This window comes from Melozone crissalis, unplaced genomic scaffold, assembly GCF_028551555.1.
Source record: "Melozone crissalis strain CALT ecotype California unplaced genomic scaffold, PUWL_Pcris_2 ptg000016l_1, whole genome shotgun sequence".
Lineage (NCBI taxonomy): Eukaryota > Metazoa > Chordata > Aves > Passeriformes > Passerellidae > Melozone > Melozone crissalis.
The window spans coordinates 39,338,140-39,467,024 of NW_026535794.1; the positions used below are offsets into that span (position 1 = coordinate 39,338,140).

Consider the following 128,885-nt stretch of genomic DNA (forward strand, 5'->3'; position numbering starts at 1 on the left):
AACCCCCATGTGCTCTGTAGCTAAGGGCAGCTGTGCTGGGGGGATGGCTGCTGCACAGACACTAAAAGGGACACAGCTGGCTGCACTCATCTCACTTCACACTACCCTATAAAAAAAAGTATTTCTACTCTAAGGAAACCTTTTAGGCTGCCTCTAGAGTCTGCACGCCCTCCACAGGGAGGTTCATCCTTTTTTCTCAGGTGGTATTTAGGATGGGATTAATTGGTCTGTTTTTCTCCATTGGGTATTAGAGGAAGCCTAGCTGAGGGGTTTACATTGGGTGTGTTTTGCTAGATTAGGTGAGGAGAATCCTATCCATGATTTTTAAAAATAAGCATAGCCCGTGTTGCGGAAATTGCTGCGTGAGTGGAGTAGACACAGTTTGTACCTCAGACTTTGGCTTCCTCAGAAGATACTAAACAAAAGATAAATGGTGCTTCTTGAACAATACTTGTAACCTTATAGTGCAAATGTTAAATAGAAACTGCACAGCCTCAATAAAGCTGGAGGCTGCTATAACAAGCAATTCAATTCAGCACAGAGCCCAAAGGTAGCAATCACAGTGCACTTCAATTCTTTAGTCCCACTGCTGTGTACAGCATCAGTACCCAGTCGCCATCAGCATGTGAATGATGTTCTTCTCTCCTTATGTCTTCTTCCCCAAAATTCACTGACTTATGAACTGCTGTATCTGGCTCTGCAGAAGTCACAGAGAAGCATCTGAAAGACTACCTGGACCCTTTTATTTTATGTTCCGCCTCCCAAGGACTTTTCTGAAAATTGAAATGTATATCTGTGTATAACAGATAGGAAATAAACTATGACATAATCTAGGGAATTAGTAGAACTCCAACAGCTGAGAAAAATACAGGAGCTGCAGCTTGGCTTAATTTATGGGAGAGCAAAGCCAATCCCTGACATCACATCTTCCCTAAGCTTTATTATTCAGTGCCAATAAACTGTGAAAATTAGTGCAATGAAGCCCAATTTGAAAATAGATGTTATTTTGCATTATTATGCAAAACATGCATAGTGGTGTTGCATAAATATAGCATCTATTATGAGATTTACACTTTGCAACTGTGCACTTGACAAACATTTTTCATTCTTGCTTGCAGTTGATACCCTAGTATGTTTTCTGAATGTATTTTTGTCTCACAGAAGTATAGTGCCATGTCATATTATGTTCCACGTGCAAGCAGTTAGGAGAATATATGCCAGCCACCAGCATTGTACAAGTCAAAAGTGATTTACCATGGATATATGTGCCTCTTGATGAATATTTCTAAGATTATACAGCTGTTGTTTATCAAGTATCATTTATAAAGCATTACACGACAGTAGGTTGTAAAGAATGCATGTGCAAGCTTGTAAAATGAAACATAATGCTTGGCAATTTAAAAAATATATTCATTGTAGATTTAATTGTTGAATAGTTATGTTGATTTATACCACACAAATGGGGACTTTATGATTCACAATGACTTAGCAGACAATGAACTTCATTGCACCACTAAAGTTGGTTTATGGGATTTAGTTGCAAAAAAGGTTAAGTGTGTTTGTAGGGATCAGTCCTGCATTCTCTGTACTGTTGAAACTCTGCACTGTTCTTGACTCCAATTGTTAAAACAGAAACACCACTGCAATCAGTCCACCAGCCTGACTGACTCTAAAAGTTCATGAGACAACCACTCACAGACTTGGATTGATTTGGGTAGTAACACTGGTCATTTGTCTAATAGGGACAACGTTCAATGAAACTTTCTTCAGAAAATTATTTGGTAGCTAAAAGTAAACTGGATTGATAGCTAACCCTCCTTCAAAACCTTATCTTTTAATTAAAAAAGAAGTAATTTACCAGCAAAAAGCTCAGTAGTTTGAGAGGATTAATGAAATAAAAAATTGAATTTTTAATTTAATAATTGTGATATATTTGTGCCTCACCTCTATTTTCCACTATATCTGGGCTCCCCAGAGAGACAGTAACTCCCATAACTCCCATGCTACGTCAAAGTGAGACACTGCTAATATCAAACCTGTGTACCATGAGAGAAGTAGTCCAGTGAGCTGACAGATCAGGGTCATTCAACCTTAATGTTCATAAAGCCCTTGAGACAATATGGCAGTATTTAATTTTTTTTTTAAAGTTTAATTTCAGATAGAATATTTTTAATTTTTATGATTTTTCATATGCTGTCTAAATTTCTGAAGTAGCTCTGGTGAAATTGCACTCCTTGATCATCTCTGACACCTCTGTGGATAGTCTTCACTGAGAAACCTGTTGTTAAATGGGTATGGACAATACCTTTCCTTCCTGTTCTGTGAAAGAAAACCTTTTCAGTACCTTGCCTATTTGAACGGTCAGAGAACTTCAATATCATAAGTCTGTATTCTTCATGAATGCTGAAGTCAGTAAATTAGAAGGTTTCCTTAAAAAATTAAAGAGTAGGTCTGACAAGTGCAGTGAGCCAAAAATAATCCAATAATGCTGAATCCCAGATGAATGTATAATTGGATGCTGTTCATCACGGTGCCTATTTTTTTTCTCATAAGAAAACAGTAAAAAAAAACCCTGTTAGTTTTCTGAATGAGTGAACAGTAACCTTGTAAAATATGTGTAACTGCTCACATACACAGAAAAGTAAATACACACAGCATTCATGCATATGCTTTTGTCATGTGTTTGCACACCTGCGACTCTAGGAAAAAATAAAGCTGTATTATTTCAGGCTCAATGTTAATGCAAAGTGTTTACTTACTGAATATGAGTAATACAAACTGAATCTAAAATGCCACCACAAGAAGAGTGAAAACTTTGCAAAATTCATGAGTAGGATTATTAGATTTTTCCAGCTTTGTCAATTTGTCAGTTGCTAACCTATATGCTTTTGACTGTTTCTTTAAGTTATGAGACATTTTCAGTATAGAATGAATTTATGTGTAGCATGCATTTTGTTCTTTCTTTCGCTTGTTTATTTTGAAAGCTTGGATCTGTATTTGTGCTTAGACGTTTGAAAAATGCCAATGCCCTACATTAACCCACAAACCAAATACTGAATGCAACAGGAATTTCCTACAAATGTGTTGGATGATGAATACTTGGCTTTGATCTCACAGGAACACTTGGAATAGAAAAAATCAGTAGTACTGGAATTCAATTATTATGATAGTTCAATTAACCTCTATTGAACAGATGTAAAAATTATACCTAATTATACACATAGCTGACTTCAGACATGGACCTCTGCCCAACGAGGACTAATCAAAGATCACCAAATTCATTTCACTTCAGACCTTTGCTCTCAGAAATGAGTACTACAGTAAGTGATTTCACCATTAAATATCCCTCTAGCACCATAATCTTTCTAAAAGTCTGTTCAGTGCTCAATTTTATACTAAGAAACTTAATGTGATATCCCCAAGTGTTATCACAGAAATTCTAAAGGAAAGGTCACTGATAAAAAGAGGCATTTAAAGTGAGTTTAGCTGAATATTGCTGTAAGCCTGCCTCACTCTGGCTCCATAGACATACATCAAAATGCATGAATTTGTACCTACATTTTAAATAATCCTTATTGCGGTGACTAGGAAATGCTCTGAATTTATTCTTTTGCATGAGGTCCAGTGCAAGACTTACATTCTGAGAACCAAAATGGTATACATAGTATAAAATGTCCCTGTACAAAATGTACTTTCTGTCTAACCATAAAGTAAATTTCCTTATTATACAGCAAGTTAATTAACACAGCCTTTCTTTAAGACAAATATGAACACAAATTCTACTCTACTGTATTCTAGGAAAATGTTACCTGCATTGACTGGGCAATGTAATTTTTATTGTTCTCATATTAAAAATACATAAGAAAAAATGAGCACAAGGTTTAAAGGAAGTGTTTCTTTCTCCCAAATATCTTTGTTTTTTCCACTGTCTAACATACATTATTTGTTCACATAACTTTTATATTGCTAGCACCATTTTTCAGAAGGAAAAGTATTTTCCATTTCTCCATGAGATTTATTTCTGTTTCTGTGTCTTTTTGAGATTAACTGCACATCAACAGCTCAAGTTCCTGTTTTCTCCTTAGCTATTTTTATGAATACCTTTATTTTCTTACAGCTACTGGTTTCCAGAGGGGATCTGTGGGCTGGCATTCAGCAAGAATATCCCTGAATATTCACCACTGTCTTCTGAATAAGAAAAAATTTAACTGCTTTGTTGTAACTTCTTGAATCCCTCTTGATGAAGAAAGCCATCATGTGTCTAGACTCCTTATCAGGTGCTCACCTACACATCTAATTTTTCTTCCTGACATTCTGGTAAATGACCAGCATTCACTGGGCCATATTGCCTTGGAAATTACATTGGAGTGGAAGTTCTTCATTTTATTTGGGACCTGTGCATCTTGGATTCCCAGTGGATGTTCAATTTAGATTCTGTTGACCACAGCTCTCCTACATTTAATGAAATATCCTTCTTCTGGATTCCTTTAGCAAATATCACACAATTCCCTGAGTTAGGAGGGACCCACAAGGATTATTGAAGTCCAACTCCTGACCCTGCACAGGACAGCCCCAAGAGTCACCCACGTGCCCAAGAGTTTTGTCCAAACATTTCCTGAGCGCTGTCAGGCTTGGTGCTGTGACCCCTTCCCTCTGGAGCCTCTTCCAGTGCCTGACCATGCTTCGGATCAAGACCCTTTTTGTAATACTTGGCCTACATATGATGTTGCTTAGATAAAAACCCAGCAAGCAAGATGGGGTGGAGGGAGATGAGAGTCAGGTATTCTCTGTGACAGCGCTGTATATACACAGGGTCCCTTAGGTCTGAATGTAATGTGCTGTTCCTCAGAGCTGCCGGCTTTTTACTGGTAAAAGGATCTAGTCCCACTGGTAAAATTGGTTAGTTTTGAGGAGGCAAAGTATTTATCTTGAACTAGAGAAAGGAAAATCTAGGTACTCTAACCAACTTTGTACCATTGGTTTAGAGCTATGGGTAAATGAATATTCTTCAATCGTTTATATAACAGAGAAATGTCTTTCAGTGTTTTGTGCTGTGCCGTCTTCATTTTAATGAGATAGTGTTGACCAGCTGTATTCTGTTTCAGTTGTGTTTACACTGAGCACGTCACCCATGTTTACTACAGGCTAATAATCTTGTGGAAAGCCAAGCTATTTCAGTTTTTGAACACAGGGAAGTATTTAATGTAATTATATTTCCTTCTAAAACAACCAACAGCTTGGAAACATGGGAAAGTACTTGTGGATGAGTACTTGAATACTGCTGCTATGATTGTTTTTCCCATAATGTATCTCTTTTAAATAACGAAACTTCATTATTGGCATGATAATCTAGTAAGACATTAAACTTCAAGCCTGTTAACAGGGAGGTTATTGTCTCATATTATATATAAATTACAGTTTATGCACTACATTTTGTAATTTACAATTATTGTCTTCTATTGTCTACAAGCAATTACATTTACAGTATGCAGGGTGTAAAGACAGCCTTGCTTCCTATACACTAGCGTCCTACATCTTCTCCAAAATCACCTCTGCTAGCTGGCTTTCCTCTTTCATAATCCCTCTGCTGTTGTATCTGTAGTTGCCTCTTCCTTATCTTACTGCCCTTGTTCTTTTCAGATCATTAACTCACCTCCTGCAAAACCTCCCTGATGTATCCACCAGACCATCAGCTCCCTCCTGTGTCACCCTTCTATACCTTATTTTTGCCTTCAGGTGAAGAAAAGTCTGCCAGGACTGGCTGGCAGTTGCTGAACGGGCAGCCAGGTCATGGGCCCATGTGCTACCAAACACCAAATCCCACATGACAGAATTTCTTTTCCTCAGCAGCAGCAACAGCGAAGCGTCTGTTCTCCTGCTAGTCACGAAATTCACAGAACTTGTAACAAACACATCTTTGAGACTTTTCACAAATTTAATTGAAGATAACTTCTGGATTAAAAGGTTAATGTGGAAGGAGAACGAGCAAAAAGGATAACACTGCCATGCCAGGTTTATATGTGGAGAAAACAGAACTAAATTTGACTTCTATAGCTGTAAATTGAAATGTGAAACTTGAAAAGGAGGAGGACTTCTTTTTAGTTCTTTGTTTTTTTAGATGCAATGAAACCTTAAATATCCAGTGTGGTCAAGATCTGTTTCCTGAAACACTCCTGGCTATTATGTTGCTTGCCTCCCTGCCTGGAAATTTAGGACATAAACTTCTGAAATCTTATCATATGTTACAGCATATCACTTGTAAGAAATTCTGAAGGCATTTTCACTGGTGAAGAATAAAACCAAATGGAGAAGGCAACACTATTATAAGAAAAATATAGCATTTTTCATAAATTTGTGGATGTAAAAATACAAGACAGTGGAGTTGACTTGAACTCCTACACTCAGGAAGGAATTTGGTCATCTCAGTGGTCAGAGAATTTTGTGGCTGCTTAGACTCAAAACACATGGTGGCAAGGCACAGAAATTGATGGTTTCACAGTCCAGAATTTTCAAATGTAAAAGGAAAAATATTCAAATAATGTGTTTGTCCCCATTATTTTGTTTGAATCTTTCTGAAAATATATACACTCTCACTCTTACACAAAAATATGCTCTACCATCAGACACGTCGGTTACTATTGCAGCCGGACTTTTTGAGGACAAACATGTATCATAAAACCATTTTTATATGTGGAATTTTTACTAGCATAGACTCAGCAGAGGCCCAGGATTGAATAAGCATGAAAATTGAAGTGCCTTTGTATTCAAAATGGTGCTCACTCATCCTTGGTCAGAGTTGAAGGAAGGCAAACACACAAGAGCATATACTGATGGTAGTATTGTAACTGCCTGTAGACAAATCCAGGATTTTTGTTCCAGACATTTGCTACCCAGCAGAGTCCAAACAAAAGCAAAATCATGGTGTGTCTGTGTGCTGTCACTGTAAGATTTTAAAGTAGTGCACTATTTCCTCACGTCTTACTGTAACACAACCATTAGCATACTGTGTAATCTATGTCTCGATTGTTTTGCAGAATCTGACGTATCTCAGAGAACCTGGCACTCTGAGAGCAACCAAGACATATTTAACTGGAATAAAAAATAACCTTCAATACAACATGACAACAATGGAAGTTTTCTATTATATATTGTAAACAAGAAAAATAAGTCACAAATTCTTGTAAAATATTCGAAGGCCAAAGACCAGTCAGGTCAGGACCCTTCTGTGCTATGGGCTGTGAAAGGATTTAGCAAGTGACTCTTCTTTCACTAAAGACTTATGTTGAAGAACCAGTTAGCTGGGGGAAAAGAAGGAGATAACAACACAGAAGGAGGCAGATTATTTGGAGATAGTAACACAATGTCCAACATAAATAGTTCTTCTTGAAATTATTTTCTATTGCATTTGAAAGCCAAGTCTTAAAAATTCCTTCTTATGCTTGGACCTTGTCAGATAAACAAGTTTCACACTCACCTTGGAAGCATATTGAGATGAAAGAAGTAAATAAATTCCTTAACTAAAAAAAATCTTGTGTATTATTAATTGTTCCAAGTATATTCCAGGTTTACTGATGACATTTTAAACTAACTTTCACCAAGATCGTAAGTGCCAAAGATGCCTTCTTACAACTGGCCACAGAGAAGGCTGTTCTGAATATGTTGTACATTCCTCTTTTGTTTTGCTTTGTTTTTACTTAAAATTGTGCCCTGATGATTGTATTATTGCACTCAGCTTATTCAGATCTTTTTCTGTAGAAGAGATATTGATTTTTGTGTTAATCAGCAGAAAGCCCAAGCAATGGCACAGAGGAAAACAATAACAAACAGTAAAAGAATAATGTAAATTTAAAATGGTAATGTAAGTTAAGTAGGGCAATGACAAAATCTACCAGGTAACCAGATGTTGGGGTTAAAATGACAGCATGCCCGATGATGACAATTATCTGCAACGGAAGAGGGAGCTCTCACTGCACTGGCCCTGCCAGCCGCGAGAGGTGGGGTGCTTCTTCCAGCTGAGCCTGTGGAGCTGGTGGTGCCCATTCCTTCCCCCTTTATTTTCATTTCTGAATATGATTCAATGCAATTTTCATATTAGTCCTTATAGAAAGCTATAGCAGAACACTCCACAGCAAATTGCAGTCAGATATGAGCAGTGGATGAAAGTCAGTAACACTTACCAAGCCTAGTGGTCAGGAGGATATTTTCTGGAGTTAGGAAGGCACATATTATCCCCATAGCAATAAGTCTGTTTCTTCCTGTATATGCACAAAACCCAAACACCCTGGGAGAAGTAATACAGCATAAATAATAACAAATATCAACCATGTTTATGACAACTGAGGGTGCAGACTGAAGGCTGAACTCACTGAATTTAATTAGAAGGCTCTGACCTCATCGGGCTGAATGAAACAGTGACAGAGTGATTTCGCAAACCTCCTCAGAGTAGCTGTTACCTCTATACATCACCCTTTCTGGTTTAATAAGCTGTTCCATGTGACTAAGAAAGTAGTCAAAGGTTAACATAGATAAATAGCTGCGTTTTATCCTCCACAGATAAACAATTATGCCTAAGGTCTCAATTACAAACACCCTAGTGGTATTGTTTGTTTGCTAACTTGTTTGTATTGTTTTGGAGATAATTATTTCCAGATAGGCAGAAAAGAATGAAATACTTAAGATCCAATGTGACTCTCTGAAAAAGAAGGCTGGAATGCATGTAGATATTTTGTTTAAAAATTTACTCCAAGTTGGAGACTTTAAAGGCTTGCTGAGGTGTTGAGTGACAATATGAGATGCCCTAGGGTATCTTTCCTAATCCTCAGACACCTCTCCAGAAGGAGGTTGGAATCCTAGGTTTCAGTCAATGAATTGTACCCTGTGGCTCAGCAGTGCTTGCAGGACTGCTTACAAACCCAGAGCAGATCCTGTAATGAACCAACAACTGACAGCAGCAAGGGACCTGTGGTATCTTTACCTGTTAATCTTTCCCTCAGCCATGATACCCACTTGCAACATGTCCAGGATTGGAGAACAATAGACTGTGGGTTCAATTGCCACTCTTGATTCCCTATTCCATGAGATATTTGTTGCTGATGTGTAAGATGCTGATGAAGGTAGGTGCAATATATGCATCCATGCAGCAACCAATTTGTAAAAGAATGTAAGAAGCAACTGTTAGAATACGTCGCCTAAAACTATCCTTCCCTATTATACTCCACACTATTTACTTAGGACTACAGATAGAAATGTCATTTCAGAAGTAATTGTATGACTGAACATCTGCCCTAGAGGCTAAATTCAGAAAGCAGAGCCAGGGACAAGTATGTTGAGACACTGCAGACAAGAACTTCTATATGTGCTGGTAGAAATTTTTATATATATACACTTTAAAATGACATATTTATTGACACACATATCTCCCTGTGACCACTTGCAGTGATTATTACAGCTTTTTATCTCTTGAATTGTACAAGAATTCTAACCAGCAACACAAATTCAAATATTGTAAAAACTTCTAGAAAACCAGGAAGCCCGCCATCTACCAAGATTATGAATGTTGTATATGGACTACAATTATAGAGCAAGAGAGAGTATGTAACTTATGGACCAGGCCCAGTAGCTGGGCATGTGCTATGCTGAAAACTTCAATTTTTTTAAGTTCTCCTCTAGATTCAGTCTTCCATTATTTGGTTGTAGCATTGTAACTATTATTATTGTCCTTCCTTTTTTTTTAAAATCTTATGTTTGGCATGCTTGCATTTGACTCATATATTGGTATGATTTTTGAAATATTACCCTAGGTCCCTGACATAAAAGTCCTTTGCATCTGGCACCTGTACAGGACCAGAAGTCTTTGCTAGTTTTTGACAAATAGGAAAGTATCTCAGGAAGCATGAATCCAAAAATAATTTTATCAGAACGGTATTGGATTGTTGAGGGCTGAGTGGTATTACTTAAAAAGATGACACAGGGACCTTTGTAACACAGATTTGTTGTTCTTCTCTGATCAGAACTCTAAGCTCGGATCACTGGTGTGATTTACAGAGTACATCCCCTCCATTACTTGCAGGACAGACACTAGCTCATGCTTGTCTGAAGATGTCTAAAGCTTTGACTTATGGCAGCCATTTGGATTCCTCTGCCGGAACACGCAGCCTGCAGGACCAGACTGCCATGCAATGTTTCACCAGCACATGTGCAACTGTCCCCACTCCTTCATCCCTTGGTGGCTGGGTTCCAAATCCTCTCATGAAGCTCACTTTGCTGTTACATGCTAGCAGCAAGATTCATTTCCACTCATTATTTCTGATAACGTCTTTCTGCTAGTGCTTTGTAAAGCAGCAGGCAGAGTAATCCATGTGTTCTGTGAATTCTGTACTGACCATGATGAGCTGTAAGGACCTTTGTGAGACTGAAATACTTCACTTCCACAGTCAAATACTTGGGTTCCCTGTTAATTTCAGTCCCTCAAATAACAGTGATCTGCTACTAGATTCATAATTTCCACCAAGAGAAGACCTAGCAGAAATCTTGGAGGGATTACACATTATCATAAATGGATAAAACAAATCCAGAAATTCCAACACAGCTTGAGTTAGACCTCTGTCTTTCCATAAGTTACATTTTTCTTTTTTCTCCACCCAAGCTGTTTCTCCTTATTAGCTAAGTACACGAAGTACTTTAGCCAGATCTCTTTATTTACCTCTGTATTTGTAACAATTTTTCTGTCGTATACTTTTTCCTTGTAATCAGGGTTCCAGCTCGTTGTCACTCATTATACGCCAAGGTGACATGATTTCGTACAAACTGGTTTCCTTTCTGCAACTTTACATCCTAAGAGACCTTTACAACCTTTTTTTACTCCCACCAAACGCTCCTCCCGTGTTCTTCATATTGTCTTACCATACACTTGCAACCCGATACTCCCTGGCAATCCATCCCGGGGACAACCTCGAAGAGCTGTTCTTTAAACACAATGCACCAAATTATCTCTCCCAATCTTCTCATTACCATTGGAGAGAACGCTCAGGTAACAAATGGGTTAGCTGTTCTAACGCCTTTGCTCTTTGTCTTTTATGCATGCCCTTCTTAAGTCATTACCGAGCTAGTAAAGCTGGTTTTACAGTATCAGTTATACTGGCTGGATTTTTCATTAGCTTTATTTTTTTACTTCCTTTATCAAGCATTCAGAAATCATGGCACCCATGTGTTGCTCAGTTTAATTCCCAAGGAGATAATAGAAGACCAGATGATACACAGAAGCCTAAAGGAGTCCCAGATGAGTATTTGTAGCTGCAGATGCTCCCATAATCTCAGCTGCCACCATCAGTTATTATTGCATGATGGTCTGAGTGCAGCACAGCTTTATTTTTCATCTCTAAAGGTAAAACATCATCTCTGTAACCTAGTAAACATGGAAGACACAAAATTAATTCTCTAAATTTTGTGCACAGACTCCATATTCCTTCCTGCCAGTATCTTGCAGAAAAAAACCCCAACCAACAACCTATGAATATTGCTAGGGATTGAGTTGTTGTTATTATTAACACCTTGGGATTTTTATCATGTCCTTAGCTAAGTGCTGGCTGTTGCAAATGTTCATGTAAGTGTGCTCCATGCTTGGTGCGATTCTGGATTTCTTGTCTGCTAGCTGGTGTTCAAATCCTGAAGGATATTTTTTCTCCCCTTCAGTAAAGCAAGCTTTTCATTAAGGAAAGCAATTTTACATTCTGAGTCTCAAGTATTTTGCAGTTTTATATGAGCTGATGTCTCCAGACTATATGAAAACAGATATCTGGGAGGCTCTTTATGTCAGCCTGTTTTAATAGTTGCTCATGCTGACCCTAGTGGATCAGCACATCCTTATGCATGGGCAATTCTGTTTCAGATAGACATCATTGCTTCTGTATAGCCAAAAAATATTATCCAGTTCAGGATCCACCTGGGAATCAGAGTCTCTCACCAAACTTCTTAAGGCTATGACAAGTAACTCAGAGCTGAAATTCCTCTAGTTTTTCACTCAGTTAATTAACAGTCTCTCCAAGCATGTGTCTATATGTTAGGCTGGCAATTAACAGCTGCTACTTTTAATAAGACTTTAATTTCTGCTTTCACATTTGTAAATATACAAATACATCTGGTGTAGTCTTATCCATCATGTATTGACCTTCTCCAACAGATTGTGAAATTCTCTGTGTTAAACTGTTCTTTGACCTTCTTTTCATGAAGGATTTGCTCTTTTTTTGCATAGTTTTCTCTTTACTTCTGAATTTGTATTCTGTACAGAAGTAGTCTCGGGATCTCCTGAGCAAAAGCTAGGGAAATTGATTATAGACTCCTTAATGTACAGAAGTACAAATTTTCCTGCCTATAGTATAAATTCTACTTCCTACAGAAGTTTCTAAGGCCGCATCTGGTCACAGGATAGTCTTTGCTGCCTTGGGGACATTGCTTTGGTTCAGAGCATTTTGAAACATTTTGTTTTGAGGATTTGTTTCCCTTTTTTTTTTTTTTTTAAACCCCAGGTGGCTTTTAAAAAATAATTCTAAGCCATAGGCCTGGGAATTGGCAAATAGTAGAAAAAATGTTAAATAGAATTTGACCAGAAAATCCACTTTGAACACTCTCCCCTCTCTCTATTTTCTTTCTTCTTTACAGTCTAAAGGAAGAGTCTGACTGATCTGTCATGAACTGTAGGGAAAACAGGAGAATCTTGAATAGAATTTATATAAGTATTCAATTCCATCCTATGACAACTTAAGAGGCATAGTCATTTCACTTGAAGATGGGAGACAGGTATGAAAGGATTATCCAGAGTTCTTTCGACGATTTAAGAAAGGCTGCCCTACTTAACAGGATAGTTAGCTTTTCTGCTGCTTGAACTGGGGATACAAAAGAAAAAGTACCCGAGGAAGCCTTAGGAAGCAAGGAATTATGAGGAGTTCCAGTGGAGAGCAGCTAAGAAATCAATAAAATGTTCCACAAGTTCCTCCAAGCTATGAGAAGAGGGAAACTTCTGAAGAAGACGACCGAGGACCTAATGTTAAAAATCTGACAGAAGCCCAAAAGACAGCAACGTTGACTTCAGACTCTCCTGATCTGTCTACCTGACTTCTTGATGGGAGGGAGAAAACCAGGAGTGCTTTCTCTGGGAGCACTAGGGAGTTATACATGGAGGCACTGAATTAGGCACTGCTGCCATACTTGCCGGGCCAGTACTCACCAGCAGAGCTGCTACAGCTCCTATCTGTCCATGACACGGGGCAGACCAAATCCCTGTGCAGTGCTTGGGCGATGGTGGCCACCCCACAGCATTCCTGACACCATCTCTCTGCAGTTTGGGCTTGCATGACCTCTGCCTCCAGATCTTGATCTCCTTCCTTAGCCCCAAGTGACCACCAGGCAGAAAGGTCTCTGAGGATTGTCTAGGACCAGTGTGCAGGGTGAATGCTGAATCCCAAGCTGCCGTGTGATTAATGGAAGGGCTGACCTCCTGACCTGCAGAAAGGCTTTTAGGAGAGGGTGACCCGCAGAAGGCAGCGTAGATGGCCCTGCTTTGTCAAAGGCTCTGTACCCCAGCGCTGAAATAAGCAACGTGGGAAAGGTGGCCTTAGGCATTTTAAATAAGGCAGGGGAGCAGTGCTGAAGCTTTGAAACTGATTAAGCAAGTAGAATGCAGAGCTGAGTCACTCTGTATTTGTCTCTCCGTGTGCATGTGTACATATATAGATCCATATTTTCGTAAGCATGTGCGTGTTTGAGTGAGGATATGAAAAAAAGAGGCATTCGGTTCCAAAAGCCACTGCAATAACAAATTGTGAGCTGAAGCTGTCACATCATATGAAACAGGGGGCACGTGAAGACACAGTCTCAGATATTTCAAAACTTCTCTTCAGTGTTTTGCTCACATTTGGTAGCATTTAAATCTGATATCCTTTATGGTTTTTTTTCTTCCTGAAACCAACTTTACCCTTTTGAAGCAATGTTTGATGAAAATGCAAAAATTCTTGGCTCGCAAAAGAGGTTTTTTTAATCTCCCAGAGTCATATCATGCAGATTCATGCAGTGAAAAAAACCCGCTGATGTTCTTATGAATAAAAGAAGGATTAGGAAGATTAAAACGCACACCACCAGATTCGTTGAAAAAAGGCTCAAGAATATGATATAGCCTTCTGCACATCTTTGCCTTGAGGATCACAGCTGAAACTGTTCTTGTCTTTGCTTTTGGGGACTTCAGAGAGATGCCAGGTCTGGATCCCCCATATTGAGCTTTTCATAAAAGTTGCTGTAAAAAGGACATTGCAAAGAGAATGCTGCTGAGTGAATGATCAAATTTTATTTTATTTATTTATTTTTGTTATTACAGCCAGATGTTGCCTCAGGAAGTCGAAACAAGGAGTCAGGAACTGACAGTTTAATAATTAAATTGGGAAAGTTGGCAGGTCTCCTGCTACTTCCTCTAATACATAGCATCTTTGAATGAAAGTGTGCAGTATCCCAGTGGCACTCCTTCCGAACTGGCTCATCCATTACTGGGTAATGATTTTCCGTCGAGGCAACAGCAGTGCACAGGGCCTATTACACCAGCTACATAAAGTTAAAAAGACATTATGACTAAAGCTTTCACTGTGGCTTTTATCAACATTTCTGCACAAGAGTGCCTAACACTGACATGTGTTTATTAACACTTAATAATGTTTACATAATTATTCCTTGCGCTCATTAAAGCTGTCAAAAATCTGAATTCAGGGTGGTTGTGTCTGTTTTAACTCCTGAAGATTTTGCAGTCTCTAAGCTGAGATGATCAGCGGCTGAGAAGATGCTGAAGGCCCAGTCAGTTCCTGTACTGTTGGGACGGAAGGCTTGGAGCCCGTTGCCCACCTGAGCATCACCACACCTTTTCTCCCTCTTTCGGGATTTCTTCCCTAGCAGGAAGTCTTAACGTTTCTCACTGCATGCTCTGCTCCCCGTCGGACACACACACCTGCAGAAGGCACGGAGAGTCACTGCAGCCGTCAAGGCAAGTGGAGGCACATCGGCAGCGAAGGTGTTCCCAACGGGGGCCGCGCTGAGAGTCTGATGGAAGAACAACTATAACCAGAGGCTGCGGGCAGAGCAGTCCAAACGCAGAGCACTCGTGAGGTGAGCGGTAGGCGGGAAGGGTAAGCCCATCCTGCGCCCCGGTCCCCTGCGCTGGGCGGAAAGAGGGACGGGCGTACGGCTGCTCCGACCGGGGGTGCCCGCGCTCGATCTGGGAAGCGCCTGGCAGCGTCCGGAGAGCAGGGGGCGAGCCCGGGGTGCCGTGTCCCGTCCCACTCCGCACCTGCCCCCAGCGGCGGAGCTCCGGGCGGGAAGCGCGCTGGAGGGATCCCGCTATCCCCGCTGTCTCCGCTGCCCCCGCTATCCCGCAGTCCCCGATATCCCCTCAGTCCCTCTGTCCCCGCTATCCCGCTGTCCCCGCTATCCCCGCTGTCCCCGCTGCCCCCGCTATCCCGCAGTCCCCGTTATCCCCTCAGTCCCGCTGTCCCCGCTGTCCCCTCAGTCCCGCTGTCCCCTCAGTGCCGCTCCCGCTTCACGGCCCGCGCGGGCGGGAATCGCCCCGCGCCCCCCGGGCCCCGCGCGCGGCAAGGGGGCGCGCGAGCCCCCGCGGCCCCGCCAGGGGGCGGGGCGGGGCGGGGCGGGGGGTCCGGGGCTGCCGCCGCCGCTCTCGGCGGCACTGGCGGGGCGGCGGCGGGAGCGGGAGGCTGCCGAGGTAACGCGGGGCTGCCGGCGGCCGGCGGGGGTCGGGGATCGGGGATGGTTCCTTGCCTGCTGCGTCCGGCGCAGGGAGAGGCGGGAGGGGAGCGGGGCGCGCTGCTGGCTGCGCCCGGGCGGTCCCGGCTGGCGCGGCGCTCCCCCCGCGCCGCCTTCCGCGCCCGTCCGCGCTGCCCCCGCAGCAACTCGGAGCGGGTCAGCGCGGGGCACCGGGCGCCTCCTCCCGCTGCCCGGCGGGACGCGCGGCGGCGCGGGCGCTGTTTCGGGCTGCAGCCCGTGAGCGCGGTGATGTGGCGGCAGCGCCCGGGCGCTCCGTGCCTTCTCCTCCGCAGACAAAAGCGCGCCCGAGGCGCGTCGGGGCCGGTTTGGGAGCATGGAACGCCGGGCTGTGCTTGGGACCCTGTCAGCCCGGCACCCTCTCCGCCGCTGCAGCTGCTCTCCTGCTGGGCGGCGTTGGCCTGAATGAACGGCTGTTTTGGCGGAATATTAAAAAAAATGCCCAGACCAACCCAAACCCCACAAAACTTGATGTTTACAGATGTGGTTAAACAAGGCAGTGAGTCTCGGCAGCGCTCGCTGTGCGGAGCGGCTCGGTGTGCGGGAGCAGAGCCCAATGAGCGGGATTGCGGCGCGGCAGAGCCGCGGTGCCCGCGCTCCCGCCGGCTGCGCGCCTCGCCTCCCGCTGCTCCTGTGCCCCGGTAACTCGGGCAGCGGCCGGGCAGGCGTGCCGGGCGGCTCTCCTGCGCCTTTGGGGAGTGAAAGTTCAGTTTTGCGGCTGCCCTCCTCGCCGGAGGGTGTTGTTGGGACGCGGTGGCTGTGCGGCTGGAGCAGGGATTACTTCTGGGGGAGTGAGGCTGGCGGTGTGGGGCTCTGCTGGATCCCTTCTGCTGCATGCCAGGGAGCGATCCATGGTTAGCAAACCCAGAAGATGTGTGCGTGTCACAGGCGTTGATGCAAGAAGGTAATAGGGATGCTCTTCATGCGTTTCTGGTGTTTTCTAGTGGCACGCTGTTGTTTGTATGCAGAGTGACAATTTGGTCGCTTGAATCTGTGGCAGAATTTTGCTGGTTTGGATAGTGTTGATATTTTGCCTTTGGCTGAGAAATGCTTTTAATAGCATTGAAGCAAGCTGCGTGTAACAAAATATGAAGGGCTAAATTACTGGCAATAAATGCTGTCTAACTTTATGCTTTGAAGAGAAAGGGGAACAATAGCATGGATTCTGAAAGCAAAGTAGTTAATGGAGCAACACAAAATATTATTGTCCAAGGACTGTGCTAGATCCAAAAGATGCCCACCAGGACAGTAAAGCAAGAGTCCAAGGAAAGGAAATTCACTGAGTCTGCTCTTCGTCTCTTTCTCTTGGAGGAGTTCTCATGAGGAAGTTCAGCAAGCATAGGTTAATTATATATGATGCTAAGGCTGACTGAAGGAATTGGATACCTAGTGCAAAGGCCTGTGCATGGGGGAGAAGCTGATTTAAGGTAAAGTGGTGTCAGTGTAAATTTAGATCAGTTGTGTCATTGTGGTAGAAGTTGCTATGTGGACATCACTTGTTTGTAGTTCTGGTTATGTCATTTGGGAAGAGTTGGAGGCAAAACTGAGTAAAAAACCATTGCTCTTAAAATAAGAGCATCAGGAGTTAGTGTGTGCTTTGTTTTTTAACCAAGAAGGCTGGTTTTGATTTGAAATATTAATTAAATCATTCCTTTATGAATCAAGCTCTGGGTAGGAGCTTGTTGTGTCAGCATCTGTCTGTGTCTGTTTTAATGATCAGAGAAGGTTTATCCTCAGCTTTTTATGTGGGTCAGCTTCCAGCAAAATATACTTTGCTAGATGAAGGGTTGCAGGATTTGTCCTCCTGTAGTAGTCTCATGGTGTTAGTAAATTGAAGTGCTTCAACCTGGGTTGTCATTATGTTGTGACTAAGTGTGGTTGTGAAAAATCCAAAGTGGCTCCACCGCAGATGGTTGCACTTTGGGTACTTTGCATCTCTTTTGCACCTTCTTGCAGAAGTCTCAGTCCTCTTGCATTTTCAGGCTAATTCACCCTAATAGCATTATGTTACACATGAAAATTGGGTTCTCTCTACGTGGAAAGAGTGGCACCACCAAGGATTGCTTTTTCATTTTCTGCTGAGGTAATTTTGTCTATGTCAGTAGTAAAAAGGATTTATTGATAGAGTTTGTTTTGGGGGTAGTGGGTCTCTACTGTGGGCGAGGTGTAGAAGGCTCAGTGTTCTCACTTATCCCTGTTTCTGTAGAAAGAAATGAGTTATTACAGCAAATTCCTAGCTATGAGTGTCTGTAGGTGTGTACAGTAGGAGTTAGAGCCAGGTGTGCCTGGAAGGGATCATCCATTTTCACACTTCTGTCGATATGGATATGGTGGGTAGGTAGCATAAACTGAGTTCCTGTTGACTTCTGTGCATTTCCACATGGAAAATCAGAGTTGCAAGCAGGTTCAACCAGATCTGTGCTAATACTGGTGTTTCACACAAGAAGTACAGGTATTTTCAAGACAAAGATTAGTTTTCCATTACTTTGCACCCCACGGTGGGATTCTCCTAGTAGGTGATACAAGCAGTGATTAAAAAAGCTGCCAGTCCTCAGTGGGATGCAACACAAAGTCCAGCCATTGTCATCCAGCTGTTATTAGCAGTTACAGAGTGGATTTTGTTTTGGTGGAAGTTTTTCTAACCCTTGTCAGCTAGCGGTTATCTTATGCACAAGGCTTTAATATCTTGCCTGGTTTAGTAACCTGTTGTTTCAGTAATATTTTGTGGTATTGAACTCTGTACGTTATCTGCATTAAATCTGTTGTCTTTCAATATCATTGACTCTCTCTTGTTCATCTGTTAGGAGGAGACAGTAGCTATTGAAATTCCCTAAAACAGCTTAGCTGATCTTAATTATAATAATGGAGTCTACTGTGGTGAATATTGCAAGTGCAAACTATTGTTACAGCTTAGGCAAGATGCTGGGGAAATTATGGCCAATATTTTCTTATTTGTAGGTTGTGTTCTAATTAAATATTCAATATTATAGGAGATGGTCTTTGACTCCCAAGACACTGATGAAATGTCAGTTAAATCATATTTCCCCTCCCACAAAGCAATGTGCAGTATTCTGTTTGCTACAGTACTGGGAAATCTTTCAGACTGGAAGAGTTATTGAACTTCTTATTTTCTGTAATCTATAGTTTAGCTTGTATTCAAGGTAGATTGGTGAATGCTGAACATATAGGAAGTACAGACATAAGGCAACAGAATAAGGCCCATTATGAAAAAGCCAAATGAAGTACTGGAAATATAGAAAATTTGTAGAACTGTAAAGAATGTGTTTTTTCCTCTTTTTAGACTTACTCATGTTAGTGAAACTAAAAAGAACTTAATTTTATTAAATATTTATTTAGTTTGTTGAAGTTATACTTAGTAGGTTTTGGATTTATTTGCTACACCAGCTGAACATTCCTCTACTGTTCACCTCTTTGTTTTGTCCTTACACAGTGAGCTTATTATTGTTAGTTTTGGTTACAGACATATATATTTTTGTAGCACTTTATAACAAGTCTGTAAGGCAATAGACCTTATGTTTCGTTTATAACTCTATTTTTCAGCAATTATAGCTAGTCTGCTGCTCAGATCACAATTAAAATTATTTAAGTATAATTAAAATAACACCAATATTACTGAAATGATGAAATGCATATGTGCTCATTCAATTTTTCTTTTCACTAGGTTTTTTGGGGTTATTTTTAGTTTTAATAAAGCGTGCAAGCTGTTGCTAATTAGCATGGCACTCTGGAGGTGGTCTCTACATAAGCTGAATGGAGAGGATAGGATGAAAGGAGGGGAGAAAACCCCAACCTGGAGATGTATAAGTGCCAGTTGTGGAGGCATTAAAAAGCTTTGCACATAGAGTGGGTTTTGTTCTTTTTCTTACATAGGTGATGGCAAAACCTTTCCAGGTCATGTGGAAACTTCAGAGCTGAGTCCTGTGCCATTGTGTGTGTGTTCGTGCCTCTCTCTGGAGGGACACTGGTTTCTCTTTTACCTCTCATGCAGTGCTGCTACAACTTGTCCCCTGTGTCTAGCTGGAGGAGGGCACCTGGGGCTGGGTGCTCCTGCTGTTCCAGAGCTGCAGCAGGCTCACTGCTGAGGTGCCATCGCCATGTGACAGCTCTGGCGTGTTTGCCATGGCTTTTCCATCATGCATGCAGAATATTGCAGACGCTGCTGTTTGCTACTGTTCTTAAATTGCTGAAGGTCATGTGTGCAGTATGGGGCATGTGTGTAATGTACACAATTCTGCCAACAGTATGCACAAATGTGTATACAGGTGTGTTTGTCTGTATAAATAGTTTCACAGCTATTTTTCAGTGTTAATGCATGTTATGTTCTTGGGTGGAACTGCTGCGTCTGGTAAGGGTACAGATTTTGAACTTGCACAGCTTAATCTTAAGATCTGGGGCTGCTGATTGTTGGTGTGTTTGGCGGTCATGATTTCAGAGGTTTTAGGTCTTATCTAGGCAGATATGAAAAGCTTCTCCCTGTGGCAGCAATATGTAGCCAAGTAATAGATGACAAGCTCTAAATAAATAATAAATAAAATCTTTATTAAACCCATTCTTGCATATGGGGAACATCCTATGAAGTTGTATAGAAAGCTGACTTCCTTGGGTCTCGATGAAACCTGATTCATGCCCTGTGAGGGCAGGCTTTGTGCTGCCATGCATGGAATTGTGCTCTCAGTAACTCAGGGTAACAGATCTTTTTCTTATGTATCCTTTTTCTTGTATCTGTTTTGACCTATGTCTAGATTCTCTGCAAATGCTTTGGAATTAACAGGGTCAAGTGAGGGGCGGGTATTGCTCATTTCATCAAAGTAATGCAGTGCACCCTCTCTCAAAATAAAGATTAGAAACTGTTTTTCTTTGACAGGGTGTTCTAACTCATGGAATTGGTGCATGCAGATACTTTAGTGTTAGGTACTATTGGAAATATTAACGAAAATTGTAAAAGCAATTAATAAAAAAAATCCTGCTCTTTAAAGCAGGAACTTCTATCAAGAGTTCAAAGAAAAGTCAAAGGAAGTTACACATCACATGTCTTTTATTTTTCTGGGGTCAACTGCAGGAAGCTGTATAGCTACATTCTAAACCACATTAAACTTCTTTTAAATGTTGATTTTTTTTTTCTTTGTACTCTTAAAAAAGTGCTGTTCCAGAGTGTGTTTAGGTGATCTGAGATGCCACTCTGTGCATCATCTTATCAAATCCTTTATGCTTGCTGTTCCTCTGAGGTTGTCCTCAGAACTTTCTTTGGGATCAGAAAGTAAGGTACCAATCGTCCTGTCTGCCTCATGGGACCTGTAAAGTAATGTTGTATGATGCAGGTGAGATATGTGAAAGGCTTTGTTACATTTTCATAAATAATTTAAAGAGTTTTAATCTGGAGCAGCCACCTTGTTTCAGTTGGTGTCTGGAGTACACATCATACAGGGAGATGCTGAGGGATCTGGGTTTTTCCAGCCTGGAGATTAGAAGATGAAGGTGAATTTTTGCCTTCCATTTCCTAGTAGTCTGTTTTGGAACAGAGAACAGTGCTCTTCTCTGAGGTGTACAGAGCAAGGGTGAGGTGCAGTTGTCACATATAGAAACAGAGCAATTCTGGCTGGGCGTAAGGAAAAAGAATTAACAATCAGAATAGTTAAACTGTGACCAGAGGTCTGTGAAGGTTGTGAGATTTGACCTTGGAGATTTAGAAACATGACTGGACAAGACTCTGATCAACTTGTTCTAACTTTGAGATCAGCACTGCTTTGACTGGGAATTGGAGGACATGGCCTCTAGAGGTCCTTTTCAGCCTAAATAATTCTGATTCTGTGAGAAGATTTCCTGCAGAGAAAATAAGTATAGTAAAAGTTATTCTAAATAGTCTTTTAAATTATATTCCTAGGAAAAAAGAACTGTTTGTGGGATCAGAGGAGCCCTTTGTGTAGTACTCATGGCCAAGTTAATTTTGAATAAAAATGGATAAAGAACACCTGCAAAGGAGCAAGTTTAAACTGTGGGGCAAAGTGCTGCTGCTGTCCTGACTAGTCACAGTCTTGCTGCTGTGTGTTGAGAATAACTCTGAAAAATAAATGTGACACAGATCAAGTGGTAGTCTTTGCTGGACTTGGCTGTGGGTACTGTTGGTGAGTTCTTCACAAGTCTGGGAAGGTATATAACATACTAAATTTGATAACTCTTATACTTTGATAAAGAAATATTGGGTTGTTGTGTTTGTTTTTTTTTTTTTTTCCTGACAGAATGGCTACTAAAACTTTCTAAGATTGATTGTTCACATGTCCTTTGTTCCTGACGTGATGAGAGTACTCTCCATTGATGGGTTGCTCACTCTTGTTAGCTGTGGCATGATGTTTGACTGTTTGTTTTTTGAGTCATTTCTCAGAACTAATTTGGTGCAAAGGTGGGCAAAATACCAGCATTACATGTCTCAGGCATCTGTGTGAGGTCTTAGTGATGTCACCAGAAATTCCCATATATTTGGCCTTCAGACTTCAATTTGTCCTTGAGTTAGTGATGACCAAAGAATGTGTGGTACATGAATTGTCATCCTGCCAGCGTTATTCATTCAAGAAGTGTCTCACTGAAATAACATGAACTTTATATATTGATGTCTATATGTTCAAAGTGGAAAATTCTGTAGTGGAGAACAAGCTGTATTTGTTATCCCGTACCCATGTGTGAGACATAAGTCTGTGTATGTGTGCAGACATGATACATTCCTCCCTTCTTCTCCACAAATAAGCAACAGTAACTCCCCTGCTCTTCCCCCAAACAGATATGTTTGGGATTTTTTTTGCAATTGACATTAAATGTGTTTTCCCAGTGGTTGAGTTAGATGTGTTAGCTGTGGCTCAGGCTAAAGACTCCTGTTCAGCTGTTGAGAGAGTCTGTCAGAGACAGTCTCTGTCTAATCAGCAGCAGGGTGACTAGATGTTATCAATCTAGGCTGCTGCATTTTCTGTGGAGGCCAGATTGAGAGCAGCCTTTCTGCAGAGGTACAGGGGCTTGTATAAAAGCTTGAATGATTGCTGTCAGTGCTCTGTAGGATGCACAGACTTCAGTGGCTTTTCTCTCCAGGGGCTGCCTACCTGTGCAGGCCATAGGATGGCACTTGAGGAGGCGCAGTAAGGAAAGCAAGCTGTTGCTCAGAAGGAGATGTGTTACCTTGTGCTATCTTGTACTCCCTACAGGAAAGGGAAACTGCAGCTCTTTGCTCCGTCCCTTACCTTCCTTTTGCTTTTGTCTTTAATATTCTTAACTCTATATATTTTATTATTTTTTTAGCATTGAATTTCAAACTTTTTGTCTCTAAGTCAGACTTCCAAAAGGACCTGAGAAGGACTTAATCAAGAAATATTGGCATTGAATCCCTTTTACCTGCTCTGTGTATTTAAATCATACTCAGAATGTGTTTTCCTCTATTGCACAAAGATTAAAGGAAAAGATGATTCCTTTAATTTTCAAATGAAAGGTGGAATGCATGGCTTCTTAAGGAAGCATAAGAAAAAGGCTAAATATCACTAGATTCAGATGAGAAATCTGGGAGCAACTCTGTTGATTCTAACAATATTGCGTTACAGAAACAAAATATATACAAATCAGGCTGGATTTTTTGGTTGTGTTTTACAATGAATTTTAACAACATTAAGTGTGTATCTTAGATTTGGAGTATTTTCTTATTTGGGAAGCCAGTAGAGAAGTGTTTTCAGAGTAATGCTATGAGTACTAAGGCCTAGACAGGCAGAGCCCTTTGTTAGTTCAACACTCATTGTTTTGTACTGCTGCTGGTATAGAGGGAAAAAATTGTCTTTTGTGGCTGCAGGTTCTTCACTCTGGTAGCATTTGAGACCAGGAAATTCTCTGCTGAAGATGATGGACAGTACAGAGCAATTTCTTCTCCATTTTTCTTTCTTTTCCCCTTTTGACTATGGTCTTGTCCTGCTTTTCTTGTTGGGCAGGAATGGTTTGTGAGAAACAGTGCCCAGTTGGATCAAAAGGATTGGTAGAGGTCATGCGCTGAAATTGCATCTCCCTTTTTCAAAAAGAGGGTAAAATATTCTTGTGTGGATGGTTCAGCTGCAAAGGTGTTCCAGCTTTTTCCAAAGTTGAGCTGAGTAAACAGGGAGAAGTTGATTAAATATGCTTGGTATTAATGTAAACGTGGTTGGCTGCCCCTGGAACTCCCTTTGGTGCTCACAGGGAATTTTGGCAGGGGCAACTATTTCTTCCTTGAGACGGAATTGAGGTCAGTGTTGCAATTGATAGGGGTGGGAAAAGGAAGAAAGGAAGCATGAAACAAACCTGAGACACCACATTTGGAGATTTTAGTGAAGCAACACTCTGGTTTTGATTTCTCATTTATGGATATTGGAGATACTGTTAAGATTTTCTCTGATTTTGCTCTGAGTATCATGGTTCTAGTGGTGACTATGTTTGCCTCATTCCTTCAGAACATCATTTTTGTAACAGTTCTTTCCCTGTATTCTTCCAGGATATCAAACTGGCTTAGGTCCACGAAGACTGTGCTGGTGTCAAGCTGCTTCTGACTTGCCTCCAGGTCTCAGGAGGAAAGGTACAGTTAACAGGGGTAAGTTAAAATCCACTCTCAGAACCCCCTGAAGGAAATGAAGACTTTAATTAGTGCCCTCTCCTTTGCATGGCAGTCTGGTACATTTCTTCCTTGTGAGTTGCTCGGTCCATGACAGCAGGATATCAGTGATAGAGAAAGGGAAATCCAAAAAGTGGAGTCACTTTGAAATTCTAGTGCAAAGTTAAATGAATAGAGCACTTACAGGGCAAATACTGATGTAGGCTCTATGTGTCAGGAAAGCACTTTGAAAGTGAAAAGTGCCCCCACCACCCCCATTGGTTTGTTCTCCTTTTAACTGATCTCTTTGAAAATCTACTTGGAACCACAGTTGAGCTACCATGATAAAATATGGTTTTGGTAGATAAAGTTGAAATAATATACACATCTAGCAATTGCTAGTGTTGCTGGAAATAGTAAGTGCATGTTGTAACAAACACAGATTCCCATTTCTTGTTCCATCCTAAGGGCAAAGTACCCTTGGTGCAAAGCCCAGGGGACCTATATAGTCATTAACAGATGGAGGGGGACATTAATCTTCTACCCACAAATCTGCCCCAGCGCATAAAGCAGGGAGCGTCTGTTGTGAGGAGTGCTGGAGGTTGTATTAAACATGATAGTGCAGTTTATAATCACAGTGCCAGCCACTCTTTCTATACATTGCTATGTTTTCTTGGTACTCTGTGCCTCTGGATTTCACTTTTTCTATCGATGTACAATAGACCGTGGCAGTGTTTCTGCTTTTTGAGATTCTGGCAGAATTTTCTTCCAACACTCTTAAAATCTTTCTTCTACTGTAAGTACTTGAGTATGTTAGGATATACTTTAAGTGCTTTTTTGTGCATAGGGAGAAATGTATCCTTTTTGTTTGTCATTCAGTCTCTCTCATTTGGCAGTCAGCTAAGAGAGAGGCATGGTTAATGAGGTATCTCAGCATCACATTTTTATGGGAGCATAGTTAAGGTTAGGAGTATGTCCAGTCTCCAAACTGCCTAGTGAGCATTCTGTATTTGGAAACAAATGCCAGCTGGCAGTGGTTAAGGAGTGCATGCTTATTCTGCTCATGGATAGCCAAAACATGCTCCCTGCTGTGTGCTTTTGGCAGCTTTGCACTGGCAATATGTCTCAAATGCCAGTTGTATGTCCTCTTTTCCTCCTCCTAAGTGTATCCCATAAGGCATGATTTAGCCTAAATAAAAATGTGCCTCTGTTACACTTGGTAATGTATGGAAAGAAACAGACCACTTATTTTTGAAAATCAATGTCTTTCTGAAACACCTGTAGTACATTTCTACAGGGGAAATAAAAAGATGATTGATGTGTTTTCCTTGGTGGCAAATTTGCCTTAAATTTCTGAAGGTCTGATTTTTGTGACATCAATCCTTAGGCACACTATGCTGAAAATTTTGTGTAATTTGTTCTCAGTGAGACTACTGGTTGGAATTCCAGACCTCAAGTTTAGTTCATATTCTATTTAGTTTTTACTTACATATAAAGCATATTAAGTTTATTTGGAGTTCTCACAGTACTTATCTGGTCATTGTATTAATTATATTGGTGGTCAAATTAACTGCATTATTTTGTGGTCTGAGCATAAGTATCACCTCTTAACCTTTCTTTTTATTTGTTGAATAGTTTTAAGTCAATGGACATCTAAAGTGGTATATTTTATTGAAAAGATACCTTACATGTAGGCAGACTGACTCGTACAATCTAGTGTTGCACATCATAGGATAGTTTGGGTTGGAAGGGACCTTTAAAGGTGTGTTAGTTGTGCTTAGTTGAATTATGTGAAGCAGTTCATTAATTGTGGTGCATTGGATACAAATGCTTAAGAATCTGAAGGTAAATAAATTCAGTCTACATTTCTTTATAATTTTTTTTTCAGTGACAGTATAACAAAATGTAAAAAAAAAGCATAGTTTGACAAAAAGGCAAAACACCGAAGATTTCGATGCAATACTCACACAACTGTATTTAGAGTTAAGTCAATTGTATTTAGGATAGAGTGAGCAAGCTGTGCTTAGAACTTGGCTTTAGGAATATCTACATGTTTAAGCTTTGTATTGCTTTTTCTTCAAGAGAATTGAAGCCGCCTGTTGCCCCTGTCATGTAACTTTCTCCCTCTCTCTGGCAAGAAGAACTCAATTCACTTTTTCTCAACAGTTAATCTAAAATAGTACAGGTTTCCTTGTAAGTACTTTGTCCCACCCATCAACCAGCCAAATCCTGAATATCCAAGGGGTATGAGCATCTTTGTCTTGGTACTTGAATGGTTTCATTGTTGTCTGTGCTACAATGGAGTTGGGAGTCAAATCTTGCTGTGATCTGTGTTGATGAAGCACCGCTGCACATTGGTTAACTGTATTCATGCTTTAAAAAAATCCTTGGGTATGACGTGCAAAAAAGGTATTTTAGAAAGTAGGTTGCAAAATCAAACCCTCAGAAGTTGTGAAATGTCAGATTTATGTTATTTTCTTCTGTGCCTGTAATTGATGCAGGAATATAGATCTTGCAGCTTTAATTTCACCACATCCTAATTGGATAACTCTTATGTTAAAAAAATGTGTGGCATGGTTGTGGTACTTTGTAAATAGCACAGTACCATTTATGTAGGAGGGAAAAGAGTATTCACAGAAGAATGATTATAGAATTTGGTGCTAAGTTATTATGTACGTGTAGAAGATAAACAGAATTGGTTCAAAAGAATTTAAATTCCGTGTCAGCTAAATATATTTGCATTATATAAACTTAATGTGTAACATAACTGTTTTCACCGAAGTTTCTCCATTTATGCTGGTGTTGAATTCTGCCTCTAGTCAAAAAGAACTTTTAGAAAAAGTTCTGCCAACACAGTTTTTTGTCTTGGAACAGATTTGAGGCTTGCCAGCAGTGTTATTTCTTCTGAATTGCAGGAGCAGCTCTAGTTACATGCCAAAATATGGTGTTATTTTTAAACTGAAAAATAAATGAAACCTATGTAGAAATGGAAACTTTGTCGAATGCCAAATTGTGGCCACGTCACTCCCATTGGAGCCACTAGCACCAATTTTTGCAGTCTGCACTGTCTTTATAGCATTAAGAGTTATTTCACAATGTGGGAAGTACTGGAAGAAATGAGTGTAAGAAAAGCAGGAAATCTGCCAAGGTCCATGTCTTTTTTAAAAAAAGACAACCTACTTGCTGAGATGTTTTATGCAGATCTCAAATTTAAGCAGGTTTCAGTTATGGCCAACCACCTTCCATTTCAAAAGTGTTATTCTATAGAGAAGAGGCAGACTGAAAATTTTTAATACTTAAATATTTTAAAAATAATCATAATTTACGATTTTGGTCTGTTTTCCTAATGTAGGAAATGATCTCCTATGGTCTTGGAGACTCTGTCTGTGAAGCTTCTTTCCTTCCCCTTTTTCTTAATTTTTAAAGTGTTTGTCCGATGTCCGAAGCAGAATTTTCAGATTGGTTTCAGTAAGATAGGGGTTAAAACAGGGGTTGGTAGGGAAATACAATATTCAAAAAGTGATTGGTTTGCTCCAAGACTGTCTTCCTCATACAGTAACCCTGGTAAAAAAGGCCCAGGTGTTTTGCCTCTAGCAGTGTGAAAGCACTCAAATCCGCTGAGAGGTTTGAGAAGAGGCTCTAGTGATTTTGGACAGTTGTTGACTTTCAGCTTGTGTGAAAAGGATAAGCAGGTCTGTTATCTCACCATTCTGTGGAATAAAAAGGAAGCAAAAAATTGTGTTTTTAATCCAGAAGGCTTTTCCCGAATGTGTTGCATCTGGAGTCTGAACTTGGTCTTGTGCTGAAGTCTTCAGAGCAGCTGACCTCTGCAAGTGTGATGAATGCTAAAGGGGAAAGCAGGTGCCATTCTAGCATTTTGATGGCTTATTCAGCCAGGTAGTACAGATTAGCCAAAAGTCTACCAAGACCTGAAATGTTCACTCGTTCTGGCAGCTGAGCAGTTGTTCTGGCTGCGTCACCAGGCGGCTGTGGTTCTTCTGTCAGTGGCTGAAGGATATCTTATTGCCTAGCGCAGCTCTGTGCTCTTGACACTAATGTGTTTGTGGGTCAGTGCAGCTGGGCAGTGTGCTGGCACTCAGGGTTTTATTGCCACTTCTCAAGGATGACTTGTGAAGAGCATTATTAGCAGTGTATCTGCTTGGGAATTGCATAGGATTACATATTCATGCGTAGGATCACAACAGAGGCTGCTGTGATCATCTGCCCTTCCAAACCTTCCAGCTCTTTTTTTGGTATTGAACTTTTCATTCAGCAGAGCCAAAGCTCTTATTTGAGGAATTGAATTCACCTTGGGTGGTGCATAGTCCTTCTTAGACTGGAAAATGGGCATGATGAATTTATGTTCTGAGCAGAGATAGCCCCGTGGCTGAGATGGCAGGTTTCAAACTCTTGCTTTGTACATTTACACTGCTTTTACCATGGACTGGTAGTACTGCTTCTACTTGCAGTAGTGTAATATTTTTTACTTTTATCTCAATTCATAAGGTGGTTCTTCATTTTCTACCTAAAGGGAATTAATAATAGTCTTCTGTAGGCTTTCTGGCAGGGCATGAGCAGCCCTAGGGAGCTTTGACTGTAGTAATCTCATTGACAGAAGATGTAACTTGCCATAAATTGGATTTCTTCTTTCTGAACCTGGAAATGACCTATGAGTTTTAGAAATAAATGAAGATTCAGGGTGTTGAAAGGCAGTTAGAGACTAAGCTCCAACTGACAGAATTTGGTGCAAAACTCATATTTTTATCTTTACAAAGCCAAATTTTTACTTGGGGTGTATGGTGTTGGAGGAGGCAGCAAAGGAGTTACTTTCTACCACTTGGTTCTGTAATTATAAATACACTGACTTTGGTATGAGAAACATCAGACAATAAGTCTTGGTGATGGTTAAGTTAATTCACTCTTAGAAGTTCAATAATTCATCTAAGAAGTGTCAGCAGCTGGGTCTTGTTAATGGTAAGCCTTTCATTTCTGTTAAATCAATTGTGAATAATAGGATCCTTCAGAGAAAAATGATGAAGTAAGCATTGATTTCCAAATTGGGTGTCTGATATTGAAGCATTAATAAAATCTAGAGCAAGCAGGCAACTAGGACCTCATACACTCTGATCACCTAAGTAGTAATCAGAGAAAATCAATATTTTTTTTGTATGGTGCTAGATCTGTTAACGTTTCGTTTGTCGTCATTCATCATTGTGTCTATAATTTCATTTTTATAATTGCTTGAATTTTGGGGGGCTTAATAGTATGCTTTGAATCAAGCATTTACTGTCAGGCTTTTGTGAAACAGATGTGGCATTGCCATATTGTCTATTCTTTGCTAGCTGTCTTACTATTTTTGGACTTTTAACAACAGTGGGCAAAGTAAACTCTTAAGTCATTTCACATGTGGTTAAATTTTTTTAGAGGAGTTCCATGTGGCTTTCCTGGAGTCCTCTGTTAATATTTTTTTCTAAGCTATGAAGAGCTGTGTTGCTTCTGTATAGTCACGTTCAGTCTTACAGGGGTGTTAGGAACATCTCCACTAAGATGGTAAAGTAGATGATCTCTTGTAGAGAACATCTTTGGAACAGCCAGACTTCTGGCATGGTATCCTCTGGAAAATCTTCCCTCGGCTCTTGTTCATCAGCTGCAACTTCTGGCTCTGCGTGGTTGGTTCCAGCTGATCTGGTGTTTTTGAAGAGGGTTGTGACTGTCTGGATGTGTCAGAGGAGGTGACCAACGTGGCATGGCTGCATTCTGGCCTTCGGGGGCTTTCATACAAATAAATTTTGGTGGCAGGAGCATCAGTGAGTGATCTGAGAAGGAGTAGTTGGTGGTAGTACATCCCACCAAGCTGTTTGTGGATGGGATATCTGCATACCTTGTACTTCTAGCCTGAGAGCGGGTTGGGTTTTGTAGTGCAGCATGGAGATTACAGACTTGGGAGTGTGGGGTTTATTTGTTTATTTAATTGCATTTGAAGGCTGTGTTCAGTGGATATTTAGAGTTGCTAAGTGCTGGCTTTTTCTATCCAGTATTGTGCTTACCAGTGATCCCATTTTCTTTAAAGCTGTATTGAATTGGTATGGAAACCCACATACAATCAAATCTGCGTGCTGTTGAAGTCAATGGGAGTTGAGGCTAAAACTGGACCAGGATTTGGCCCATAAAGCATAGCAAGAAAATTTAACAGTTATAATAAAACTCTTAAGGCAAATAAAATGTTCTAGCAGGTGTTCATAAATGTGCTTTATGCTCATAGACTCTGTTAAATGTTAATACTAAGGTCCTGCAGAAGCTGCGCATAAGGACTGAGTGAAGGAAGCAAATGTCTGTTAAATGTGCTGTGCAATATTGTAGCAAAGGTGGGTGGCAGTGCAATGCCATGCTACCTATTAGACTGAAATATGAAAGCTATTAGAGTTTCTGCTGAATTTTCATTTTGTGAGGGAGTAGTTTTCAAGAGAGAACATGCCGTATAAAAAAAGCCATGTGTTGTGCAAAACTAGAAGCATCTTTGTCAGTGTGTGCACTTTTCTTGGATGTATGCAGAGCTTATTAAGGACAACTGCTAACATACTGTATTAGCAGTAAATTTAAAGAAAGACAATACTTGTGAGGAAAATAATGGCTGAGAAGCAGTTTTATTTTTTTTAATATTTCATTTTCATTGAATTGTTTTGGGGTTTTTTTGTGCCTTAGATGAACCCATGGGCAGAAGTCCTAACGTGACTTAAAATACCTTTTGAGAATAATGGGTCTTGGCAGGATTTTATATTTAGATTTCTGTTGTAAGTTAGCTCTTAATATTTTTTATTTATTTATTCTGTCACTTCATCATCAAAGCACAACGAGGCCCAGGAGCTTACTAGCCTTCCTCCTTTCTGGCTTCTAGTAGAAGAATCTGTTGACTTTTTCAGCAGATTTTGCATCATGCCTTGAAATCTGGTAGCTTGTACTGGCTTGGTTTCTTCTAGCAGTTAATTTCATTAGGATTCAGGTCAAACCCGCAGGACACGAAAAAGAATCTGAATGTACTGAAGTCAGTTTCTAAAATGGCACCATGAATGTGGCAGTCATTGTTAGAATGTGTTTTGTTGATGTTCGAGTAATTGACTTGGTTATCTTCTCATCAAGGCTCAGTCATTGTGTTGCAGGATAAAAGCAACCACATACTACAAAGATACTCTCTTTCACCATTAGCAGCAAGAAGGCTGAGTGAAGGGAGGTCTTTCACATTTAGATATACCAAGTAGCAAGTATCCAGGCATCTCTTCGGTTCTTGTAGTGCTTGTCACTGTCTCAGTGTCCACATAATGCCAGGCTCTTCCATTGTTGCTTTGGTCTTGTCCTCGTGTTTGTTCCTGGGGGTGGCAGTGCTAACTTTTTTTAAACTTATTTTATTTTGACCTGATCTCTTCTCAGTGGTGACCAGTGACCAGGCCTGTGGGAATGTCCTGAAGTTGTATCGGGGGAGGTTTAGGTTGGATATTAGAAAAAGGTTTTTCACCAAGTGGGTGGTTGGGCACTGGAACAGGCTCCCCAGGTCACAGCACCAAACCTGACCGAGTTCCAGAAGTGTTTGCACAGTGCTCTCAGGCACAGGGTGTGACACTTGGGGTGTCCTGAGCAGAGTCAGGAGTTGGGCTCAATGATCCTTGTGGGTCCCTTCCAACTGAGACTATTCTGTGAAAAGCTCGCTTTGTTCCACCTTGTTGTAAAAAGGATTGAAGCATGCACTTACATGAGGGAGTTCTCATCACTTGCTTTCTTAACAAAATCAAAGGGACTGCTTAGTTTTCTCCTCTGTAGTAATGCTGCACTCGTGTGCTTATGGATTTTAAAAGCAAGGCCGATGGTCATCACCAGCCAGCAGATTGGGAGCTCCTATGTAGAGAATATATTTTCTTTTGGTCCTTCTAGGACAAGGAGGTCTAGTAGAGAAGCAGGGTGAGGAAAGACTAGAAACTGTTTTTAATCAAGTGGAAAATATGTCAGTACTCCTCTTGTGAGTAGTGGCACTTCCAGGATAGTGATATTCATGCAGAACTTTTAATCCCTGTAGTACATTACAAATGCATTGTCTGAGAATTAAATGTTAATTGAGGCCATTATTTGATGAGTGGACTATTTATATAGTAAAGTTATTTGAAGTAATGGGCCATGAATGCATTTTGTTTATTAACTTTTCCAGTGCTCATTCTTCAATATCTTTTCTTATCACAGAGCAGGCATTTTAAAATGGAAGACTCTCCAGTGACAAAGATCTGCAACATACAAAGTGTTTTACTTATAAATAGTGTGTTTTGTTGATTTTGAGAACAAAATAGCATACAATTGGAGCCTTTGAAAGATTGAGCTTTCAGGTAAATTTCTAACCATGGAAAAATAAAAATGGAAAAGAAAATGATATTTTTTTGTCTTTCAAAACTTGGATGATTCAAGTACTTTAATGGTCTGCTCCATTTTGAAGATGAGAAACTAGGGAAAGGAAAATGATTTACTTTGTCTGGGATTATGAAGGAAGTCTTGCAGACAAGGAAATGAAATTGAGATCCCCTAAATGTCAGGCCAGCTCCATAAATGCTAAAATATCCTTCCTTTCTTGTCTAAAATGTCTATCAGAAATGTACAGTAAAGTTTAGATTTTGTAGGATTTCCATAGGACAACTGCTTTGTGGCCTCCAGGGTGTGAATACACACACAAAAAATCATTCTTTAAAGTTGAGAGCATTTTATCTCTTATTAAATCTGAAAAAAAGCACAAAGCCAACATACTTTTAATAATATTTTGTATTTCCTTCTGTAATTGTTTAATGGAGTTAATATGAATACTTTAGCTATAAAGTTGGACGGCTGCAGCAGGATGTGATTTAACCAGGATACTGACTCTTCTTTCAATACACTCTGGCAAACTTTACAAAATGCAATGTTACGAAAGTCTGCTTATCTGTCATGTAGCTCTCTCATACACTTCCTTCATTTACAGTTATTTATCTTTTTTTTTTTTTTTTTCTTCTTTAAAGACCAAATTGAAATTGCTCCTCAGCTCTTGGCTATGATAAAATTCTGTTCTAGGCAAAAACCTTAAATAAGTTTTCCTCTTGTGAAAGATGCTGGGACTTGTGCATGACAAAGGCAGCAGTGTGTAGCTGTACTACATTTGCTCACCACATCTTCAATAGTGCTAAACCACTGCCTTTGCAGTTCAGTCTTTACTTGTTGGATCCAATATCTGGTTTAGATACTTTTTGTCCCAGTAAGGAAAACATGGAATCACAGAATGGTTTGGATTAGAAGGGAACTGGAGGATCATTTTGTCCCACCTCCCCTGCCATGGGCAGAGATGCCTTCCACTAGATCACACTGCTCAAAGCCCTGTCCAACCTGGCCTTGGATGGGGATGGGGATCAACTGCCAGGGATGGGGCATCCACAGCCTCTCTGGGCAGTCTGTTCCAGTGCCTCATCACCCTCACAGTAAAGAATTTCTTCCTCTGATTTAAATCTACCTTCTTTCAGTTTAAAGTCATCACCCTTTGTCCTGTCACCACATGCCCCTGTAAAAAGTTCCTCTCCATCCATCTTGTAGGCCATCTTTATGTACTGGAAGGTGCTCTAAGATCTCTGTGGAGCCTCATCACTTCAGCTGTCTAAGCCTATCATTTCAGGTGATGTGCTCCAGCCCTCTTATCCTCCTCCTCCTATGGGGGCCATGGAGCTGCCCACAGTACTCCAGGTGGGCTCAGAGTGGAAGGGGAGAATCAGTTGCCTGACAGTCTGCCAACTCTCATTTTCTGGTAGAAACTGTTTGGATTTACTTTCTGGTCTTCAATGTGCTTGTGAACTTCTGTAACAGTTTATCATTCTTTGATGCATTACATTTAGGGTCTGGACTTAAGAGTATTGTCAAATAAACACAGCAGAAGGAGCTGGCTGTTTGTGAATGGGGAAGTACTGTATTTATATAATAACAGTATGCTGATGATACAGAGAAAATATGAGAGTTTAATCTATTTTCACTGCCATTGGATTGCCCTGATGATCTGCAGTGCTCTCTGCAGCAGGGACATGATGTTGGGTGTGTTGCTTTGTGCCATGCTGGAGGCAGCAGCTGGGAGAGCCAGGATCCCAGCCAGCTCCTGGGGATGTCCCATGTGGTGTGTACCAGTGGGACTCTGCCAAGCCTTAAATTCTGTCTCAATAGCTGGGACAGGTTTGTGAATTCCAGTCAATTACAGAATTGAGTACAGTCTCTCTTCTTATAAGGTGCTGTTTTCTGCCCCTTGGTAATTGTGTGGTGCCCAGAGCTGTGTATCTGGAAGGCTTGCAGGGCTTTTGCAGGCCGCCAGGTTCAGTCTGGAGACAGCTGGCTATAGCAAGCAAACTGTGATAAATGATAACTTGAAAAAAAACACACGTGAGGTCTTGAACGAAGTCAAGATTGAAGTAATTTATTCTCAATGATTTGAAGAAAAAGGCAGCTCTGACTATTTTAAAAGAATATCTTATAAACTCATCTTCTAAAGATAAAAGCTATCAAGCATAAAACCATGATGTTACACCAGATACCAATTACTGTGGTTTCTTAATGCGCTTGTGTTTTTTTTGTTCCACATTTATTAAATATTTAGATGTTCAACTGTAGATATTTTTAATCAAAATCAGAATTTTGTCACAAAATGGGTGATTACATCATTTGCACATTTATATTGTAAGACATTTTAACGATATAAGCATTTTTTCATTTAGACAGCAACCATAATAAATTGAAATAAAATTCAGCCTTGATTGATGTTCTATGTGTCATGTACAGGGCAAGTCCCATCTATAAAATGTGGTTTGCCAAGGCAGCAATATTAGTAGCATTTGAATGTTTTTCTTATTAAGGAGAAAAATGGTCAGCAACATCAATACCGTCTGCTCCAAAGACCATGGTAAATGGAAACTGCCTGCAGCACATTTGAATTCCTCACTGTATTTGGGATGAAGGTATGATGCAGGCAGTGAGAATTTTTTTTTTTCCTTGAAAATTAGGATAGACTATTACAGTTCTTAGGATGAAAGAGAGAGGCTGATTACAACATAATGGAGTGTACCATATTCATCTCTTTGAAATATGCCCTCACTCGGCCTTTTCCATTTTACAATCGATTCTCTCATTCCCTTAATGAACCTGTGCGTTCATGAGTCTTCCTTGGAAGTATGCACATGAAGTATTACAGTAGCAGAGAGTAATTGTCTGACAAGCAACTGCAAGTAAAGTGTCTCTCCTGTAGTCTTGTTCAATAGCATTATGGACCATTAATGCCTTGGATCAGGTTCCATATTGTTTTGTTAAAAATTATGCAGCCATATTTTTCTTAGCTGTTTGTAGTGTTTCTGGAATGGTAGCTTCAGAAAACTGGTTCAGTATCCTCTGGCTGTATTTGTTTGCAGAGCAGTACATATGTGTAAGAGATGAGCTGTCAGTAAGGTACTCCTGCAAAGTCAGCTCAGTGGTACCAGGTACTGAAATTGGATAAATTTTAACATTGTGTTAAAGGAAAAGAGGAAGGGCTTTTTGAAAAGAACTAAAATGGGTAAAGTTATGTAGAGATTTACTGGAGGCACCATCAAGATGTGATTTTTTTAAAAGATCAAATACCCAGTATGTGACATTTCAATTTTTGGCTTCTTTTGACTATCAATGGGATTACATGTAGTAAGAAAATGCTGAGAATTATATTGTATGTTGTATTTGTGTGTCTTTATGTGTATTTTTGGATGTATTTTAGTATAAGCATAGATTGTTTATATAACTAACTTATAAATAATTTGTATTGTTCATAACAATGACTAACATGGAAATACTTCATAGGTGGTTGAACCATATATGTGTGTATGTATAGTTCTAATATCAACTCATAGCTGCTAACCGGCTGCTGACCTTTCCAAGTTGCCACAAAATATGAAGCCACCCAGTGGGTGACACTCAAAACCACCAAATGCCAGGATGAGATGGTGAGCATAGAGCCTGCTCTGATCACCACTGGGAAATCAGGAGAGCAGGGAATGTGGGATGGACTGCTGCATACCCCAGTCTTGCTCTGTGCCCAGAGAAAATTTGCAAACCCCTGAAAGCCTTTGTAATGGCAATTTCATTGAAATTCTAAGCACTTGATGTATTGCCACCAGCACTGATCTGATAAAAGTGATGATGAAATAAAGATTGAGCTCAGAGAGAAGCAACGGTTCTGTCTGTTATGTCAAAAAAGATAATTTGTCATGTTAGGAAGCAGCATTTCCTTTTGATTAGACCAGAGCCATTGTCCTAAGGTGTGAAAATGGCCTTGACCAACAGACCTGTTCTGGTTGTGAGCTGTTGCTCTGCACCAGAGACAAAACATAAATAAAACTAACCTTAACTTTATAATACATAAAACAGAGGAAACCCTTAAGTTTTGGATCGCACTAGGCCTATTAAAAGTTTGTGTATTATCTATGCAAAAGTGTTTTTCCTTCCAAAGTAACAAAACCTCTCCTTTTCAAATAATTTTTCACTTTTGGTGAAATTGATGTCCCTGAGCAGTGTGATCCAAATTCTTCTGCAAATGCTTCAGTGGTTGCTTTTTCACTTGTCTCTTTTCCTTAAACCCGATTTATAGAACTATGGACCTAGTTAGTTTTTAGGTACTTTGAATTAGTGTAGCTGACTCCCTGCAGATGAAATCAGCTTTTACCTTTTTTTAACAGAAAACTAGGAGCACTATATCCCTTTGGTGTTTGTTTCATTAAAGGATCCTGCAGTTAGGTGTCAGGATGTTTCGCTGTGATAGGAAGTTCATCTGTAATATTAGGCTTTAGCTGAAAATTGGGGGTGGTGGGAGTGTTTTGTGTTTTAAGTGTAAGAAAGAAAACTTAGGCTGACAAATTGCCGTTTTTGTTGTCAGGGAATTTGTTGTCTGAATGGTTGAAAATTCAACCAATATATTTCACCTAGTTTATTGCCAGTTCTTTATTCTATAGTTGGTACTGCTTGCACAGGAGTGAGACTTCTACCAAGCCAGGAGTTTGGTCTTAGAGAAAGTGGTTTTACCTGGAGGAGTCGCAAGAAGTGCACAGCAGAACCTGTGCTAGGACATTGGCCATTGCCTGCTTCAGGACAGAAACTCTGCTTGTGATATTTTTGTAATGTTTCAGCATCTTCATTATCTCATCATTCACGTAGCAAATGTGCCCTTCTGTTTCCAGCATCTTGATGTATGAATTGACTGAATCCCCATTCAGAAAGCATATGTTCAGTGAGGGAACTTAATGTGTGTGGTTGGTGATGAGATCCAAGCCTCAGCTCGTGTCAGTGGGACTGAATGTGTATTTAGTTGAGTCTGTCCATGAGTAGGAATGGGTTCATGCTGAAATGCCTTTGAGTAGTGAAGAATGAAATGATCTGTTCAGTACCAGATTGTACTCTTCAGAGAACTTGGGGATGATTTTTGAACGTCTGTTACTGCTGAAGGAAAGGGAACTGTTTGCTTGTCTCAATCTGATCAGAACTTTATTACACTAAGTCCTTAGAAAACAGTCTGTGAAGAATCAGTATCTCTGTCCTGAACAATTTCAGACCTGTGATACAACAGCTTCCTGGGAGGGCAGCTGGAAAACCTGATCCACATCCTTTTGAACAATTTTTATCAAGCGTTATTAAGAAGACTTAGGGAGACTTTTGGTTAGAGTCCTTCTTTCAGAAGATTCACATGGGCTTAGATAATTCACATTTTGTATTTAGCAGATAGCAGGGAAAAGGAACCATTATTTTTCTGCAGAAATTCCAACAATGATGTTGAAGAATCAAATGCACAATGACTTCCTTATTTTCTCCAGAGAATTAAAAATACAGTTATTTTAGTCTCCAAGTACTTTTAAGTTGAGAATAAATGAAAAGGCTGCATTTGTTCTGTTATTTGTTTTGATTTTTATTAGTTCATAAGGGTTATGCATTTTAAGATTGTTACTTTGCAGTCACAGGGCTGATAACATTCACATCCTTAAGTATTAAGTTGTAGCATCACAATAAAAACTGTGGACCGAGATTGGCAGAGAGATGGCATTTCACCAGATGAAGTCTGAAAGACCAATCTACGTTTGTAAAGTGACAGTTCAAGGAAGAAAGGAAGCTACATATTTGCAGCCAATGTGACTTTTACATCCAGTTTTTACTATATTGATCCACTCTAGAAATGAAATAATGTACCATTCTTTTTCTAAAATATTCAATTTAGAATTTCTTCCCTTAAGTGTTTTATGATTGCACAGTCTGCATTTTAAGTTACTGGGTGGCTTTGCTTCTCAGTTTCAGTAATGTTTGTGGTTTGCTGCCTACACTTGTGATGCTTTAAAGCTCTTGCTGATAATAAGTACTAGAGAGGTGAAATGTGTTACTTTCTTGGATGTATTCAGATGCTGGGCTTATAGCTGTGATTATACCTTAAAGCTATTTTAGATTTAGAAGGCTGTAAGGTAGAAATGAACACATGATGCTGTGCTTTTAGAAGAAAAATATTCCTATAGAAGTATTTCTGAATCATTGATTTTGGGTGATTTTAGACAGAAACACAGTAGCTAAAATAACCAAGGACAAGCTGTTTGTGAAAACATGGAAGAAATTCCCTCCTCAAAAAGAGACAAAGAAAAGCTGTGAGAATGGAGTGTAAATGTAGCACTTGCTGCTATAAAATTGTGTCTGACCCAATGGAGCAATATGTGACTGTAGGCTGATAACAACTTAGTGTACCAAAGAACCTGCTGAAATCCTGGGAATGGAAGTGCTTTCTTTACAATCTTAGGTGCATTTGTGAGCTGGCATTTAAATGGATACCTGTTTGTGTGGGATGCATGTGAGCTCTCAAAAGCATTGCTATTTGCAGACTTTTGAGGTTAGAAGAGTGCCTTTTGGGACAAATGGCTTTTCAACAAAAGGAGTGAAGTTCATTTGTGTGTAGTATTTTAAGCTGTCTTGTTGCCCCACTTTTGGTTTGCCCAACTAAGGACTGAGAAGAAAGAAAATGTATCAGTTGGTGGTGGAAGCAGCATCCAGACAGGCTTAGTGAAATATTGCAAGAATTTGATGTTTCATATCAAAGCATAACCTCTCCTTTCCTTGGTTGTATTGCTGCCTATTGAAAGGGTTTGCTGGATCACAGGATGTCTGTGGCCCTTTTCTCAGTTCAGAGCAGGATTCTCCTGGGAAGAATGGCAAAGAAAGGTGCATAACATGATGGAATATAATAGATTGTTATGAGCCTTTCTACAACTAGGCCTAATGAAGTAGGTACAGGTATAGCTAAAGCTAATCCAGACTACTGTTTTGTGTCAGAAGACATTAAAAGGCAATTTTTTTTCCCTCTAGACTTTGAAAAAGTTTTTACCCAAAACTGCTCTCCTGTAAGAAACATTTCAGAATATGGAATGGAGAAGCATGAGGCAGACTAAGTGGAACTCCTCCTTCTGCAGGAGTTGTGGTACAGCGCAATTCAAAAGTTTTGCTGTCTTCTAGGGTGTGTGCCATGCTCAGAGCCACATGGACACTTGGAACTTGGACTTCATAGAACACTAATGGGAAGATGTAGAAATATGAATTGCAGGGTGAATGTTGCTGATGCTGCTTTTATGTAGCAATTCAAAAGACGAATAAAGGGAAGGTACAATTTGTGGGTGATAGAAAATGAGTTGGAGGAAGGCTGAGGAACACTAGGGGAATATCTAGCAAATCATAGGGAGCAGGCACTGTGGTGATCGAAATTTTGCAGCTAACAAGTCCAAGTAAAAACTTCTGAATACATAATTTGACCTAATTGCTGTTGCTGAATATTAAATTGACTACATTTGCTGCAATTAAAAAGCTGGCAAGTTAGGCTTTTGTCTGTCTCTCTAGGAAAAAAAAACCAAATAAAAAGAAGGTGAAATCAACAAAAAAAATTATAAAGCAATGACAGTATTTTCTAGTTAGTAGTTATTGCTTATTTATAGCAATGTTGCTTTATAGCAGGGATTATTTGTTTAGTTGTGAATCACTTTTAAGAAAATAGAATGAAAATAGAGAAGAACTGCAGGATGGGCAGAAGTGCTTTGTGGCATTGGAAGGAATTTCTTGTGTCAAGGTACTGACAGAAATAAAACCATAGTTAAGTTAGAGGATGAGCAGTCAGTGGGGGGGTATGTATAAATAAATCATGCACTTTAACTTACAGCAAGAACAAAGAACTACACTGAAAGGCAGTAAGTGGAGATAACTGATTTAAACAGGGTGGGCGTTTTTTATACAATGCATAATTAACTTTGGGAAGTTGTGGCAAACTAGATATGTTGGTCTAAATGCATAAATTCAAAAAGGAAAACTGACATTTACATGGCTAATTAGAATAGATACAGTAACAGAAGTTAGGATGAATATCTCGCCACAGTTATTTAAAACACAGTTATATGGAAAAAAATCTCAAGTGTACTATGGGCAAGTTATTCTGTACTTGTGCCTTATAGAATGCCCTCCTTTTCTGTGGTAATGTAGGCACTGTTAAAACCAAAGGTTACATTGATAGACCACAGCTCTCCTGTGTCTGACTTTCTATTTTGACTGTTTTCAGTTGTTTTTTCCTTTCTGTCTTTCTTTTTTAGAATTCTTATTTTTTATGCAACTGCAGGGCAGAGAAAGTATGTAACTCTTCTGTGAATACCTAAGTCTCAAGCTTCTAGTAATTCAAAAGGGGAGAAATGGCAAAAGAAAAAAAAAGATTATTTTTTTGAAGTGCTTATTCACAGAAGAAGACTTATTTCTGAATAATGAAAGCCTCTCAAAAATCTAGTGATACATTATTTATGTAATTGAGAGTGTATTCATGGAAGTGCCCTCAAGAAAAACAGATTTTGAATCATACCAAATAGTATGTTCCACAAAGGATTCACTACACAGTTGTCAAAAGTGTGTTCCAGGATGGAGTGTGTACTTTTATGTATGAACTGACTGTGGATTATTTTTTCCCTTCACATGAAAACTGACAGTGGTTTGGATGAGCCTTAAATCCTGGACTGTGGTGTAGCTTCTGTATTCTTCTGAAACAAAATAAATACATGGAACTTATTCAAGTCCACTAGCTGTTAGGAATATATATGCTTCTCCCAGGACAATGAGTACAAGCAGCTACTGCCCATTCATAAATATCTTATTCTTCCTATATGTAATGGGACTCCAAAGACATTCCTGTTCTTGTGGCCAGGGCTGCATTTACAGAGAAACTGCATATATTGTGTAGTGTATAGTTATAGTTTATGACATTTGCTTTTGTTAGGATTTCTTCTGGGTAATCAGCATTTCAGTCACAACTCACTTTATTTGGAAAATGCAATCCTAGTACAGTAGCATGTGATTTTTATTTTCTTTTTTTTGTGAGGGAAAAGCAGTGGAGTCACAAACACATGATTATACTAAAACTGGTTTGGAAATTTGTGCAGGGTGGAAGTGGAGGTGTGTGACCTCCCTGAGCATAATGTTGCCCATGATTCCTTCCTAGAATTTTATCACTGTAGCGAGGTTGTAGCTTTTTAGTGTTGGAAGATCTCACATTTATACAAGGTGAAACTATTGCTGCACAGCCAGCCCTACTTAAACATAAGTATTGTTTTCTTCTTCAAAATTAGTAGAAATTAGCTGATACTGAATTCCTCTGCTTATTCCTCAGTGCAAGTGTTTTCAGTTCATGTATGAAGTCAAAGTCTGACTCCATTTACAGACCTCTGTTTGCTTTGCATGTGCTTATGAATAAATAGAAAATATACCTTACTGCACAGAAGGTTTGGCTGGACTGAGACCGTGGGGCTGATCAGCTTTAGCAGCTTCATGATTTTCCATCCTTCAGATACAGTATCTGCCTTTAACTTCAAAATGCTAGGTGTTTTTCCCTTCAGGAAAAACCATAGGTGGAGCCCTGTGAAAACTGAAGGATGCTATTGCAAGAGGTGGTGCTGTAAATTCTCCTGTGTGCATGTGCAACTTCTTTTAGCTTAACAGGAAGCTATGTGCTCACACTGAGGATGAAATAGACTCCTTTGTTAATATCAAAGAGCCAATCAAGAAAGATTTTTTTATATAGAAAGCCTCCTGCTGCTTCCCAAAAAACTTCCTTTTGTAAAGCACAATGATAAATAATCTTACTTCTTGGATCATTGTATTTCCAAGGGATACTGTTTCGTACCGCTGCATTCAGTGAGTACAATGTCCTGAAATTCAGCTGTGTTTGATCAGATGGGCCAGAAACTCTGGGCAAGATGATGTGCTGGGCTGGTTCTTTTCAGGCTCAAGCACTGGATGCTTTAGCTGGCTAGTTCTCCAGCATTTGTAACTTTTACCTGCTCTTCCAGCTGCCAAACTGGAAGAATAGCAAGGGTTGGGCTTCAGAGGTATTGCAAATACAGCAGGGCATGAAAGGGTACTTGACACGTCTTCCTGATGAGTACTGTGAGATGATCTTCAGATCATCTTTTTCTCATCAGACAGAAATTAATTTTAAATAACTGTTTTTTATTGGCGTGAAATTTTTTTAAAGAAAGGTAAATTGCTGAGAATTTCCCCTTCAACAGTTTAAATTTTTCTCAAAGATAATATTACTGAGGATATGGGGGAGAGCACTTTTTCCCCCTTTTTTGAGGAAGTTATAGTGGAAGACAGTACTACTTACTGTTTGGTGAAGGTAATGGTTATATTATGCCAGAAGCAGGAATTGCCTGATAAACTGGAAAGAGATGAAATTGCAACTCTGTTCTAGAGCATTTACATAGGAAACTAATTTTAAGCTCACTCATTCCTCATTGGTTTTAACAGAACTAATCAAGGACTTAGCTGTGACTGTTTAGGTGCTCTACTGGTTTTTGACCATGTAAAAATAATTTTTTGTGATATAGTACTCCAAGGCTAAAAAACCTCCTTAATACAGCTTCCCTGAAAAGAGCACAATGGAAGCATGAAGAAAGGCAAGAAAGTGCCCATCTGAAAACAAAAGTGATAGTTATGGGAGGTTTTTGTTTTCCTTTTGGGAGCCCATGGATATTTTTGTTGCATATTATTTTACTGACGTTACATTTGAATATACGCTTCCACTCACTGGAAACTGTGTTGCATAAAATGTACATAGAATTTACTTTCTTTCTTGTTATTAATAACTCACCTTACTAAATAATGAAGCCCTTACAAAAAGTAGTTTGATTTTGGCCACAAAGCCACTTGGTTATTTTCAGACACATTTTCAGTTGGCTTTGGTTTCTTGTCCAGACGTCATCAATGTAAGATGAAGTTTTGTAGGCCTTTGGAATGCTATGGGAGTAAAGTACACTTCTGGAAATGAAGGTCCAAAAATATTTTCATTTACAAAGAATACCCCCTCAAGTTTTCTGAAAATGTCAACATTGATGTTTGTCATTGAAAAATGTTCATTTTTTCATTTGGGGCTGTTGCTGATGCTAAAACTAAGCTTCTACACTGACTGGTATCTTTGAATTACCATAATCTCACTACAGTTATCTGTAATATTCCTTTGTAACTACTAGTGGAAACATATTTTTTGTGATACCTAGTGGGGTGTTTAAAGTTAAATTTTAAGTTCTTTTGGGGGATGCTTTGTGCTTCTCTAAATGGGAAGAATTTCTGTAATGATTTATGTGATTGGGGGAGTTACCTCGTGCATTTTCTAAATAAGCAGTAACACAACTGATTAAATATTGGTGGTGTTGGCTGGGCCATGCCAAAATGACTTGAAGCTTGCATGTCAAATATGTGAATAGTCTTTAGGTGAAAAATAATGATCAATGCAAGGAGTTGAAAGGCTGCTAAGATCAGAAGGAGCAAGCTAACTCAACAAGCTCATTTAGCTTTTAGTACTATATTTGAAAGCACAGAAAATTAATTTTATGTGTTTCTCTTAAGTAGCTTAAGGCATCAAAATCCCTGGCTACTGATAGCTCTGGCCTTCAGGTTTTAAGACAAATCTGAAAATATTGTTTCCTCTTCATGCGTTAAGGGAGGAAAAAAGAGAGTAATTACCTGCATGCCCTACTTCTAAATAAAATATCTATAACATGTTATATAATATAATATTTAATATAGTATAATTATGCATATTATTATTGTGTAAACAATGTATGTTATTTTCCCTAGATTTGAATCTGGCTAGGTCTGATTATTTCATTTATGTTAAAGGTATTTTTTTCTAGTGGTGCCTTGACAGTGAAAAGGTCTTAAGGATCCCTTTCTTCTACTGCAGTGATGTAAAGCAGCCTTATTAATACAAGTAAAGATTTGGCTTAAGGTCTTAGGTTGTAATCTCCTTTGTGTTTAAAAGTATTTGCATCCTTTTTCATGCTTTGTCTCTATTAAAGAACAGTTTAACAGTGGGAAGGAGGCACATCGTTCATTTCCTCTGAGGCTGATGTTGCTGTTTCCCTGCAAAAATGTAATTTGTGTCACTGCATATTGTGCTCTTAAATAATATTTAATTCTGTGACCTTGGTTCACCATGCCTTCCTGATTGTCCATTAACTCTCATCTTCTAGCAGAGGCAATCTGTGCTACATGGATACAGGGAAAAAAATGCCTGAAAGAACTGAAATCGGTATCAAAAATATGATACAATGTATGTTTAGCTCCTTATGTACTCTTCCTTTTAATAATTCTAATTAATGCCAAGCAACCTAAGACACAAAAGTGAAGAACTGAAACTGGGGGAGGGAAGGGACTGGGAAGGAAAGGAAAAGGAGCCTTTTTGACAGACACAGACCAGGAAAATGCAGGGTTGAAAGTACTGTGTCAGGTTGCATCACCTTACCATGCAGTTGCTCTCATTCAGCAATTGAGTGCAAATATGAAAACTTTGGGTCTGTTTCATTTCCTGTCACAGCAAACCAGCTTCCGTCTTTGGTTGCTGTATAACTTAGATAACCAGAAGTGGTAGTAATTTTAGAAAAACTGAGTTATCAGAACAAGACATCAGCTTAGTACTGATTTTTACTTCCACCTATGAAAATTGGGAGAGATGGTTCAGACAGCATTTTCAATGAGCTGCAAGGAAAATTTAAATTAAATTCTAACTTGAATATAGTGAAAATAATGAGGAAGGCCCCATATGCTTTCTTGCAGAGGATAACTCTTTGCATTGCATGGGTCTTCTTATTCTCATCTCTAGATGGCTTTTTTCTGTTGGTTTGGGTTGTTTGTTTTTTTTCCCCAGGCAGTGGAAATGCCTGCACTCACTAATGGAAGTCACTAATGATGGCTTTACAAACTTGTCTCTAGTCCAAGTGGTTCCTCCCTTGGTGATCTCCCTTCTCATGAGCATTTTTTGGCATTGCATGGAGTGCAATGGTTAAGTTTTTTCTTCTGTACCTGTTAACACTTTTAATTCCTTTTCACAACTGCCAGTTTTCCAGCTTTGTGAAGCTCTTACTGTAGGCAAATGTGGCACGTTTGGGGCTCACTCTAAGATTTAAAACAAATTTTATGTCAACATACTGCTGTTCACACATATAGAGCACTATTTTAGGCCTACAGTGTTGTTAGGGATGAATCCACCTAACAACAAAAAGGTGCAGAACGTTTGGAGGTACAGGTTTAGAGCTGAACTGAGCAGTGTCATTCACTGAAAATGGTTTTAGCTGTTTATCTCAAGTCAGCATTTGGTCCTTATTACCAGGTTTCTGCATGTTTTATACCTTTTACAGCACACTATTAGTTGCTTTCTAAGTGAGATCATTAGTAACTTGTCACAGCTCACTCTAAAGAGACATGTCAAATGCCAGCTCTGCTTGTTTAGTGTATTTGGCTTGCTTGGCAGGTTCTTAACCACAGGGTGCAGGATTTTATTCAGACAAATTACTGAGCTTTTACATTGCTCAAGTTGCCTTTAGGAAAGGGTTTTACTGAAGAGATTTGACTTTCCTACCAACTGTTTGACAAATGTATAGCTGGTTCCATATTTCAGTGCTTATTCTGAAGTGAATGATGACTATTTTGGAGCATGTTATTTCCTTACAGTGGGATCATTGATGATTTTGGATTTTTCTTTTTCCATGCTAAATAATGCTGTACTGAAGAGCAAAGTTATTAGTTGCACATATAGGCTGTCTATTTTTGCTGCAGTTTATTCCCTTTCCTTTGATGTGTGGGAAAGCCAGTTGAACTTCCCAGGGAAGCTGGATGCTGTGGGAGCCCTCCTGGTGCTCTGTTTGTTGTTGACACTGGGTGCTCTTCTGTGCATTTCCAGGAGTTTCTCACCTGAATCTGTTCAACTGATTAATTAATAATTCATTGATAAGTAACAGGTGCAACTTTTGATCCTGAAGGGGCCTCAGGGAAGTGAGATAATCTATTTTTAGGACATGGATGCTGGCTATGGTTCTCTCCAAGCTGGCCATTCCCAGTGCTGGGAGCAGGATGGCTACTCCTACTGCTCACAGTGGTGCCACAATTGAAACACATCCAGCTTTCCTGGTCAGAAACAAGTGAAGGAGAATTGAATTTTAGTCCAGAGGTTTTTAGAGTTGTTTGGCTTTTGTCTCTGAAGGAGGAATTGGAGTGAGCCTGCAGGAAAGTGGTGCCTGCTAGCACATGGTGTGTTACTTGCTGCAGATGTTACAGAGGTGTCCCGGTCCAGGGAACAGCTGTAGTTCTGGAAAGGATGTGGATTAACACAATCTGCCTTGAATCCATATTCAGCCCAGTGTGTTAATTATAGCTGGCATTTTCACAGTGGGTTTGGTTTTATCTACTGTACGGTTTTCCACAGCACTGCTAAAATCCTGGTGGCTGCAGAGCTTCTCTGCATGTCACTGTATATTCTGATTTGAGCTGCCTCTGACAGGTACAGAGCATAATAACCCATGTTTGATGCAATGAGCAGGCATGCCTTTTGGGCTAGATTTCTATTTCCTCCCTATCCCTATTGTAAGCAGAATTTGCATACTTAATTCTTTTCACTTAGTGAAAAATATATCCCTTCAGGTTTGACAGCTTCCCAAAGAATATTTCAGATTTCCCACTCTGATTGTGGGCCATATGTTAGAACTAATTATATAAATGAGACATCATAGAATTGTGACATGCTTAAATGTTCAGTGCTTTAAAGACTTATGCAAGTGCATGCTAGCTTGGGTAAGTGCTGGAAGAAGAAAAGAGAAGCTGCAGGTTTTGAACAGATGTTAGCAGCTTGGTAGGGCTATCCATTGTCTTTATCTCTCTATAAGAGGTTGCTGACACTTTGAAGGGTTTGGCAGACTACTCTGAGCTGCCATAGTGCAGGAAAGAAAGAATTTCCTTTTTGTACCTATGGATGTGCCAGAGATTCATTATTAAGTCATATGAAATGTGGGATGCAGATAGCCTCATTTTGCTGTTGGAAGTAAGCACTAAATGTGTGGCTACAGCTGAATGTTTCTGCCCATTTTTCTTTTCTTTTCTTTTTTTTTTTTTTTGGTGTGCTGTGGATGTTGCTCTGAGGCAGAATGGCTCACAGGCCTGCCTTTTATTATGAATTCATGTTATTATGGATTATATTATCAGGAATTAACTGAAAGAAAAAAGATGAAGGGAAAAAAGAGAGTGGGGAAGGTCAGAGCTGTGTACTGGAGGGTTAAGCACCAAGGAAGGAATTTTATGAGATACTTGTTATTAGTGTTAACTGGACAGGTATTATCTCTAAAGTCAATTATACCTTGAATAAGTTTTTAGTAAAAAAAAGCTTAGTTTGTACTAACGCTGTCATTTTTTTTTACTCCAAGTCTCAGTGATGCATAGAATAGTAAAGACAGTGTCACAGAAAGTATACTGTACAAAAGTTTTGTCTTCATAGTTAAAAATGAAATATGTATGCAGGTTATGCATGCCGAGCTGGTAAGTCAGAATCATGTCTGTAAGCTATTTCTGTCTATTTAGCTTTAATGCTGATGCATATTTAATTGCTTGGCCTGTTTTCCCCTCAGCAAGATGTGGCTGTGTGGCACTGCAGTCAGTGCCTGCAGTGTGCACAGCCCAGTTTGATGTTTGTGCTTGTGCCTGTGCAGTGCAGGCACATCTATGAGCGGCAGGAGAAAAACAAAAACTCTGCTCTGCTCTTCCAGGGGTGTTTCTGTGGAGGGCCTCCCTGTGGGACTGTAAATGGAGGCATTTACAATTTTAATTGCTGTGTCTGTAGCTTCTATGCTGGAATCTTATACTCTGTTTTCCTCTTGTGTGTAGAGATCTTCTTCAGCATGATCTAAATTGTTTTATGTTGCTTGTCTGCTTAAGTACAGAAAGGCTTTTTTAAATTTAATGTATTAAAAAGTTGGTTTTTAAATTATAATATTACTTTAGGCTTTCACTTTTAAGACCTCACCTACACTGCTTTCTGTATTTCTTGTTAGAACACGTTTGGAAAATGGAATCACAAGAAGCAATTAGTAATAATTGTGTTGAAAGATTACTCTGCATAGTTAAATCTCAGATGCTTTGTCTGTGGAAGATGAGTATCATTTAACTTCATGTGAAAAAGCACCCGTGGTTTGTGAGTGAACTTTGAGTACCTGCTTCATATGAAATAATTTTTTGGTTCTACAACCAAATTATTAATTCAACGTAACAGCTGAGATGGTGAGTACAAGTAAGGCAGGAGGGAGCAATAGGAAAAAAGCTCTGGTTTCTTGTATCAGCAGAAAGGTATGTGTGAGCAGGAGAGGAATCTTCATGATACCAGATGTTTATTAGCTTGTATTCTCTAGTCAACTAAAGGAACTTTTTAATGCTGGAGATACTGAGTAACTTTTGAACTTCCTTTTCTGTTGGACGTGTGTCCTATTGTGCTGTTTACTGTAGTTAGTGTAATACCAAAAGTTCTTACTGTTTTATCAAAGAATAGCAGATTGTTTTATTTTAAATAAAGAAATCCCTTCAGATTATACATTTTCTGCTCAGCTGCAGATTAACTGTTTTATCCAGTCACAATTGTGGGACATATTGCCAGTAGATAATTTGTTCCCTCTGTGTCTCAGTCATGCTTATTACCTTCATCTTATAATATAGTTTGAGCCTCTGAAATGATTTCTTAACTGCACTTAAAGATAGTTTGTGTGGACAGGAAAATTACTGCTCCCACCCTCAGGATCAATTTGTAATGTGCTTTTATAGAAATATTATGTGCTACACTTTAATATTGTTCATAGTCCAGAAGATAATTGCCATGATGAGTCTTACTTAATCATGGTAAAAGTAGAGTCCATATGGAATTTGAAGGAAAAGGTACTTAATTAGCTGCGCTGTAATACTGCTGTCCTGTCTCCAACAGGACTGCTGGTGCCCTCAAAGATGTTTCTTGTATGAAGGAAATATTTGGTTTAGTACAGCGACTTGTTGAACACATTCTGGTGGGGTTTTTTTGGGGGGGGATGGAGAGAGCAGCCATGAAATGAAGATCTAATTTTTAAAAGAAAAATAAGAAAGGGCCACTGACTTGGAAAAAATCACAAAGGGAGAGAGTAGGAGAGAAACTTAAGTGGAGAAGTAAAAGAGAAATCAATGGATATGCAGGCAAAGAAATTGAGGAAGTAGGGGGAGAAAATGAATTCGTATGGTCTTAAAGAAGATTGAACAAACAAAGAAAGGGGAATTATCACAATACAAAGCAAAATGAGTTGTGAACTGTAAAATCAGGCACTTAAACATATTCCTCTCTTAACTCTGGCCTGCTTGTCTTCACTTTTTTCCATCTCCTTTTTCCCTCTTCTCCTTTCACCTATGCTGAAAAAATAGTTTGCTAGAGTGAGACCATGACAGGACTGAGTGGTGCAGCTCAGAGATGTCTCAGCAGCTTCAGGTTGACTCACTTGTATAGATTTACTTAAATTCCTAAAGTGATTTGCTCACATAGATTTATTTAGTTCATTACTATCTTTCAACTTTATGCTAAGTTAAAGCATCACTGGAGCCTCAACAGAGCACACCTCCTTTTTTTTTACCTGCATCAAATATCTATATGTGAAAATAGAGAAACCTGATGTATGATAGCCCCATAATTAGGTTGCCAAACGTGGTTCTTACTTCACCTTTTTTAAAAACTTCTTCACCATTCCTGTGGAATCAGTATTGGGCTTTGAAATATTGTCACAAGCAAGCACGACCTTCACCACCTGAGCTAAACCAAAATGTGTAGGGGCAGAGATAGACTCCAGAGGGATAAATACAGAGCAGCACATTGCTAAGTTGTGCCTCTAAAAAAGATACAATTTAATTTTATCAGTGTTTGCGTGTTTGTGGATCATTAGTTTTGCTACAAATAAAAACACAATTTCCCAGTGCTGCATTGGAGATACAAGGCATCTCCAAGGTATCAGTGTTAATTTTAGAATTGCAGTTAGTTTCTCTTTTTTAATCCATGTGACTTGCCCTCCAGTTACTCTGCATGCAGTAGTGTGGATTTCAAGGTACTTGAAATCTACCTTAAAGTGATCAGAAATTCTCATTACTTAATGACTTTGGAGGAACAGTAGGGAACCTATGTTCTGGCACTGTTAAGTTCTGCTAGCCTCATTAATAGTTGTAAATTTTATTCCTATTTAAGATGAAGACTCTCTATACTTCTTGGCAGCAGGAATGAACTAGGATCAGTAGTAACCTGAACCCGAGGTCCATGTTGGAGAGGTGCCCACGTGGGTGGCATTGGTGCCAGTGTGCAGGACAAGGCTGGGCTGTGATTTGGCACAATCCCCAGTGAGACACCCTGGCTGCCCTGTGCCACAGGAGCTGTGGGCTCCCACAGTTATAACTGATTTAAGCACTGCCATGAGAGATACTGTCTTATACTGTCAAATACACTGATCTGTTTATAGTATTTGGCATGATTTTCTTTTCGACTGAACTTCTCTTTTTTGTTAATAGGTATTTATATTTTGTTTTATTCAGCTGGCACATATTATACATTATGGAGAATAATGTTCAGTTTGATTGATTTGTTTCAGAATGGATCTATGCATAATTTTTCCTTCTGTATTTAGCCTGTTCAACGTGAGTCACTCCATTTAGTGAAATGCTTTATCTCCTCCTGTGTCTGTGCATGTGTGTGTCAGCTTTCCCTGGCCCCACCCTCAGTGCCTGTTGTGGAGCTCGCTGAGGTTGGTCCTGGTCCCTGCAGTTTAGTGCTCTCACTGCAGCTCTACAGAGTCACCACGAACCATGCCTTGCTCTGGGTTCCCCAGCACTGATGCATTCATTCTCTTTGACATCTACTGCTTAAAAGTAGTTAAATGTCAATACCATAACAATTTAATACAGTTAACACATTGCTCATCCTCTAACGCTCCAGGGCTTTGGGTCAGCACTTTGCAGGGACAGATTGTGCCACTTGTACAGGCTTTAAGGACATCTCACTCCTTTTAAAGTCTTCTTGAAGTTAATGCAGCTCCATGTTGGGCTGAAGAACCTGTCCTAGGGTTGGTTGGCTTAGTGCTGTAGGTCTGGCATGCTGCTCTCAGCTTCCACTGTTCAGGGAGATTTGCTCTGATGAAATATGGGTTAAACTGTACTTTTGCTTCATAATACATTTCGGAGTAAGGCTTACAGCAATTTATTTTTAATAACTTCCACCCTTTGTAACTGTCCTGCCAAGAGCTTGGCTTACTGATGTCCAGCCTTCTCCAGGCTTTAAAATCTGCATTTTTGTTCCCGTAATAGTGGTTTTAGTGTAAGTGGAAACATCAGTCTTGTCTTAAATCTTCAAAATTAAGTATAAATGTTATCTGTTGGTTTTCATAAACTTGAATCTTTGAGATGGTGCTTGGCTTTTTAGCCAGCACAAGATGTTTGTTGTATGTCCAGAAAGTACTTTGTCAGAAATATCAAATGATGAGCTATGTTAAAAAAGTTTTAAGTATTAACATGTTGTTGTAATTGCAGTTGCAATTTTAAGCTCTTTTAGCTAAGTAGAGTATCCTTGAGAGAATATGATGTGGTACAAGTTACTTTCCACAGGATGTGATTTGTCCTATGATTATTGTTATAAATTATTATTAAAATGATGTTTTGAAGTTATGCCCTTTTGCAGACTGTCTGAGAATGCCCTTTTCTGTAAAACCACACCCTGTGTGGGTGCGATGCCTTTATTTAACAGATCTTTTATATCCATTTCCTTCTCTGGAACATGGAGGACAGTAGCACCCAAGGGCATTGAGGGGAAGGAGGAGTGGGAAGCTTGGACTGAACAGGCAGAAAGAGTTTGTGCAAATTCCTGCCTGGATCTTAGGCTGGCACCCATAATTTCTGTTTCTGTCCTGCAAGGAGACAGAGCATTTTCCTTCTCATCTGGTTGGGGTCTGGAGGACAGCAAAGTGGTGGTTGCTCCCTGTGATCACCTCAAAGAAGGCTGGGTGTTGAGCCTGAAGAGTCAGTCCTCCTCTTGATGTGAGTGGTTGTCAGTGTAATATAATTTAATAGAAATTCTCTCTATCTTTGAAAAAAAAATTCTAGAAAATCACTCAGGAAACACATAGGAGAGAGAGCTTCGTTGCCTAGGGTTATAGAGTTAGAGGCTAAGAAATAAGAAAATAACAGATTTAAGGTATCAGCAACTTGAATTCAGCGCACATGAATGAGGCTATTGGCTGCAGCTGTAATAATTTGTTAACAAGAGTGATGAACTGGGTGTTTTATTGTAGGTCATTCAGATCTTGAGGGCAGACTACTGCATCCTCTCTAGGAGAACCCTGTTGTGTTTTCATTCACATATTTTTCCTGCAGAAAAAGAATTTGGGTGCTAGCTAAACTTGGATACATGGGCAAATTTTGGTACCTATGAGCCAGAATTTTTGAGCTGGTTGGATAAACATTCTGTTTTCCTGACTCACATAGATAAATGTGAGTTTTTGACTGACATACAAAGTATACATTGGCAGCCAAGCAGTGACTTGTCTGGTGTTGACCAGCTGATTAGGGTTACACAGGTGCAGAAGTGGTGTGCTGTGCCAGGCTGGTCACTGCCTTTTTTGACAGAAGAATTCTTCTGTAATTAATTTGTGATGGCATTAGCTTAATTTATAAGAATCCTGCTGTATTGGATTTTAAACTATTTTTTAAGGGTCTCTTAGTAGCAGATGTCTCTTTTGTAGATGGTCTGTATTGCTTTGATTTACTGCTTGGTTGTTGGTATAGATTTAGAAATATACTGCTTCCACCACATAACAAAATTTGCATCTGTTGGACTGCACCTGCTTTGATGTCTTTTATTTATATATTTTCCTTGATTTCTTTATTTTGAGTAGATTTAAAGATGCCAACCATAAATGCACTGAACTGCAAAATTATGGACTAAGGAATGTGAAGATGAAAATTTAATTTTTTTTCCCAGAGTTTTGTTAGATGCTAGATGATGAACTTGTAATGAAAACAATGAGGGTTCAGGATCAACCTTTACTCTTGGTGCATGAGTAAAGCACTAGACTGTAAAGGCTGATTCTTGACTGAATCAGTAATAGCAATAAATAAATAATAAGAGCTGTAAAGTGGTGTTGAGCCAAGGAATCCTGTGTGTGTGTATTTGTTTGCAAGATGAAGTCTGTGTATTCGAAGATTGACTTGTCTAGAGAGGCTCTTTTTTTGGCTGAAACAAGCCTTTGATATTTTGAAGAAATCAAGAATTAATTCTTTATGCTGAACTTTGAGGGATGGATCTAAAAACATTATTACTTACCTATGCCTCCCAGGAAAATAATTCCACTTTTGAACAGGTACCAAAAATAGGCTTAAAAATACAATTAACCAATTTCAATACTGCATCTAGGAGGCCTGCTCACAGTCAAAACCAAAACTAGACTTGTTTTACTTTAAGGACCAGTGTTCTCATTTCATGGGAAGGTGAGGTAACGCCTTTTTTTATGCTTATACATAATATTGAAAACCTAAAATACAATTCAGATGTGTAATAGCAATATTAAATATTTAAAAGTTTGAAAAATTTAATACATTTAAATATTAAATACATGTGCTGGAGAACAAATTGCAGGGTTGAGTACTTATGTCAGTAACATGTTTTATTTGAATAGTTCATGTCATTTTTGTGTGAACAGTGAACAGAGGTGTTGAGTGTATATGGGATGTCAGCACTGTTTTAAGTCATGAAGACTAGTTGAAACTGATTACATATTTAACTATGGGGTGAACAGCATTTTTTTGAAATAACAAAACAGAAGTTACCCAGTTAATAAGAATAAAAAAATATTTGATTGCTGTACTCTGGTTAGTGGATTTTTCCTCAAAAGGAGAGTGCTTTTGTGTTTCTCATTCATGGCTCTACTTTTGTAGGAAAACCAGGGACAAATTTAAACCTGTGTGCATTTAGTTGCTGTAAATCATCTTACAAAAAGCATTGACCAGCAGAGGGCTTCTGTCCCTGGGAAATAATCCCTCACACCGATATTGCCAGGGAAGAGCTGCTTTAAGCACACACCTTTCCACAGTTGTTTTCCTTCTCTCATGGTCCTGTGGAGCAGCCAGCCCTGGAGAGCTGTGCAGGACCCTGCGGTCTCCTTTGCTTCCCTTCAGGCTGTACATGATGCAGTCTCATCTCCACAGGGCAGGGGAAAACTCAGTCCCTCTGCAGTGGCCCCCTTTTGATTATGTTAAATGTTTTTGTTGTTGATATGCAATTATGAGGAGAAGGAGGGATGCTATGAAGATTTTGGGGTTCAGACTGTGGGATGAATACCCTGTCGGTGGTCAACTTCTTAAAGAGTCTATCCCTTTTCTATCACAAGCTTTATTCTTTAAACCAGAGCAAAGTTTATTCTTTTTGTCCAGCACAGAATGGCACCTGATAAATCTTTGTGTATCGTAGTTCATGCCTTTAGCAGTGTGAAAGGGGTACACTGATGTGGGGGCACTCAAGCAGGTTTCTGTAATGGCAAGAGCACTGATCCTCCACTCTGCTAGAAATATATTTTGAATTTGTCTTGCTGTCTCATTACTGAATATTATTCTTGACACACAGTTTTGCGTTTTACCTGGCAGGCATTAGTCTTTCTTTTGGCCAGGTTTTGCATTCTTTTTATCTGCTTTATCTAGAATTCATCTCTGTTGCTTACTCTGTAGCCACGGTGTGCTAAACAGCCTTAAGTCAAATATTGCCACATACACCTCTCTTCTTAAAATACCATTAACTTCGCTTGGTGCTGTGAGCCACCCAGTCAGAACTAAGCTTTTCAGCTGGGTGACTGGCAGCATATGGAGAGACAAACTCTTTTGGACACATTTGGTTAAAAAGATAGTGTTTGTTCTGCCTCTCTGTGTTCAGCAGTGCCTTTTTTTCCTCGGCAGAATTGGAAGATAATAGGATTTTAAAGGGTGAGTAATTGACCGACAACCACTTCCAGCCGTAGCATTTTTCTTCATATTGTGTGGCCTCAGTGCTTAGGTGAGGCACAGCCTGATTTCTTATTTCCACAGCTCGCTGCACTAAATCCCATGGCAGCTTGGTTGTTCTGCTGGCAGCACAGGGGAAACAGAAGCATACATAACTGGCCCGGGTTGGTTTGGCTGGTTGGTTGTTTCTTAAATTTGAGTGTTTGTTTCAGTGGCATTTTGTATCTCTAAGAATAGCATGCACTATTCAGATGTTAAAATTGAATCACATAGATGCAAAATGGATTTCTATTGTTGATGCCAAAATTAAATATTCTCAAAATCCCTTGTATTTTAATACATCCTTTTTTCTTTCCCCTCATCCAAAAAACCCAGTTTTTTGTTGTCATTTTGGTGCAATTATTTGTATTAAATGATGATGCCTGAGCTGCAGAAAAAGGAAGCCTGGAGGTTGTAGATGCTCAGGAGCACAGCTGAGTAAGGGCTTTTGCAGCTGAGAGAGGTTTGGGAACTTGGGAGGAAGATGGCAATAGCAGTTTAAAGCTTTGGTTGTCATGGGGGAGGTTTGTGAGAAAAGGAGTCAAATGCTTCAATCAACCAGGAGGGAGTGAATGAATTCCTATCTTTTTTATGAGGATTAATTTTTTATTAGATGGTAGTGGCTGTTTTCATTTGGTCTTTTCTCCTTTTTAGCCTTTTTTTCCCCAAGCTTCCCTCCCTCTCTGCTGCCTCTTGCTTGAGCTTGAATGGTTCTGACACTAAATGACCATTTGATGAGTCTTTCCTCACCATCCCCCCATGTCTAATTTACCAGGGAGTGCTCTTGATGTGGGTGGTACCCCTCTCATCAGGGTTTTAGAGAGACTCAGCAGCTCACAATGATGCCCATAGGCAAAGGGCATGGTACCAAAAGCGTGGGGGAGCTGTGCCAGCGCAGCTCAGACTTAGCTTAAAGTGGTCCTGAAATTTTGTCTGGGGGTTCTTCCTGCAGCTTGGGAGACTTGCTTAAATATATTTTAGATTAAAGGTGATCAGTATAAAGTTGCATTTATTTATAACAGCTTTTTAAAATGGTATTTGCAGATATAAGTTATCTTACATATTGAAATGTGTCCCTGTGTGTTTTTGCATCAAATTCTAGAGACCAGTATAAGGCATGCAGATATAGGACTGCATTTTTCAATGAGAGCAAAGGGCACCAGAAGTCACTGATAACATCTATCTTTCTTTCTTTCTTTCTTTTTTTTTTTTTTTTTTTTTTTACATTTGCCATCTCTGCAGGAGAAAATGACTCCAAAACCAAAGCAGTTTGTTGCTTTCTGATAATTTGATAATTTGGTTCCTTGTGTTCTTTGTTTTGGCATCAGTTCTGATGTGTTCTGTAAACAATCCTTGATAATATAAGGATTTGTAAGAGTTGCAGTGGTTTTAGTGCATCAAGGTTTTAGAAACTCTTCTCAGATTCCTCAGTTGCTCTGTTATGAATTTTGAAGATTATACTGGTGGTATATGCATTAGTGTTATATAAAACACATGCATATTAAATGCAATGTGAATATATTTTGCCTTTTCTGAAGAGATTTGGAATAAACAAAAGCACTTGCAACTGAACATTTGAATGTTTTGATGGAAAAGAACCTAAAACCACCTTATTGCAAAAATGTGTAGTAGCTGAACTTAGTGCATCCCTCACCTCAGTTACTTGCTTAGTTTAAAAGGTCAAATAAATTAAAAGACAAATTAATGTTAACATGTTGGTGAACTACATACTGACTTTAATTGTAACTGTAAAAACAGATACCCCGAGGCAGGTTTAAGCAGTGGCAACTAACATTGTTATGATAGCCTCAGGAAGCAAGTGTAACAGGATGTTTTGTAATAAAACTGTAAAACAATTAAAATAGCTACACAAAGGATGCTGCTTTTTCGCCTGTCCAGAGGAAAGGGCTGCAAAGGGAGTGTCAGCCAGTCACAGCATCGCAGTTGTTATAAATTGCCATCTACTTTTGGAAGGGGCAAAAGATGGATAACAAAGTCGACAAGTAAATACATGCTACATAAATATGCATAAATCCATTACCATCTGCCACATTGTCCAATTTGACTGGGGTGTCTACCACATAAATCAGTTTAAAGCAGTTTCCCTCAAGCAATATTTTCTGTAATGAATGGTTGAAAGATCTACATTCTTGGGTTGTGACTGTAGTTCTGGTATATAATATGGAAAATACCGTATTTACCATTTTCTCAAAAAAAAAAAAAACGTAGTTGAAAGATTTATTTGACTGTGCAGCTACTAAACTTTGCATTAGTCTTTGGAAGCCAAGCCAGGAAGTTAAATTATCTGGCTTTTTGCTTGGCTAGGAATTTTTAGTGGTTTATTTTACACAATCGCTTCTACGGACATTAAGTAAAGATTAGAAATATCAGTCTGCAAATGTGCTGGTTTTGTATCCCAGCATTATGGTCATTTAAAATGATAATTTTTCATGAAGTTTCATTCCTTGCTTGGTAAGCAAACATAGCTCATAGTGCTGCTGTTTATTCTTTGCATTGTCACTGTGATATGTCTCAGTTTAGGTCCCAGTAATTTTATTTTTCTGTCCTGTATGTGTACAGCACACTTATATTTAATCTTTTATCCAGATGTGGCCTCCTTAGACTCAGCTTGTGCAGTTTTCCTACATCCTGTTCTGGATTTCTCCTGATGGCTGCAGCTATGAAGCCCCTGTGCTGGGCCCGGCATTCATCTGGGCTTGGTTTCTTTGACACAGAGCCTGCCTTGCCCTGCTCTGGCCCCAGTGGGAAGGGGCCCCACTGAGAATGGGGCTCAAGACCCAGCTGGCTTGTCTTCTGTTTTATGGCATACCAAATAGATTGCACGGGGAGAGATAACGTTTGTGTGTTCATTCTTTAGTGCAAGAAGAAAGTATTATAATTTCCTTGTTTGTTTGCTTATTTATAGATTAAAGCAAAAGTGGTGAGTCTTTTTTATGTACACTGATATTCCTTTTTCTTCCCTCCACTCCATTCCTACTCTAGAGATCTGTAATTATTACTGAAAAATTTTATAGTATTCTGATGAAGAGTATATATTAAGACTTTGCATCAAGATGCTCTTTCTTGTGGGAGGTGTTAAAATGCTCATTTGGGATGGAAAAAGATAAATTTGGAGTTTTGTTCTTATAAAGAAACTGGCCTGAGATTGTATATGCAAGAGCCTGATAACCCATCTTCTCTCTGCAAATATTTGCCTCTGTTAAGTCAAAGGTCAAAAATATAAACTGCCTGTCAGGTTAATTCAGTGGAGTTTTGTAAATCACTTAAGTATTTTTGAGTCTGTATGGCTAGGTGTCCTTTAGTAGGTTAGGAATCCAACTTTGCATTTCTGTTTTCTAAGAAGCACAGGTTTGTAATGTAAGAAAATCACAATACTGTATTAAAATTATTGCAAAAACAGTTTATAGGTAATACTGAAACATTTCTTTTACATGGTAGAGATTCTGTAGTGTTAGAAAAACAGCTTCTAATAAACACACAGCTTCACTCCTTAATGGAAGAGAAATTTAATGCTAAAACTAGAAACGAATCCACTTGGGAAAAAAGTGTGTAAGTGTAAGATTCATTTTCACTTCAGATTAGCTGCCTTAAAGATAGGGCATCACACACAGGCTAGTTATCCAGCCTTTCAGCTCAGCCATGGAGGGGAAGGGTTCCTATAGATAAGGACTCATATCATTTAAAGAGAAGTGTCCAGTAAAGGTGGGATATGTCTCCCCTGGGAGGGCATACAAAATAATATGGTTTTGTGTCTGTAGGGTAGTGCATGAATCTCAGTGTGACATTTTTTGTGTACGTGAGCTGGAAGGAAACAGTGTGCTCAAAATGAAAAAATATCTCTGTTTTTAAGGTAAAATATTAATCTACAGCATGCTAATTCTCAGGTGGGCTTAGTAACAGCTGGGATATGATTTAAAGTAAAGATACTTGTTAAAACAAACAACCCCCTCACTTAAATACACACCTTAAGTCTCTGTATGTTCTTTATTGACATGAAATAATAGACCAAAGTATAAAGGTTTGTTTGAGAAAGGCTGCTTTCTGATCTAAAGCTACTCTTTCATCAGTTCTGTGTGTTGGATGCGTTCCTTTGAGCACATTTTGTATGTGTTTAGAGGAGAAAAGATAGTCTGGCAACTCTGTATCGAGGCAGGAAACCTATTTCCAGAGCTGCCTCAGGCTTCCTGTCCTGCTAAGGAACTGATCCTGCTAACCAGAGCTGGAAAAAAAAAAAAAAAAAAGAAAAAAAAAAAAAAAGAAGAAAAAACCCCAGGAACTTTTAGTATGCAAGTTTTAAATTAAGTATTTTTGCTACTGGCCCTCTTTTTCAGAAGATCTAATACTTACCTTCCTGGCAGGATTTTCACAAGGTGAATTTTTTGAAGCCTCAAGTGCTTTCTTGCAGGATCCTGTATAGGTGTAGAAGATAACTTTTCACTGTTGCTGCACTCTTATTCCTCAAGCAAGACTTGAGGAAATTTGTGCAGGGTGCCAACCTCTGAAACAGCCTTTCTCTCTGCTCTTAATAATGAAGTAAAGGGATGAAACCTTCCTTAGAATTGAGGTAATTCGTTATTATTTTCAAACAGAGATGGCAGGAAATAAGAGGAAAACAATTGCTCTGAAAACAATTTGAATGTTGCTTCAGACAAATAAAAGACTGAGGCAGTGGCTGACCTCTCCTGACAAACAGCTGGAGCCAAAAATGGCCATGGAGTTGTCGCTTAAGGACTTAATGGAGGAGATCTTTCAAATCAAAGAAACAGTAAACAAGGTAGATGGAGCTTTAACAGAGGTTAAAATTGAGATAGCTCAAATGAAAGTCAGGCAAAATGAAATTAAAGAAAAGGTGAATCAACAGTTCCGCGTGTGTGAGGATGAATTGCTTACGTTAAAAGAGACTTCTAATCGAATCGGCTTTCTGGAATGATCTTTGAAGAATCGGGAGAATAAAAGGAGGAAAATCAAATTTGAGACTGGATACCTAGAAAAGGCTTGAAGGACAGCACCCAGGGGGAGATTTTGAAAATATTGCACTGGAGCTGATAAAAGTGAATGCCGAGAGAGACCTCTGCAGCAAAAGGTTGCACCTCAGCTCCCTCCTGGGTGTCTGGTAGATATCAGCCCCTTGGATCACAAACATTGTGCTCGCCTTGGTCAGCAGATGACAGTGGTAAAGTTTCCTACTGTCAGTTTTTTCAGAGCACTCTCACTAGACCGTAGCTGGACACAGGCTATCTGCCACTGATGGTTTTACAACCTCCCTGAATGTGAGGCCTGATTTATGGCACCCTAGTGAAATTGGGGTAGGTTACTGCATAACAATACAGTAATTATGGGATGAACCAGTTGGCCTGGCTTGGGACTCAGGAAAAAACCTTTTCCTAACACTACAGAATGCAAAGGAGTTGAGTTCTGTAAAACTGCCCTCGCCTCTGAAATGCAGTGATGACCTGCTTAGGGATTACTGTGCTCACTGGTAGTTCCCTTTTGCTACTGATTCAGTCAGGGTGGTGAAATAATGGAGCATATGAGGAAGAGTGATGGTCTGTGGTGCCTGGTTCTTCACTGATGAAATATTCCATCAGCAGAAAAAGTCAGGATATTCTTGTAGGTTCAGTTTGAATGGGGTCAGGGCGCTAAGAGTTGAACCTCAAGTGCTTGGCTTGCAGCTAAGTAGGACAAGTACAAAAATTAGCGAGAAAGGAAAGTTTTACCTCCCTGCAATGCTGCAGAAGGTAAACATATTTGAAATACCTAGGCAAGGAAATGGTGGGATGAAAATCTAAAATTAAGGTGGAGGCAGTGTTGTTCTTTATCTTGAAGGAACAGCTCGTCATTAACTAGTTGCCCCCCTTAAGGATGCCATAATAAGAAAGTTATATTTCAGTTCAGTGCTAGTGTTTTGCTTGTCCTTGCAGATTTCTTATTGCATGCAAGAATCTTCAGTATTCCTTTTCTGATTTATTTGCTTTTGAATATTTTCTTAATTTTTTTTCTGGCATTGACAGCAGTAGTTTTTTCTTTTGATTCTTCCATTTTCAACTAAAGTGGGTGAACTGCTTTAGGAAAAAGTAGGTAGTGATTCAAATTTTTAGTCATACTAATGAAAATGTTTTGCTAACCTGGCATTCATTTTTGTTTTCATCTTTGTTTCTCATGATTCATGCTGAAGTATGTGTCACAAACTATCCTGTATAGAATCTATTGTTATGTAATGTTTGGAAGTTTTTTTCACTGTTTTTTTTCCAGCCCAGTAATGGCAGACAAATATTGCAGACACAAATCAGACGTTAGGCTTGACTGTAAGTTTTGGGTGCTGACATAAATCAAGTGTTCCAGTTTCTTTATATAAACTAATTATTTGCAACCAGGCTGGATTCTTGGGCAAAGTATTAATTTTGCCATTGTGAAGAGAAAGTTCTCGAGTCGTGAAAGATGGTAAACAATAGTTGATGGAGGCAAAGGAGAAAGCTCTGAGGAGCTGCTCCTTGCCCTGTTTCTTGGTAGGGTGATCACCATTATATCCTCCTACAAAATACAAGACAACCAATTAGGAGTGTTGTGGAACGTGATTCTACTTCACCCCACTGGTGAAGTAGGATTTTTCCTACTGGAGCAGCTTGAGGATTTAATAGTTGGGAAATCCATTGTTAACAACTGTGCCAATCTGAATGGCTGAGTGAGATTTTACTTCACTCAATCAGTCTGGTTAAAATGAAAGTTGCATCTGTCTTTTCCTGGAGATTCTGAATTGCATTTTTTAGTGTGTCATGTAGTGGTGGTCCCAAAGAAGTTGAGAGGGTCATGAGGACATGCAGCACTATCTTACAAGAAGGTACTGCTAAAGGTGAACTGCAGTGATGAACAATTGTGAGAATTTAAAAAATAAGCTTGAAATATTTGTGTAGATTGGTTTGTTTCAGGGAAGAGCTACAAAGCATATTGTGGGTTTGGGAAATGCGATAAAATGCTGTGCTTACAAAACCAAAGACTTCACAAAAATCACTTTTCTGAAAGGGTCACAGGAAAGGTCAGTACATTTCTAGGTCTACATTTGTAGGATGATCTTCTAATAGAGAATTCTTTTTCTTGTTTCTTTCTCTCTGCTCTTAACTTGCAGGGAATGCAGTCTCTTGAGTGCCTTGAATGTCGACATCAATCGAAATGTTTTTCCTTTCGGTTAATTGGCTTCTAGGTTCGTGTTCCACCTTGCACCATAAATAGATTTCGGTGCATCTCTCCTAATTTGGATAGGTACCCTGGGTGAAGTATTTTAAGAAACTTTTGTTGTTCAGATACTTCTGAAAATAAAATACTAGCATAGGATTTCCTCATCTGGATCTTGACTTCAGTGTGTGAAACAAGATTGTGGTAGGTAGAAATTTGCCATTTTTGTTCCACTCTCTGTTTACAGGCAAGTTGCCCTGTACCTGTCTGTCTGTCTACCTATAGAGGTGAGTGTGTGTATAACACTACACTAGATATATATTTGCATTACATAGATTTAATGACAATAGACACCAGGGCTGTACTTAAAATCCTGGGAACTCTTGTAGCTGCAATAGCCAAGAGTATAAGAGGCCAGGTGATGTTAGACAGCTTTTCCTTCTCTTCTTACTGGTCATTACTGTGAGAACAGCAACTCTGCAAGGTTTAGATCCTTTCATTAATATATAAAATGTAATATTTTTTTAAAATTCAATAAATCATATTCAGACTGTATCACTGTAGTAGTATCTGTTTGAATTGCTTGTATTCTAGAGCATTTGGGAAGTTTTTCATGGTAGCCTTACCCTGCATCAGTGGCTAGAAGTGCTTTTGAAATTAACTGTCCAGGTTTCATTCCATGACACAATTGTGCCCACAGGATAGGCACATCACTAAAAAGGGCTGTCCTCTGCACTCCTCAGCAGTGGGGTGAAGAAAACCCTGCCTGGTGTGTGCTGAGTGCCTTGGCATGGGTGGTATGAGTGCCCTCGGTCCAGGAACCACTGACAGCCTCCTCAGTTCTCAGCTGAAAATGCAGGAAGGGTCTGACAGCACTTAAGGAGAGCAAGCATTCTCTCACTTGATGTAACTGAGTTAATTTCCATCTGGGTATGGGCTGAGGCTCTCGAGGTTGCTGAAGGACTGGAGAGACTGGCTGAAGCTGCCGTGTCTCATTTGTCCCAGCTGCCATGGTCAGGAGGCACCCTTGAATATGGATATGGCTCCAGTGGATGCTAATCTTCCAAAGCAATGAACTAATTTTCACATCCAGTGTGTCTGTGTAGACAGCACATCTCAAAGAAACTGGGTATGGTGCTGTTCTTTTTTGGCTTTTTTTTTTACTGGTACAACTGACTCATTTTGAGGCCAGCTCACGATGGGCAGGAGATGTTTTTCTAAGTTATATTTATTGTAATGTTCATGTGCAATGGCTGCATAATCTTCAACTTCAGTGAATGCTTTATTTTTTCCTCCTTCCCTTCAGCGTGCTGCAAAGTGACAGCTTGATAAACAGACCAATTTGTTTGATTTTGATATTATGAGCTTTCAAGGAAAAGGCAGTATCAGCTTGCACTGGGAGATGTTCCTATTTTATGTCTTATGCCGAAGCACTTTTAAGAATGGACGTTGGCATAGATAAAAGAACACTGCCACCAGGAAAGGCCTGCTGTTGAATTTTTTTTATTTTAAGAAAATGGTCCATTTTTGTTCACATGCAAATAAATTGCTAATTTTATTCAAGATGAAGGAGGTGGATTTAAAATAAGAAATGGTACTTCTGAAAGTCTTCAGCGACACTGTGCAGTATCTCACTGAATAGCAGAGGCCTGTCAAGGCAGACAGGGATGTGTTTATCTGTATTTTTTTTTTTCTGAGCAGACTTTATTTGTGTTTCATTTTCCAAGTGGCACTGTAATTTTTTTTTTTGGTTTTATGAGTTGTGCTTTCCAGTATGGTGTCATTGCTTGGTGCTTCACACTGTAGAGAGAACAGCTGGGTTAATTAAATAGATATGTCACAGCACTGAAGCCAGAGCCTGCTGCCATTGTACACAAGCAGCCAAGAGTTACAGTAAATAGAGACTCACAGAGGCATTAGCAATGCAATATCAATTGTAGTAAAAAAAAACCCAAACAAGCTGTAGTATGAAGAATAGTAGAACAAAATGATGCTTTGTGTGCATAAATTACAAATAAGTATAGATGAGGAGAACTGTGCATTTGTGATCTCATAAACTGGTTATTATTGATTATGATAAATTAATAAGCTGCATTTCAGGTAAATGTTAGCAGTGTCAGTATGGAATTTATGGAGGATTTTCTTTCCCGGTAGCATTACAGCACCATTACTGCCCCATTTTTCTTATCTTTACCTTCTCTTTTTTTCCCCCCTCCAATATTGAGATATCTTAACATATGAATCCTATAACATTTTTATAAGGAGATTTGTTAACTCTGTTGTGTGGAACAAATTTGGTGACATTGTCCTTTGTGAGCTTCCTATCTACTCTCAACTATGAAATTCATACACCACAGCCCCTACTTCATCTCTGAAACACTAATGAAGGACTCTGTGTGTTTAAGATCTGCTCTGCCATTTTCAAAAGTGGCTGAATTTCATCACTGGCAAAATACACCTTTTATATCTGTTCCTTGTGTTCATGATGTTCAGGTTAGCTATAAGTACTGAGGACAAAATGTTCCATGGCTTTGGGTCATTGCAGACCCAGTGATGTACATGTGCTGTAAACTGAGGAGACAAGAGGTCATCTCAATGAGTATGATGGAATTTTTTACTAGGTTGCAGATTTTTTCCCCCACAAATGGATCAAAGCTCACTTTACAGCTGCTGGTAGGGCTACTGGGGACAGCAGCAAAAGCCAAACCTCCAGAAAGGATGGATGGAAAGTAAATCCCAGCACAAGTTCCTCTCAGTGGTTTGGATGATGATTGGCAGGTTTCCAAGGAGCAGATGGTGCCAGCAACATTTTGTTTATTTGTGAACTACTTGCAGCATTGCAGAGCAAAGGCAGTGTAGAGCTGGTCAAAAAGGCAGTACTGCCATGGCAGAAAATGGGATGAGTCATGGTGGCTGCTGAATTACACCTTGGAAGGAATTCTTGGCTACTATTGACCTGTTGTTCTTAGCAGGTAACAAAATAGCCACATAAACTTCTGCAATAAAAATCTTCCAGAATGTGATAATAATAAGGAACTATTATTTTAAAGTCAAACTCTCTTGTGCATGATATGAGGATTCTCAAAGCAAGTGGAGCTGTCAGACATCAAATCTCAAGATGTTTTTTGGAGAATCTCTGTGTTAACATATGAAAAGCCAAATGAGAAATCTCAGTGCTGAGACTTGCTAGCTATGGGGCTGTAGGAGCTGGTAAAAAGCCTTTCTTTTATGGAGTCCTCAAATTCTTGTTTTAAATGCATGATTTGAAAAGCAAACGCTAAAACACAGACTCGGGTCTCAGTTCTCCAAGCTGCCAGATGTGAGTAGCTGTCTGCACATAATCCCCTGGAAACAGGGAGGTGGAATACTGGCAGTGGCTTACACAGTGCTTCTCCTGTCTGGCATCCATGGCCACCTACCCATCATCTTGGGGACAGGGCTCTCCTGTCTGGGGGACAGTGGTTGGGATGTCTGCAGTGCGTAGTCACCAAGACAAGGCTCCTTCATGTGCAGAAGTGTTCTCTGCTCATCCCTGCTCAGCTTCTGTTTGGAAATATGTGCGATTAAAGCCACTAAGGATATCCAAGGACTTTGGGTGGTTAGATATGAAAGAGTTCATCTTAACATGTTACATTGTCTAGACAGAGGATGGGCCTTGGGAGGTTTTGGTGGGGTTCTTTTGCCTATAGTTGTCATATTTAAATTGAACACTCTGCAAAGGTGACTCTTTTGCAAAACGTGCTTTACAAAATTATCCAAATTTGTTATTAGTGGCCATAAGTAACAAAAAGGAGCAATACTAGCAGACAGAATTATTCATGTGGAGGGATGAACATTTGAGTATTGTGATGTCGGTTGTAGGCACATGGGTCTTCTGTTTTCCTACCTGTTTTGTGTTCCATGAAAAATTATGGTAATCTCAGAGGCAGTTGAGGCAGTTTATCCCATCTTTTCTATGGAAAGAGCCAAGTTAGAGAAACCAAGCCTGAATTTCCAAGGAGTGGGGAAAACTTGAGACTATTACTCCTGACTCTTGTGGGAGTTTCTTCTTGTGTTTAATGGACAAAATAAAATACTTTAATTCAGTGTAATCAATTTGTAGCATTGACCTATTATGATTAAGTTTTTCCAAGAAGCTAAGGGGTCTTCAGTTCACTTGTACCCTCCCAAGTGCTTTAATCAGAGATGCCTTTGAATTTCTTTGACATTAAGCACAGTTTGTGATTATATGAAGTTAGATAGGCTGAGGAGAGGTGGAAGACAAGTGTTTTATATCTTTGAGCAATTTCTGTTTCTGGAGTCAGACAGCATTTTGAATTAAGATATTTTAACATGGTTTTTACTACTGTGGTAGGTGCTGTAACTTGTACTGGACTTCAAGTTTATATTCCCCCCCACCACCCCTCAGTTCACATCTGTAGCAAATTTGAGTGCGCTGTCCTACACATTACACTGAGTTGTGTCTTTGGACATGTGATACAGCATGAGATTATTCAGTGTGACAACACTTAACCTAACATAATTCAGTTCAGTGCACTGAGAAATAGAATGATAGAATATTTTTTTCCCTAGGATTGGTACCCATCCATTGTCACTCAAATCACTGCCGATTATCTGGCAGGAGCATAAGAATATAGGACTTGCCATACCAGATCAAACCAGTGGTCCATCTAAGAAGCTGTCCTTTCTCTTGAGACAGGCTGGAGTTGGGTATTTAAAACAAAAGTGCATATAACCCTGCAATAAACTTTCAAATAATGTTGTAGGGTTTTTTTAAAAATCATGTCAGTAGATTTTGGTCTGTGCTGTGTAGCAAAAAGGCTGAAATCCTTCATGTTTCCTAAATCTGCTCTGGCGCAACACTTGATTTTCATGTTATCTATCTAAACCTTATCTGAATTTTGCTGTGCTTTTGATGTCAGTGTGCTGTGGTAGCAGTGCATTCCACAAATTAATTGCATGTTATAAATAGGAATGTCTAATGTCTCATGTAAACCTCAAACATGCCTTCTATTAGATATCTCATCTTAAAGCTAAAAAGGATTCCCATCAGTCCCTACCCTGCAGGACTCTTCCAGTGCCTGTAATTATTCTAACAATTCTTCATATCTATACCTTCTGCTTATCACAAGATCAGATCACAGTATTTAATATAAAGAGTATGCAGTACTATTGTATATATTGTAGCAATACTATTTTTCTGAAACATTTTAATGTTGATATGAAAAATCAAGGGGAAAAGAGGGATGCTAAAAATCAGAATTATCTTTTATATTTTTTATTTCAGATACAGGAAAACGGTGTTGGAATCATTATAGCAGTGAGAGATTGGCTCTAAATGTATGTTGAGCACAGTCAGAGATAGTAAGAGCCCCTTTCACTTTAATGGCCCTTTTTTGCATTTTAAACCAGCACTTCTTTAGGATAATTTGTCCGCTCCTTAAGATTTTATTTCTTCCTGTTCTTAATCAACCTCCTTAAGTTAATTTGGGATTTAAAGTTATACTTAATACAGATCTAACTTAGTAGTTTTCTTCTTCTGTTAGCTCAGCAATCCCAAATGCAGAGTGGATTTTTTTAAGAGATAAAAATCTTTATTTCTGTTTCTATTTGGATGCTTTCTCCATCCAAGTGTTTTTAAGGATTAATTCTCTCTAAACTTTTTCTTTCGTTCCTTTTCCTTCCTTTTCCCCCCTCTTCTCATGTGCGTCATGGACTTGCACTTTTGAAAAATTAATCAAGAGCTGGTAGTCTTGAAAGCAGCGGGCACAGTCTGACATGCCTGGTGCTCATTTGCATCGATGCTGAGGTGTGTGAGCATCTGGAGATCGCAGCAACACCCTCAGCTCCAGCTGCACTCTGCTCATTCCAGTGTCTTTCCAAGGCAGCTGTACCTGTGTGGGAGCCCTTGCTCACCTTGCACAGGCTCTGTGTGGGCCAGGGTGTAAGGACTGAAGTAAATTAGATGGAGGTGTAGCAGCAGCCTGCAGACTTTTAATAAAAGTGTTCTGCTCATGGTGAACAGCAGTGATTTCAGCTCTTGGGGGCAAATGGTTTCTTTCGTAATGTAGTGTTTGACCTATAAATCTGACTGCAACTTTGCTGGATTCTTTTTCTACAAAACTGGCAGTCTCCACTGTCCACTTCCTTAGGCTCTAAAATAAATAATGAAAAGTACCGTAAACACAGGATTTGATATTGATTTTCTGGAGTTTAAGATAATCTGAGGTCTTCAGAGATCAGTATCCTTTACTGTGTCATACACTTATGTATGCTGCTGCTATAAAAATAAATAACTGAAGCTCTTTAAGGTCTAGTTTGTGAAAAAGATGAAACATTTATTGGCCACTATATTTTGAACATTGTATTTCTGAAGCTGAATTTGATGCTTTGCGTCCCATAAAATAAAAATGATGAGATTGAAGGCAGTAATCAAAAGAAAAGGGCTCAATGTGTCATAGTGTTGCTAGAATACATGTGGGTGGTTGAACTGAGCTTTACTTCTAATATACTTTTATAAATTTTTAATGATGGCTAATGAATCAAAAGTTGAGAGGCCTTGGAGATGAGTTATTTATCAAGTTATTTTTTCCTTTTGGTGCTGTGTGCAGCATCTCCCAGATCCCTCGGGTTGCAGGCTGTTTCTAAGATGTGGCTCGCCGTGCAGTCTGCTCCCCATCCAGCATTTTGCATCTCTTTAGCAAATACCAGGGTAGGGTTCAGTGATATTAATTCTGAACTTTTCACAGCAACAGATGTTGGAAAGGCCTGCTAGAGCAAAGCAGGGCTAATTTTGGTTTTGCTGTGGATGTCTGGGCGCTGCTGGGGCCGCGGGGCGGGCAGCGGCGCGCTCCAGCTCTGCCCCGTCCCGCCAGGTGCCGCTGTGATGCAGTGATGCCTGGAGCCGGCCAGGAAACGCAGGGATACACGCTCCCCAAACTCCTGATTAATACAAATAAAAAGGCGAAGGAAATTGCAGCCTGCACCCTGTGACCTCGCCAAGACGTTGTAAGGCATCAAGGAAGCCTTGATGAATCAGGAGCAGCCTCCTAAATATCAGAGGGCTGTGTGGCTCCACAGAATATTGCACTGACTGAGATTTCTACAGTGTGACCGTATTACAGCATCAACTTGAAAAGAGAGGGAGAGGAAATTAAGAAGTCAAGCCACAGAAGTAAAAATAATTCACAGGGAAGTGTCTCAAGCAGCTTGCAGTCAGCGTTGCCTCTCCAAGTGTGGGCATGTCTGCATGGCACAGAGGTGCCTTCAGTTTTCTGCCTGCCCCGAGCACGGTGGTCTCGATTACACAACACGCGTTGCTGGTGGCACTCAGCAGTGGCATTTTGGCAGGGAAGAAATATTGATTCAGATTAAAAGTGAGCTCTCTGTCAGCCACCCAAGTGGAATCAATTGCACTATGGGTTAGGTAAACCAGATTATTCCTTCCTGTGGATCCCCTAAATCTCCAAGCGGTGTGGCAGAAGAAGATTGTATGATGCTGCTTAGAATGGTATGTGTGGGAGAGAAACCCTCAATGCTAGATTTAAATGGCCAAAACCAGACAAAAGATGATGACAATAGGTGTCTTTTAAAATTTGGTGCTGAAATAATGAATTGCTGGGTTGTAGCAATCCCATTTCAAGGAAATGGTCTCCAATTAAATATTAACAAGTAAGGAAACAGCATTGCTCACTTATTAGTGAATCACAGCAAATTAGCAGGTTTTGAATCCTCACACCTGTTTACACTTGTGTGTTTCAGTTTCTTTCTATACCTTTTTGGGAGAATCAGGTTCCTGATAGGAACCTACAGCTATATAGCACAGGAACACCAAATTTTTTTCTTTACCCCTCTCAGATCACTTTCTGATGACAGAAATGTTGCGAGCAGTCTGGCACACCTTCACTTTGTAGCACATCTATTCTGTTAATATTGAGGGAGACTTTGCTTTCCAGTCTAGTCAAACCAACATATTTAAATGGGTAAAGGGAAGGGGAAAAAAAAAAGGAATATGTCTATAACATAATTGCATACTTATAAGTAGCTTGCTTTCCATGTGTGTCAGATATCAAAAAGCTTAATGACAACTGATAACTGGCTGGTTTCTGGCAAAACAGTTCTTTGGCAATACCTCCCAACTTCCCCAGCATTTGACTCTGTATCCCACTCAGTGATGTGTCTAGATGTAGTACCTAATTTTTCTTCCTCTTGCACGAATTATTTCCTGACTTTGTGAAAAAGAGTATATCCAGCTCTTTGCTTTGTCTTTTCATCTAAGTCCATAATGATTTGAGGTCCCATCAGCTTACTGTGCACATGGCTAGTAGGAGAGGCACAACCTTGGAGGTGATTATGTCAGAGCTTGGTGTGATTCACCAGCTAGAACATAAGATATGCTGTTGTTGGGGCATGTATTTGTAATTATTTCTGTATTTTTGTCATAGCATGCTGCTGTAATTCTTGAAAGAATAGGAGTCTATGAGGCAAGGTGAATTGAACCCAAATTTCAGAAAAATCAATTAATGGTGGCAATGGGAAAAATTCGTTTTTTATTGTACAGGCAGAAAGCACCTGAAATGCTGCTTCTGTTGAGATGGAGGAATTTGTAGGAAGAACAGTTTCTAACACACTCTCTTTCTGGTTAGTGTTCTCTTTTCATAACTCTGCAGAATAATAGAGCATGGTAAGGACCTTTGAATCCTATTTCTGGGCATCTTTTAGAGTACATACTTCAGCAGACTGAGAAGGCCTTGCAGGACATGCTCTTTTTCTAGTCTGATAAGGAAAGAAAAAGTAGATGCCATCTTCCAAAATGAGTTACACAGACAGCTAATTGGTAGCATCTTCACTTGTATACTAAATGTTGCAAGTGAATCTATTCCATGTTAATTTATTGTATTTCCGGTTTCAAGGAATCCTGTGTATGAGGGGATGTTAGTCAGACCCAACGTTAATGGACTTGCATCACTTTTAACTGGAATTGCTCATGTGTTAATCCATAAGCTCTCACCATTGCAGTTGCCAGGAAATTGCACTTGAGGCTGCAAGCCTACATGTTACATCTCTTCTGGCAATTATATTTGAAACACTGTATTTTGACAAAATAATTCACGATGTACAACCCTATCAGTGCAACCCCGGCTGCCTGAGTGCAAACAGCTTTGCATTCATGGAGCTGGAAGGTTTAACATACTATAAGTAATTGGGCTGTTGAATGGTTGAAATAGCTCTGACCGGGGTTTTTGTGCCAGACCTTGTTCTCACTGACATAACACAATATTCTGAAGACTTGCATTTCAGTAGGCACACTGCACATGAAAAAGTGTGTGGTATAGGTTAATGGCTGAACTCTTACTAGAAAGTAAACCTTATTGAACTTTATCCTGGAAACTTGACAGTGGTAGCTGGCTGAAGTTAAAAGTGAGCTTTGAAGCCCAAAGCAAAATTACTTTGAACCTGAATGTATGGGATAAATCTCAACTGCTGATCAGAATATGTAGAATATTTTCAGCTATTAATTTTATTTAACATATTAAGTAATTGTTTACTTAACAACAAGTGCAAAAACTTTAGCCTTTGCTGCTCTTTTAGGTGTGTTAAAGTATTGTGAAATTAGGAATTCACGACTGCGGACAGACATGTGGAGCTAGAGGCTCAGCAGACTTTTGAAGTCAGCGGAGTTGCTCAGATTTACACCTTCTGAGGATGTGCCCTATGAGATCAGTGCCAGTCCAGACTTACGTATTCTGGGCCAGGTTTAGTGTATTCTGGGTCAGGTTTAGTGAACCTGGAAGAGTCAGAGAACTTCAGAGTGGGTGTTGTTTCATTTTAAGATTGATTGGACCTTCCTCTATCTATGCTGAGAGCTCCCCATTGTCTGATTACTGGGGGGCATGCATTACATATTTCTAGGATTAATTCAATTTCACTTTCAACCTTCATTCTTTTTCTTCTGAGAAATCAGATGGCTTTATGGAAATTCCCTACTGCTCTCTAAATCCCCGAGTCTCTTTCCTGTTTCTCACTTCTTTAAGGTATTAAGTGTTACTCAACAACATAGAAAAGTTAGCATGTCTGACTCAGTGTGTTTTAATTTCACCGCGTTAAGCATAAACAGTTTTAAAGCCATGTTATTTCAAAGTGGCTATATTTTGCACAACACACTATCAAGCTCAGGGATAAGGTTAGCTGGTATTTGTTGGCTTCCAGCTACATTAAATACTTCAAAAACCCATAACCCAAATGTAAAATTGCATCTTACTGCAATACTGAAGAAGTCTGGCCGTGGAAAATCTCAAGGTTAATGAACTTTCTGGCTGAGGATATTTGCCTTTCCAGCTGCTGAACGTGAAAATTGGAAGTGTGAGCTCCTAGGATATTGGTCCCCAGCCCATAATAAACCACCCTGTAACCTGGACTGACATGGGAGGCCACAGTAATGTTGTCTGCAGCACGCTGCTCGTACAGCATGTGCTTTGTGGGACCACGGGCTTGTTAAGGAGGCTCACGTGAGGTTCCCTTGCAGTGGGGCAGTCCTCAGGTCCATCTGCCCTGAGACTGATGCTGCTGTGCTCTCACTGGGTGTGAGGGAAAAGACAAAGTTCATGTGTCTGGGATAGAGTCTTGCTTTATAATCAGAGGGTCTGTAATGAACTAAATCAGGGAATTTCTGCATCATGTGCATTCAGCTTTTTAGCCTCACAACTGGCTTGCTTTGGGGATAGGTTAAAGAGAAAGATCTCTGGATCCACTGGTCTTGGATACATTATCTGAGATTACAGAAAGGATTATCTGCTCTGAACAGGACCTCTTTATTTTTGTATCCATTAACTTAGTCTCTGTGAAGAAGTTAAGTGAAAGACCATCATCCAAAAATAAAAAAAGCAAAAACCCAAAAAACCTCTTACTGAACAGAGGAGGGCTGTGTTCCACACAGGCATGTTTTCTTGAGAGCCTCATGGGAGTTTTTGTATTAGCAGGGCTCTTGAGTACACACACAAGAAAGGGGTTTTTTTAATACTTAGAATATCTGTATCTTCTGAGCTTGTGAATCTGAGCTGGCTGATATGTTATGGAATATATCATGCAGTTTGAACCAAGCAATCTAATGGAGTGGTTACTGGGAAATGTATATTAGTGAGAACATTAATGTCCTCATTTTATATTGAAACCAGGTTTGACATTGTTTATGTAGCCCATGGCTGAGCAGTGATGTTAGTATGAAAGAGGCAGATTGTTTAGCTGAAAGGAGAGTTGACACTTGTCATGTTTGCATTACTGACATTAATGTTTTATGCACTCAGTGTTTCTAGGACTACTTCTCTGTGTGGGATTATGGCAATTCCTGATCAATTGTGTCTTTGTAAGAAAATATAACCACACATAAAGTAACTAAAATGCAAGGTAGCTCACCACAGCATAAAGACCAACTAGAAGTTTGAAAAGAAAAATATTCCAATAAAAGGGTTCTTGATCAACAAAATTTGAAAGGACTTAACAATTTTACTTCACTAGGATTTAGCTAATGTGTTTGTCCTCGTTTCAGAGCAAGGTGTAAATTCTTTGCATCAAGGAACTGGTTTCAGCTTCTATTGCATGAAGACATATCTCTTGAAAACACCACTATGCAGTTGTCTCTAAGAAGTGGAAGGAGGTCACGTCTAGATGGGTTTGGTTCTCTCTGAGGTGTTGGCAAGGGAAGAAAGTCATCAGAGTGGCTGCTTTGCAATGGCCTCATCCCTTGGTCATAAAACCTCCAAAATGGAATGAAAAATAGAAGTGAAGGAAGGTTTGGCCACTACAGTTAGCACTGATTTGACTAACAGCCATGAATTTATTCTGTGATCAGTATTTTGCAGTGTATTTTTCATTTGTTTCTTTTCCTCCAAGGCAGAAATGCATCTTCTACTGAATTTATTTTCACTGCTTTGTTTTGAAACAGCAGAATTGATCTCAATTATGATTTTTATCTTGACCACCGGTCATGTCAGAGCCTGGCCCAGCTCTTTAAAACAAATTCAGAATTCCTTGTTCTATTGATTGCTGCAAGAGTTCCATCCTGCTCTAGTTCAAGCATGTTTATTTTTAATGGTTGATATTTCCTTGGAGAAATATATTTAGTTCCTATAAAAAATAATTTTCCTACCTGTTTTTATGCTGGAAGGATTCTGAATGCATCCTGCAAAACTAACAATATGCATAGGAGTAGTAAGGAGTAGAAATAATAAAATAAAAAAATCGATGAGCTCTTTTTGTCCCCCACCCACTCCCCCAGTGGCAGAATGACACAAATCCATTTATGCACACACACATTTACACACAAATAAATGGATGAATAGATAGTGTAGATAGAATGAAAGAACCCTGCTATTTTAGATTGAAGTGCCTGTCACTGACATTAATTTAGATGTAGTATTAGGGAGCCTCTTAAAGGTCAGGTTTCCCCTGGAGCGTTAGTTTACCCTGGACATTTTTACAGATGATGTGCTAAAGATGTAATGCATCTAATAACTACATCTTGGCTTCATCTGCTTGATTCATCAAATTCCTTCCTGCTCAATACTGAGTTTTCAGTGACATGTTTTATGTGAAATATTACAAGACAGTATGTTAATGCTGTGTTGATTACAACTGACTTCTTTTTATTTGGAGGTACGTAAAAAGTAAAGCTCGTTTATTGCCTAATGGTCTTGGCCTATGGCTCCCTGGAAATAGAGGGCCCCTCATTTTTCAATTAAGGAGAGGTGGTTATGAATGACAGCTGCCCTCTCCTGGGAAAGGTGACATTCAGATGCTGGTGCAGCAGCATGACTACCCATGCAGCCAGGTTTATCATGTTGCTATATATAGAGCCAAATAATACTTGCTGGGTTCATACAAAGCCATAGGTGGTTAAATGCATTGATATCACAAAGACACAGCCTAATTCTTTCTCCTGTTCTGTGATCTCTTAATAGTACAGATGCTTAATCCTTTTTAAAGAGATCTTCTAACTTGATCGTGAAGACTATAGTTGACCAGAAACCAGAGCAGGGCAGCTCTGAGGTTAATAGATCTGTTTGCTTTAGAGCAATCAGTTTGTCTTTTCTACTTGATATGAGTATTTTTGTAGTGTTACATTTGTGCTGAGCTGTATGCTCTGGGCTTGTGAAAAAGAGCTTTGTACAAAGATGAGGGCACAAAAGATAATTTTTAGAAACAAATTGGTACTGAAATTAGTTGGATGAGAGTGGCATGTGCCAAAGAGCTGGCACTGACACAGTTCTGGAACTCGCCTGGTTTCACCTCTCCATCACTGACTCTCTATGGTATGTTGCCCATCTGAAGAATGAGTTTTAAGGTTTAAAAACAAGCAAATGTAACATCCACCCCCAAGAACTCTTAAGATCATCACAAGGAAATGATATATGGGTGAGAAATGTTGCAATTTCACCAGGCTGAAATATTTTTTCTGTGTCGCAGAGCTGGAGCCGTCCATTTCTGCACTGTCAGCCACCGTGTAGGCCATGAATGGGCTCTGCATCCTCCCTCTGAATTGCAGATTTCTCACTCTGTACCATCCTAAAGGAGGGCTGGTTTTCGTCTACACTGATCCCACTCATCTGGTTTTCCCTTACACCCAGGTGAGGACAAAAGCAGTGCAGTAACAAGGAGCTATGGTAGTGTGCCCTGAAAAGCACCCGCACCAAATTCATTTACTTTAGTTTGGGCTGAAGACTAGGCTATGTGTTCTTTGTCCAGACTTTGTTCTTAAACTCTGAAGCAAAGCACAGCCTCGCCTTTGTGGGTTTTTTCTTTTTCCTAGAACTGCCTTTTGTATGTATTGGCAGGAAAATAGCATTGCTCTTAAGGATCTCAAAGTCATTTCTGCTTCTGCAGCCTTGAAGGTGCAGTTATATTAAAAGGAGAAAAAAAGCTTTTAAATGTTGAAGCAGTTTCTAAAATAAAGAGGTTTGAATTTATGATTGATTTCGAAGTGATCTGTGTTTAAACTTTGAATGGGAATAAAATAGTGTCTTGTTCAAATATTGAACTAGTTTTAAAGTTAAATGGCTCGAACATAGAACTCTCTCATGGGAAATTGTATTCTCATTTCAGCCTCCGACTTCTCTTGTGTACTGTACTATACCTCATTGTAGTCATACACCAGTGTTTGCTTAGGCTGTACTGAAAAACTCTCTGATATGATTTTATTAGTTGATTTTAAAAAAAGCAATAACATACCAAAAGTACACTGAAAAAATTAATAGGGGCAGATGTTTTTCCGTGGTAATGGAAATTCAGCAGAATGATGTAAGCAAAGACTTAGGGTAGCTCTTTAAAGGAGAAGATTAGGGGAGATAAAAGAATTAAAAACCATTGACACGGAGATGTGGTCACTGAAGTATGGCATGATGCGTGAGAACAGTGTAATTGGAGAAGATTATTCTCTAGAGCTTGGCCAGTAAACAGACAAACAAACCATTACCTGTTATTGCTCACCAAGACACTCTTAATGTTTTGGGGTGGTGGTTACTCTTTATTGACTGTCCTGCTGTAAAAGTTATTGGTTGTGACTCACGTAAGAGGCCCGCAGTTGTATTTTATAGCATGTGCTGTCAACTTATTAATGTGGTTGTGTCTTTGAGTGGGTTTGGTTCTCTGGCTTGGCTTTCCCATTCAGCTGTATAAGGGCTAATGAAAATCTTACATCAGGAATGGGGGGAGCTGCATTCAAGGACTAGATAAAATGCAGCATAAATAATGGTATGTTGTCTTACTGACCATAACATTAAGATTCCCAATGTATTTTATAACCAAAAAGGCTTTTCAGTTTCTTAACTCTTGAGGGCATAATTATGTGTGCTGACTAATTGAGTTTTTAGACAGTTTTGCACATTCTCAGAGCACATCTTTCCTCGATGTGGGATTGTGCAATGGATCAACTTGACATTGATAGTGCTGTTGGTTTGACCCACTGTTTGGTGTCAGCCAAAGCTGGAGCAGAAGGCAAAGCTGCAGGTGAGCTGATCTTGCTGCTGAGCCCATCCCCATTGCAGCAAGAAATGGATCTGTGAGAGCTGGACATTCCAGTGGCAAATCCAGTGTGTTCTAAGAGTGTATCTTCATGGCTGCAGGCAAGGGGCTTGAGGGTAAACTGTGAGTGCAGTTTTAGATAATGGTGTGAAAAATAATCTCTGCCTTGGTCAAAGTTTGATGAACCCGTAGAGGAACTGAGTTTTTTGTTTATTTACATTTTTAATGAACTTGAACCACTGGAAGAGGAACTCCATTTTATGTTTGAGTTGAACTGGGGGAGGTGAGCATAATGGCAAGTTTTCAAAATTTGAAAGTAGGAAATATTTCTTTTAATAATGTAACTTTATAAGACAGCTAAAAAAATTCTTAGGAACTTAATGCACATTTTAAGAACTGTGTTTATGATTGTTTTTAGACTGTGGTGTACAACTAGTAGAGAATCAAAGGAAGCTTTACTGGAACATGCATACATCCATGCAGACATAGCTGAGAAATTACAGTAAATATAGAGAATCTGGATAACTGTCTTATTCCAAAAGAGAAACAAGTTATGGTCAGTGGAGGCTGTCTAATCAAACACTGCTATTAAGCCACAGAAGCCATCTATTCTGCAATTTTAATAAAACAAGAGACATGGAAGAAGCTGACAGTGGGAGCTCTATGTTAGTCAGTGAAGAGAATGGTATTTATTGGAATAAACCCCCACTCTTTCTATTACTAGTGCATGTGCTTCCTTTTTTTAATCATGAAGGACCTCGGAAATCTTCACATTTATCATGTTCTGTCAACTTTGAAACAGTCAGTAGGCCATCAGGCAGGTTCACTGTCCTCAGGTTTTCTCATCTGATGGAGATTCCTTGGAATTCAGTGAAGCTACACTGATCTTTACCCATTCTAGTTCTAGCCCCAGACTGTGTGTGTGTTCCTGTGTGTCTGTATGCACCTATACGTGCGTGTGGGTATGCACACACAGTGCATGCACGTTTACATACACTCTCCAGGAGCTGGACCACATTGAGGGAAGAGAAGGAAGCTGGTGAAGGCTGTAGAGCATAATTCCTATGAGGAGCAGCTGAAAGAGCCCAGGGGCTGTTTTGCCTGGAGAAGAAGAGGCTCAGGAGAGACCTTAGCACTCTCTATAACTACCTGAAAGGAGGTTGTAGCCAGGTGGGGGTTGGTCTCTTCTCCCAAGTAACAAGCAGTGGGATGAGAGGAAATGGCCTCAAGTTGCACCAGGGAAGGTTTAGATTGGATATTAAGAAAAAATTCTTTACAGAAAGGGTTGTCAGGCATTGGAGCAGGCTGCCTAGTGTGGTGACTGAATCACCAAGCCTGGAGGTATTTGAGGGATGTCTAGATGTGGCACTTAGGGACACGATTTAGTGGTGGGCTTGGCAGTGCTGGGTTAATAGCTGGACTCGATGATCTTAGAGATCTTTTCCAACCTGAATGCTTCCATGACTCTATGAAATACATTGCGAAAGACTTCATGTCTGGAAGACTCATAAGAACATGAGGCGTAATGTGAAACTCCCAGAAAGCTGTCACTGAGGACATTCCACAGAAAAGTCAGCGCAGCAGTTTTTGAAAGTGTTTTAGCTGTGCTGAGCACACCCCCAAGGCCTGGGAGTGCTCCTGCGCCACGCGTGGCCGTGCCACATATGTCACTGGGTGTTCTTGGATCCCTTTGCTGGCCAAGACGCAAATTTGGAGAAACAAATCCATTTGAGATAAAAACACCGGAAAGTTGTACTAATGAAATCTCAAAAAGGAAAGCAGAGATTTAGACATGTGATGACAAAAATGATATATAGTTTGTGCAACCTTAACTTCACCTTAGTTAAGATTTCTTTTCTTTTTTTCCCTTCCATTTTTACTTTTTTTTTTTTGGTAGGGAGTGGATTTATAAAATAAAGTACTGTATGGATGAGTGTAATCCAGTGAATGGTTTATGGACACACTCCTCCAGGGAGTGTTATAAGTTCACCTCTGAGTGCTAGATTTTGCATTTGGATCTCTGATTTAACTGCAAGAGGTGTAAAAACTGATGCATCGAGCCAACTCCCTACTGGTTGCACATCTGAGACTCAAGTGCTTCATTTGTTACTTTTAAAGCTATAGTAAATAATTTTAAACATGAAGTGAGGGATGTTTTTTCTCTCTCTCTTTTTTTAATTTTTTTTTTTGGTTTTGTGTTATTTTGCTTTGTTTTAGAAGGCTTATTGTTTCAAATAAAGGAGGACAACTTTAAAGCAAATAAAACATTGGATGATATTGTTAGAAATTATATTGGCTTCAAACCTGTTTGTTTGAAACAGTAGCTATATTGTATATTTTGGTAACTTTAGTGACTTTTGTTCTTCTTCTATCTCTTTTTGGGGGTCAGCCATCACAAATGCAGAAGCTATGCAGATCTGGAGATAGGCTACTTTTTGTTGGATGGGAAGGGTGGGCTGAATTAATACTAACATTTAGGCTGCTGGCAGCACCACTGGTGCCTCAGAAGAAACAGCACAGCTGCAAAAGCAGAACAGATTCACAGAGTTTAGGGTCAATGATAGTGATTAGTGTTAGTTATTATTATTGTCATAGTTACTTTACTTTGTAAAGTATTGTATCCCAGTTGTATCCCAGAGTGGGGTTGGTGGTCCATGAGAAGACTCTAAGTTCTATATTCAGAAGGTTTGGCATCTAACTGGAAGGCTTAATGCACATTTGAGGGGAGACCACTGTGCTTTGGTGGAGAGAACATAGTAAGGATTATGGATACAGAGTAAATTAGTTGCTTCCTTTGGGTGTGCATTTGTCTTTAAATGTTAAAAATGCATGGGCAGGCTTCAGAGAGACTGTGGAAGGCCTTCACAGTGAGGTAGGATGTGAGAAGGACTTTTGGTATGAATTTTGATGATATGAGGATGTACAATAACATGGTGCTTTGTGTACTAAGGTTCATGGAAGGTCAAGGTTTTTGAAGGTTGGTATTACTGCAGGGATGGAAGAAAAAGAAGAAATACACTGATAGAGAGATGTCAATGAAAAATGTATTGGTACCCTCTATTTATGGCTTTAGCAGCCCCCAAGCTTTTCTTGCAAGACTTAAATGTCTTTATCTGGAGAACCAATGCAATGAGAACTCCTCACTGTCTGGTAGCAGCCAGGAATAAAGATAGATACGTGAATGTAGGCTGATACAGGAGAGGAAGGCAGCTTGTGCATCACCAAGTTTTATCCCCTGCTGTTGCTGGATACTGAAGTAGTGTAAATTTCTCAGCCTCCCATGTGGCAGGGCTTTCCTCCATCTCATTCCCATGGGACAGTGGCTGGAGCATCTTGCCCTCCTCATGGTAAGGCATGTGCTTGTGAATTCCATTCTTAGTGGATTCGCGGCCAAGCTTTAATCTTTTCTTCTTATGCCAGAATTGTCTTTTAACTTGAAGAGCTTCTCTGCCTCTCACTTGCTTATCTCTGCTCCAGCCCCCTGCAATTACACAGAAATTACATTCCTTCAAAATAGGTTACAAAACCTGGCTTAATGTTTGGGCCAGACTGATAGCTCAGTAGTTCACTAGATAGGTTCCTCCCCTGTTCTTAAATACAGGTATTATGTTTGCTGCTTCTGTAGTCATTTGTATAACCTCTGGCTGAAGAGATTTATTAAAAACTGAAGTTTTCCAGTAAGTTGAACTGAGAGCACAAATCTTGTTCTAAAGTATTCAATTTTTTCACTATACACACACACACACACACACAGAGTTTGAATCTTGAAATACTGTGTCTTGTACAGTGTGCTTCCCTTCTCAGAAAGTTTGAGATCAAAATTTAATAATTTCAATGTGTGTTTTCTGCCTTTTTCTCTCAACCTTTGTGGTTAAAAATGGCAGTCCATGGTATAGGTTAACCCAGGAGGGAGGAATATTCTTCAGCTCCATTTTAGGGATGGTCTTCTGGACTTGGAAGAATGTAAAGAGCTGAGGGAAGGCAGAGGAAATCTTTGGAGTAGGAGGCAAACATCAAGGGAAATAAAAAGGCAGGGATCTGAAGACTAAAGTCATTACATGTTGTGATTTTTCTGAAATGTTTTAAATCCCCAATCTGCAAGCAATGATAAGAAAATTCCCTGTTGTCTTTCACTTACAAAAATCCAGAATTAAAACTCTGAACATTTATACATAAATTGAACTGCAGGTGCACTTTTGCAGGGGAGGGAAAAGGGTCTTAATGAAGTCTATAAAAATGAACGAGAAAATTCTGTGGAGACTACACAAAAATAATACATTTCCCTGAAACAGTGTGGAATAACTCCATAGGTCATCTCTTCATTTAAATGCTGGTTATTCAGCTTTCCCAGGTGAAGACTACTTTGATTCTAATGGCTGTGTGTTGCATGCAAAACAACAGATGAGGGTACAGTTTCCAAACTTTTTTTCTTTTTTTTTTCCATACAGCAAGAATTATTTTTTTTTTTCCCCAATACCCTGGAAGATTTTTGAATAGAAGTATTATTGCAGCCAGTGTGTCATTTTACTGTACTCCAGTTCATTTAGTCCCAGGTGTACTACGTGTGTGTTCGTTCTAGGGGAGGGCATGGGAGCCTTGCCAAGCCCTTCAGTTATTCTTGGCTCAGAGCCTAAGCACTACATTTTTCTAACTTATGAAATGAATTTCAACTTGTAACCTGTGGCACTTTCAAGGTCATGATTGGAAGGTGTCAGGTGTGCTTTAAGAACAGCTCAGCAAGGAAAGGACCTGTTTTAAAAGTTTCTTTTTGTTTCTTTTCCTTTTTTTTTTCCCCTCTTTTTTTTTTTCCTTTTTTAAAAATAATTGCTGGCTAACAAATAGCCCAGAAAGCAAACTAGCATGAACTCTTCAACACCTCTCCAGATTCAACAAGACTGACATTTATAGCTTTATTGTAGCAGAGACATGGCATTTGGATTCAGATTGTTTGGACTGTAGAGTGTCAGTATAAATAGCTATGATTGACTTTTGTATGGAGCACATCTGGAAGCAATTTATGGCATTCCAGCTAGATTAAAGCATGTTTTAAAGGCATTTCACCAGTCTTTTTTTCCTTCTTTTTTTTTCTGGCTATGGTGAATAAAGTTTCAAAGACAGTTTAGCTGCTGTTTCTGTTAATGTGGACCATAGTGAAGTCAAATTAAGGGCAACTGGGGAAAATAGTGCATTTGTTTGTTTTTGTTTGTTTTGCTTTGTTTCCCAGAATAGAAAAACCCTGAAGTGAGTGTAGCTGGAGTTATATTCTCCTTTGGAAGGTAAGATACAGCATTTGACATCAGGATGCTTACACTCTGAAAGCTAGTGGACTAAACAAACTTCAGGTGCTGGAAGTATGGACTCACAGCACAAATTTGAAAGACTTCAATATTTGCTAACGGAGAGTGAAAGGATGGGGGCACAAGAACTACCTCACTGCTTTTGAAGTATATGAAAATGTACAGAACCAAAAAAAAGAAAATGAAGAGAAATCATTTAGCATGACCTGCTGTGGTGCAGTTGGGATAATACAAGGAAATTAAACACATGAAAATGGAAGCTGGCTGGAAAAGAGATTTACTTAAAAAGGCTGTTGCTCTATGGCATGGAGATGAACCAGGGGTAGCAAAATGAACTTGTGCTGCAGAGTGTACTGGTTTGTGAGCACTTTTTATCTCTGCAGTAGACCCATTGGCTTGCTGAAGCTTTCCTGCTTGTGGTTGCAGTGAACTGGGTTAAAGGTTTGAGCAGCACAGTTTCTCTAAATCCTGCTGGGGCTGTGGGGCTGGCTGCTGTTGGAACATGTTGGGAAAAACCTACTGCAAAGCAGCAAAAAACTGAAAATGCTGCCACTGCCACCTGTGCACATGGGGTCTGACGGGCGGGGTTGTCTCCTGCAGTCCTTGTAGGGATGTGTGGGTGCTGCCGATCCATTTTTGTTTCTATTAACAGAATGGGACTTCCTGTTCTATTTTTTCCATTATGTTTTCCTGGCAGCACGATGCACGTGTCAGATGTGCTGTCTCTAGAGATACCTGTACTCTGATCAGAGCTGTAGCTTCACCCAAAGTGGGCAAAGGATGAGCTTTGGCCTGTCTAGTTTGCCTGAGCTATGGAGAAAGTGTGCCATGGGCATAGACCTGAACACAGCAGAGCCTATCTCCAAGCCAGCCAGGGACTGTGTTGCTCCATTTTTACTGCTCCCAGTACCTGAACAAGCTCAAATAATCCTGTCTTGTGAGCATTATTCCATGCTGTTGGAAATGGAGGTGAAAAGTACAATGTCCAGTTCAGTTTCTCACGTCCTTGAACCGATGCTGTGAATTTATGAGCTTTTTGGGTTCTACCTTTAAAAAGGTGTTTAGAATGATAACGTAAAATGGACAATCAAGGAAAAAAAAGAGGATCTGAAACTATTAAGGTTGATAAATGCACTTTGAAATTAGTATAGGGAAGAGTAGGAGAGCACATGACTTCTTGGTAGGAGATGTCTGCTGTGAGGATAAATGAAGAAAAGAAAAGAAAAGAATTGTCAAAGTCATGAAGGGATATTACTTTGGCAGCTAGCTTGGTGGCAAAAGTGCTTGGTAGATAATTTTTTTTTAAGTGTTGTAACTTAATTTTTTACTGCACTTCTGGCCTACCTCATGCCAAAAATGAGGTTATGTGTATCATGACATATTTTATTATATTTTATTTTATTTCAATTTATTTTACTCCAGGCTTAATAAATCCCACTTTTAATTTGTCCATATAAGTCTCAAACTGCCCTCTAGGAATTTTATGCAGACTGCAGGGGAAAGGTTAAACAATATTCAGCCTTCAAGAAGGCAATGATAATGAGCTCCCAGAGCTTAACCCACTTGGATCTTTTCCCAGATGAGACAGAGCACAGACAATATTCACAAAGAGGATGTCGGTGCCCTGTGAGGGTCTAGAGTCTGGCAGGTGCATGATGATTGTATAATTACTCTTGCAGGACTAAGTTTAAGAGTTCATTGAAATATTTCATACATGGAAAGAGTGTGTTTGCATGCATAAAATTTTCATTATATATCAAGAAAAGCAGTTGGTAGAAAGTTGTTATTTGAAAGTGCATCTATTGTTAAACAAGCACATTCCTTGTTAAACAAGGAGTTTCTGTGCCATTTTGTGTCACCTGGGCTCACCTCTATAGGACCACAAGTCTGTGTTTTTCAGATTTTGCATCTGAATAATTTGCTGTGAAATTTTGTGCCATGGCAGAGTGTGCCTGCTGCTTCAGCATCTGAGCTTTATTTGTTAAAAAGAAAAAAATCTTTCTGGTTCTCTTGCTTGTGAAGATGGACATCATGCCTTAAACAAGAGGTGCTAAATCAGTGTGCTGTTCTTCCCAAATTTTCACACAGCCTGGAGCAAGAGGCATTCAATTTGAATCTGTTAGCATGGGAGCTCTTGACTGCTTCTTCACATGGTACTGTTGCTCATTTACCATGTTTAGAAGTAACATCATCAGTATTAAAGGTTTTTCTAGAAATTGGAGGGAAGAGTGAAATTGTCTTACAGCTGGGTGCTGCCCAAACAGTGTTGGGATCTCTCAGTTCCTTCAGTTTAGCCATGGTCATTGGCATAAATTGCTTTGGATATTCCCAAATGTGACTTTGAAATACTCATAACAACAACAACTTAAGCCTTGCAGGCACCTTTCTCTGTCACTACTGACAACTAGAAATAGACAGGGCCACACTTGCAAACCTGCTGAGGTGCTGGAAGTTTTCACATTGGGAATTTTGTGATACTTTTCAAAGTTCCTGAACTGGTTCAGTTTTGTATAGAGATTTGTATATACTTTTAAAAAATAATTAAAAAATAGCAGTGTTTCGGTGCTGGATGTCCTCTGGCATCCACAGGAGTTGTGATGGCTTCAGCAGAGCAAAGATGCCTTTCCCCCTCCTTCCAGCAGCGTTCCTGCTCACAGCCTGCAGCCTTTCTGAGCAGTCAGCAGGAATAACCAGTGCGGCCAGTACTGCACTCGTGCGTGGGCCCTGGAAGAAAACACACAGAAAATGAGTGTAATTGGTTTATGCTGCCTGATTAATTTATTACTTATTTCCTGACAAGTTCATTGAAATGTAATTTTCTGAGTGGTGATAATATCCACAGAGTAAAAGATGGAGGATGGACAAGTTGAGAATACTAAATCATGAGCAGTATTGTAGCAGGGAGACTTTGTTGGGCTTTTCATTAGAGATTGCATTCTGTTATTATGTGGCCTCATTAGTTATGCTGATTGAACCAGGGGAAACTTTAATGACTGCTGTGTTAGGCATTGGAAACATATTTTAACTTACTGATGTAGAGTATGGAAAATAATTGCTGGAGCTGTATTAGCAGGATTGATAGGGGCACCTTAGACTCTCCATTACTCTCAGAAATGGAGAGCTCAGAGATTGCTCTTGTTATGGATGGTAGTTGACTTTTTTGATGTTTTTGTTGTTACAGCTTTATAGAGTATGTTTTTTATTGTTTTTGATGGCTTTATTATTTTTAATGTTGAATTCACAAGCTGCCTTGTAGGTTGTTATTAGCTGTCCTGTAAAATTCACAAGCTGGCTGGGTGCAATGCAATTATTTAGTGGTCATATAAAATGGATATCTGGTCATCTCTTATCAGGCTCATTTAAACAAAGATATTTTAAATTGACATTCCTACACAAGTGTCTAATTTACAAATAGCAGTAAATAGTCCAGGCAGTGTGCCAGAGACACCACAGAGGCTTGTAACCTGATGCTGTCTGCAGTGGAGTAGGACTGTGACAATTCCATGCTTTTTCAATAATTAAAACATTGAACTGTTCTTGTCCCTGATCCAAAACAGCATTGGTAGGGTTGATCTTCAAATCAGACTAGCTGCTGAGCAGACTTACTCCTAGTGTAAGCTCACCAGCAGTTTTCAAATGATTTTCTGTACGGATCTTCTTAGTTTGGGATTGAAATTCATCTGCTAAACACATATTTTTAATATACTTACATGAATCATTGTTTTGTGGAAAGCATTATTTTGTGTGTTTTAATGAAACAGTAACATTTATAAACATAAATGTTGCCTGTTCACCAAAAAATGTGCAATGCAAATTAAAATCAACATTTTATAAGGAAAGAGTTGACAGGAAGTATGTGAGTTCGCTTAATAAGAGCTAGATTTTTTTTTTAATATTTCAGAGAGGCTATTTATAATGTCAGCCAAAAAGCCTTATAAATAAATGAGGCATTAGACTTACTAGAGAAAGCAGTATAAATTACAGCAACGATGATGATTACCCATTTCACTGACAGGCATATGTAACATTTTATTTGTGTTTGAACTGGAGGAGTCTGATGGTGTATTTTAGAAATAGATAATGAAGAATTAATTGTTTCTTTATTAATATTAGTGACGTTTAATGGTAATATATCCTCTCACTCTTAGAATAGATGTGTGGGTGACATTGTTCAGAAGTGCTTTCCAATTATTTTAACAGAAACCATATGTACAGAGGGTAGGTGAAGTGCAGGATATCAAGTCTAGGTAATTGATGCTATGCAGACTTTATAGACTATCTCATTTCGTTTTTAATTAAAGTTTCAGTGCAATAGAATCCTTTAAAGTAAATTAAAATTAATCATCAGTAGGTAAAGCTGCTCTGCGGAGAACATAAAGCCGCCAAAACTCTTTTTCATACTGTGCATATATTGATCAATCAGTCAATATTAATTGATTTATATGTAAATGTACCATGTGAACTATTTGGAAAACCTAAAAAATGTTGGATGTGAATCCTATTAGGGCAACAGTTATTTTGTCATGGTGTCAATCAATAAATACTTAAGTAGATTACAGATCCAATATAAATTGTACTAGTTCAACTATGTGATTGCATTTCAAAAACTCTACATGGTTATCTTTCAAAAGATATTTTATGCCATTTCCTTTTTTGTTCATGTTTCAATAGTCCTTTCTACAGGGATGATCTTTGAGATCATTAATATTGAATGGTACATGAAAATTGCTTTGAAAAATTGCCTTTTATATGCATGTATATATTTTGATGAAATTTGTTGTATGCTATGTACTTTTTTGTTGTTGTTGTTAGGAATCGGTATTTTCCACTGAGGGAGATTTGCTTTAAATGAAGTAGTGAATCAAGTTAACTTTTCAGTAATTCGGTGGTGTGTGATAAAATATTGTGAATTGCTATAAAGAAAAAGTCCCAGATTTTATTTAGATAAAAATCCTTCTGGCATTAGAAGATGAAATTCTGACACTGTTGAAACCATTGTAAAATATCCTGTTGAGTTCAATGGCATTAACAGTTTCACCTTCTGAGTTTGTTGAAAGTAAGGCTAACATGTTAGGAATTAAGATAAGGTGATCTGGGCTTTAAACTTCCTCAGAACCTTCTGCAAATCCAAACCATATTTCTTTGTGCCTCAGCTGCCTGGATGGAAAATGGTGATAATAATTTCTTACATCATAGAAATGTTGAAGAGAGAAACTAGAAAATGAGAGGTTTTTTTTGTTTCTGGTTCTGGTGAGTTGGAATTGTGCAAGTATGTAGGTGGGTTCAACAAGTACCCACAGTGTCTGGGTGTTGCATAAATAGCAACTTCGGAATTGTGTCTATCGTCCAGATAACTCCATAATTCATGGAAATCAAAAAATAACTTTGTACCTAGGAAGTTGTCACGATGTTCACTGAGTGGCATAATTTAACTGTGTTGTGAGATACAACAAATACTGGATAGGCGAGAGAGCCCTTCCTATGTCTTTCACATTTGTTCTCTGTTGACAAGGAGAAAGATGAGCAGATGATGAGCTAATTTAAGCACATGCTGAACTTTAGGCATATAGCTAAGCCATGTGTTTAAATGCATGTCTGAGGACCTGCGGCTCTTGCTCAATGAGCAGGATCTAAGGAGATCCAAGCCATGATAAGACATAAGGACTTAGCAGGCAGCCCTTTTTCATTGAAGATATAAATTCTGAGGTAAAACAAAATTCCATTGTGCAAGCCTTATGGTTTTTCCTTGTCATATTAATAAAGTTCTGCTTCGGAATGGTAAAATACCTCCTTTTTTGTTCATGCACCTGTGAGATGTTTAATTCAGGTTAGAGAGGCTGAGCACTGTGGGGGTTTTGGGTTTGGTGGTAATGAAAAACAGATAATCCGCATGGTTTTGTGCAAACATGAAGGGCATGCAGAGGGCGTGTGAATGAGTGAGTTGGGCTGACAGTATTTTTAATGATACGAGAAGAATAAAATTATCCTTTACTTTCTTCAGCCACCCATTTATTGGGCACTAAGAACAATTAAATATGGGAAATAAAATCAAATGGCCTTTTAAGCAATCAATGTAAACTTCTGTACTGAATTACTGAAGAATAAAAATATACTGTGTCATCAGTCTTTAAATACCTTTCTCATTAAAAGGTTATGCACTGACCTCTGAGCCCTAATCCTCTGGATTATTAGTATTAATTTCTTTTTCTTTTTTGTCTTTTTTAAATTCTTTTTACAGGACAGAGGGAGTCAGTTTCTCCATCTATCAAATTAGGGCATGGCTTTTAGAAAACAGGTTATGCGGCGTTTAGTTTGAAAGGGGAAAGAATGCGGTTCTGTCTCTCCGCATTGCTTTTGTGGTGTGCATGTAAATCTAACATTTTAAAGCGGTGAGTTTTTTTGTGGTTTTGTTGTTTAAAGAAGAAGGACCTGACTTTGTCAGTGTGTCAGGTATCCATCCAAAGGAGGTTAGGAGCCCAGGTTTCAGCCTGCCCCTGCTCGCCGGGCTGCCGGAGCTCGGGGCAGGGAGCTGCTGTGCTTCACTGGTCACAGAGGGGACTCCGGGAGCCGCGCAGCTCCGGCAGCCCCAGGGCTTCTCTCCCACGTGCATCTGCCCATCGCATGACCCAGCTCCTTGGTGCCTCGCTGAACTGTGCCATGATGGGTCACAGCACCGCAAGGAACAAATCTTCAGCCCTACTGAGATCTCGGTGACTTGCAAGTACGCTGCTGCTGCTGGCGGGTGGAAAGCTGGTTTATTTTCAAGCCAGTAGCTCGCAGTGTTGATTTTCATCTGGTTTTCCACAGCCCTTTCTTTTTTTTTTTTTCTTTTTTTTTTTTTCTTTTTTGTTCTCTCTGCTAGCCGTCAAATATTACTTAGGTATTTTGCTGCTCTCTGTTTCTGCCTGGTTGTCATCTTACAGCAGTAGTTTTAGCAGAATGAACTTATTGGTTCCTGCCTCATGTGTTGTGGTATGGCACTGAACTGCTCCACTGTGCAGTTTTAGGGGGATTGTGATCACCTAAAAAACTTTTCTTTGAAGAGTTGAAAGTGGTGAGCTACTTATGTAGCAGGAAAGGTCTTTGGGGATAAAGGAAACCCATTTTAGCCATACCAAAATGTTGAACGGAGCAGAGTACCCTTTTGGGGTGAGAGCAGCAAAGGTGATTCCCTCCATGGTTGAACTTCAAGAAAGATAGTTGTCATGGTTTATGTTCTTTTCAGTCATGAGTATGCTCTCCAGGGCTCAGTATCTCTGCATAGGCTCAAGCCTAAGCCATAAGTTTAGTAGTAAATTGCCTTCAAGTTCACATTTTGGGGAAATCGATCTCCATGCCATTTCCGCTGCCTGGATGGATGACTGCTGTGATGGAGTGGTGGCTGTGCCTTCATTATCCTAAGCATTTTTGTGGCCACCACTGGTTTCCCTTTCCAAGTTGTGACTCGTAGAGCATTTTTCTCTACAGTCAGTATTGGCACTGCCTGTTTGCAGCTATAGCAAGTCTGGGTATCTTTCTAATACCTGCAGTGCATTTGCAGTAGGACAGCTTTAAAAGGCTCAGCAGTAAATGCCCAGTACTCATTGATTAATCTTATATTTATTGTGGTGACTTTAACAAAGCTGATCTCATTTCATATTCATCCCTGTGTTCATACACAACGTTTCACCATAATTCATCATAGTTTAATGGGAATATTGCCCTGAAACCTTTTTGCTCAGAGGGAAATCTGGATTTGTCTCATCACTGGTTTACCCATAGCAGGTTTGTCAGTCAGGAAAATTTTTCATAGGAATGCTAACATTGATGTGTGAAGCAGATTCAATTGCTGGAAATCAGAATAGAAAGGGAAAAAAGTTTATTTCTGCATCAAGGAAGAGAAGCACTAGGACACAAACTATTGAAGAGTTCTGAACAGGCTTATGAAGTAGCTCTAAATCCATATCATTCACTTTTAAAAGGCATATTACCCACTTATAATTTCATAATCCATATTCTGAATTGTAATCAAAAACACTGCCTTTGCTTTCTTCTGGTATTTTTGTAGGTCAGTGACTTGGTGGTAAGCAATGTTTCAGATATTATCAGGATAAGAAACTAAGCAGTTATAATGCCAGTCACAACTGCTTTTGCTAACAATACATAAAATATTTACATTTTATTTTCTATGCACTTTCTTAGGCACATATGAAGAACTCCTAGAAATTTGAAACTGACTCTTCTGTTCTTCATGTATTTTTATGGAAATTTGTTATTCATGTGTTCAATTACCCCAGTATTTGTCCTACAAGTTTTTTGGGCAATATTTTTGCACATTTTAGTTTTCAATTAACTTTATTTAGCAAACATTTGATCTGCAGACTGAATAAAACAGGGTGTTGCTGTGACCAGGGAAAAAATTTCATCTGAAGTGGAAAAGCAACCCCTTTCCTTGTTCCTTCTATGGTGGAGCCTTCAGTAGGGCCTGACACAAAGTCCTTGCAGCCTGTTTGGTGGCTGACATTGATGTAAGCATGCTTTTCTTCAGCCCAATAAAGGACTCTTTGTTTTAGGCACTTGCTCCCTTTTTTCTCTATAAATGGTGTTTTTCTGTAAATAGTGCTATTACCTGCCTGATGCCCTTTTCCCTTCAAGTTTGACAGTATTTCTCTTCCTTGCCTTATAGTCCACTGCAATACAGAGCCCAGCAGTTTATTTCGTGCGATGTCTATTTTTCTTCATTTTCCACTGTCTAAAGTGCTCCAGTGTTTTGTTGCTTGAGCTGTAATCCTGTTTGAAATCATTATAGTGGAAAAAGTATGGACCTGAAGGTGTGTTTCAAATGGAGAACTCCTTCAGGTTTGGGAATTGCTTTTCCAAAATTGTGAATAGGGAAAATCTTGCTTGGAATTATTTCAGCATCTTGAGCTGATTGTGGCTAGAGGAGGGCCAGCTCTCTTGGTGCAAAGTGCTGTGGGCACCTGGACAGTGCTCCTGCCAGCCAGGAGAGGGAAGGTGGCAGCAGCTCTCCAGGGCGTCCTGCTTATTCCTTCTGGGACAGGGCTGTGTTAAACATTTGCTTATCTTCAGGATGATTTTACTGTGTGCTTTATTTTTTGGCAGCTTCAGCACAGCATTTTCCTGTCACAAAAATGATAGACATAATTTAATTTTTCTCTTTGAAAGTGATGTCAAGTCTCCTGCATTAGAACAATATTAATAATTTTGAGAAGAAGAGAGGGCAAAACAAAAAGCACATTTTCCTGTTAGTTCTCCTTTGGATGCACCAAAGAAATAAGGAGTTACTGAAAACTGTTATAACTTGGTACCTAGGCTGGAAAGAGATCTCTTCCAAGTCAGTGTGTTTGGCTTGGGCTGCTCTTCTTTGCAGCCAGCTCCAAAAAAAATGAGCAGTAATTGGCAAACAATTTTTTATCTTTATTGTTGGCTTGTTGCATCTTTCATTTCTGTGTGTTGTCCCTTAGCTCAGGGATATTTTTTATTCCAGGGCTGCTTCACTCAAGGAGGCTTTCTCAGTCAGTAGTCCAGAGAAATTTCTTCAGTCTATCACTGTTCTTCTGTGGGGTGATCCTCAGGTCTAGATTTCTCCTATGTTGTATGGGGTATGTTGTACCCCTCCCAAAAGAACATTTTTTTCTTTTCTTCTTTGGCAATGAGACAGTAGCAGCAATGGTAGAGCTGCAGTTGTGTTTTTAATTTGTAATCTGTGCAATCTCCTGGTCAAAGAGGGTGCTTGCCTTCTTCGTGAAGACTTTGGTGTGCATTGTACCATCAGCTACATAAATCATATACTTTTCTTGATGATAAATTTCTATTTCAGGTTTGAGATGGAACACAGAGACACAGATAAATTTTGTACATACTTAAACATAGTGTAGTTAAGCTGTTGTGCCAGCTGAAAGCATTACCTGCATGTTCTGTGCTAAGCTGAGAGTACTGATCCTCATTCTGTGGGGTTCAGAAGCCCTCTGTGTGTGGGAACAGAGGCTGAAGAGCCTGTGGAGTTTGCACCCAAAAGTAGGTATGGAGTGGTGATGGGCAGCTGCCTTTGGTGTTTATCTTCATAAAATGCAGTTTGGTCTTGCTTCCCTTGCAGGTTTGCCTGGGTGGTTAGTAGATGCTGGTAAGATGAGGTGAGAAACAGGAGGGCAGGATATTCCAAGGAGTTTTCCTGGAGTGCTGGAGGGATGGGAGAAGACATGGCAATGATGAGTATACTGCAGGCACAGCGCGTGGTCATTGCTAGGACGTGTATCTGTGCCTTTATATTGCACAGGGTAATGTACCAAGGACACTTAGAGTACACACAGCAGTGGCCTGCCTGGTTTAGGTGAGGTGGGACATGATCCAGGTGACATCCAAGCATGACAGTATTTGCTGAAGTAATGAGTAATGCTGGCATTGCTGTTGATGTCCACAAAAAACACCTCAGTTTTCCCTGTTGGTATCGAAGTGTAGAGAAGGGCTGTTAATGAAAAATGTGTTTGTTTTCTCATAAACATGTTGTGGTTTCCACTTTGGATGAACTGCTAAAATCCAGTTACATTTACATTATGGTGCTTTTGTACTGCTGATGCCTTTTAATCATGTTAAATGTGTTTTACAAAATGAAGATTATCCAAAAAAAAAATTTTTAGGGCTGTTAAGTGATGTAAGTATTTGTATTTGTAGTGAAGATAAATAGCCTTACATTGATCAGAATACTGAACACAGACTTAAGTAAGGGCAGAGACATCCCAACTTGAATGTCAGAAGGGCATGATCCAGTGTGTAATATTGTCCCTTGCACGTGGTAGGGTTGTGAAAGTGACTTTTCCCAAAAGACTGGTGAAGATTTACATCCACCAGTGGTGTTACTAGAGTGACAAGAAGTAGAGACTTCCTAAATGAAATATTTTAGGTGTTTTTAATTTGTCCTAATTCCTTAGAAAAGCTGGATGACGCTGACAGGCGATGCAGATGTGTTAAGACCTCAGTCAAAGTCCAGTAAAAGCCTGATATGAGCTGTAAACTGGTTTCTTCGTGTTCAGTTGCAGGGGAGGGTTGTTCCCTGCATTAACAGCCCTGAGCTTGACTCCCTTGGCTCCTTCAGGAGTAGTAAGTCATTGCTGTGATGATATGCCTCAGTGATTTTACTGTCTATGAAATAGAGACCATCTTCATATGAACCTCTGGGGGTTCTTTGTAATAATATTGTATTTTTAAAAAATGGCTGTACCACTCTACATAATCTCCACTAATCGGTACATAAACCCTGTTTGGCAGTTTAAACTGTATGCACAAAATACGAGATTTGGCTCTGCCTATTCCAGTAGTTAAAAGCTTTACTCTGGTGCAAAGCACATCTTTAATTGTTTCTAAGTGCAGTACACAGGCTTGTCTTTCTGTATGCCAGATATTTTCTTTCTTTTTTTTTTTCTGTTCCATTGTGTCTCTGAGCAAACAAAATCTTGGCTAAATTGAAGGATTACTTTCTGAAATAAAGCCTTGTTCTGTGGAGTTTGCATAAACTAATGTCTCCTGTTGTTCAGAGTTGATAGAATAAAAATTCCATGTCCATTATTCTGGCATTTTCACCAAGTAATCTTATGTCTGGAGCCAGTTTTCATCTATTTTTAATATATCCTTGATGGATGGGTTTATTTTCTACCTACATATGGCAAAAATGTACCGTTTTAAGCAAGTTGCCCTGCTCCCTATTTCCCCACAAACAAAGGCACTTTCATTAATCTGCTTTCAGAAGCCTGAAACTAGAAGTTTCTCTTCCTGTGCATGAGTAATTATAGGTGGGCCATGGATTAAATAACCTACTGGAAAATCTTTTTTCATCTGTAGCATGGCTGAGAAGGACTTTGAGAATGAGTCTTGTCTGTTCAAGCCTCTGTACTGTGGAAAAAGGCACAAAAGCCATTGGTAGGCTGGAAAAAATAAGCTGTTTTTCAGGACTTGGCCATTTTTGCCCTCCATGTTGTAGTTGGCATCAGTAATGGAAGAAGGAGTCATCTGATGCTACTGCTAGGTAAAGTGATTTCTTTTCATTTGGGGATTCTGTTTTAAATAAGTTAAAGTAAAATAAAAACACCTGTGTCTTTGTCAAATAGAATCATAGAATGGTTTGGTTTGAAAGGAGCCTTAAAGAAAATCTAGTTCCAGCCCTCCTGCCATCTTCCACTAGTAGAACAGTAGGTGAGAGAGACAAATCATCTTCTGAGGTTTCAACCATTCCACATTTAGTAATTATGAAAAGACATTTTTGAATTTTCTAAAAGGAAGTAAAATCAACTTCCTTTTCAGGTGACATTTTAAGACTGGAAGGTATATGGAGGGATGTGGGGGTCATTTTCCTTTTTTTTGTTTCTTTCCTCCTCCCTCTAGACAGAGTTAAGGAAATGAAGCTCCATCACTCCTCAGTAAAAGTCAGCACTGCCCCCTTGTTCGCTGGTGATCTTGTCTGGTATAACATTGCATTTCTCTCACTGTACTTCCATGAAGCTGCCATTGCTTCCAGATCCAGCCCCTCTTGCTCAGTCTCACACGTGACACGGACAATACCCACCCTGGAGTGGCTGAAGGTAGAGCCATACTCTTCTTGCTCAGGGAGCAGATAGTGCTTCAGTGCATGTGCATTGTCCATGGCCCCACCTCTTGCCACCCACTAGATCAGGAGAACATCTTCCTGACCTTGTCAGTGAAGTGTTATGGGGGATTATCCTTCATGTTTGGAGAATGAAACTCTAGGTTCATTTCATTTGAAACTCTGGTGTGCGTGTCCAGAGCGTGGCACCTCGTGTTTGGTTTTTGGATCAGGATGTGGTAATATTAATATTAATGAGATAGCATCTCATTATGATGAGATATTAATGAGAAAGCATCTGCCTTTCAGTCTTTGGGCATCTCACACAGATAGTTTGTTTCCTGGCCTAGTGAGTGTTTTACTTTTGATTCATAGTTTGCTTTTGGTGTCCACAGCTGCAACTTCTGTAGCTGACGCTTTCCGTATCGAATCTTGTAATTTTCCAGGGTTAAGATTCTGTTCTTATTAAAGAAATGCTGCTTTAACATGTGGTCAGGTGGGCACACAGCTAATCTTCAGAAAGAAGACCAAAGTGTTTTGGTGGTCTTCCCTTTCCTGCCTCCCCCAAGCCAAATGTCTTTGGATTGTTTCCATAAATATGCTGCACATCTGTGAATTTCCAGACTTTGCAGCTACCTGTCTGGTACTAGGTCATGCCAGTCCTTCAAATGAGAGTGTGTGTGTAAAAATAATTAATTGCTGTGTTGATTCCTTTTCTAAGTGATGACACCACAGCACAGAGGAAAGTAAATTTTGCTTTTTGTCCTACCTTCTCAGATGATTTGCACTACAAGGCACTTCTCATTAAGGAAGTCTATCAAATAAGCTGGTTTATATAAAGCTCAGTCACAGCTGGCAAGGATTATGTGCAGAACAAAATCCAATGTTTGTTTTCATGTGTTTAGATTTCTAAAAGCCATTAAGGAGACCAAAGCTATGTTCTGGATGCCCTTCCTGTAATTAATACATGGTACAGAGAGCAGTGAAATAGAAAGGAGTGCTCATCTCTCTGACAGATATTCAGTGGCAAACAAAATGAACTTGAAACATTACCAGTCTTCAGGGTAGAAAGTGAGACTGGCCTTGCAGCATGCTTTGAGTACACACAAACTGAGAGTTTTGTAGCCAAAGTATCCAAGGAATCACAAACTTGAGACTCTGGATGGGATCACATCCTACCAGCATCTCCATCCAATTCACAGCAAGGGGTTTCCAGCTTAGGACTACTGATTGATTGCAGGGGAGAGGGGCTGGAGAGGTGGTAAGAGTGTTAGGGAGAAGAGGAGAAAAGGAAAGATAAAGAAATAGTGCTACAGATGTATAGCACCAGGCAAGGTAGACCAAAATCGTGACATTTTCTTTGGAAATTTGCTGGCAGGCAGCAGAGCTTGATCATCAACACTGCTGGCATCTCACACAAGCCCCTCTCTAAGCAGGAGCCATCTGCTCTTGGGGCCACTGTCTCTGTGCAGGTGTGTTGCAGCAATCTGGCGCCTTGCTGATGAGGAAGAGCGCCAGTGGAGTTTATGTGGGAAAGAGAGCACTGCAGAGATGGTCACGTGGAAAGAAGGTGGTGGAGGTGCTTCTTGGGCACACTGCAGAAGCAGCATCCCACCTGAATGTTTAGTCATGCTCAAAGTGGCTACTGAGGGGTGGTGCTGGAGATTCTTCTCCCCAGCCAATACCTGAGTCTGTCTTGGTCCAAATCTGTCCTCAGCCAGTCCTCAGATGGATGTGGTATGTGCCTGTTACAAGTATTACCATGTTTTTTGCAAACTTGCTGGTTATAGTACATGTATTTTTTTAAACATGTGACAGTACAACTTTTAAAGTCTTTTAAGCCAAAGGCTCAGCCATAGCAGACGATTCTTTTCAATGAGTCTAAATAAAAAGCCTGAGATGATGGGGAAACACCTACCTTCTGAGCATCTATTTCTCTTTACACTCTATTAAGCAAAGAGAAACATATTGGTGCTTTTTTCAGGTTCATGAGGGAGAAAAAAAAGGGCTATAGGTGACAAATAATTAAGTAGAGATAAAACTATTTTAAATGTGAATATTTTAAACAGCTAATTAAAGTTGGAGAGGCTCAATTTATGGCACTTGGCAAGTAAGACAAATGAATACAGTTGTTTTTGTTCTCTGAAGTATAAACTGCTTTCCTTGCTTGAGAAGCATCCTGTTTTCCTTAGGTTGAAGTATGTTTCGAACTTGTTTTCACCCTGAGGATTCACTTTGCCTTAATAAATTCTGTTCCTCAGCAACTGCAGATGTTGAGGCTGGTGTCGTAGTGGCCAGGATGTTTTCTTTCCTTCATCTGTCTGTCTCCCATTGCTGTTCAAGGTTTTGCTTTTTTTTGACTTTTTAAAATTATTTTTTTCTAATTTTTTTTATTAAACTATTCACTATACTGTATTTTCTATGTGGGACAAGTAACCACAATTCTGCTATCATACTGCTTTATAGATGTGTATTATTATTTTTATTTTCTTATTATTTATTCTGTGACTAGGCCTTTTCTTATGTAAGAGGACAAATTCATGTCCCAGATGACCTCACTTCTTGTCAAACAGGTGTGTCTGACTTGCAGTGTCATTTCATCTGGACAGAGGAGATGAATACAAATGGGAACTTGTTGAAAAGTAATGAAGGAGAAATGTTTTTATCTAGCAGCTGTCATTTGCCAAACTATTCTGCAGAACAATATGCAATGAATTAAAATTAGGTTGTAGTTTTTAGCAGTGTGAGAGGTGGGAGAGAATGGAACAGATACTTTAAGGGTCTGCTGTGCTCCTTGTTGTGTGGGCAGTGTGGGTCTGTGCAGGAGCATGTTTGTGTGCTTGCATATGTAAATTTGGGCACCTGGGTATGCACCCATCTGGAATGAGTTGGGCTCATATTTTTGTAGGATCAGATGAATAAACCTGTGCTAGGCAGTTAAATGTCTTGGATGTCCATTACCTGAGGCTGGAAACACAAGCTGGCTTTCTACTTCACCTCCCTTGGAATGAGTTGGGAATGGTACAAGGTGCCTCCACTTGACTAGCCTGTTGAAATGCTAAATAATGCTCCCTGTGTCCAACACTTGTGTGGATGTCCTATGTCCTTGCATGCTCAGTTGTGCCTACAGTTACAACAACTTGTTTTGTTGTTTAGAAAGCATATTAAAAAAAAAAAACCAAAAAAAAAGAAAAGAAAAGGATGTAGGTTCTCCTTAGATGAGCTGCATTAAAAATCAGTGTAGTGTTCTGACGCTGGCTCTGTGGGGTAAGGAAATGATGCTGGTACTGGAGGACCTTTCTGTGCTAGGCAGAGTGCAAATACCCCACAGCAAATAGTCCTTGTGCTCAAAGGGACTGTGGTGTCAGTAGACAAGGCCTGCATTGGGAGAAGGAGCTCAGACCAAATAAACATGGGATGGCAGCAAGCACCTTGCCAGGAACAGAGTTATTTATTGCTTTGTTTGTTTTTTGGGGTTTTTTTGTCCATTTTGTGATGAAGGGGAGTCAGTTACGTGACAAGAGGACAAAATTCAGCTCAGAGGAGAGAAAAAAAGAGTAAGTGAGTCTTGGAGAAGCAGATGCAAGGACATGACGAGGCAGAAGGAGAAAGCCCAGCATGACAGGTGGAGAAGTTTGGGGAGAACAGAGAGCAGGAGCAGAGGAAGAGGAAGGTGTTGAGGAAGGCAGTGGACATGGCTGAAATGACAGTGGTGACCGTCCTGCAGTGAAGAGAGGCAGGAGCCCTGTGTTCAGGGTGAGCTGGATGCCCTGAGATGGTCTTGAGGGCCACTGAAGAGCAGAAGGAACAGAAAAAGAGAGTTGGCTTGAGTTTTGAGTAGAAATGGAGTGGAGTTGAGTTTGATCTCACACTGTGCTGATGTCAGGTGCAGTGTGGTACTTTGCTGAAGGCAAGATACAACTTTTTACTTTTAATTAATGATTTAGTGATCACTAAGGCTAGTGCTTAAACAAAACTCATCCCAGTAAGTGAAATCCATTATGAGAGTACATCTGCATTGATTGTCATGCTGGATCTTTATCCTCTCCCAAGTGTAGGATGGCACATTATCTCAGCTTTCTTCTGACAGATGGTTAATCCATAGTCTTTTGCTGTCTCAGCACTCCGATTGGGGATGAACTTGAGACAGATGGAAAGTTGAAGTCAAGTTCTATAAGTAAAAAAGTGAACATTGGTTCACTCTGTGGAGGCCTTTCACTTTCCTCAGTGAAAAAAAATGTGCCAGATATTAAATAGAAATATTCCTGACATTTGTGCTGCCAAAAGAAGCCCAAGCAGGGGAAACCAAAACACAATGGTCTGTGTTAAGCAGTAAGACAGGTAGTGTTATCACAGCAGTCCCATTGGACTTTTAAATGCAGGGGTTATGTTTCATAATCCATCTTTTGCTGGAAATGGATCAAAAAAAAAAATGCTGACCACAGAGCCTGCGCACAGGATTTTGCTGAGCTGTGGCAGATGACTTGCATGTCTGTCTTCCGACAGAGCTTTCTGTAATTTGAGTCATTAGTAGCTGTTTAAAAGCAGGTTAGGTGTGTGTTCTTTTCTCATTGTGGTACTTTGAACATTGCATATGATCTTGCTCTGTAGCACCTTGAAGTTGATGAGGTATTCTCCCCACCTTAGATGGCATGCCAAAATTATTCTTCTTGCATTTCAGGATCATGAAAAAGTCCAGTGGGGATTTGGGTGTTTTCTTTCATTTACATTTGGTAATGTTAGAGATGACATAGAGGAGAACACGCCACCCTGGGAGGTGTGGTGACAGTCGTGGGTATTTGGCGTCGTGCTCTTTGTTCCTGTTGTTTGTTAAAATTTAAGTAAATAAAGAGCTAAATTTTCCCTTGAGCTAGGATGGTATTTTAAGAGACTTTTGCTGTAACTAAGAGAAGTTGCCTGAGTACTCTCAGGGGATGCATTTGTTGGCAGTGTCATTACTATTCTGTAGTGAACTGAGTTGCAGCGTAGAGGTGGTCTACAGAACCTGCTGAATAATAAATACATGCAAATGTAAGAGATGTGCACACATATAGCAGTAAATCTGTTCCATAATGTATGTAGTTTTTCTCTAGGATTCATATAAAACTGTGACTATATGGACCCTAAACAGTAGTATTTTCTTCCAAGCAGATAAAATAGTGTTCTGTTGTACTATTAAAGTACACCCTCAGGGGTGCTCTTGAGGTTGGTTTCCTGATTGGATATTGTACATTCCACCTTTACAGCCCTTTAACATATTTAAATATCACTCTGAAGATAGTGTGAAAAACAAAGTTGGAAAAAACTATTATACTTCATGTTTGATTTTTGCATATTTTCAAACCTCAGAAAATGAAGTGATGCTTCATTAAAACTAAGATTTTCTAGACAATAAGTGTAAATACTTGCAATATGTTTAAATAGCATTATAACTTCAGCAGGATACAAGATTTTAAAGAACTGAGTTGCTTTGTCTCTGCCGTTTTGAGTTATCTAACATAACATCTAACACTCATAAAATGTTATACTGCATGTACTTCACCCTACTGCTTCTCAGATTCATTCATATGAAGCACTTATTTTCAGCACACAAATATATATAGAAAACTTAATGCTGACTATAGTAGAACTAAAGTACTTGGGAATATTTAGGACATATATATGGAGTAGTTTGAGGCTTGCTCGTGCTCTTGATTTAGATCATAGAAAACGTGGTCTGAATTCACCAGCATTAAACATACAATTGTAAACAAATACCACTGAAAATTGTGTCATAAAATAATGGCAGCTGCTGTTTTCTCTGTCGTTGCTGATGAGGCTCATTGTGATAGATAGGGGTTAGATTCTGACAGACTGTGCTGTTGCTCTTGTCATTTGCATTTTCCTGGGGTTTATTGGTAAAATACAGGTCAGCATTTTATAGTTAGCACCGTTACCGACAGCTTGACATGCACTCATATTTAGTGCTATCAGAATGACACTTCTGCTTATGTAAACTTACATACTTATTACTTATGTCTCCCAAGATAATTGTTCGCTAAACAAGGCAAATGTAAACAGGAGGCTATTTTTTCAGAAAGTTGCTCCTTCAGCTTCCTGTCCATCCCAAAGGTCAAATCCTTTTTTGTGAGACCAAAAACAGCTGCTGACGCAGTGGTGACAGTGAAGAATGACAATATTATGATCTATGGTATGGTTAAGAACTCGGAGTTAAAGGTTGTAACAGAGAAACATCCTTTCAGCAGGTTTCTGCAAACTTAGTAAGTGGCAAAAGAAAAATGCTTTTGAAATGGGCACTCATTTAGAATGCTTATTTCTTCATAGTTTAGCCTTTAAGTACTTTGTTCCTTCAGAGGTCTTAGCTGCTCTGGTGCATTTGTATTTCCTACGTTGTACAAAATAGCTGAGGTATTGAAAAAAGCTGTGCTACCACCATATCTAAATAACTCAAGAGTGTTGTCTCTAGCCCTTCTCCTATTGCCACTGTGCAGTGGAAAGTTTTATTAATAAATAAATAGTGCAGCGCACTGAGGCTTGTAAGAGCTCAGGTAAAGGGCTGGCTGGTGATGGGGTAGGAGACTCAGCCCAAGCTGCCACCTCTGACAGTCTGCTCTCACCTCATCACCATTGCTGCTCAAGTTGGTTCCTATCTATGAAAGGATTTGGGATGGATGCCCAGGTTCCTGGAAGTGCTGTGACCAGGGTGCAGCTGTCAGATAAATTCTTTTGGACTACTGGTAGCAAGAGTTTTGCTGGCACCACTGTGGGGACAGTGGCAGAAGAAAAAATGAAACCATACATCAGGGGCTCTTCTGTAATGATCTGTTGTGGTTTAAAAAATTAACTCTGTCCCAGAAAATTTACTCATTCCTGGCCAAACCCAGTACCTGAGGTCTGGCACAGGCTTTTGAAACAGGCTGTGGAGCAGATATTTGTGCTGCATGAGCCTCAGTGCCCATGCTGAGTTCATCCCCAGCACTCAAAGCCATTTTAGGTTTGCACATAAGAGTTCTGCTGATTTCCCTTCCAAATAATCCTCCACAAGCCTGGTGGAAGAGGTTGCATTTATTCATAGCCACCTGTTTGTTTGTTTATCATGGTCTGGGGGGAAGTTTATTAGACATTAAATTTACTTTTGGTTTTAGCTTTTAATGCTGGATGTTCTGCCATTCAGGATGTTTTACTGGGCAGCTTTTTTTGCGCTTCAAAAAAAAGTTTAACCACTTCTCTCTAGCTTCCTTTCCACATTTTTGGTGAAATTTCAGTGATGTTTCTCTAATTATGCTCTTAATTTTTTCTTTAATGAAAAAAGGAAGAAGGTGTTTTTTATGTATTCAGTTTTATATTGAAAGAAGAAGGTGATATTTCATTGAATGGGTGGTTTGGAAAGAACCTTAAACATGATCTAGTTCCAACCCCCCCTACTGTGGGTAGTGGGTAGGGGTTTCTCTCACTCGATCAGGTTGCTCAGGGCCCCATCCAACCTGGCCTGGGATGCTTCCAGGGATAGGGCATCCACAACATTTCAAGGGGAATCAGCTTTTCTGGAGTTGGCTGGAATCTGGTGTCCCCTCATGGTAAACTACTGTGTTCCTGCTTGCAGTTAGGAGATGCAAAAATTGAGTGCTCTTAATAACTGGGTTGAGAGGGATGTGATGCTTGCTGGAGGGGAGATTAACTGGCCCTTTTTTGGTGCTGACAGTCTAGGACAAGAGAGAGTCTTGCTATGGGTCTGATCATTTATTTTTTCCCAACAGACAAGAGAAATATGCTAGTTTTACATGGGAAACATCTCAGAGAAAATGCACATAAGAGAAAATGGGAACTTACAGGAGAATTTCTGGGGTAACCTCATTGTGACCTTTCAGTACCTACAGGGAACTACAAGAGAGCTGGAAAAGGATTTTTCATGAGGACATGTGGCGACAAGACAAGGGATGGTGACTTGAAACTGAAAAAGGCTAAGTTTTAATTCGATATTAGGAAGAAATTATTTACTGTGAGGGTGGTGAGGCTCTGGAACAGGTTGCCCAGAAAAGTTGTGGTTGCCTGGAGGTGTTCAAGGCCAGGTTGGATGGGGCTTTGAGAAACCTGGTCTAGTAATGGTGTCCCAGGCCATGGTAGGGCTGTTGGAACTAGATGATCCTTAAGGTCCCTTCCAGTCCAGACCATTCTATAATTCTTTGATAACTGTGGCAGGAAAAAAATTTTTTTTTCTTTGAGAAAGGAGTTAAAAAACTGCTTGCCTGTTGCAGGAAAAGAAATGGCAATTTCCCTTATTTTTTCCAGACCATTCTGTTATTTTTATGTGTATTCCTTGTTATCAGCAATCAGTTGAATTTCTCAGTATTTAAACTGATATTTAAGAGTTGAATGTTGACAACTAGCAAACCTTTTTGAATAGTAACCCAGCTAATGGTTCAGCTGCCTCAATGAGATGGGCTGCTAAAGCTATAGAAAATGAAAAAGAAAAGAAGTTGCCTAATTCTCAGTAGAGGGTAGCAATGGCAGGTAAAAACATTGTCAGTTAAAACATATTTTATCATGATTACCACAGAACTCATTATTATGATTAAAGATGTACTAGCCATGACATGCCAGCTACATGCTGGTAGCAGAAAATACCTGCTGTTTGTAGGTTATTATCAACCTCCTTTGAAGAAAATCAGTCTTTCTTTACATTTGCAATGCAATGAAACCCCAGGCATTTCTTTGTATCTTTAATTTAAGCATGCTTTTCAAACGCAGACACACAGCTGCAGTGAGCAACAAAATGGGTTTGTCATGTTTTGTGGCATCCCACTAAACAAAAAGGGATTTTTTGCCAGTATCTGTGTTAACATTTTGGGATTGTCTGTTGAAATTAGAATCTATCTATCTATATGAATGAAACAGAAGAAACTTTGTTAACAGTGCTTAGCAGAGTACTGCACCCTATTTTGAAATTATAATTTTAATTCGAATTTCTAATGTTATGTTGTGCCTTTAATAACATTAAGGGAAATTGCTACCATGAAGCAAAATCATTAATTGTCTCAAAGTCATTGGTTTTAAACTATGATTTGCCTATCATGGAGTCTGATGGACAAAAATTATACAAATGCAAGTATAAAATGCAAGTTCAGATTTCACTAAGCCCATTTCAGAAAGAGTTTATTCAGAGTGTTTGCAGCAGTTATTTTTCATGCAGAAATCTATGTTAAGCGTCAGCTTCAATAAGCTCAAGTTACTTGGTCAGATACTGTGCAAATATTAAACTGCCTGCTTTGTCAGTGAACCGGCGGATGTGTCATTCCTCCTATCTTTATTATTTTTTAAATAATTCAGCACATGTGCACTATTAGCACTGTAATGTGAACTCTCCCATGCTGAGGATTTTATTTTGCCTGAGAAGAAAATGAGCTTTGTCTTTCAAAAGGTTGTTGATATCTTGCCTTTTATGACCAGCTATTTTCTCCTGATGAACACATCTCAGTAACTATGTGGTAGTAAGCATAAATATTATAGGAAGAGAAAGCCCTTCCATTTGCAGTTGTGTATTTGTAAACTCACTGGTTTTACAAACTACAGAAACTCAAAGACTGGCTAGTCATGTTTTAAGAGGTCAGTCTATGCCTATTGCTTAACATAACATTAAATCACAATTTCTATTTCTCTTTCCAGCATGACTTATTTAATTTTTAATTTTTTTAGAATTTGATCCTTTCTGTATCCTCTTTTATTTTTTTTTCTCTTATTGACTGATGTAAATTCAGCTTTTTTTCTATCTCCATTTTTTTTTCCTATGCCTCTCACTGTTGCAACTTACCTTGGATGGCAGGTTATTGGTTACTGCCTACGGGAGCCTTTTCCAGGAGCTAATTTAGCTGTCAGTCTGAAATTGGTAAAAAGGATGAAAGATGGATCATAGGCCTGGGGCATGCCTAGACCAATATCTAGCATATCCCTATCTGGAAGTACGCTTATTAAAACAGATTTGAAAAATATTTTTTCCCAATCTTGCTCTGCCATCATTTCATCCAGCTAAGAAAAACATTTTCGCAGTGACACTACTGATTCTTTGGCAGCTCTCTTTTTTTCTGAAAGGAGAAAACAGTATTTAGATACAAGATCAATAGAAAAACAAATAGACTATTATATTCCCTAGAGAAACCCCTAGAGAGAAGACAGATGTGCAGAAATTTAATATTCTTGTAGGCAAAAATCACAAACATGGGGGTTCTGTTCAGCTGAAATGAGCTGTGGTAAATGTGTATGAAATAAACATTTAAAAAGGAGTAATAAAAAAAGGAACGCTTTCGGGCTAGGCTGAGGTGCTGTGTTTGAATTTGTGACCCCTTCAAAAAGTAATTTTGCATCTACAAACAGTGCTTACCTTAATATTATATGGTTCAGGCATAACTTTCACATAGTGAGCAAAAGGAAGGTCTCTCGCCATCGGCTCTTTTAAGATGTACTCATCCATTCACAAAGTTCATACAGAGAACTGTGTCTTTAATATTGCCTCCATTTTTTATGGAGATAATTATATTCTTCTGCATGACCTTGAGCTTGTTGGTACTCGAGCTAGGTATGTGCTTTGGTTTCTTTTCCAGAATAATTTGCAAATAAAAGTAATCAAAGGATGACTTCAATTTTTAGTAACTCATTATGTGTGTCCATCCACTTTCTGTCCTTACAAGTCAAATCCCCTTGGTGTATCTACTCAATGAAAGGAATAAACTTAAACTTTCTGTATCTGCTGTGTCAGGCTTCTTCCTGGAGCTCCTGCACTGAACATCTAGCCAGGATGATGAAGGGTTTCCCTCCCGTTGGAGGGGCTGCAGGATGAGTGTTAAAGAACCAAGGTAATTGGCTGATGTCGCACTTCAATTGATGTTCTTGCGCCTAGCCTAGCCACAAGTCTGTTTGGAGGATTACACATTCAGCTTTTTGGGAAAACACAAATTTTCCTCCCAGCCAGTCCGTTTTTCCAATCACATTTGTGTCAAGGTCATCATTCCTTTCTTTCACCTTTGAATTTGCCTGACACTGAAAACTAGCTGTGGATCAATGGACCTCGCGTTTAATTTTAGCCGCACAAATACTGTCACGGAGCTGTGAAAGCACTGCTGGTTTCTATTCTTAGTATTTAGCATGTATCAGAAGGTGCTACAAGCTTCTGCCAGCTTGGACCTCGTTTGGGTTGGACTAGATTCTCTACGTGCAAAATTCCATACTTTCCCTTAAGGACTGCATTTTCCAAAGTACAGGATATAATAGGGGTGTGTGTGTGTCAGGCGATACAGGGACGGAGAAATTTGTAAGAAGGGGAGAAATTCAGCAGTGGTACATGTAGATGTTAAGCTACTTTTAAGTATGTTAAATCATACCTTTTACTGATGTCTTCTTCAAAACAGCATAATTTTACCTTTGCCAACAGCTTTGTGTAATTCAGGCATTTGAATTACAAAATTGTAATTTCCAAAATTGATTTAAAGGGAGTTGTGTATGCATAGCATATCATCTTAAAAGTTGATACATTAGCATTTCTGCTAGCGTTTTTCACTTTCTATCTCATGATTCCTTGAAAATTTGAAAATTGATTCCTTTGAAAATTTGAGAGCTACTTACTAGAGAGTTTTAACCTAAATGGAATATGTACCTTTGCACCTCTTTAGCTGACACTGCAGATGTCTTTTGTGAGTGGCTATGACTCTTGATTGTGGAATTCTTTAATGGAATTCTTGTGTGCTTTTATGTATTTTGTCAAATGTCTCTTTTATTAGAGTGAGAATACATAGGAAGAGAGGTCCACTAATGTGAATGTGTGGATCATGAACCTGTGGATAGCAAATTTTGTTATTCTTACTTGAAGATAGTCTTGCCAGGAAAATAATGTAGGCTTCCAGAAGGAAAATTTGTGTTAACACTAGAAGAGGATCTTTAAGAAAATTCTCGTATGACCATCTTTTTCCTCTTCTCCAGATTCAGAAATCTGGAAGAAAATCTAAGGATGAAGAGTGATTTTTTTTTCAGGTTCACAAATGTTAAGCAGTGCATACCTACAAGCATCTGATGGAATCTGATGGAAAAGTTATGATCAGATAAGAAAACTGAGAAGGTCTATCCAGAATGAACACCCTTAGGAGACAGAAAAAGAAATTCAAGTATGCACTAATTGGTCCTGTTTTTGTAGAAACTGATCTTCTGCAGTTTTATTTGGTTGCTGAAGGATGTAGACTCTCATTATTTGGTGTTTTGAATTAGGTGGCATACAGCTAGCAAGAGATCTGGGGTTAGAGCTCCAGACATCATGTCAATTCTGCTCTCTATTTGCCAGTCATTTATTTCCATGAAGAAAAAAACAAGACAAAAGAAGATAAAATTAGTCAGTGATCAATACTGTTGAAATGTATGTTACAAACCTGCAGGATGCTAAGCACATTTGACTGTCCTGGATTTTTACTGGGAATTTCTCACCAGCCCTTGAGATGATGGTCCATGTTTCTCACTACAGATTTACTCAGGCAGGAAGGGGATGGTGCCTCTGCACTCTGGATGCACGGGGCCTCTTTGAAGAAATCTTTGCAGGGAAGACAGGCGCTTATGTGTGCATTAATTTAGGTCTGAACAACTTTTGCATTAATGGCACTTGGGGACGTGATTTAGTGGCAGGCTTGGCAGTGCTGGGGAGTGATGGACCCAATGATGTTAAAGGTCTTTTCCAAGCTACATGATTCCATTCTATGATTCCATATTTCATGTGTGACCCTACCCTGTCAGAGGTGCATAAACTCCATCTTACTCTAAAATTGGGGTGCTGATGCCTGCTGCAAGCTGAAGGACTGTAGGGCAAGGAAGGACTGGGGAAAATGTGGTGTGGGACAGACAAGGTTTGTCTCTCAGGAACGTGAAGTCATCCTAAAGGTTCTTGCCTTTGGCTGCACAGCTTTAGTCAGAGTTGTAAAAAATTAATTTTTCACTTGCTGAAAATCACTGAGCACTCTTCACAAGCATCTGTTTCTTCAGAGAGAGACAGAGTCTATGTGAAAAATGTTCTGCAGTGAGGACTGGGTGCAATAGCAAATATCCACTAATTTTTTGGCCGGAGCTTACATTCATTTTGACTGGTTTTGACTATATTCCTTGGCTTTCCAAAAGCTGCTGTGTATCAAAAAATGGAATTTTAAATATCTGAAAAAAGGGGCCCAACCCCCTGCAGATAATTCACGTTGTCCAGAAGGGAAGAGACATGTGAGGAGCAGTGCTAACAGCCTTTTGTCTCCACGTCCCCTAGTGTTTTTTTCTACTGTCTTGTTTGAAAGCAGATTGTGCGTGAAGGGTATTTAAAAATATCCAAACTGATCAAAATCATCTATGGCATGGAGGCAGAAATAGCCGGGAAAACAAACAGAGCAGAGATGAAATATGGATGAGATAGACATACCAGTGTTTCATGAAAGAGAGAGCTTAAAACCCAAAGCCAAGAAACACAAATACTGGGAGTTAAAGTACAGATACTTTATGATTCACGTTACTGTCTTCAATTAACTATGATATAGAATTGCGCGACTTTTTTCCTTTCAAAAGAGAAATCCATCTCCTTGCTTATTTTTCCACTTGCTGCTTTCTGTTTAAGTTAATTCAGCAGTAATTGGATACACTGTGTCTAATTCTTAATAAATCAACGGAACTTTATGGTGATATTGACAGTGGCTTTGCTTGCCCCATTGTTTCTATCAAGAGTTTTATTCTGCTTCAAAACAATTTGCTGTGAACGCCCTTGTTTGTTTGCCACACTGGGCTTTGTTCTGGCTGAAAACTTTGATTTATAACTGTATATAATTGATGGCTGTGGGGTAGGTGGACTATAGCTATTGCTCCTCCTCTTTTAATCTAGCTTTGCGTAGAAATCCATGTAGTGGAGCATTCTCAAGGGAACCAGGCTGGGAAATTCTCTGTATACCCAATGGGAGGCCATTAATCATAGTGAAGAGTCCCTTACTGGCTGCAAGCATGTTTGTGAAAGTCAGGAAAACAAAAGTGGACCACCTCAAAATGACTGATCAAGAGAATAGATGTTAAAGCCAATGTATTCATTGTGATACATCAAAAAAAAAAAAAAAAAGGAATAGTTTATGCATTGAAGTATATTTATTCAGATATATTTGGCACATTTAAAGATATTTTATGCACTAGTAAATAAATGTAATTGTAGATGTTAGAGATCGGAATCCTAGGAAAATTAAAGAAAAGTTTTGATGATTGCTACTGTGGATCTCAGAGAAACTTTGAAAGCACCAGATAAGAAATGCCCAAGCATTTGCTGAATGTATGTTAGAGCTGAGCTGGTAAAAGAAATGTGCTAAAAAGTCTAAAATGTCAGGTGAGATTTCGATGAATATTTGTCACAAAAATGTCTTGTTCAGAACTACAAAAAAAAATTTTAAAATTAAATTTTACCATTTTTTTAGATATAGTTTTTTTTTCCTCCAACTCATGCATTTTGGCTGTGGTCCAGTGTGGGTGAGGAAGCACCTGAGAGCATCTGCAAACTCTCAGAGGTGGCACTCAGCTGCATGCTGCGAAGCCCAAACCCCCACATTGTCAGGACTGGGGTCTCAGTGCTTCTGCAGGTCCCGCTGTCTTCTCCTGTCCTTCACCAAAATGTTCAGCTCAGTGCAAACCTAACGGGTTCCGGTTGTGACTGCTCCGAAGGTATTGGTACAACTACGTGATTGTGCTCGAATTTGAGCATATCCAAGTTGGATATGAGATGGAGTTACGAGAGGTGTTTTTGTGATTAAAAATTTCTGCCCAGCCCGGAGGAATAAAGGAAGTAAAGAGGCTCAAATGCAGCATTTTTAAGCACTGACAGTCTGGACTTTTTCCCGTAAAAATAGCCATAAACTATAGGAAGAGAGGTATTGTAACTTGGCATAACAACATTAGCTTTACTTACTAGGCAAGCAGTTGTGGGTTTTTACTTTAGAGGATAAATTTGATGCAAAGATAATGCTACAATTTGTGTTCTCATGGAACTGTGGTAGAGCAGCACACTTATCAGTTAAGTTAATAAACTTATCAGTTCATTTACCTCACAAAAGTCTTTAATGAACCTTCCTACCGATTCCTAACAATTCCAGCCTGTGTACTTTAAAAGAGTTACTGAAATTCATAAACAATTTCCTTGAATACGGCTTAAATATAAAAACGGAAATAGTGCTTTCCAGAAATTATAATACATTGTTTCAATAATCTGATAAAGTAAGATGGAAACATTTTCTTCAGACACTGGTACAGTAAAAGCTGCAACTTATCCTGACAAAATAATTACAAAGTTAAAAATGGCATAGCAAGCAGTACATTAAATCTTAATACAATATATGGAAGAATCAATGTTCATTCTGAAGCACTAAGTATTTTTTTTCTTAGTTTATACTAAATTTATGGCATTGTGGAATAGGAATAAGATATAAACTTACATCTGATAATTTTTTAAAGATAAGGGGAAAAACCCTAACTTTCCTGTGATTAAGAGAAATAAAAACTCATCTTAGTCTGTATTTTTTTTCCAATTTATGGTAAGGGATTCATTTCAGATACGTGTTTTGCCATTTCCAGTACTTGTGTCCCATTTTTATTCAATACTGCTTTATACATTAGCATGACTTAATTTCTTTTTTCTTGTACTAAGTTGAAAGGAAAATGCAGTCTATGTCCCAAAGATGTATATTCATGCTTGAATCAAAGCACATGTTAAGCTCTGGTTATTTCAAGTTAAGCAAATGCTTGAGCTGCTCTCAGCAAAGGTGACTTCTCTGAGCTGCAACTTGCACCCTTATGGACTTTATTAAATTGCAGCCTGTCAAAGTGAGTGCTGTGTCCTATTTCAGTGGTGTTCCACAAGTGGGTGTAACGCTGCCACTAATCTTAAATCCCTTTTAATTACTGCCCCTTCACTTGTTTTCTTGTTTCCTGGTATGGTGGAAGTCCAACCGGAATGAAGTCCAGGCTTAAGTGTTCATTTCAACTATTCATCTTAGCTTTCCCTATTGTTATGTTTATGCAGAGTTTTTATTAGACTCATGGGATCAAAATGTATTCCCTTAGTTTTACAAAAAATGAATAGCTTTTGTACATTCTTACCATTTAAAGTAAACACAGCGAGTTTTTAAAGTGCTCTTTTTTTTCCTCAATAACTAAAATATGGTCATCTGTTCTAAGCATAAATCATAATTTCATTATCAACAGAGAGAGGTCCAATGCAATATATATGTATAGTTGAATGATATAAGTGGCATTTCTGTGTAAAATGTATTCCCTTGCCCAAGTAAACACTTCATAACAACATGAGTGAAAGGGTGTATTTAAAAAACGAAGGCTTAAAGCACGTTACTTACGAGTTATACGGAATGCAGTTTTTGTAAAATATGAAGCTCACTGGATATGATCCAAACCAGCTGAACTATGTTAAAAGGTATAATAAACAGTCATAGCTTTGCATGCAGTTATTTAATTGGCAAATAGATTTTTCTATCACTGTCACTGGCAATAGCAGCCATTTGATACCAGGGCTTGGATTAAATGTTTCATCAGTAGTGCCTATTTAAGGATCTTTATGGAACAACAAGTTAGTCCCCTGGGCAAGCCCATGTCAACTGCAATAAAGAGATCCACACAAGTGAATGAGATGTATTTTTGCAGGATTTACAGGGAGGCTACGATTCTCTTTTCTATCTGGATACTTTGAGGACTGCTTCCCATTTTGTTTAACAGCAGTGTCTGCTGGTGGCAAATATTGAACACCGAACATTGCATCTCCAAAGGATTTTTATAGTTTTCTTGTGGAAACGGATTCATAAATGGTTCTCATCTCTCTGGAAATAGGTGAGTCTCTGATAAAAACAGATATTTCAAGGTTTCAGTAGTTTTAATTTTCTGGTAAATATTCTGTATTTGAACTAAACCTCCAGATACTCCAAGTATCAGCTGTATTTTCTCCTCTCTCCCTCAGAGCTAAAAGTCAGAAGCTTCTGAACATCTCTCTCACCCTTTAGATACAGAGAAAATGTAATGCCTGTGGATTTCAAGATTGCTTGACTTTATTTAGTCCACTGTCCTGCTCCCAGGGTGCTCATAAGATCTGTGCATGTAGTTAATGCTTGCTGCAATGTTTTATAATTGGTTCGTATAATATGTGCGTTTGTCATTTTATAGCACATTAGTTGAATTTAGAAGCTTTTTTAAAGTTAATTCTGAATATGTATCTCTGCTTGTCATGGAGCCTTAGTCAGTTCTTCTTGGCAGCTAGATTAGTTTTTCCCTGGTTGATTTTAATTTCAGCGTTCTGTTTAATATTTTTTCATCCTGAAATTCTTTAAGAAGAGGCGAAAATACATGATATAGCTGAAACTGATTACATCTACTGTTCCTTTTTCTTGTCCATGTAACCACGCTGGGTATAAATTTAAGTCTCAGCTGTTCACTGGCATCTTTTTGATCTGAACTGGTGATACTGCATCTAACCTCCTTAGCTAGGTTACTGTTTTCTGAGGTTGAAAAGTGGAGAGCAAATGCCTCTGAGGGTGAATTAAATGAGCCATTTGCAACAGATTCAAACTCTGGTGAATAAACAACTTTCAGGCTCAGTTGAAACAGTTCAAACTTCTGTTCACTGACTCTTCTCTGATGTGAAATAGAACTTATACTATTACTTCAAGAGTTGATTCTGGGCTTCTGGTGAGAGTAGGAGAGGAGTTGTCCTATTACACTTTCTTGGCAATTGGTTTTCTCAAGAGAGTTTTAAAAAATATATCTATATCTATATATACACATCTGTACTATTTATATCTCTATGTGTACCAATCATATGTATATCCATATATATTGATAAGAATTTGTTTTTATAATTTTACGTAATTTGTATTTTTTAGATGTATATACATATAAATTAGTAGGTGTTTTTCTTGTTACTTAAACATGCTTTCTGAACAGAACTTGTCATTGTGTTTTTATCACACATAGGAAAACAAAAATTCCTAACTGCACAAGAGCTTTTTTACACCAGCTGGTAGTGCAGAAATGCTTCTAAATAGTAGTATAGTATTTTATATCCACCATAATGTCTTCACAGTCATGTCAATGTAAAAGGGCATAAGTTTAATGTGCACTTAAGAGTTGTAACTGTGCAAATTTTTCTGTGCAAAATGGAAAGGGGAAGCAAGGGAGCAGGTGCATCACTCAACCAGCCCTTTTTCCTTCTTACTGTCCTTAGTCCCTGTTGTTTCCTGCAGCCTCCTGAAGAGCTGCCAGCCAGTGTTAACTCAGGTCTTGTTTGTGGGTTATATAGTCATGAATTTAGATGATTAACATAGGGGTGTTCTTGTTTCATGACTTGCCTCATATGTGGTTATTTCCTGGGCTGATGTAAATAATGGGGGTTTTTATGATGGAAACAGTGTCTGGGAGATATGCCTTTCTGTCCCACTTAGGCCTGTCCTGTTTGTAGTTATATTAAAGAGTGAGGCTTAGGTTTTGTCTAGGGACTAGAAGAGTGAAATCTTTTCATGCCTGCAATATTATTGGTATTTAAAAAACAGAAGAAAAGAAAGATTTCTAGTTTGAGGCCAAAGTAATATCCCTTCTACATTTTACGGTAGCTTTGAAATGGAGAGATCTCTTCACTCTGTTTTATTTACATTGCTATTAAGGAATAGCATGCTGTAAAACTATGAAAAAAACTACTGGTCTGTCCTTGAAGGCAAGACCTCAAGACTCTCTCCTCCTGAAGGACTTGGAGGGAATCATCTAACTAATCAGCTATTGACTGAACAGCAGGTGGAGATTACTTAGTTTATTGATAAATCATCAAACAAGTAGATGGAAAAAAAATGTTGGTGACTAATCTTTGTGTCTCTGTCTACTTAAAACCTTGAATTGTCTTCTGCCCTTGTGGTTTTGTGTGCTCATTTAAGTTGGCAAGATTTTCATGGCAATGAACATATTTCTAGAGCCAAGCCATTTCAGGATGTGACCATCTTTGAATAATTTGCGTTGCTGTTGCAGGAAAAAATAATACCATGTTATCATCACTGAATAAATCTGTCCTGTTCCATTGCTCCTCACCAGGAGTGCGCGTCCGTAGGTTTCTGTGCTCTGTCCCCTGTAGGTTGCTTGTGCCCTCCTCTGTGGCTCGAGGAGGCAAGAGATGTGTATCAATTTGCATGATAGTTCAGCCTTGTAACCTGGAGTGCAGTGGCTGCTAATGTGGTTTTTGGGTAGGTTTTTCTGCTTGTACAGATTAATGACCCGATTCGGAAGCTGTTCTACATGCTGGACTCCTGCTGATTTCTGTTTGTGCAGAACTGCAAGGGAAGCTAACTCTGAGCATATATCCTGGCATAATTTATTTAGGGTCCAGTCCTGGTGCCCAGACAAAGTTGAAATAATAATAAACTGGCCTTTGCACTTCCATCTTTCTTTCTCTCATCTTGAGGCAGAGATTTTTCCTATCTGCTGAAGGAGATGCACTCCTAGTACTGTGGGCATGGATAGAGGTTTCTGTGGACCTCTGGTACTACTCCAGGCACATCTTCAAGCTGCTACAGAGCACACAGTTTGGGGACAAGAAGTGAGTATTTGCTTCTCCCTAAGTTGCCATGCCATGAGAATGGCTGCAGTATTTTGGGGAGAAGTTGAGCATTTCCCCAATGGATTTATTGCACCTTTAATTTGCACCTTCAAAACACTGTAGATTTTCTTGAAGTTCAACAGTGGAAGAGTGTTTCCCTTGTGGAGACCTCTCTTTGGTGTTGTATGGACTCAGCTCTCATGGGAGCAGGCGTGTCTGGGTCTGTCTGGCTTCAGGAATGATGGTTTTGCTGTAGGTGATGCAAGAGTAGCTGTGCACGTTATCTCTCTGTCAGTATCTAGAGGGCTTCACCTGACCCCATCCTCAGCTGTGGATCTGCATCTCCAAGCTGCTTACTGCTTAGTGACTGAACAATGAGTTTTCCTTTTAGAAATCTGTATTTTTGTCTCCTAGAAATAGTAATGGTCCTGAAAACCCATAGAAACCTTGTTTCCTAAGAATTTAAAGATCCTATTTCTATCCATGTTGAACAGCAGTATATTTGCACCTAAATCTTTCCTGGCTTCTTGACAATACACTTTTGAGGAGCAATTTTTCCTTGCAGAAGTCAGTTGTTCAAAGTACCTTGGAGATTTGTAATGCTAGAAGTAGCCAAGGTGAGGATGGATTACTGGGTAGAGTGCAGGTGCATGTTAAATGCAATTTGTCACATGGATGCCACCCTCAGGTATGTGGGTGGATGGGTTGAGAGATGCCTACCTAATGCTTTAACTTGCTCAGTGAACACTTAATTCAGAGGATTTTCAGTTTTCACTGCTTCTAACAGCATTCTGCAGTTGTAGTTTCACAAGATTAGCTATTCTTGAATAGGTTTTCCATTGTATTAGGTGTAGGCACATTGCTCTGCAGAATCACTCAAGCATGGATGCCTTTTTTTTCCATCTAGTTGTTTCAACAACATGCCTGTTGTGACCACTGAGAGATTATCACTGCCTGGTAGGTAGTATTGTGTCTTCTTGTGGGGGATTTCATCTCTAGGTTTCCTGCACACATTTATGGGGAAGACTTCTGTTGTGAAAATCCTTGTGTATCTCCAGCATCTCTGTTTTCAGCAGCACCGGACACTTAGATTCTGATTTTACATGTATATTGGTGTGACACTGTTGGGGTATCAGTGGATTTATGTGATGAAATCCTTAAGACCGAGTTATCTGATTTTGTAACTTGCATTTGGCTTGTACTGTCTCCCAAGAATATCTATTTGCGTTTTCGTCAGAGACTTCAGAGGCAGTATCTTTTCAGATATGAAAAGTAACAGCAATAAACTACATTAGCAAATCCTCCTACAAGCTACTTCTGTTTCCTCAAACTTCATGCTTAATAGTTGCTGGTAAATATTCTCTCTTTTCATCAAAGTAGCTTGTAAAGATCAGTGATTTTAAAAGAATTCATGCTAAAACTGCACAGATCTGCTTAGTTATAGCTGCTAATTGACTGCAATATGAGAATAAAAAGAGGATGTATAATTCTGAAAATGCTGCAAAAAGTTGATAGGAAAGTGACTGTGATTTTGAAATGACGCTGTATCTTTTTTGGTCATGGGTGGGAGAGACCGGATTCATTTAATGCCAATAGCAAAGCGTCATTGTCTTCAACTGGTCTGAGATTTTGCTGTAATGGGTGTGGTGAGAGACATTTGACATTTTCACTTTGATACCTGAAACCACCAAAGGAAAAAAAAAAAAGTAAAATACTGTGGTTTCTTTTTCTGTTACCACGTAGACAAAGTTCAGCTCGTCCCTCACAGCTGAGCTGAAAAATCAAATACCAAATCTGATACGCTTGCATTCCATGTGGAAAAGAAAGCCTGGATTTGGAGTCAGTCCTACCTCTGAATAAATAGAGTCTGCTTTTTCAAACAAATCTATGCTGATTAATAATACGCTCCTGTACTGTGCCAAAGTAAATTTTGCATAAGGGTAGTGAAAAAATACATGAAACTTGATAATCCGCAGTGAGTTTTAATTTTGGTTGATGTGAACTTGAAATTTAAGGGCTCAGAACTATGCTAAAACAGTAAAGAAGCTTGATCTGGTGCTGTCTCTAGGAACTGCTGCATTTTGCACGTTTCTTCTCTAGATTTGTGGGGATTTTGATTATTTCAAGGAAAAAAAAAAACAAGTCCAAAGCTTTGATTCCTCCTTTTCTTTTCTCCCTGAGCAAAATCCCCTTAGTACTAAAAGGAAGAAGCAAAGTAGTTTAACAGTCCATAAGCCATTAATGCATGTTGTCTATAACATGTAGTTAAAGTGTGTTTCTCCCGGTACTGGCACTTCTGAGGCCAGATGCAAAGAGCCTGAGCAAGCAAGGGGATGCAAGTCTGGGCTTGAGCATTGTGGGGAGACTAACTGGTGGTGGTCCCTGTTGGGAATTTCTGCTTCTACTGAATTCCTGAGCTTTGAGCATGGCATTATCATTGGCTTTGTGCAGTCTGGATTTTGTTTCTTTGTATTGTGGTGTGCATCCATGGTAAGACTGCAGTGGAAAGAGCTGTGAGTTCAGAAGAGTAAGGTAATGCAGTGAGAGCATGGTGGTAGTAGTAAGAAAAATGTGTACTTTGAAGTGGATGTAAACATTTAAAAAGGAATACGTTTGCAGTTCGTGATTTTTCATGGTTGGCCTGAATACAAGAACATTAGTGCATTGTAAAAAGATAATTTCTCTAAATACTGACAGCACCATCTTTGGTGGAGGTGAGGAATCATTTTGCAGCTCTTCATATTTCAGTATGTCGAGGCTGACCATGTTTTGTATTTATTCAGGAATTATTGCAGTGTAGCAAAAGGTGAAATTTTTGCAACAGTGTGTAATCAGTTCATCTGTTGGCTGGTGGATCAAGCTATGCAGAGAAACAGTTAAGACATCACTCTCCTCTTAGCTGTTTGCATTAGTTTTGCATCCAGCTGCTTTGCCTCAGCTAGTACCCAGTCCTGTTGTGCTCAACTCAGTAAATCACGGCTAATAAACAGCAATTTGTTAATGCGGTGACGTACAGAAATATGGCAGTATATATGGGGCTATGGCTTTTACATGCTAATGAGCTCTCTGTTCCTTATTGTATAATTCTTCCCCATTGCCTTCCTGTGATGGAAGTGCTCTGTTCACAGCTTCTGCCATGTGCAATGTCCCCATGGAGACCGTGTGCGGTGTACACCTCCCTTTTTTTATCTAATAAGTTCCTAGATGCTTATAGAAGCTTCTCTGAAATATACTGTGAAAGGTACTACTGAAATTAATACTTTGAAAGATTACTTATTGCAAAGAAAATGGTGATAGATGATATCAACTTTGTGGGAATTGGGGGGAGGTGAGGGGCTAATTTATGATATTGTGAGCTTTAAAAGAATATATTCAAAGAAATTTTTTTTGGCCTGGTGAGGATGCTGCCTGTCCTATTTATATTCCTTTTCTTCCAGCCTAGAAATGCTTTCTTTTGTTATAGGAGGCTGCTGTACCTACACTATTGACTGGTGAGATATCCAAGTGCTAAGTTAGCAGTTTTTCTGAGAGCTGTTTGGTTCTGATTATATCCAGTTCAATCTGTTCTGTAACTTCGTCTCCTTTCCTATTTACTGTTGTATGCCTTTATTTATAAATATCTTTTTTGTCCTTTTTTTTGTATGCCTGGCTCATAAAATCACAGCCAGAAGTACAAGCTTTATGACTATAAAACAAGTCATGCCTACCTTGTAGACTGTGTCATCTGCTGTGATGTTGTATTCTATGTATTATCAATTTTACTGTAAGAGGAAAATTAGAGCATGCATTTTCCACATGAAGAAATCAAATGTAATCTAAATGCAAACCACAGGTTTTATTGCACAGTAATATTTGATAGCACTGCTATTACTAATCCCAGCATGACAAGAAACACAGCATAGTTATGAAGTTCACAGCACTCATTTTTTAATGGTCTTTTTTTGGTTAGGAAAGCCACAAAGGCAAGGCAGATTGTTTGCCAGTTGTAGTGTCGGACTTTCAGAAATGTAAGTGGAATATTGTACATTCTTACAAATGATTTCAGGTCTGACAAGAATCCGTATCCTTTCTAATTTCCATGAAAACGTTATTGAGTTGTAAAAATAAAATGAGATAATTAACCATATCCAATAAATACCTTATTATCAGTGCTTTTGCTTCTATAGGGTACTTTATGGGGAGTTCTATTTTTTTTTTAATTTAGGGTTTTAGGATCTATAATCATAGAAATAAAAGATTAATTATTGTATTACAGTAGAGTGCATCTGCCTCCCAGGTGGAGAACACACTGCCACTGTTCTTGTAGGTTATGCAGAACTATTAAGATGACAGTGAATGAGCTTCTTTCAGTCAGTTTTGGTCAGCTTTGGTAAAGGTGTTGTAACTGACTTCATAATACAGTGGTAACCCAAGAGTATTATGCAAGTGTGCAGTTTGGGAATGTTGGGTGCGTTAACCCATTTGCAGATGATAAATAGTATTGAGTATAAATCCTCAACAGCTGTTGGGAACTCATCCTGAAATCATATCCGTGGTCCCATCTAACAGGTGTCTGGATTGATATTTACTTAAGGTGAAGAACACTACCTACCCCATTGTAGTTTCCATTAGGTAAAATTTTCATACAGACCTCTCTTTTAGAAGCAGGGATTTAAATCAGGTGGGTTGGACACATCAGACCAGGAGAAAGTCAGTTCTGCTACACAGGCAGCAGTTCCTGGGGGCTGGTCCCTGATCCATGGGCATCAGTTCTGCAGCTGTAACCATAAATGGGAGTGGACAAGGGAAGAGAGATTAATGAGAAAGGGAGGAATGTGCCACCGTTTGAAGACTTTTATTTCAGTAGGGACTGATGCTCATCCATGTTCTAGGGGGTAAATACATGCCCTGGGTTTGTGATTGGCCTGACTAAATGATGATAGTGGCTTCTTCCTTTTCTGTATAAAGGGGATTTGTTATTTGTACTGAGTTAATAATGCCTATCTAGCTAGTTAGGGGGGTTTTTGCCTTTTCATTTAATCTGTTACTGTCTGGGCATCCAGTATTGTTTCTGTTAAGGGATATTAGCAAGATACCTGGAAGGAACTGGCTTGCTTAAGTGATATACACTGTGACTGGAGATAAAATAAATCAAATTCAGAAGTAATATCACCAGTACTTATGAACATGCTCCTTTGATCATATCTGGTTGATTCAATGTTATTTACTTTTGGTGATAATGGTTTGTCTGCCTTATCTCCTCTGCTCTGTCAGTAGCTTTGACTCTGCCCATATTCACTTGTCTCAATTAATAATGCTTTTAGCTCATTGATTTTATTTTCCAGCTGGCTGGATTTATCTTTCCAACTTTGCATTTGTACAGTTTTCCCAAATCTTCCTTGCAAATGCTCATCCCTTTCTTCTTCTGAAGAAAGCTAAGAAATGTAAGTTACTTCTGTTGATAGTGTCCACTTAAAGGAAAGAGAAGTTTTTGAGAGGGTTACATTCTGTTTGTTCCACTAAAACTCTTTCCTCAGGAGACCTTTACTTTCAAGAAGGCCATGGCTGTGTCTTGCTCTTCTGGATGCAGTTACAACCAGCCTTTAGGTTGTACTGATCAAGATGAAGTAATGGACCGCACTGGAGTTTGTTTTGTTAGTTTGTAGTATCAGCTCTGTGTGTCAGGGTTGACAAAACTCAAACACTCTGGGTGTGGATGCATGCATCCTTTGTGCTGGGTGTAAGTTAAACCAAGGATCTTAGATCTTCCCAGCCCAGCATTGTTTTGGTGCTGGAAACCTGTAAATCTCTGAAAATGTCACTGTGGGTGTTCTCAGGTAGTATCCAGTGACCCTTTCAGGCATGGCATCCTTCTGAACCTATCAGTTCCCCTAAATGTGGATTAATTTTGGAAAATCCAGCTTACTTTACAGCTTGATTTACACACTTACATGCTCGGTTTTGTTGACGCCTTCTAAAATGCATTTTCTCTCTCATAGCCTTGCTGGTAGGTGGTTGTGGGACAGAGTCACTAGTTCCCAAAAGAGTAGTGTACCATGTACAGATGTGCTATTTTAAAATATACTTTAAAATGAGTTTTATATGTATTTTATCCAGAGTTACAGGAGATGTTGTACAAGTATCTTAAAACATAGTTTCAGAGCCTACACCTCTTTTACAGACACCATGTTCAACAGCATGGGTTTTCACGTTTTTAATGGTCTTCTCTATTTCTCATCTTCTGTAAAGCCAGTTTTGGTTGGTTTTTTTTTCCTCCCCCCCACCCCCTTGTCTTTTCCATACTTTTTGTTTGTTTTGTTTTTATTGTTTTACTTTTCTGGGTTTTTTCCTTTTCTGTTTTATATTTCTTTTTATTCTGAGTCTCCCATGTTAAGAAGAGTGAATAAATGAGGCAGTACATAATGTAATAATATCAATTTTTATTTCAATTTCTGATTAACATTTTGAAGGTAAGTTCAGCAGGCAGTGATTATAATCAACTGAGGATGTCCAGAACAGAGCAGAAAGCAGTAGTTGATTACAGCAGTTTACAGTTTTACAGTTAAAAGATATGAAAAAACACAAATAGTCCCTTTGGGAAATGAAATATAATGGAAGTGTGGTTATTAAAAACTAGATATAATGTACACTAGTTATTACCTATTACGGTAAATCACCACAAGATGCAGGAAACATATCAGATAGATAAAACAGCCGTCTTGGAATATGTTGTCTTATTTTCCAGCGGATACTTTTTTTCTTCTTAGGCACTGAATTGATTGGGGGTGTGGAATTCATTTAGGAGCATGCACATTGCCCTTTTCAGGAGGGCTATAGCAATGAAGTTGTTATCTGTGCTGAGCTGTAAGTCATGTTCCCCCTTACCCCCAGGAAAGCCGCTTCAGGGGGCAATCGTGTGCTCCAGGTACTAATAGCTATTAGTTACTTAGAGCTAATGATGTTGCCAGCCTTGAGTATTTCACTTATCTTAAAATGAAAGTGCATGTTGATTTCCATTTCACAAATGGAAAAATTGAGTCAGATGGAGTTCAAATGACTTTGCTGAAGTCACTAGCAAATCACTGTCAGATCTGAAGATGCAATCCAGCCGCCCTCTCCCCTGTGCCCTATGTGGTTATGTACAACTCTGAAGTGCCTGAGTGAATAATTTTGGTTCATTAATGCCTTTATGCTCATTTGACATAGATATGAGCAACTTTACAGCTTTTCAAGGGTCTTTCATCCCTGTCCAGCATACATATCCAGCACAACTTGATTGAGTTACTACCACCTGGATCAATCGGGATCTTGCAGTTCTGATATTCTTTCTGTTGTCATGTCCTAAGGATTGCCTGAAATAATTCTTAGAAATTAAAACATTACTTTTATTTTGTGGATTAGAGAGAGTGAGGCTGCCCTAAAGAGGACATCCAACTTCAGCCAGTGACTTTGTGTGAATCTGTTGTGATTCCAAGCATGCAGTGATGCTAACTGAGTCAGCTGTTATGTCAAAAATTTCTTTGATCTGCTAAATTAATATGGTTTAATTAGATTAATTAAACAGAAGATAACTAGAGATGAAGAAGGAGGTCAAGAAGAAAATTATTGGCAGTTGTAGCCTTGTGCTGGGTTAGCCTTGGCTAACAGCCAGTTACCCACATGGCTGCTCACTCCTGCATTCTCTCATGAGATGGAGAGGAAATAGAAGGAAGGTGAGAAGATTTGTGGCTCAAGATAATGGCATTTTAATCATGACAGCAAGAGCTGTACACGGAAGCAAAGCAAAAAGAGTGATTCATTCACTACTTCAAATCAGCAGGCAGATATCCAGCTGCTTCCTGGGAAGCATGGCCTCAGCACACATGGCAGAGGCTTGGGAAGACAAACAGCATGACCATGAACATTCCTCTTTCCCCTCTGCTCCTTGAGCATCCACTGCCAAGCACAACATGACGTGGTCTGTAGAATCCCTTTGGTCAGTGCAGGTTGGCTGTCCCAGCTGTCCCCTCCCAGCCCCATGCCCTCTTGCAGCCCATGCACTGGAGTGGGATGGTGCAGGGCAGAGTGGGCACAAGAGGGGGTCTTGCTGCTGTGCAAACCCTGCTCAGCAATAACAAAAGCATCGGTGGGTTATCAACTCAATTCCAGCCAAAGATTCAAAACATGGCACTGTAAGGACTGCTATACCAGCAAGACCAATACAGCAACTGAACATGGATTTCCAACACTGAAGAGTTGAAAAAATATTTTACTTTGGCAGAAAAAAAAAGCCACAAAAACCAACCAATGAAAAAACCAAACCCCCCAAAGCCCCTTTTCTGAGGAGTGAACAGCAGCAGGACAACAATAGCCATTCATAACACAAAATTTTTGCAGAGAGCATTGGGAAAATTGGACATGAACAAATTTCCCACAATGAATGGAACTCAGTCTGTGCATCTTTGAGAGTGGGGTAAGGAAATGGCACTGTCAAAGCCTCTCTGAAACACCATATACTGTAACAGCAAAATAACCATGGATAGCTGGAGAGACATTGGGATTACAGAACAGAGGGGGTTGTGTCAAAGGAGGATGTATTCATTTCTGAGAAGAGAAGCAAAGGTGAAATTGGTAGAGACATTTTAATTAGCTTATGTGCCAGTACGGTTTTTGTTTGTATTTTATTAATAACTTCATCCATGACAAGGTTATGGAAAAGCCTGTGTTTGGGCAGCTAGCAAGAGAAAGCAGTGGAAAAAACCTATAACTTATTTCCAGGCACTTACTTAATTAAAATACAAAACAGGCAATATGGTCTCTGGATTTATTTTTCCCATGTAGACTAGAAGCAATAAACTGAGATTGCACAGCAAAAAAGGTATGCTTGCACCTTTTTATCTGGACCTTTGAGCTGCTTCTTCTCTGAGATGGATGTAGTCCAGTCCCAGCTTTAAGAGGTTGAGAGGCATATGTTTGCCTAACCCTGGGTGGGAATTCCTCCCTCAGGAAGCCCTTAAATCCTAATGGGAATAGTAAGCCTTGAGGTCTGTTGGTTTACCAGTGTTTCTTTTCAAGTTTCATTGAGGTGAGATGCAGCCTTGGGGACCCCTCATGTGATACACTCGTCTCCTTCCTCACTAACGCCTGATATTAAAAACCAACCTAGAGCTGTTTCCTGGTGCTTCTGAGATGTTTCTTTTTGAAGGAGTTATGGTTTGTGACCCTCCCATTTGTGGCTCTGTGAGTTTCCATCTGACTGACCCCATGGGCTGTGGTGGTCTCATTGCACCCAGGTCCCTCACTCTGGATGGTGCCTCAGTGCCCAGGGGGGCTTCCTTCCAGCCCTGTGTGAATCTCTCTTAGTTGGCATTTTCTGGCTACAAGGGCAAGCAAGGAGCTGCATGAAGAATTACATGGTCTTTGCAGCTGGGATTTCTGTCCTTTGAATCTTGGATGCTGATAGATGCAGGTGGAATATAGGTAGCCCTCTGAGGAGAACTGGTATAGGGGTGTGGAAAACTTAAGGTTGGGAAGTGTATATACAATTTTTTTATTTTAGTTTTTCTGAAGATTCCTTTCTTGAGCTTTTAGAAGCTGCCACTGCAGGGATTACTTCACTTGATGATTACAACCTTGGCTCATACCAGCTGCTTGGGACCAGAATGGGTTGGCAGCAGCAGGAGCATATGCTTACCCCAGTGACCATCCCCTCCTGTCTGAGACTCCAGATCCTGGCAGTCCCAATGTACTCATGTTTTAGAAGTAGTAAAACTAGTGGTAGATGATATATGATGGTTTTAAAGGTTAATTTTGTAATTAATGAAGTCAAATAAAGTTGGTTTTTCTGGGTTTTTTCACTAGCAGGTTTAAAATAAAGCTTAAATCAACAAATTAAAAAATAAATACTGGTTTTTTGCCCATAATCATCTTTATAATAATGAAATATAAAAAGGATTTCCATCCTGCTAACAAAGCAGAAAACACTTTGGTTTTCCTTAATTTATTGTGACCTGTATTGATAATGGGAGAAATCTGAACTTCTTCTAAAGTCTGAATAAAGGCTGTTTTGAGCTGAAAACTGCAAAAATGTGTTTGTATAAAATCCAGTTCTAATGCATACAATTAATTAAAGTATATTGCAACTACAACCAGCCTACATAGAAACAGATGGGACACTTGAGAGGGAATAGCTATGGTGCAGGCTGAGGCTAAAGTGATTAATTCTTTGTGTCTGAGGACATAAACCCTCTCCCAAACCGTCATGGCAGTGTATATATGTGCAGTCAGGGATGATTTTGGAAGCCTGGGTGCTGTATCTTGTCTGTAGTTAGTGTGGCCGGTCGGAATGGGTTTGCAGGGCTACTCACACAGGAGATGGCCATGAGAGCTCCTCTGGGTGGGACATAAACCCTCTCCCAAACCATCATGGCAGTGTATATATGTGCATTCAGGGATGATTTTGGAAGCCTGGGTGCTGTATCTTGGACACAGTTAGTGTGGCCGGTCAGAATGGGTTTGCAGGGCTGCTCGCGCAGGGGTTGGCCGCCACAGATCTGCTTCCCAGCAGAGCTCCTCTGGGTGGGTGCTTTAGGGGAGGGCAGCTCCAGTGTATCCCAGGGACCCTGCTGCTTGGGGGCTGCAGCTGGACCAGGACACAATTGCCATTGTTCCCAGGAGCAGCCCTGGTCGGTGTGAGCCCTCACCACCCGGTGGCTGCTCTGGTTTGGGCAGATGTGGAAGTGTGTTTGCTCTGCACTAACACCTCTGCTGCTTTGAGCAGGGGTCATACTGTGGTTTACAGCCCTGGGTCAGCCACAGCCCACGCTTCCACCATGGCTCCTGGGCTTTCCTGACCGGCACAGAGGATGCTGCCAACAAAAATCTCAAAGCTGCCTGAGTTACAAGCAAAAGCGTGTGCTGAAGTAGTGTCTTTTTGTCGCTGGCATTGGTTGCTGCGGTGTTGCTGTGACTCTGCCTGTTCATTTTAATAACCATGAGATAACAGTTGCAAAAAAAGTCACTATAAATAGAGGAGATCATGTTAAGCAGTCACAGAAGGGTGAATATCCTGAAAAGCTGTGAGCTGGAAGTCAGTATGCTGCTTTCAGAAGTTACTCCTCCTGAACTGTTGCCATGCACAGAGGAACACACACCAGTGTCTGTCTCTAACATTTATAGCGTATTTTTGTTTCCAGAATGTGTTTTGTTTTCCATTAATGGGCTTTTGTATTCTCCCTGCTAATTAAATGTATGTACTTCGCTATGCTTTTGATCCTAAAATGAAGCTTGTAGTGGGGAATATGCTGCTTTTACTGTTCCTTTCTGGAAAGATCAAAATATTGTTCAGAAAACCTGCCGAGTTTATGAGCTGAGTTTTTCTGGGTTGGGTTTTTTTTGGCATTGTGCTCTCTGTGCTGTATTATGCTTCTTTATTTGGAAATTTATGGGGAAAATAGTTTTATTGTTCATTAGAAGTTTAAAGGCCTTATATATGTTCATTTGGTAACCTTTGATTTTTGGCAGCCACTGGAAGGATGAGGTGCTTACATGTTTAGTGAAGAGGCCCTTTATTCAAAATGCTAATTAGCCTTTGAAACCAAATAAGCGTAAAATCTTGCTAAATGTTTCACATGAATTTACCACTCCCCCAAACTCTCTCCTTCCTCCTGCTGGTTTTTCCCTGTTGTCTTTCAACCTCTCCTCCTGCTCTGGTCCTTGGAAACCTCCAGCCTGTGCAGCACAGCGGTGCTGGGCAGAAGCCATGGATAACCTCCCCATCCCCTTTCTTTCCCAGATAAACAGAGAGCCTGAGGTGTGCACTGAAGTGGAGGCACACTTTGCCACACAGTGCTGTGCTTTTTTTTTACCCTCCTGGATTTTTTTTTTTTGCATAAAGAAAGGAGGTCTATAAGAAGACCTAACAATGCCCTTACTGTTCTGTCAGAAACTGCCTGGCTACATCTTGTTTTATTTGGCCCTGGCTGAATGGCAGTTTCATTTATGTTTTGGGTGTTTGGCAGATATTTCATCTTTGTCAAACTTCACTTTTAACATTTGTTTAGATTACTTGTCACAACACTTTCTTTTTTATTTTTTTTCCAAACTCTTAAGATTTCAGTCAGCTTGACAGTGCTCAGAAGTGGTTTCTAATATTTTTGAACTCACTTCTTACGTGTTGTCCCTTTTAGAGGCATACCAGTTAAGCTCATTGATATATAGTTTCTTTTTTGTACTTTGATGATAGTGCAAGATCTTTATTTTGAGCCCCTAACTCTCCTTGATGGGGGGGTAAGCATCTCCTAAACCCTGTGAATAATAAAGAAAAACATTACCATGACAGTCATAAAATCCTGAATGCATCCATTTTATTCCATCCTGCTTTGTATTTAAGACACTTTGAGAAGCTGTGTTGAGATCAGGAGTGGTTTTCCCCTGTTCTGTCTGATAGGTGATGTTATTTGCTTTTTGTACCCCTGAGGAGTTGTGAGGGGCAGGTGACATGAGAGTATGAGCTGGTCCATGGATGCAAACCTGGTTCTGCTTTTTATCTGCCCATGTGATGGCTTTGTTTCACTGAATTTGTTTGGAATACTCCTGCAGTTAGAGATGAGGGGGATACCACTGAGAGACTTCCTAGTTCTCCATCTGTGGCTGTTTCTGTGCATTCAATTCCTCTTTTAGCCCAAATCCCAGGCAGTGACCAGACTCTTAGTGTGTCTGCTGTGTCCTTTCACTAGAGATAGGTGGAACTGAATGGGAGAATGTAATTTTAAATGAGGCTGAGCAGCCTTGAAGTATATTCACACTGTGTGTGAATTTTTGCTTATGAATGTTTGTGTTCATTTTTATTGAAATGGATGTTGGAAAACTTGTTCAAAAATGGAAATTAAGAAAAATAACCTTATGTAGCCTTTCCTTGTTCAGGTGTTCTGTCAGAACTGATTTCATAGGGCTGATTTGCTTATGCTAGTGTTATTCACAGCAATAACTTCTGGAGGATTATCACTGTCCAGATCTGTGTGAACTGATGCACTTCTTTGCAAAGTTTTTTTAATTTAGAAGTTACATTTCTGAGCTGCAGATGCTTTGGTTTGGCAAAAGGCAGCCTACCAAAAGTAATGTGATTGCTGAAATAATTTAGTCTAATACTTGCTCATGCTCTAGTCGTTTCCATGCTTGAGCTCACTTGCAGATGAAGACATATGGACATGGACAATGTGAACATATTAGGAAGAATTGCAAATGTTCAACCTTCTCTAGCAATCCTGGAGACAGCCAGCAGACTCCAGCCAGCGTGGGTGAATCCCAGGTGACCCTAGCGCCAAGCAGGGGTCAGTGGAGGGGGCAGAGAGCCAGAGTGCCCCTGCTCATCTGGAGCTTCCCCAT

The 128,885-nt window shown here is 39.5% G+C and overlaps 1 long non-coding RNA gene across 1 annotated transcript; it reads left to right on the forward strand.

The window, feature by feature from the left end:
• Window positions 1–15,691: 15,691 nt before the first annotated feature.
• LOC128935745 (uncharacterized) lies at window positions 15,692–76,642 on the forward strand. Its single transcript, XR_008482960.1, has 3 exons — window positions 15,692–15,751; window positions 24,320–24,415; window positions 76,502–76,642. It is a non-coding gene; the product is annotated as an uncharacterized LOC128935745 (long non-coding RNA).
• Window positions 76,643–128,885: the final 52,243 nt, after the last annotated feature.